The sequence below is a fragment of the Cololabis saira genome, chromosome 20, assembly GCF_033807715.1.
Source record: "Cololabis saira isolate AMF1-May2022 chromosome 20, fColSai1.1, whole genome shotgun sequence".
NCBI lineage: Eukaryota > Metazoa > Chordata > Actinopteri > Beloniformes > Belonidae > Cololabis > Cololabis saira.
In genome coordinates this window covers 26,271,005-26,415,183 of record NC_084606.1, presented here as the reverse complement: position 1 = coordinate 26,415,183, position 144,179 = coordinate 26,271,005, and the positions used below count along the sequence as shown (strand labels likewise).

The 144,179-nt window shown below is 42.4% G+C and overlaps 3 protein-coding genes across 8 annotated transcripts in view; all 3 read right to left on the bottom strand.

Moving 5' to 3' along the window:
- Nucleotides 1–5,844, bottom strand: part of LOC133420494 (carbohydrate sulfotransferase 12-like) — a 7,410-nt gene extending 1,566 nt beyond the window's left edge. The window contains exons 1-3 of the mRNA XM_061710187.1: nt 5,730–5,844; nt 1,941–2,110; nt 1–42 (exon numbers count right to left, since the gene is read on the bottom strand). The exon at nt 1–42 is cut by the window's left edge and continues 159 nt beyond it. Coding sequence (XP_061566171.1) covers nt 1–42; nt 1,941–2,110; nt 5,730–5,844 — 327 coding nt within the window. The remainder of the gene's footprint in view (nt 43–1,940; nt 2,111–5,729) is intronic.
- Nucleotides 5,845–8,994: 3,150 nt separating this feature from the next.
- On the bottom strand, nt 8,995–15,603 carry LOC133420661 (carbohydrate sulfotransferase 12-like). Of its 5 annotated transcripts, none has more exons than XM_061710421.1 (6): nt 15,328–15,439; nt 15,149–15,174; nt 13,450–13,625; nt 11,137–11,280; nt 10,755–11,062; nt 8,995–10,635 (listed from the first exon to the last, which is right to left on the bottom strand). In XM_061710421.1, the coding sequence occupies exons 3-6, from the start codon at nt 13,540–13,542 to the stop codon at nt 10,395–10,397; spliced, it is 786 nt and encodes a 261-aa protein (XP_061566405.1). In that variant the 5' UTR covers nt 13,543–13,625; nt 15,149–15,174; nt 15,328–15,439; the 3' UTR covers nt 8,995–10,394. The 5 variants fall into 5 exon arrangements, with proteins under 5 accessions (XP_061566405.1, XP_061566406.1, XP_061566404.1 ...); XM_061710422.1 differs by having other exon boundaries at nt 15,251–15,365; XM_061710420.1 differs by lacking the exon at nt 13,450–13,625 and having other exon boundaries at nt 15,328–15,603.
- A 37,747-nt stretch (nt 15,604–53,350) lies between these two features.
- LOC133420290 (carbohydrate sulfotransferase 12-like) lies at nt 53,351–111,987 on the bottom strand. Of its 2 annotated transcripts, XM_061709948.1 has the most exons (7): nt 111,929–111,987; nt 111,301–111,359; nt 59,164–59,310; nt 56,814–56,989; nt 54,533–54,676; nt 54,151–54,458; nt 53,351–54,031 (listed from the first exon to the last, which is right to left on the bottom strand). In XM_061709948.1, the coding sequence occupies exons 3-7, from the start codon at nt 59,258–59,260 to the stop codon at nt 53,791–53,793; spliced, it is 966 nt and encodes a 321-aa protein (XP_061565932.1). In that variant the 5' UTR covers nt 59,261–59,310; nt 111,301–111,359; nt 111,929–111,987; the 3' UTR covers nt 53,351–53,790. The 2 variants fall into 2 exon arrangements, with proteins under 2 accessions (XP_061565932.1, XP_061565934.1); XM_061709950.1 differs by lacking the exons at nt 111,301–111,359; nt 111,929–111,987 and adding an exon at nt 59,340–59,418 and having other exon boundaries at nt 59,164–59,189.
- Between the last annotated feature and the right edge of the window lie 32,192 nt (nt 111,988–144,179).

Sequence of the window (144,179 nt, the reverse complement as noted above, 5' to 3'; positions counted from 1 at the left end):
CAGATGGACGCTCTCGGCTGTTGTGATGATAGGAATGAAATACTTTTTTGGAAAACAAAAATCGGTCAAAAATGAGTAAGAATAAAATTATGAGTTTTGAATTATGTTGTAAAGTTGCATTTCTCAAGAGGGAAAGCACACATTAGGTTAAAAGTGACACAGCAACCCCCTACTTAGCAAACGTTAAAAAGTGTGACATTAAATGTAATCTAAGATTGCTCAAAAGCGATATCAGGGGTGATTGGAGAACCTTTACATTTCAGTTTACATTTCATATAGGCTATCTATATATATATATATATATATATATATATATAACTATTTATATTTAAAAGTAAACACACAGACACACAAATATACCTCTCTTTTCTTGAGACATACTGCTTCTGTATGGTGACAGGAAAATAAAAAGCATAAAACCAACAAACAGGATGAACATCAGGAATCTTCTGAATACTGCCATGGCATCTGAAGGTTTGTGGCTGTGTCGCCCAGAGCTATTGAACTGAAAACAGGCAAAGAAAATACTAAAAACGGTACAAATACGTGTATGAATAGACTTCAAGTCTTTTATTCCCCTCAAGCCCTGCATGTTACTCCAAATTCATTACAGCTGACGAAGAAATAACTTCTTTTTTTTTTACCAAATCAGTATGAGATATACCAAAAGTTTAAGCCAGCATGATTATTTTGATCCTGATGTACATTGGTTTGTCATGAAACCTAAAGATTACTCTATCATCCCACTACTCACCCTTTAGCGAAGGTGTCCAGTAGCGTGTCTGATTCTCTTGATACTGCTCTACGCTTCACCGTCTGTGGTGGAGTGACTTGCAATATGATCCCTGAAGACAATACAAATATGAACATTATGGTAAAGATTGTTCATTGGGTCTTGTTATTCAGCCACACCTTAATAGAGTTAATAGAGGCTTCCCTGCACAACATGCATTTTATATTGAGTTCACAAGTTATCAAGTATCTATTTTGTTATATATAGAAAACGCTAATTTTAACTTCATAAATCTTGTTCTCGCTAGTTATTGTTTTTGTTGTTTGGCTTTCTTGAGATGATATTCTGTTGAGAAAAACTGTTTTCTTTCTTCTTGATCACTTTATGATTGTGTCGTTCTCTCGTTTAGTTGGTTTCTGGGTTGGCTGTGGTTTTCACTGGTTCAGATTGCCACCATTGCTGGGGTGTTGACAAATACACCCCTGATTGAATATTGTCCGGTATGCCTATTGGCTATTTAACCTCCCTATTTTCTAATTGCTATTAAAAGAGACCAGGTTGCATCATTTATCTCATTATTATTATCGTTTCTTCTGTTAGGGATAATGACCGAATGCATAACCATTGCCTTTGACAACACAAAGTAAAAAACTGAGGTAGATGCCATTGATACAGGTTTGTAGCTATTGCTAATTTGCAACCTTTGACCCTTTCCCATTTAAAATCAATTTAAAGCAAGGTTTACAGACATGTACAGGCTTATACTACATTACAGCTATTGAGAGTGTAGGTAATCCAACATATGGTAAGACATGTACAGTAAAATCAAACAAGATTAAAATAAAATATAACACTATGACTCACATTGTAACAAAGCCCATTTTCTAACTTGTATATTTGGAAATGTCTTAACTGTATTTATCTGCACAACAACATAGGTGATAGTAATAATCGCACATTGTACTTGAGTCACAATTCTAAATTCAAGATTCTTTATTGTCATTGTTCATATTTCATAACAACGAAATTACATGTGCCTCATCGCAGGTGCTACTCCTTATATAAAGTGCAAGTAAAAAAAGAAAAAGTATTTAATGCCCAGAAGATTTCTGTGTGATGGTGGTCAGATGTGTGTTGAGGAAGGTGATGGCTTTGGGGAAGAAACAGTTTTTTGAGTCTGTTTGTCCTGGTTCTGGTGCGCCCGTACCGTCTGCCAGAGGGGAGCAGGTCGGACAGGTGGTGGGCAGGAAGGGGGTTGTCTCTGGTGATGGACCGCGCTCAGCAGCTTCTGGCTGATGCCGTTCTTCCTGAGCACTCTCCAGAAGTGCAGACGCTGTTGTGCCTTCTTTGCCACAGCGTTGGTGTTTGCGGACAGGTCTGCGGAGATGGTGGTCCCCAGGAAGGTGAATGTGTAGGCTCTCTACCGACACTCCATTGAATTGAAATTTTTGAATTGAAATTTTATTTCAAACATGAAACAGTAGTGAATACAAAACAAAACAATAATAATAAATAATTAAAGCTGCAAGCGGCGATGAACGGGCCCTCGCACCCTTGTGCACGTTCAGGCGTGCTGCAGTGGAAGCGCTTGTATGACTTGCATGTAGATGTCTTCAGGCCTGGACATTTAGTGGATGACACCACCCACGACTCTCTATATCAAACCATTCAAAAGTTATGGCAGAAAGTAGGATCTATCAAATATCGACCAATCAGAAAAAGGGGCAGGGCTAATTCATGCCAATGAAGGGCAAATACTCAAAACCGAGTTCGATGACACCACCCACGACGTCTTTATGTCAAACCATTCAAAAGTTATGGCAGAAAGTAGAAACTATCAAATATGGACCAACCAGATGAAGTGGGGGCGCGCTTTTTGGCATCTATCGTCGCCATGGTAACGCTTTTGACTGAGAAAAGTAATGCACATCGTCGCAGGATCGAGACGCAAATTTTGATGTATAACACACCTGGGTGCACGTTACTGTTCGGGCGAAGAAGCGGTCGAAGAAATGGCATAAATTGCGCCAAAATTACACGATTCATTCAAAATGGCCGACTTCCTGTTCAGTTTCGGCCATGGCGCCAAGAGACTTTTCTTTAAGTTGTGACATGATACAGGTGTGTACCGATTTTCGTGCATGTACATCAAACCGTATTGTGGGGCTTGAAGAACAAAGTTTTCTAGGGGGCGCTGTTGAGCCATTAGGCTCAACATTGAATGAAAGGAATTGCATGTTTTTGGATTGATTTAAGTGTCCATGTCAAAGTTGTCTTCAACTTACCTGATGACGCGTTCAATCTTCTTTTAGTCTATCTCTCCTATGTGAAACTCTAATTGCGTATTGGACACTAGCAGACAATTCCTGGTGATTGGAGAAAGAATGTATTAAACTAATTTGCAATTTAAGTCTTTTCTTTGCTTACTCCTCCATTAATGTTCAATGTCACCAAAGTATTTTGTAAATATGAGATTAGATTAGTTAAAATATTTATGTTTTCCCGTTCTACTTCAGTAATCAATTTCTTATAGTGGTAGGTTTCTGCGGCGTGCAATGCCCTGACTATTTTATCTCTTAGTTCTTTAAAAGGAGGTATGTCAGTATGTGTTTTAGTTAGTAATTATTTACTTAGTCTGTTTATTTATTTAGATTATTTACAGTAAGTGCAAGGTCCTTCTTTCTCATCGTGGTAGAAAAAAAATCAGAGCCTGTTTGGATGAGGCCAACCGAATGTTTATTTTTCAAACGTATGTAGCGCCCTGCTGTTAATGATGTTGATGTTGTTTATTATGTTTTCAGTTTACAAATATTCAGTATATTTTGAAATACTGCCGGTTAAATTAGTCCCATGGTGAACTAAGTTTAAATTAATAGAGAGGAAAAAAATAAGTACCTTTCATTTGGGTAAGGTAGTAAAATGTCTGTGTGAATGTCTCATGATGTTTCTGGTTTTTTATTTGATTAGCCAGGTATCAGTCTGTTGTTTAGCCAATCGGTGCCTGTCAGAGATGGGTGTAAGCTACCTACCGGATTCGGAGGGGGGTGGGGCTAAGAAAAGACGAGAAAGAAGACGTTAAGGCCCTGACACACCAAGCCGACTGTCGGCCGTCGGGCCGTCGATGAGCGTCGGTGCGCTTCTGTCGGGCTAGTTTCCCCGGTGTGTCCCGCACGACGCCACAGGTCGGCCTCCCGTCAGGAGCTTTTCAGCCGATTCGACATGTTGAATCGGCGTCGTCGGCGTCGGCGGGTCCGTCAAACAGCTCACTCTGATTGGGTGTTCAGGTAGCGAATCAGTGCACGAGAAGAGAAACGGAAGTGACGAAAGTAAACAAACGGTGAAGGATAAGAGGACACGTAGGCTGTTTCCGAATTCGGACACTACCGCACTATATGCTACATACTGCAAAGTATGCACTGTATACTGCCTACTAAATGAACGATTCAGTACGCTGCTCCAGCAGACCGTTCACACAGCAGTGTGCTACAGTGTATCCCAGAATGCATTTCGCACCAAAACGTCAGCGAAAGATGAGATTTAATAGCAGACTAGAAGCTGTTTTAATTTCAGCTGTAGCGCTGTTAATATGCCACTTTATTACGTTTTAACATCTTTTCAGGCGTAAAAGTAACCGTTAAGATCCCCAAGCAAATATGCTTCCAAGTACTTTCAAAGATTTTTTTAAGACCAATTCACAAATTCATAACTATAATACCAGACAATTTGAGGATCTCCATTCTTCATTCAGTCATACCAATAACAGTCAGTTCTCCATCAAAGACAGAGGTGCCTCACTCTGGAATTCTCATATACGTATTGCAAAATCTTCACTGTCTATTAGTAGTTTTAAACAGAGATTGAAGACCAGCCTTATTGATCAAGCGTCTAGGGGTCCGTTTCACAAAGCAGGTTTAGTGAAAACTCTGAGTCTGTTAACCCTGAAATGAGGGAAACTCTGAGTTTTCCGTTTCACAAAGGGAGGTAACTCAAACCAGAGAAAGAGAGGTAACTCTAGCCTGTTTCACAAAGAGGGGTAACTTAAGCTCTCGGTCAGTTACCGTAGTAACAGACGCTCTGAACCTAACCTGGTCAAGAGTACCTGGCTGCAGGCAAGATGGCCGACAAGGGCGCCGCCATACTTCCATCTATACCGGAAGTCCATACCGGAAGTTGGTCACTTCGTTAATATATTATTTTTTTTTATTTATTTATTTTTTTTTAATTAACATTTGCAAACAGTACAATGATAACAAAACTTCACATTATGCAATTTAACGTTGAATTATAACATATAAAGAGTATTACTCAAATAAAAAACAAAACCAATGCATACCGGAGGTCCAGACCGGAAGTTCATACCGGAAGTTGGTCTTTTTTTTATTTTTATTTATTTATTTTTTAAATTAACATTTGCAAACAGTACAATGATAACAAAACTTCACATTATGCAATTTCACGTTGAATTTATTTTTTTTTATTTGCGGTGTGTCTAGTGCTTCCTTTGAGCCCGACCCAGCCCGACACAGGCGACGCAAGGCGACACAGCAGTCGGCCGACAGCGGGCAACGTCAGGTTGGTGTGTCCTCGGCTTTAGACTGGAGGCTGGTAACGGAGATGAGACGAGGAAAAAAAAGACGACAATGAAAAGTATTTGGAAGTTTTATGAGACCGTTTAAAGTTACTATGTTATTGATATCTTAAACCGGAGGGTCTGTTTTGAGTATTACTGGTACCCATTGAGTAAGTGAGCAAGTTCAGAGCTGTTATAGCCGGGAGAGTGAACTGAGTGTCCGAGACGCCATTATCGTGCGTGTAGAGCTAACGTTAGCCGCGTCTCGGCTAACTGGAAGGAGTGTGTGACGGAGAAATATTGTGCACCGAGTTTCCTGAGTGAGTATGAACATTTTTGATCGGGTAACAATATGGAAATTTATGAGAACGAACAGTGAGTTTATTAGTGTTTTAAAACTTTATGCTTAGTGTGTCTAAGACCTACATGCCTGCCTGCTGCTGATCTGCTGCTGCTGTAGAGGGCGCTCAGGATCCACGCTGTCGCCAGGGAGACTGCTGCTGCTGCATGGGGATGGGGCAGTAGGGCTCGTGGTTTTCATCACGTTTTTCCACCTTACTCCTCTGAGCGAGGGTTTGAGGGGACTACGGTTATTCGTGAGTACTGAGAAACACTTTCACAAGGATATGAGCTCTAACTCAACAAGCGCGCCAACAATATGGTACCATAATTGACTTGCAAAACCCCGGGTATTTATTTTCATTTTAGTTTGAGCTCAAGGGTCACCAGGTTAAAGTGAAGCCATATGTTTTTTTTGTGTAAATAAACACTTATTCCTGTTGAACGTGTTTGCAGTCATAAATGTTTATTTGAATGTGGTGTTATCAGGGCTGTAGTGTGTTAAAGCTATCTGCATGGGAGTGTTTATTATTATTATGTAGCGATAAGATCAGCTAACCAGGCCTCTCTGCATCCTAGTAAGAGTCATACGCTTTAGGGTTAAGTGGACCCAGTTAAACGTTCTTATTTTCGTGGACTCCCTCCAATTCAGCTCCCATGCTTGAGGTGTCATCAGGTATACAGGATTTTTCCGTGACTAAGCTGAAATAAAATAGAATTGGTTGGGAGGGCTACACTTACATTATTACAAGTATAATGAATGACTGTATTATGATTTAACTTTCAAAAACTAATTATATCGTGAATTTCACTCAAAAATTTGAAGCGAATCCTGTTTCAGCAGGCAGGCTGCTTTTGAATTATGCAAATGTCCCATGTGTTAAAGTGATCCTGTTTTTAAAGTACTTGTTCTGAAGGTATCAGAATTTTGTGAAAATAACAGACCACATAACTCAGTACCATTGCAAGGTGTTATGCCCCTTGTCTAGGGGAAACTAGACATAATATGAAGTGCACCTCTCCACGCTTCCAGTCCCAAGGAAAGACGTCTTGTTCAAGGGGAATCAAAGCAACAGAAAACAGTTTTCTTCCAAACTGAACATTACTTCAACCTAAAGAAACAAACATAACAGGTAAAAAACAACTCTTACTAGGAGTATACAATTTGGTCAATAATTCTGTCTAATAACAAAACAGACTGGTACAGTGTCATGAGTGGGAGGACTCAGTAGGGATCCATTGTGTTTCGAAGTAAGAGCCTGGTTCCTGCATCTGGGTCCTACTCATCTCTACCCTGACAAACATATTATCTTGAGCCAGATAAATATGTAAAAGCCACCAAGACAATTCCCCAATGCGTCAGCTAGCCTACTGTTAAAAGTGAACAGTGAAAAGGATCGCTCTCTTTTAATGTCTATTTTTGCATATTTTATTGAACATTTTAATTTTTTTGCATTCAGTAACAAAATAGAAGAAAAGGGCAGATAAGAGGCTGTAGCAAACCAAAAAGAAGGCAAGCTAAGGCAAGGCAAGAAAGATTAAGGGTAATACCATATCATGGGGTCTGTCACTCTTCGTTACCTACATTTAACTTACCTGCATGACTTACTCATAAAGTAATCTTATGGCGCTTTTACATAAGTACCTACTCAGCGCGACTCGCCACGCCACCGTTTTGCACTTTTACACTAGGGGTGGAGGCGGGTGGAGGTGAAACGAGTAGACACTTTTTCTGTATCTATTCTGCCGAGGTTCTAAGGGCTGAGTCGGCTGTATCTGACGTCACCACAATACACGCCACCGATTGGTCGGGGGGTTGGGAGTCAGACGTCTGAGTCAGGAAGCGGGAATCAGCGCAAGAGCGGCTCGCAGCGATTTTATTCTACAGGCAATGGCAGCGCAAACGTCTGTTTCATGATCCAACTCTGAGGTGCAGATGTTCATAAACCTGGTGGCTGAGGAGAGAATTAAAAAGGGATCTAGACGGGCGATAAGGAACGACCAGATCTACCAGGAGCTCTGTCACTTCATAGCTGCTCGCGGCTCCAGCTGACTTTTCATCAGCGCCGAGACAAACAAACAAAAAAAAAGCGTCGCCGCTTGAAGCTTCTTTCACTCTCATTTTTTAACTTGATATCGAACACAAGTCACAGACCAAGTAGCACATATATCATCTCCTCCAGGTTCTACATCTTTAGTGTTGTTGTCTTCTCCATTTAGATCACACAATCAAATACGTCACAGCAGCTTCGCTCCAACCTCCTACTTCTCATCTGGGTGTCTAAAAACAAACGAGGACAAGGCGAGTGGAGGCGAGACGAGTCGCGCTGAGTAGATACTAGTATAAAAGCGCCATTATTCACATCTTTCTGCACCCGCATTATGTATCAGATGGATGAATTATGGTTTTATCAGAAAAGTCACTCCACTGCCACCGGGAGAGATCACTGTTGCAGTTTTCCTCTCCTCTGGGATGGCTGGAGTGCTACCTGCACATACCTGCTACACACACATTCAGCAGCTGTGTTGATAAGATAAGCTTTATTTGTCACAATGATGGTTATATATATATATATATATAGTACAATTTACAGTGAAATGCATTTTGTAACTGCAGCCAATAGTAAAACAAAGCACACAAATTAACACTCATCTGAAAGACATTCTCAATATAAGTGCTTCATCACCGACAATGTCATTTAAAAATGGGCACACCATTGTGAAGGACGACACGTGTTTGGAGCTACTTATATGACTTGATTTGATGACAACCCTTTTTTCTTCTTTATCAGTCATTTCTCCAATCCCTTCAACACATGGATAGTCTCTTAAAGATCTTTCTGACAACAGCATCTTCAGAACAGTAACAATGCCCACATGGATAATTGTAAAATTGATTATGATAACCGTCGCAATATTAAAATAATAATAGTACTTGACTGAATGTCAAAATTAATCAGTGGCTGATTTAAAAAGAAATCCAAAACAGACAAAATAAAATGGGAATCATGAAATCATGAAATTCATGGAATCATATCCTAGTTTTATGAAACAGTCCTCTGAAATATACGTGCTTTTAACAACATGTACTGTACGTGTACAAATCATCGAGACTTTCTCCTTTATGAGAGCGATCACTCAGTATTCGTCTTCAGCCAACATAAACACTGGTCTGATGGTAGAGGTGAGAACAGCAGGTGTTTGCCGTGTGAGCTGGATTATATAGTGTTTATGATAGAATGGAGAAACATTATGCGAAGCCTTAATCCGGGTCTAATCTAATATAGTCCTAGCTTGTGCTGAAAATAATGAGGAAAACCTCCACATAAAAAAAAGAATGCATATTCATCGGTTAATTTCGTAACTACATCTTTATTACACAATTATATAAAAGAGAACGTTTTAATGAAGTAAGAAGCTTTGTATGATCACATATGATAAACTTATAATGATTAACTTTTTACAGGTTGGACAGTAGTTATAATTGCCCTGTATGATTTACAGGATATCTGAAATGTCTTTATGAACCACCTCACAGCAAGTACATCTACATTTTATATTTCTGGAAAACAGAAATATGTGAAATATGCATATGTTGTATTCATGTACTCTGCTTTCCAAAACTGTTCAGTCACGATGCTGTAATGAGCCGGTTTTATGGTTCTGTTTGTTCTGTTTTTAGCCTTTAGCTTTCAATCCTGGGACCTGTTTATGTATGAGGTTAGTGATAAAAAAAATAAGGCACAGCTTGACATTCATAACCAACCAAATCAGGAAAAACAAGATTATAGTTATTGTCAGTCTAAGTAGGAGATTGTCAGACTAACGATGGCTTAGCAGCTGATGTTTACAGTAAGGAATGGACACTGTGCATGCATTTAAAAACTTTAGGTTTTTCCTGGGAAACCAACCTTCCTCTCTGATGTTTGGAAGCCGAGGCGGTTTGTTCATTAGGGTGAGGTGATCGGACACCGCGCCACGTAAAACAAGAGTCAAGAGGGGAGGAGGCACACAGACCGCACCATCGCCATGGTCTTCACTCTTATCCACACCTTCATCTTTAGATATGGCATCTCAAGAGCATCACATCAGTTGCCAAGTAGTCTCAATTTATCAAAATTAAGATGTTCCTTCGAGGCTCAAAAACACTTTTTTTTTAAACTATGAAAGTAGTCGAATTGTGCTCAAACCAAAGCGACATTTGGAGAAAAACTGTTTTTAAGAGCTTTTTTGGGGATGCAGGAGTTTGCTGAAGGTCCGCATACATTCTTGGGCCTTTTGTCTCGTTGCATTAACACAGCAGAAAAGTACACTGAGGTAGAAAGCAGGTAATTCTTCTTAAACTAAAATGTTTTAAAACATATATAGGTCAAAGTTTCTTCAAGCTAAATAGATCCATTTAATATAATGTAATAGGTCAGTCATTTTCGGTGTTGTAATGAAATGGACATCTACTTAGGTGATCATCCTGGTTCTCTTCAAACTTATCCACCCCTGTGACCCAATGGTTTAGTGACATTTATGAAATTATGTGTAAAGCCATCACCTAAAGCCAGCATCTTTATTTCCTTTCTTTTTCAACTCTTCAGAATACATTTCTTTTGTTATTTTCATGTGATTACTATTTGGGTAAAATGGCCAGCACTATTTAGAACTTCCAGAACTCACATCTTCTCATCTAATCACAACTCCACTCTTCACGATTCATAATCTACAACGTCTTCCAGGTGCAAACTGTTTAAAGCTTTCATCTCAACCATCGAGCAGTTCATATGGCCTTCGGTAGCCAAAAAGTTTAAAGTCCCTCTCATAAAGTTTGTACAGCCTCCTCCTGTCCTCCAGAGGAACCGTTCTGAACCAGTTCATGACAGAGTCGGGAGACGTCATGTTTACATACGAGGGAGGGAATTTAATGTCCTTGTGCAGCTTCAAGATCTCTAGAAGCTGCTGAGCATCTTCCTGAAGAGTCTCCTGGTGGCCAACAAAATCATACCTGGAAAGATAAACAAACCAAGCTTTTTTATCTAAATTATAGTTTTCCTTAAATAAGTTGTAGAACTGTTTCTTGTTTAATGACGGTGGAACCAGACAAACCAGAAAACATGTTCCTACTGTATGAGGCAGGGGTGACACAGGCGATGCATCTGCCTCCAGTGGGGCTCAAAGGGCACCTTCTTCTCGGTCTTTGGGTCCAGTAGGTACTGAATGAAGTTGTGAAATGAGGGGCGCAGACCTGATGCTAACGCCTCCTGGGCTGTCTTTGGTGGATTAGTTTCGTTACCATAGAGACGCAGAATGTCCCTGCCAAAAAGCTCATAGAAATATTGATTTTTTATTCCGAACTTGTCCCGGTAGGCAGAGATGAGACGGACAAATGGGTCACGGACAAACAGGAACTTGGTGTAATGCTTAAGCTTCACCTGCAGGAAAGATGACGACACATCAGATCGTCTATTGATTACAGGTGTGTACAGATGTGGCTGTATGAACTGACCTTAATCTCGGTTTTTGAAAAGCTGCTGAGGAGGGGGAACATGTTCGGAGTGTGGACTGAGACATTTTGGAGGGATGTGAGGTCAGGATATGGCTCACTCTGGTTAAGAACATACATCACACTCTTCCAGTGGGTACACGCCACCTGTAGAGGAGACACCAAACAGAGTCTACCGCCGTGCTGGTGCTTTGTGATGACGTAAAGTAGCTGACTGGCAAATTACGGGCCATTTCTTACAAATCTGTCGTGGTAAACTTTAACACAGACCATGGAGGAACCAGGCTCTCTTACACTAAAACAGAGTTAAATCCTAATGAATATTACTGCAAACATCTTTGTGGAGCAGATGTTAAGGAGATGAATCTGTGCTTCCGAGGGATGTCACAATAAAAAACCTGAGTTTTGCTTGTGAAGTCATTTTTTTAACAATTCATTCATGAAATGTAAGGACAGGAAGTTTGGGCCTGAACTCTGTATAGAACCAAATTGACACATGCTCTGGCATTCCTGGAAATGTTTGTAGTTTTGAAGTTGTTTTTTGTTTTGTTTTGTTTTCAGAAACTACTTAATGCTCCATCCCTGCGTATACGTTGTGTAAAAATGAGCACATCAAAGTTGTGTTTAATCATTGCCAGACTTTTGTTATGACCCCTGGATGTGTTTTTTTCCCAGCTCCTCGCCTTCTCTCCTCCTCTCCTGTATGCGCATGCGTGTAAGAGGGAATGGAAAATTACAATCAAAATTCACCTGTGGTGTTCAAAAGCTCTGGGGCCTCATCTATAAAGCTTGCTTGCGCACAAAAAGGGCTTGAAAGATGCGGAATCCACCTTCTACGCAAAGGCTGGGATCTAAAAAGAAAAAACTAACCGAAAAATCTGCTTATCTTTACGGCAACCCTGACCCTCCCGTAAGAATTTACTTAAGACACGGGGAACTGGCGACGCAGGCTGTGAGGTGGTGAAATGAAGCCAGATTCATGTCATAATCTTAATAATGTCATCACATATCACAAAATATATCAGACTTATAATAAGATAGCGCTGATCGTGTTCCTCTGTGTTTGAAACACAGCGTCAGTCAGGACCCTGCTGCTGCTGCAGCCGCGGTGACACGCCGGGAACCTCCTTCACCCACCGCTTTAGCACAGAACAAATGAGGGGCTTCGTAGAGCGTTTAGGGGCTCCACGGAGCCCCTCATTTCTTCCCTAAAGGGATACAGATTTTTTAATTTATATAATGAGTTTTACGCGCGCGTGAAACCTTTAGGTGCGGCCGGGTGTAAGCCTAAATTAGAATCCCGCGTTAAAACGACGCAGAGCCTACGCCGTAGGGTACGCGGTGACGCGCACCTACGCCGTAGGCTCTGCGTTGGTGACGCGGAACCATAAATCAGCCCTGAGCAGCTCTGAGGGGAGGCCGGAGAGGAGGAAGGGGAGCGGGGGGGTGAAGCGGGGCTGCGGGGCTGTTCTCGCATCGTCTTCAGGGTGTGTCGATGAGTTGCAATTAATGGCTGATCCTACCGTTAGTTTTTAAACTGGAAAAAGTGGGGGGGACAAAAACATGATTTTGAAAAGACGAGGGACATGTCCCCACTGTTGCGCCGGGGCACTCACGGTGTTCCGCGCAGCAACAGCGTGCTGCCACTCACTCGCTTTATTTTATAGCCTACTATTTATTTTTCTACTTTTACTGTGACCACAAAATACTGTAGTTTTACTGTCCTCAACCTCATCCTCAACATCTCGATCTCAGATCTCAGTGAAATTCAGTACGGTGGCTGGATACTTCTCATTCATCCTGAAGCCAAACAGGCTGCAGGAAGCCACTGCGCATGCTCAGCAGGCTCATTCATATGCAAAAACATACAATTTTTGGTATGAAGTGGGCGTGTAGAGGGCGGGATATGAGGCGGATTCAGCTGCGCAACCTTCCAGCTGGACTGAAATTTATGAAGCGAACATTGCACGCAAGATTGCGTGCACATGGTTTTATTGATCCAGATTTTTTTTTGCGCCCGGCATTTTCGGCTTTTGGGTGTACGTGCACTTTTAGTATGAATCCTACGCAGTCCATTTTAAATGAGGCCCCAGGTATTTTATTTTACGCCATATGTGCCAGCTCTATAATAGTACAAACAAAGATTCCTTTCCAATGATGTTTAAGAAAACCAGGTTTTTAAACCTTACAGAAACCAGAAAAACAAATATAAATGATCAGTCTTTGACAAAACAACACAACTAGAGGTGACATATCAGTACGCTGTATGTACATTTCACTTAGCAATCATAGAGAGAAGGATAGCGGATGCATTACCTTGGGAATGTAACAGTAGATGATGCCATGTTTGTCATCCACAATGAAATGCTTCAGTTCTCTGTGATCCATGTTTTCTAAATTTCGATTCATTGGAGTAAAAGCCTGTTTGTCACCATGACAGAGTTCTTTTAGCAGCTGCTTTCTTAGTTCCTGTCGCTGATGGATCTTCTCTGCTGTAATGATCGTAAAAAGGCATTAAAAAAAGGGTCTAAAATTACTAATATGTATATATATATATTAAGGCTGAGACTTTAGCGCGTTAATTTCGATTAATTAATTACAGAAAAAATAGCCCGCTAAAAAAAATAGCGCATTTTAATCGCATTCGTTTTTTCCCCTCGGAACGTTTCTCACGGGGCGACTTTCACACGGATGGCGCACCGACCAACCAGACCCCTTGAGAGAGAGGCTGCGTCCGAAATTGCATACTTCCACTATAATGATATTTACTGATATTTACTCAAAAGTGTGCCGAACTTAAGTATACTTTTTTAGTATATACTTTAGTATGGCATTTCGGACGCACCGAGAGAGTTATGACACTTACGTCGACTCCCATTGTAAGCTCCGCGGCGAGATCAAAGCGTTTTACAATTCTCTCTCAAGAGTTGTGCAACCAACGTGCATTGAGTATTACAGCGAAGTGCGGCCGTCGTCATAACACAAGCTAAGTTGTTACCACACACGTTAAAGATGAATGAAGTTGCAGACGAAAAGGGTCTCGTTGGTCCCGTGGATGGGAAATTTTGTTTAAAAAAACTGATGGATGGAAGCGTGCACTGTTTTCTAATGTGTTTCCATGTTTTGGAATGTACTTGAAACAGTTGAAAGTATTTTGTTATATTTAAGTGTTGTTTACAGAAGGTCCTTGACTATAGGCTACCTGTCTCATTCCATGTGCATACTGCATATATTTAATTTACTGCACTTTATAGCCAATTGCACTGATTTGTTCTTGGTGAAGCACCACCTTGATAAAAATAAACTGTTTCATAAATTGAACATACAGGACTGTCTCAGAAAATTTGAATATTGTGATTTTCTGTAATGCAATTACGAAAACAAAAATGTCATACATTCTGGATTCATTACAAATCAACTGAAATATTGCAAGCCTTTTATTATTTTAATATTGCTGATCATGGCTTACAGCTTAAGAATAATATATCAAATATCCTCTCAAAAAATTTGAATATTCTGGGAATCTTAATCTTAAACTGTAAACCATAATCAGCAATATTAAAATAATAAATGGCTTGCAATATTTTAGTTGATTTGTAATGAATCCAGAATGTATTAAATTTTTGTTTTTTTAATTGCATTACAGAAAATAAAGACCTTTATCACAATATTCTAATTTTCTGAGACAGTCCTGTATGTTTTCACTAGTCAATCATTCACTCGTATACAAAAATCCATTTGAAACAAACAAAAAAGGAAATCTCATTTGTCTCAGGTCTAAAATTGATATGTGATCAAATTGCGATTAATTAATTACAAAGCCTGTAATAAGTTGGTTTTCTGAACAGGAAATTAAATATTTGGGAAAAAGTGAATGTAATCTAATTAATTCCACAAGCAGAGGAGGGAATATTTCAAACACGAGGTAAACTGAGGATATCTGTTCTCAACAAAGAGCAGAATACTCTGAAAGTACAAAATAACAGCGGAGATTAAAACAAGAAAACAAACATACCTCTTTTTTCTTGAGACGTGTAGTTTCTGTAAGAAAACATTACATAAATCATAGATCCCAAAAATGCAATAAACTTGAATTTCCCGAATGCTCCCATGGCACCTGCAGTTTTGTGTCTGAGTCCCCCGGAGCTAATGAACCAGAGACATGCCTAGAAATACAAATAAGGGTATAATTACTTGTAAGGGTGAAGGGTGAAGTCTTTTGTCCTCTCCAGATCCCACAGACGTCACTCCAAAATCCACCATTTAACACAGACGTCACTCCAAAGTCCACCATTTAACACAGAGAGAGTTTTTTTTTTTTTTTTTTAATAAATGATTATAATATTAGGCACTCCAAATTGTTTCGATCCTCCTGTACAACATTTTTTCATAAAACCCAAACATTACACATATTCTATCACCCAACTACTAACTGTGCTGTGAAGGCACCATAAAATTGTACTAATCCCCACAGTCGAAAGTGTCATTACCTGTGATGAAATGACGGAAGTTAAAGTAGATGACATAAAAAATTATAACATGCTGTTAAATATTAACTTTCCAAAATGGTAGTTGAGGTTTTTTAATTCAGCCACAACCCCTTGAAAGACAGGTGAGATGCTTTTCATCTCAAGATCACGATTTCTTTATCTGTTTTACTCCCTCAATGGGGAAACTCAAGTGTTAGCAGCAGTACACTTAACATACACACACACACACACACACGCATGCGGGGAAAGGGGTAAAAAGGTAAAAAAAAGTAAAGATATAGCAAGCTAAGTTAGGATAAGTTCATTTTAACCTGATAACATTATATACATCAACTTATTTGTACAGTTTTTTTAAATTTTATTTCTTTCTTGAGATTAGTATGCTGTTGTAATATGATTGTATCAATCGATAGAGTGGTTGATTGCAGGATTTACTCTTATTTTCATTATTCAAAATCCCTCCCACATTCAGGTAAGGAGGATCTGAACTAAGACAAAGCATGCACTTTTAGTTCTGTCTGCTGTACGGAGTTCCAGTGGAACAGTGGTCTGCTTTGTAGTGCAGACGGTGGCTTCTGTCGGAATTGATGTGAATTATGTCACCAAATTTTTGTATTATAGCATCCAGATATATTTTTCCACTGATTTAAAGCGGCACTATGTAACTTTTCCACCTTAATATCATATTTCCAGAGTCATTGTGATGGTACATCAACTTACAACAGGTTTAATGAAACCTCTGTCATGGTCTGGGGGGGTCTGTATCGCCTTCACTGGCACTATGTAACTTTGAGGAGCATGGTAGGAACCCTGCCACACCCAAAAATTACAAATTTTTACGGCTTTGACTGCTTTACGGCATACGTCACTTCCCCCTCCTTCCCGATTCGTAGTCGAGATGAAAATGGGCGGGACGTGGAGCGCAGCTCCGCAGAAGCTGGTAACCCGTTGCTGTGTTGTAGCTGCAGCAGCTCCACACAACAGACGTGGGGAAAAGATCGCTAATGGTTTAACTTTTCACCGCTTTCCTGCTTGGAGGCAGAACCACGGATGCCAAGTATCTGATATAACAGAGTAAAAGAGTGAAAGAGTCGTCGGCTCGGTTGGATCGCGGCTGTAATGACCAAACATAAACTTCCACACAGTAAACCACAAACACTCACACAGACCGGGTCGGATCAAAAGGGTTTTATTCCCCACTTCTCCAGCTAAACGCAGTTGCTGGCCAGCTCTCTGTGGTACAATTAACCCCAATCTTCAGATAAAACTAGTTTGTTGAGGAAAAAATATTAACTCTTATTTGTAGCTGCAGAGGAAAAAAATAATCTCATGAGGAAAACAAAAATATTGCTCACGCCTCGGAGCCTCTTCAGCATAATATAGCAGTCAAAAAAAAAGAAAAGAGAAGTAAGAGTAATACAAAACATGTACTGTATGTTGTACTATTATACAAGTTTATTGAAACACATGGCGAGTCAAACATTTACCAAAGCAGCTGCCAAACACTCCTAAACAAGGTAGTAAGACGTGGGTTGTGCAGAACTGCGGCAGTAAATCCCTTCTAAAGAGTGGAGTTCTGACGAGGAGCTCCATTCTTTAGTAGGGATTTCATATGGATCCAAACTGTTAATTGTCAGGGTTTGACACTTACCCCCAGTTTTTGAGTTTCAGTTCTGTCCCTCCTGTTTCCCATTTGCCCTGATTGTGTCTGCACCTGTGTCTCGTTGTGTCTCGTTATCCCCTGTGTATATCTGGTCTTGTCATTTCTTTGTTCCCTGTCGGTCCGTACTGTTTCCTCCCTCTGTGTTTCCCATGTGGTTTGTAGTTTTTGATTCTTGTTCTTGGAGCTTTTGCCATCCTGCAAAGCAGCGCTTTTTGTTCTTGTTTTTGAAAATAAACCCTTTTTGTTGTGAACTCCTGGCTCCTGCTCTCCTGCATTTGGGTCCTTAACTAAATCGTACCACAACATTAAGAATCATTATTTTCTCCATATACTGCTCCCTGGCTTCCTTGTTTAAGGTATCCCGGTAAATTCCAGTTCCTTTCCAGCAGTTTAACATCTTTTTTTTGCGTTCCGTCTGTTCACTTGGTGAAACAGAAAAGCATCCCGTCTTCATTCACTATCAAAACAAATGCACGCGACGGGACAAGATCTTTCCGGCAGTACGCGCTGGTGCTCATGGGAAACGTAGTGTTCTTTCTGGTAAAGCACTACCGCTTTTGTCCAAAAGATGCCGCCAAACAAAAGCTGAAAGTTCCGTTGTGCTGCTTTTAGTTAAAAAAGGTAAAAACTTTGAAAATGTCTGCTAAGCAGACATGAATATGTTCCCTTTTAATTGATGGCTGAGTTTTTATAAAAGTGTAAAAACATGCCATTCAGCTGGAAATCAATCACCAGAGGGGTATTCCAGAAAGCAGGTTCAACAAACTCTGAGTCTAAACCTGAACTCTGAGTTGACTTACCCTGAGATAGGAAACTCTGAGTTTTCGGTTCCAGAACAGCGGATATGAGTTAGTTCAATCAACTCTGAGTTTGTTAATCTTGAGTTAAGCGCGTGCATGAGGAAAATAAAAAGCCATCATCAATGGAGCCCTGATACAACGATTCACCATGGCAACCGGCGACAACAAAAGATCCACATACTTTTCCTTTTTTTTTTTTTTTACTTTATTTAACATTTCAATTTACAAAATCCCTTTGAGGAAACATTAGTTTGCATCTGAAGATCCACATACTTCACGCCACTGGAGTTAGAAGTGTTAATACGTGCGTATGGCGAGTATGAGAGCATATTTTGGAAATAAAAAACACAGCTGCAGCAGCAAAGGAGAGACAATTGGCGTGGGAGAAAGTTGCTGCCCGAGTCATTGTGTAAGTTTGAATGCAGTATTCATTTAGCATTTAAGCACACTGTCTTATAATATTACAGATGAAAACAGTGGTGGAATGGTATTGAATGAAATTGTATTGTCATTTAGATCAGGGGAAAATGTAATTTTTTTTTTTTTTTTTTATACATTTATGGAATTATGGGGGGGAGAGCTGGTAGAGAGTTCAGCTTCCTAACGGCCTGGTGGACAAAGCTGTCCCTCAGCCTGCTGGTCCTAGCCTGAAGGCTCCTTAGTCTCCTTCCTGATGGCAGGATAGTGAAGCAGCTGTGGATGGGGTGGGTGATGTCCCTCGCGATCCTGAGGGCTATGTGGGTCAGACGTGTGCTGTAGATGTCATGGAGGGATGGAAGGGGGGCACCGATGATTTTTTCAGCTGCTCTCACTGTGCGCTGCAAAGTCTTACGGCAGAGTTCAGTGCAGCTGCCAAACCACACAGTGAGGCAACTGGTCAGGATGCTCTCAATTGTGCCGCGATAAAAAGAGAGCATGATGGGGGCTGGGGTTTTGACGCTCCTCAGTTTGCGGAGGAAGTAGAGGCGTTGTTGGGCTTTTTGTAAAGTGAAGTGGTGTTTCTGTTTCTCCTTTTAATTTTGAATCCATACATACCTCATATGTTAAAATTGGATAATCTAATCAAAAGTTGTAGCAGTTTACATATTTTACGGCGCCCCCTAGAGGCCATTTTTTATCTATGCGTTTGACACTCGGACTCAAATTGTTCTATAGACCCTAAACTTCAACTTGGAAGTGAAAACCAAACTTTAACACCAATTTGAAATGACTGAGCCTTAAACGACCCCACTACAAGGGAACGAGCAGCGCAGAAAGACCGGAATTAATTTAAAGTGGAATGATTGTATACATGATAGCGGAATTATTCTATTCGGATTTAAAATCGGAATGAACCAGCCACTTACTTCGGAATTAAGTTTAATTCGGAATGGCCATTTTCATTCGGAATTAGGTGTTTACATGGTAATTTTTACTCATTTTAAATCAGATTTAATTTTAAGTCTGAATTAAAGAGGAATTAAACGTCCCATGAAAACGCACTGACTCTATTGAAAGAAACCGTGCACATGTGAAAGTTGTCATTGATATTTTGTTGTTTTGTGCAAAACAAGGCATTGCACTGCGTGGTCACAAGGAGGACGCAGAAAGCCTGAACAGAGGAAATTTTCTGAGTTGTTCAAATTGATTTGTGACTATGACCATGATATAAAAAAACCCTTTGATGAGCTTCCAAATAACACAAAAATGATGAGCCCTGACATTCAGAACCACCTCTTGAATCTGCAGCATCCCTACTAATCAAAACGGAGCTGCATGCACAGACTGACACGTACTATGCCATTTTAGCTGATGAATATAAGGACCTCTCAAAGAAAGAGCTTGTTGCTGTCTGCTTAAGGTATGTGTATAACGGTAACCTGAGAGAGAGAGCTGTCGGATTTGTCGGGACAGATGACATGACATCCTCTGGCACCACTAAAAAGATTTTGGAAGTACTGGAACCACTGCAGCTGGATCCTGAATTGTGTGTGGGTTTCAGTTTTGATGGAGCAGCAGTAATGTCAGGTGAGAAAGCCGGGGTGCAGGTGCAGCTCAAAAAAACGTTTCCTCATGCGTAATGTGGATACGTTATGGCTCTGAGTGCATGAGTACACACACGAGTGTTATATATCACTATGTTCGCTTCATTGGGCACGCAATGTGTGTGTGTGGTTATGTTTTTGTAATGTCTTTTTTAGGATAAAGTGTGGTTATTTTATTACTTATTATTTATATATTATTATACTTATTATATATTATTGATTTTATTTGAGAGCACGTCATATGTACTCTCAAACATGGATATGTTATGATATGTTTTTTATTACTGTTCTGTTTAATGTCCAGTTTGTTTTACTCTTGTGAAGCGCAGCATTGTTCTTAGACGTTAGTCTGATGCTGCCATCTACTGGCATTTCGGACACAGCCAGAGTTTGACACTTCCCAGAGCCTCAAGGTTGCCTTTTGAAAGTGTAACGCCTCTCTACTCCCGTCCCTTCAAGATACAGTAATTAGACGAATTAAGAGATGAGGCCGTTTCTGTTCAAAGTTCGATGAGGAGACTGCAAGTTACCTGCCTAATTCTGTTAAATCAGACAACATCCACCCCAAATACCACACTTGCCACAGATGAGTTTAGAAATATATATATATATATATATATATATATATATATATATAGAAAAATATATTAAACCTAAAAGATTATTTACAGTGTAGTATCTCAAAAAAGTATGTGAATAAATGAACACATATAAAAAAAATATTAAATGTAACAGAAAGTGAGTACTGGATCAAAATTTTAGATCACAAAAGTTAGATCACAGTATACAGCTATATTTCCTTTACAGGTCACAAAAGATCTTTCTTTTCTTTTACCAAAATAGATTTAAATATATACAACAACTTATCTGAGATCTCAGGTATGTAGATATAAAAAGAAATTGTCCCAAAAATTCAACTAATAAAAAAAACTAATTGCCAATGAAAATAACAAACAAAAAAAGATATGACTGCACTCAGGTGTCCTACCACTTTCCTTCGCTGTGGATGTCCAAGGTGAGAGTTCCGATGAGCTGCTATAGGCTTATGCTGCAGGGGGGCACCGACATGATTTTTTGAATTTTCAAAAACCTTTTATTACATTCTTGCCACATAATACATGATCACTTTGTGCAGCGTACAATCACATTAACAATACAATAAAAAATAAATAGATAAAATCAAGGCTCAAGTCATGCTTTATCCTCCAAGAAATGTGTAAACTGGAATTCATCATTAGAAACCATACACAACACACTATTATAACACCGAATTTCTTCAAAAGATTAAATATTCATCATGGCATTATAAAAATGAAAATCAATTAACATTTATTTTTTTTTTTTTAATTTTTTTTTTAAATATATGCACAGGAAAATGTTACATCACTGTAGGACTAAATGTAGATACACAAATATAGAATATTTCACATTTCAAATTTACACATCCATGAAAAACAAAGTAAAAGAACAAAAAATAAAAATAAAGAAAATAAAGAAGCTCGCGATACAAGATTTATATTAAATTGTATTCTTCACACAGTCTTCTAGTTTTGCTGGCTTTAGGATTCATACTTTCTTTCAAAGATTTTAAATAGGATGAAAAAAGTGCTTAAAATACTATAAAATTTGCGCGTTGGTGTGCAAATTTGGTACAATGAATATGAAATTTGGCAAATAGTATTAGAAGGTTGATAACATATAATTTATCTGAACTTATTTCCTCATTTTGTGACAGACCAAATAAAACATGTTGGATGTTCAGTTTACAAGAATAGTCAATTTTGTTATTTATGAAATTATTTAGATCAATCCAAAAGACATGAGAGTAGGTACAATCCCAAAATAAATGACTAAAAAATCAATTAACATGCGAGACCTCACAAGTATTGAAAAGACCATTACTATGTCGTCACTAGAAGTTTGCTCAATTTTGTTTCTATGACTAACATATATTGCCATTTTTGCTTGACCTAGGAGAAAGTTTATCAGCTAACATTTGAAACGATGTTTCCGCACATATTTAAAACCCAAAATAAAAGTCTCCATTGAAAATGTTTCATTAAAATGATCAAAGAGTGACTGTAGAACCACAAATAATGGTCGTAACCTTACACACTGCATGAAGGCATGAAACAGTCTCTCTTACAAAACAAAATGGGCACTCTTGATCCACAACAGGATTCAACACTGAAACAGAGGCATTAACTGCAATTGCTCCGCGCAGAATCCATTGTAAATCCCCACATTTTTTGGCTAAGGGTGACTTGTATAGTGCTCTCCACCAGTGACGTGCGGTGAGGTTCATGGTTGGTGAGGCACTGACTCCTGTCAGATTTACAAATATATAAACCAAAAAGGGTAGCTTATTCAATTGGCTACTGGTTATTTCATATCTCATCAGCATTCTTCACAAAAAAACACACGAACACACACACTCACGGGCGCACACACACACGGTACAGATACGTAAAGGTAAGAAAAACGTGCATTTGCTCTACACCCTCCATGTATAGGCCGTCGCAATTCTATAATTCATACAACATAAATGAAATTATAGACTGGTGTACAAAACCACAGATTTAAATTTTGGCCTTTAGTGAAATATTCAGTTGTTTTTAAAACGTTTAATTCTGATACTTTAATCAATTTAATACAGATTGCTCAACAAAAAGCATGAAAAGAAAAACAAAGAATATTTTATTTAAGGCCAAAATTTAGTTAGTGCCACGGCTGCGCCACGTGGCACGCCTCCTCCATTGAGCTGCGCAAGCTCAATGGAGGAGGAGTGCCTCGTGCGCAGCACGAGGCACTCATACTATTGCTCAGGCTTATTTATTATATATTCTTCCGTAAAAACTTTGTCCGGCTACTCCTCCTACAGCTTTGAGAAAACGCGAAAAGTAAAAACGTAGAAACGTGCGCCTTAATCGGGAATCGATGGGTATGACTTTTATTAGCGATTGGCGTGCACGTTTTTGCGCAACGTGCACAAACGTGCGCTTTTTGCCCCATCCGGAACGCATTGCGTGAACTTTGGGGCCTCACCACTCGCACACCGTTACTCGAAAAATTATGAACCGATTTAGAAAGTTGTAGGCCCTGAATTTAACTACAGTCCTGTGGATTTTCAGAACGATGGCACGAATAGTTTTTGCACGAAGTGCAAAAACATTTCCAAATTTCCAAACTAATGGGGAGCTCATTTTCCCTATGTATTCCTATGGCGCCATTCAAAGCGGATGGGAAAATGTCGAGAAAAAAGACAAAATTCACCTTTTTTCTGAGTCACGTATCTTTCTCATACTTGCACGTAGAAACGTCATTCAAACTTCAAAACGGAGGAAAACTTCTCTTCTCTCTCCAAACCCGAAACAGTTTTTTCCTAAAATGTACACTTTTCAAGATATGAGCCCTCAAGCGAGGACTGGAAATCACTTTTTTTCAAATCTAGAGCACGGGAGTCAGTTTGCTAGAGTGTAGTTACACTGAAAAAAAAACATGATTTCTTATTTGTAACTCGAGGTCACGGCCAAACCGTAAAAGGTAGACAGATAATTTTTGGTCAGAATATAGACATAGGTGTTGTGATTTATAAAATGTGACTTTGACAGGCGTGGTGTGCACAAAATTTTAACGGGGGAGCCAACAGACACGCCAGTTCCTGTCTCTCTCTTCATTGACTCCCATGTTAAATGAAGTTTTCTTAAAAAAATCTCATTTTTGTTTTCGAATTGCCGTTACTAACACATTTTAAGGAATATCTGTATGAAAATAACATTTAGATAATCTGGTAGGTTCTCTGTTTCTCAAAATGTTTTCGTTTTTCTGCTAAGAGCTACGGTTTGAGCGCAAAGTGGAGTGATTTCAGGTTTGTCACAACCAAAAATCCAGCTGAGTCATTCCCGCTCCCTCTGTATCAGGTTCTTGTTGCCCCTAGCAACCAGAGCTCAGCTGTTGACTGATTAGACTGACCCAGAACTGGTCACATGACTCACTCAGTACAGACTTCATAGTATAACCTGGAAAATGGAGAAATCTGAACCCTGAACTTTTAACCTTAGATGAACACACACACACACACACACACACACACACACACACACACGATAGGTGTTATTATGGGATGTCAGGTGTTTTTATAGGATGTTAGTGTTATTATGGGATGTCAGGTGTTTTTATAGGATGTTAGTGTTATTATGGGATGACAGGTGTTTTTATAGGATGTTAGTGTTATTATGGGATGTCAGGTGTTTTTATAGGATGTTAGTGTTATTATGGGATGGCAGGTGTTTTTATAGGATGTTAGTGTTATTATGGGATGGCAGGTGTTTTTATAGGATGTTAGTGTTATTATGGGATGTTAGTGTTATTATGGGATGGTAGGTGTTTATTATGGGATGGTAGTGTTATTGGTGTTAGCGGTCCCGTTAGCGGTTCTGTTAGCGGTCCTGTTAGCGATCCCGTTAGCGGTCCCGTTAGCGGTCCAGTTAGCGATCCCGTTAGCGGTCCAGTTAGCGACCCCGTTAGCGGTCCCGTTAGCAATCCCGTTAGCGGTCCCGTTAGCGGTTGTTAGCGATCCCGTTAGCGATCCCGTTAGCGGCTTGGTTAGCGATCCCGTTAGCGGCTCGGTTAGCGGTCCCGTTAGCGGTTCAGTTAGCGATTCCGTTAGCGATCCCGTTAGCGGTCCCGTTAGCGGTCCCGTTAGCGGTCCAGTTAGCGATCCCGTTAGCGGTCCAGTTAGCGACCCCGTTAGCGGTCCCGTTAGCGGTTCCGCTAGCGGTTGTTAGCGATCCCGTTAGCGGTCCCGTTAGCGGTTCAGTTAGCGATTCCGTTAGCGATCCCGTTAGCGGTCCCGTTAGCGGTCCAGTTAGCGATCCCGTTAGCGGTCCAGTTAGCGACCCCGTTAGCGGTTCCGCTAGCGGTTCCGCTAGCGGTTGTTAGCGATCCCGTTAGCGGTCCCGTTAGCGGTTCTGTTAGCGGTTCTGTTAGCGGTCCTGTTAGCGGTTCCGTTAGCGGTTGTTAGCGGTCCCGTTAGCGATCCCATTAGCGGCTCGGTTAGCAATCCCGTTAGCGGCTCGGTTAGCGGCCCCGTTAGCGGTTCAGTTAGCGATTCCGTTAGCGATCCCGTTAGCGGTACCGTTAGCAGTCCAGTTAGCGATCCCGTTAGCGGTCCAGTTAGCGACCCCGTTAGCGGTCCCGTTAGCAATCCCATTAGCGGTCCCGTTAGCGGTTCCGCTAGCGGTTGTTAGCGATCCCGTTAGTGGTTCTGTTAGCGGTTCTGTTAGCGGTCCCGTTAGCGGTTCTGTTAGCGGTTGTTAGCGGTCCCGTTAGCGATCCCATTAGCGGCTCGGTTAGCGGTCCCGTTAGCGATCCCGTTAGCGATCCCGTTAGCGATCCCGTTAGCGGTCCCGTTAGCGATCCCGTTAGCGGTCCCGTTAGCGGTTCCGTTAGCGGTCCCGTTAGCGGTCCCGTTAGCGGTTCCGTTAGCGGTTGTTAGCGGCTCGGTTAGCGATCCCGTTAGCGGCTCGGTTAGCGGTCCCGTTAGCGGTCCCGTTAGCGATCCCGTTAGCGATCCCGTTAGCGGTTCAGTTAGCGGTTCTATATTTTCTGTAATAACTTTTGAATGGTTTGACATAGAGAGTCATGGGTGGTGTCATTGGAATCTGTATCGAGTCCTTGACCTTCATGGGTGCAAATAAGGCCCGCGATCATCCGGCAGTAGTCCGTGGCACTTCAAAATTTCCCGGGAATTTTGTCTAGTTATTCTTATTATTCCGCACTTTTTTTCGTCCGTTAATACGGCCCGAACCGCAACGTGCACCCATGCATGGCATACATCGTTGGATGCGTGTCCATCGTGATTCGATGGGTATTACTTTTCTCAGTAATAGGGGTTACCGTGGCAACGCTAGTTGCCAAAAAGCAAAAAAAAAGGCGAAAATTCCCGCGCTTATTGCTCGGCCGAACTTTATCGTAGAGACATCGTTCAAACTTTGAAACACTCGGCCCGATAGTCTTTAAAGGACCATACAACTACATCATTCTAGTTATTACGGTTTTTGCGATATTTAACTTTCAATTTAAAAAAAAAATCTCTTTTATTTTGGACGTTTGTTGCTAGGCAACGGTTTATCGTACAGACATCATTACAACATTGACAAACCCGGGACGCTTTGTACTGCAACATATTTTAGTCTCGTCAAGCTAGCTATTACAGTTTTTGAGATATTCCACGTTGCTCATTTTTACGCTAACGGAATTTTGGACGCTTGTTGCGCGGCAACGCGATATCGTAGAGACTTTGATTCAACGTTAAAATACTCAGCTTGATGTGGACTACAACATACTGAGGTCTCATTACGCTGTCGTTTACAGCTTTTGAGATATTGAAGCCAAATTGTCCCATTCTATCCTATGGGGCTTGTTACTATGGCAAAAAAACCAATGCATTTGTATGGGGGACCATGTGAATAAACAATCTGTTAATGCTGTCCGAACCGGAACGTGCACCCATGCATGGCATACATCGTTGGATGCGTCTCCATCGTGCCTCGATGAGCATTACTTTTCTCAGTCAAAAGTGTTACCGTGGCAACGCTAGACGCCAAAAAGCAAAAAAAAAGGCGAAAATTCGGACGCTTATTGCTCGGTCGAACTTTATCGTAGAGACATCGTTCAAACTTTCAAACACTCGGCCCGATTGGCACTAACGGGCCGTACAAGCTCATTATGCCAATTATTAAAATTTTTGCGATATTGACCTTTCATTTTTTTTTTTTATTTCCATTTGACTTTGGACGCTTGTTGCTAGGCGACAGATTATCGTAGAGACATCGTACAAATGTTCCCCGACTCGGCACGCTGTGGACTTCAACATATTCAAATTTCATGAAGCTGGTATTTAAGGAAATTTTATGTCAAAATCCAGGCCAAATGGCCCCATTCATTCGGATGGGGTTTTGTACCATGGTGAAAAAAAAAACCTATCCGTTAACGTAGCCTGAACCAGAACGTGCACTCATGCATGGCATACATCGTTACATGCGTCTCCATCTTGCCTCGATGGGCATTACTATTCTCAGTCAAAAGCGTTACCATGGCAATGCTAGATGCCAAAAAGCGCGCCCCATTAATAACTATTGGGAGCACAGGAATGAATGAAATACAAGCGTAAAAACACCTCAAGCTGACATAGAACCACCCCGAACACAACCACTACAGCCCCAAACCAAAGCAGCGAGAGGGGGCGAATGGGCGGTAGGGCATGCCCATATCAAAATTTCCAGAAATTTTCTAGTTATTATTATGGGCATGCCAAGTAATGGCATGACCATATTGCAATCGTCCAGAATGGCCCAAAGGGCAATGTTGCTAGCATTTTGCTAACAAGCTAAAGTCGCAAAAGTCCCACGTCACACCAGCGGGTGTACAGCATGACCCCGCACTGATGTGGAAAAAAAAAATCCCCAAAAACTAAAACACGTCCGAAAAAATGAGGAAAAACATGAAAATGAAGGCGATATATTGGTATACAGAAAAGTTTCCCTTTTCTTATTATTCTTATTATTCCGCACTTTTTTTCGTCCGTTAATACGGCCCGAACCGCAACGTGCACCCATGCATGGCATACATCGTTGGATGCGTGTCCATCGTGATTCGATGGGTATTACTTTTCTCAGTAATAGGGGTTACCGTGGCAACGCTAGTTGCCAAAAAGCAAAAAAAAAGGCGAAAATTCCCGCGCTTATTGCTCGGCCGAACTTTATCGTAGAGACATCGTTCAAACTTTGAAACACTCGGCCCGATAGTCTTTAAAGGACCATACAACTACATCATTCTAGTTATTACGGTTTTTGCGATATTTAACTTTCAATTTAAAAAAAAAATCTCTTTTATTTTGGACGTTTGTTGCTAGGCAACGGTTTATCGTACAGACATCATTACAACATTGACAAACCCGGGACGCTTTGTACTGCAACATATTTTAGTCTCGTCAAGCTAGCTATTACAGTTTTTGAGATATTCCACGTTGCTCATTTTGACGCTAACGGAATTTTGGACGCTTGTTGCGCGGCAACGCGATAATGTAGAGACTTTGATTCAACGTTAAAATACTCAGCTTGATGTGGACTACAACATACTGAGGTCTCATTACGCTGTCGTTTACAGCTTTTGAGATATTGAAGCCAAATTGTCCCATTCTATCCTATGGGGCTTGTTACTATGGCAAAAAAAACCAATGCATTTGTATGGGGGACCATGTGAATAAACAATCTGTTAATGCTGTCCGAACCGGAACGTGCACCCATGCATGGCATACATCGTTGGATGCGTCTCCATCGTGCCTCGATGAGCATTACTTTTCTCAGTCAAAAGTGTTACCGTGGCAACGCTAGACGCCAAAAAGAAAAAAAAAAAAGGCGAAAATTCAGACGCTTATTGCTCGGTCGAACTTTATCGTAGAGACATCGTTCAAACTTTCAAACACTCGGCCCGATTGGCACTAACGGACCCTACAAGCTCATTGTGCCAATTATTAAAATTTTTTCGATATTGACCTTTAATTTTTCTTTTTTATTTCCATTTGACTTTGGACGCTTGTTGCTAGGCAACAGATTATCGTAGAGACATCGTACAAATGTCCCCTGACTCGGCACGCTGTGGACTTCAACATACTCAAATCTCATGAAGCTGGTATTTAAGGAAATTTTATGTCAAAATCCAGGCCAAATGGCCCCATTCATTCGGATGGGGTTTTGTACCATGGTGAAAAAAAAAACCTATCCGTTAACGTAGCCTGAACCAGAACGTGCACTCATGCATGGCATACATCGTTACATGCGTCTCCATCTTGCCTCGATGGGCATTACTATTCTCAGTCAAAAGCGTTACCATGGCAATGCTAGATGCCAAAAAGCGCGCCCCATTAATAACTATTGGGAGCACAGGAATGAATGAAATACAAGCGTAAAAACACCTCAAGCTGACATAGAACCACCCCGAACACAACCACTACAGCCCCAAACCAAAGCAGCGAGAGGGGGCGAATGGGCGGTAGGGCATGCCCATATCAAAATTTCCAGAAATTTTCTAGTTATTAGTGCCACGGCTGCGCCACGTGGCACGCCTCCTCCATTGAGATGCGCAAGCTCAATGGAGGAGGAGTGCCTCGTGCGCAGCACGAGGCACTAATACTATTGCTCAGGCTTATTAGTGCCACGGCTGCGCCACGTGGCACGCCTCCTCCATTGAGATGCGCAAGCTCAATGGAGGAGGAGTGCCTCGTGCGCAGCACGAGGCACTAATACTATTGCTCAGGCTTATTTATTATTATTCCATATTCTTCCGTATAAACTTCGGCGCGTAACTAGTTGCGCAGCTTTGAGAAAACTCAAAAAGTAAAAACCTAGAAACGTGCGCCTTAATCGGGAATCAATTGGTATGACTTTTATAAGCGATTGGCGTGCACGTTTTTGCGCAACGTGCACAAACGTGCGCTTTTTGCCCCATCCGGAACGCATTGCGTGAACTTTGGGGCCTCACCACTCGCATACCGTTACTCGAAAAATTCTGAACCGATTTAGAAAGTTGTAGGCCCTGAATTTAACTACATTCCTGTGGATTTTCAGAACGATGGCACGAATAGTTTTTGCACGAAGTGCAAAAACATTTCCAAATTTCCAAACTAATGGGGACCATGTATTTGTATGGGGCAGCATTTCACACTGTGTGTGGGATGAGGTTAAAAAAAGAAAAAATCACCTTTTTTCTGAGTCACCTATCTTTCTCATACTTGCACGTAGAAAGGTCATTCAAACTTCAAAACGGAGGAAAACTTCTTTTCTCTCTCTAAACCCCGGACTGTTTTTTCCTAAAATGTACACTTTTCAAGATATGAGCGCTCAAGCGAGGACTGGAAATCACTTTTTTGTCAAATCTTCAGTGCGGTTCTAATTGATCAGAGTGCGAGAGACTTTAAAAAAATGATCATAATTTTTATTTGTAACTCGACCTCACGGCCAAACCGTAAAAGGTAGACAGATCATTTTTGGTCAGAATATAGACATAGGTTTTGTGATTCATAAAATGTGACTTTGACAGGCGTGGTGTGCACAAAATTTGAACGGGGAGACTAACAGCCATGCCAAATCCTGTCTTTCTCTCCATTGACTCCCATAATAAATAACGTTTTCTTCAAAAAAATCTCATTTTTGTTTTCGAATTGCCGTTACTAACACATTTTAAGGAATATCTGAATAAAATTAAGATTGTCAGAATCTTCCGGGTTCTGTCTCTCTCACGATGTCTTTGTTTTTCTGCTAGGAGCTACAGTTTGATTACAAGGTGAAGTTATTTGAGGCTTGTCAAATCCGAAGAACTAGCTGAGTCATTCCAATACAATATACACTACCATACTTCCGGGTCATGTGACCCAGAACTGGTCACATGACCCACTCAATGCAGACTTCATAATACTTTACCTTGGATAATGGAGGAATCTGAACCCTGACCTTTTGACCTTACATGATCCCCAGTCCTGCTGGGGACAGGTTCATGGGATATATATGTATATTATTATTATTATACATATAAATATTTACATTTGTATATTATATATACATATTAGCCCCGCCCCTTCTTCTGATTGGCCGATACGTTATAGTCCAATATCTTTTGAATGGTTTGACATAGAGACTCACGGGTGGTATCAAATGACTAAGTATCGAGCCCCTGACCCTCATTGGTGCAAATTAGCCACGCCCCTTCTTCTGATTGGCCGATACGTTATAGTCCAATATCTTTTGAATGGTTTGACATACAGAGACATGGGTGGTGTCAAATGACTAAGTATCGAGTCCCTGACCCTCATTGGTGCAAATTAGCCACGCCCCTTCTTCTGATTGGCCGATACGTTATAGTCCAATATCTTTTGAATGGTTTGACATACAGAGACATGGGTGGTGTCAAATGACTAAGTATCGAGTCCCCGACCCTCATTGGTGCAAATTAGCCACGCCCCTTCTTCTGATTGGCCGATACGTTAAAGTCCAATATCTTTTGAATGGTTTGACATACAGAGACATGGGTGGTGTCAAATGACTAAGTATGGAGTCCCTGACCCTCATTGGTGCAAATTAGCCACGCCCCTTCTTCTGATTGGCCGATACGTTATAGTCCAATATCTTTTGAATGGTTTGACATACAGAGACATGGGTGGTGTCAAATAACCAAGTATCGAGTCCCTGACCCTCATTGGTGCAAATTAGCCACGCCCCTTCTTCTGATTGGCCGATACGTTAAAGTCCAATATCTTTTGAATGGTTTGACATACAGAGACATGGGTGGTGTCAAATGACTAAGTATCAAGTCCTTGACCTTCATGGGTGCATCCCGCGATCATCCGGCAGTAGTCCGTGGCACTTCAAAATTTCCCGGGAATTTTGGTCTAGTTTTTAAATATTATATTGTATTTTTCTTAGTCTAATCTCTTTTGTATAAGATTGAAAGTGTCTTTGGTCTTACTTTTATTTGTAAATGATGTTCATGCGCCTATCCTTCGCCACAAAAACCTCTGTTACTTTATTGTAAAAGTCCTCCTTATTTTAGTACGTGAGCGAACGGCGTTGAATCACGTTCGGCCCCTTCAGGTGAGGCAGAGTATTGTCTGCCTCACCCTGTGCCTTTTTCACTGCGGTTTTATTTCCCATCAGCGAAACTAAATATCTCACTAATAAACATTAAACTTTAATGGTTAAAGACATTAGCCAGACTGTGTAAAATCAGGTCAAATAAACGTATCTGCAAACTTCATATTGGCGACATACAGAGATACGGCAACCAGCACGCGCACACGCAACGTATCAACCCAGTTTGTGATGGATTGCGCAATCAGAAGTGAGGCTCGGATCGCTGCTGCCTCACCTCACGTTTCAGCCCCATATTTGAACAGGAAATAGGCAAATTCAGCGATTTTGACAATAATAAATGTTCGAAATTAGTCATACATAAATATCAGTGGACAAATATTAGTATAAATTTGATGTTATAATTATTTATTTTTTTACTTGACATGATGACAGGTGAGGCTCTGCCTCACCTGCCTCCCCTGACCGCACGTCCCTGCTCTCCACTGGGGTCGAACATTTTCCCCCATTTGTAAAACAGTACACCAGGGTGTTTTCCACCCTCTTGTCCAGAGACTTTTTGTTAAAAGACTTCACACACAGTTTATATAAACACTTGCCATAAGCTGGCTTCTCACCCAAAAGAGACAATTGTTCAAAATGCAAGTATGAACCAGTACAACCTGTCAAATTTGGAGACAATGAAAGATTGGGAAAAGGACAATTACAGTCTGAACTGCACAGCCCTCTAAAATAGTCTGCCAACATCTGTAATTGTTCTCTTGTAAGGGAGGCCCGCCATTTCTTAAGTAACTGAGCTACTATTCGAACAGCTCTCATCCCCAGTTGACTGGCAACTTGTTCAGCGTTAACTGGTCCTACTAACTTGAGTAAACTCTCTATAGTAATGACTCCAGACCTAAGAAGGCTATGTGTGACTGCGGGAAGAGACTTTTCAAGAGACATATCTAAAACAGAACCAAAGATTAGGGGCTCCTTTAAAAGCCAATGCAAAGACACTGTGCTTCCTCTGCGTTGCACTGTTAGAAGGGACCAAACTTTAAACAAATTGCGATAAAACACAGGGAGTTTGTTGACGTTCAATCTTCTTGGATCCATCCAAAACAAAGTTCTGTCCAGCCCCAGTCCATCAAAAGTCTGTAAAATGGCACATGCCACATATTTCCAGCCGGAATCCAGGGGTCCCATAAGAAGACGCTGGACAAACTGCAACCGAAAGGCAGCTGTCCTACTTTGTAGGTGCACAAGTCCATGTCCACCTTCCTCTTTAGGTAGATATAGGATGCTCTGTGGAACCCAGTGAAGCTTATCCCAGAAGAAATCCACTAGGATTGACTGGATCTTTGACAGCAACTTTGCTGGAGGGTCCACAAAAGACAACTGATGCCAAAGGGCAGATTCCACCAAATTATTGATGATAAGAACACGCCCCTTGTAGGATATCTTCTTTAAAAGGAATTTTCATTTATCACCACCCCATCAAAGTTCTTTTGAATAAAAGTTTAATTCCCTAAAAAAACACCAAGATATTTAAAACCACTCCTAGCCCAACGTAAGCCAGTCGGAAGGCTTGGCTCCCCATTTAACCAAGTCCCGACCAGCATAGCTAAACTTTTTGACCAGTTTACTCTTGCTGAGGAAACCACATTAAAATCATCAACAATCTTTAACATAATATTTATGTCTCTTTGATCATTTACAAGTACTGCAACGTCATCTGCATATGCTGACAATTTAAAAACACTTTCACTCGCTGGAATTCTCACCCCCACCAGTTCTTTCCTCAGCTTCACCAAGAGGGGTTCAATTGCCAGAGTGTATAACATACCAGATAAGGCACAACCTTGTCTGACCCCTCTGTGAACTTTAAAAGGAGCACACAAGTCACCATTAACCTTTAAAATACTCTCAATGTCACAGTACATAACTCCAATCATATCAATAAACTCAGGGCAAAAACCAAAGGCTGCCAGAGCACTCCACAAATAATTGTGCTCAACACGATCGAATGCTTTTTCTTGGTCAATGGATACTAAGCCAAATTCCAAATTAAACAGCTTACCTACATCAAAAATGTCCCTGATCAATGAAATGTTGTTTTGAATCAACCTACCTGGCACACAGTAGGACTGGTCAGGATGAACAACCTGCTCCACAACTTTACTCAATCTATTAGCTAACGCCTTAGAGAGCAATTTATATTCAGTACAGAGGATTGACACATACAGGTCTCCATGATTTTATGTCATTCAAGTCCTCTTTTTTGGGGAGCAAAGTGAGTACTGCCCTTCGGCAGCTCAGTGGCAAACGCCCCCTGGCAAGACTGTCACTGAGAACAGTCAACACATCGTTGCCCACTTCTGACCAAAAGGACTTATAAAAATCCACGGGTAGACCATCCAACCCTGGTGGCTTTCCACCCTCCATACTCTGGAGGGCTCGCTGCAGCTCCTTCAGGGTCAAAGCCCTTCCAAGGAATGCATTCTCGTCTTTGGCCACCTGGGGTAGATCTTCAAAGAATGACTGGCCATCCTTCAGGTTAATATCTGAGTTCTCACTCTTATATAGCACTTCGTAAAACCTGACTGCTATCTGACGTATTTCAGCCAGATTGGTCAACAGTGCGCCATCCTCAGAGAGCAGAGAGTGAATGAACCTCTTCTGCCCATTCCTCTGTTCCAAATTAAAAAAGAATTTAGAAGGGGCGTCCATCAACTCCACGCCCTAGAAGCGGGACCTGACCAGAGCTCCCTGTGCCTTTATACCTAGCAAGTCAGCCAATGATTTCTGGTTCACTTTAACACTTGCTGTATAAGTCTGATTACCAGTTTGTTCAGCTAAACGCTGGAGTTCAATTATTTCTTTTTCAAGTTCTACCATTGAGCGAGTTATGTCCCTTGTGACACTGAAAGTATACTCCTGACACAGTTGTCTTATTTGTGACTTGCCAAAGTCCCACCACTGTTGCAAAGAGCTAAATGATGGTTTTGTGTTCTTAAAATCCTGCCAAAATAGTCTAAAAACCTTTCTGAAATGGCCATCGGATAACAAATGATTGTGGTCTGAAAAACCAACTGGGATGATCGCAAATTTCCTAAACAAACTAAGTTGATGCTTAAAACTATAAAATCTGTCCAGTCTAGCCAAAGTCAAACGGTTATTGTAGGAGTGAACCCAGGTGTATTGCTTCTGTGAACTGTGAAAGTTCCTCCAGACATCAACAAACTTCTTTTGCAATCATCAGTTCTATGAGTCTTCTGCGTGAGGGCATGATTTCTATCCATTGCATTTTCAGTGCAATTAAAATCACCTCCCAAGACTAACAAATCCTCAGACTCACAATTGCCTAGAGCATCATTTAATATATTCAAAAAAAGCATTCTATCCACTGGCGTGGTGGGTGCATAAGCACAAAAAAACACAAATAAATTGTTTTCAAATTGGGCTCTGATTTTTAGGAGTCTACCCTTGACTAATTCCTCATTCTGGTAAGAAATAGGAGTAAAGGTCCTAGAGAACAGAATAGCAACACCACCACTATTGGATGTGTTGTGACTTAAAATAGACAGGCCATCAAACTCACTTGCCCAGTCAGCAGCAATTGAGTCGTCAGTGTGAGTTTCTTGAGCAAGAAGCACATCAAAACTATTCTTCTTAATTCCCTAGTTCATGCGGGCTGCTGACAAAATATTGCCATGCCCTACAACTGCTGCCAAACTGCAAACCTCTACACGCATTCGATGCTATTTTAACAGCATGACGCCGCGTGAGTTTTTCAAAACTCTTCATACCTGAGCGGCTGCGACCACGCCCGGGAAGCAGATGTCCAGGTAAAGCAAGACACAAACACAAACAACAAAACCCCACGCCAGTGTTGCTAACCCAAACAGAACCAAACCTTAACACACTTTTTTCAAAGAAATGAAAAAAGATAAAAATAAAGAGATAGAAAAGATAACAAAAAGATAGAAAACAACTGTCCCTGGCACAGCTGCCAGCAGTCACACTCACTCAAACGCACAGCCCCGCCCACTCACTCCGACATGGAGAGAGAGAGAGAGAGAGAGAGAGAGAGAGAGAGATTTGATTTTTGATTTTTAAACAATCATTTATTCAGCTAAAAGAAAATATTTCACATTTACAATAATTTACAAACAACACATACTACAACACAAGAAAGAAAAACAAACTGTCATTTACAGCAACACATCCACAAATATAATTTCTGACTCTCTTAAAGAAAAAAGTACATTCTCATAATCGGAAACATTTTTAAAAGTATCCAGGTCTTCCATTTTAACATAGTATTTGTATTCCATCAGAATTCGAGCTCTCACTAAACTCTTGAAAAGCAAAAGAGCATCACATCTCCGTCCGTCATTCATCTTTTCCCTCCTACTTAGGTAAATTGCCAACTTTGCCTGCCCAAAAAAGAAATTCAGCAACCTCCCTATCTTCTTCTTTTTTTTTCCTGTAGGGGAAACCAAAAATAAACATCTGTTCTGTAAAGTGCTCTCTGAAAAGACTCACTAAAGTGCTAAGTGCTCCCAATAAAAACATTAATCTAGAACAATGTATAAAACAGTGAAATATAGTTTCTCTCACTGAGCAAAAAGGACAACCATCAGTAACTGTAGGATTTATCACTGACACAAAGGCATTCACTGCTATAATTCCATGTAATACACGCCAATGCAAATCTCCAACATTCTTGGTCAATGGTGGTTTATAAAGTACACTCCATGCCGGTTTTGTCTCAGATTTAACCTTAAAAAAAACCCTCCATGGTGTGTCTGCTCTAACTTTAAGTTTTTCTTTGTTTAAAGCCTTTACACACCCCCGATAAAACACTTTCCCATTCATAGAATCCAGTGACATCCATACATGACTGTTCTCTCCTAGCAGAGGGCCCGTATTTCTACAGTCTGCAATGTGTGGCCTAAAGAGTAACCTGGGGAAAGAGTCAGAAACATCAGGTGTTAGTTTTCCATTAAACCACTCCTGCAGCAGCACTCTGTCCTCTTGTGGTAACGCCTTCCTGAATTTCTCCAACATCATTCCAACAACTCGAACAGATCGAACCTCCAGTGTTCTTGCCAGGATGACAGCATTATCCATGTGAGCTCCAGCCAGTTCTAACAAATGTTGGATTGTTGTTATTCCCTTTTTGTTGAAAGTCCCAGACATCATTGGAACCTCTACCCAGGCAATTCCTAGACGAGCACCCTTAAGGATTGGTTCACGCAGCAGCCAATACAAGGAAGTAGTAGGTTTCAGTCTGTCCATCTCCATCAACCTCCACAATTTTAAAACATTGACATAAAATGATGGCAAACAATTCAAACTAAAGCTTGAGCAATCAAATGTAAACAGAGTCTTTCCAAACCCTAAATTACCAAACTGACCAAAAATACAATCTGCCACTGGTCTCCATGGTAAATTCTGAGGCCCATAAAGATAACCTTGTAAAAACTGTAACATAAATGCTGCTTTCCTACTTAACAGATGAATCAACCCCTGTCCCCCTTCTTCTTTTGGCAAAAATAAAACACTCTGAGGTATCCAGTGTAATCTATCCCAAAAGAAGTCAACAATGATACTCTGTAATTTCATTAACAAGTTTATTGGGGGTTCCAACACTGCCAAACGATGCCAAAGAGTGGAGGCCACCAGATTGTTAATAATAAGTGTACGCCCCCTGTAGGACATCCGGGGTAAAAGCCAATGCCATTTCTTAAGTCTTCCTTCCATCTTTTCCACTACTCCCTCCCAATTTTTCATGACTTCTATCTGATTGCCGAGGTAAACACCTAGATACTTGATCCCACTCTTCCCCCAGTTAAACCCAACAGGTAACCTAGGCTCATTTCCTTGCCATTTACCTACTAATAAAGCCGTACTCTTGTTCCAATTTATTTTTGAGGAGGATATTTTCCCAAAACACTCTGGAATATTTAACAATTTCTGAACATCACCATCATCAGTTACAGCCACCATAACGTCATCCGCGTATGCAGAAAGGCGCAATGGCAAAAAATCATCCCTCAGTTTTACCCCTCCCAACTCTGTTCTGATTTTACATAACATAGGTTCTATAGCTAAAGAGTACAGCATTCCAGACATTGCACATCCTTGCCGAATACCCCTCTCAACAGTGAAAGGAACACATAAACCACCATTGACCTTCAATATACTCTCAATGTCAAAATATAGAGTTTTAATCATGGCGACAAAACCGGGGGAGAAACCAAACGTCTCAAAAGTATCCTATAGGTACTGGTGCTCCACCCTGTCAAATGCCTTTTCTTGGTCAAGGGAAATCAGACCAAATTTTAAACTCAATGAACCAGAGACTTCCAAATAATCTCGAATCAGGGATATATTATCCCTAATTGATCTGCCTGGGATGCAATATGACTGATCAATATGTACAACTTGTTCAATCGCTTTTCTCAACCTATTTGCCAGCACTTTTGAGAGGATTTTATAATCAGCACATAACAGACTCACTGGCCTCCAGTTCTTGACTTCACATAGGTCTCCCTTCTTTGGTAGAAGAGTGAGGACTGCTCTCCGACAGCTGAGAGGTAGTTTCCCTCCAGACAAACTGTCACTTACAACTTCTAGCAGATCCTCCCCTAAGGTGGACCAAAAAGCCTTATAGAAGTCCACAGGAAGACCATCTATTCCTGGAGCTTTGCCATTTTCCATCCCCATTAGCGCCACCTGCAGTTCTTGCAGTGTCAGTGGACGCTCTAGGTCTGCATTGTCCTGTGCTGATACCTGTGGTAAGTTGTCAAGAAACTGTTCCGACAGCAGCAAATCCTCTCTATATTCACTGACATATAGCTTTGAAAAAAACTCCACAGCTCTTTTTCTTATGTCAGCTGATTCTGTGAGATCACTCCCATCAGCTGATCTGAGACAGTGAATAAATCGATTTTGACCATTCTTCTTCTCCAAACTAAAGAAAAATTTTGATGGAGCATCCATTTCAGCCATACTTTGGAATCGCGATCGAACTAACGCCCCCTGCGCTCTAATCCCAAGCAGATCTGCCAAAGCGGCTTTTTTAACTTTGAGTGCCTGTAAGTGGCCTCGATCTCCTGTGGAACCACTCAAATTCTCCAGCTCCACTATCTCAGTCTCTAGATCTCTCATTGATTGTGTTGTCTCTCTAGTGACATTGAAATTATACTGATTACAAAACTGTTGGATTTGTATCTTCCCAATATCCCACCATTGCTGTAAAGAGGCAAACTGAGATTTTCTAGTCCTCCATTGCTTCCAAAAAAAATCAAAACACCTTCTAAAATGACCATCGTTTATTAACACGGTATTGAAATGCCAATATGCACTCTTAGGTTTCACCCCATTTATAAAAACATTTCCTACCAACAGACAGTGATCCGAAAAACCGACTGGACACAAGAAACAAGATTTAAAAATTTGTACATGGTGTTGAAAACAATAAAATCTATCCAACCTCGCTAGTGAAATATAATTATCTTTCGAGTGGGCCCATGAATACTGTCTATTATTTCCATGTTTGGAACGCCACACATCAGTCAACTCATAAGTCTCAATAATACATTTCAAAGTTCTCCTTGACTGAGCATTAGGTTCCAAGTGATTCCTATCCAAATCATCCAAAGTACAATTAAAATCTCCTCCAATAATTAAATAATCTGTTGAAGCACAACCTGAAAGTGTGTGTGCTAGTTTATCTAAAAAAATACATCGTTCACTGGGATTCACTGGAGCATAAATATTTAACAAAGTTAAAGTAGATTTTTCATATCTAGCAATCACTTTAAGTAACCTCCCCGGTACAACCTCTTCAGTATCATAGGACACCGGCAAAAAACTAGTTGAAAAAAGAATTGCCACTCCTGCACTCACTGTACTCTTATGACTCAAAATAATATCTCCACCCCACTCTCTCTTCCACTCTACTTCATTATCAATATTGCTATGCGTTTCTTGAGCAAAAGCAATATCAATGCACTTTGTTTTCAAAAGTTCATAATACATACTTCTTTTTTTATCATCTCTTGCCCCATTAAGATTTAGAGATGAAATTCTGAAACTACTCATAGCTAAACATAGTGTGACTAGAAAAAAATATGTATGACATATTTTTATCTGTTTAATTTTTCTTTGAAGCATTATATATTTGTACCCTCACCTTCTGCACCAGTTTCCTGAGGCGATAAACCTCTGGGAGCTCTAGACCATCAGTACCTCTATTTCTCATCATCAACCACTTAGCCGATTCAACAAACAGTGATCGATTTGGGAAAAAATGATCCACATCTACTTCCCTTTTCCCTTTAGTTGACTCCAAAAACCTGCGAATTTGCTCAAGACTATAGCCATTGTTCTTCTGACCATCAGGAATGGATGAGTCAGATGACTCCAGTTCACTGTCAGAACCAGATAAGTCATCTGAGTCACTTTTTTGCCCCTTTGCTTTTTCCTTTCCCACCATTTTCTTTGGTTTTGTCCCTTTTCCTTCTTTATTTGTTTTTCTCTTTGTTCGTGGCACTTTAAAGACAGTTTCATCATCCCTTACTGTTTTTTCCCCTTCAGCTAGTAAATCATCAATATTCATTTCTTCCTGCTCCCCTTCTCCTTCTACACTGGCCTGACTAGGCTCTGTAACTACTTCAGCAGAATTGGTGGCACCCTGACTGTCCTGCTGCACATCTGCACCAGGCTCCTGGGATGCTGCCTCCCTCTGCTCCCCCTCACTATCTGCCTGACTCCCACCTTCTGCACCCTCCTCACTCTGGGCCTCTGCCTCCCGAGCCTTTTCTGGACAGCTGCGCACTAAGTGCCCTTCTCCCCCACAACCAAAACACTTCATCGTTTCTGTCGTTGCAAAAATTGTGTAATCAAAACCATCAACTTTAAATTTCATTACCACATTTAGCTCATCATTAACATCCCTCAGAATCATATACACCTGCCTCCTAAAAGACACCACATGCTTCAATTTGGGTGATTTACAACCCGACGAAATCATTTTCATTACTGACACAGTCTGACCATGGCGTGACAGTTCCTTCAAAAGCACCTCATCACTAATAAAAGGTGGCACATTAGACACGATGATTTTTTTTGCGGGATTAAGAAGGGGGAAAACCCTTACATGAATATTTCTCAGAGCTATTCCTCTCTCAACAACAGTATTAACTTTATCAATTGAGTCCAAAAAAATGACAACTGCGCTGTTCATTCTAGACGCTGCCCTCACACTTTCACATCCAACAACCTCCCCCACCGCTAAACTACACTCCTCCACTGAGAAGTCCACACCGACCGGTATTTTAATACCATGCCGCCGGGAAAGACTCACGAAAGCGCCAGTCCCATTATTAACGCTGGCCATGGCACCCAGCCAAAAACTGGCTGCTGCCGTATAACGCAGCGATCAGCCCCCTCCCCCGTGAACCCCGACAGTACTTAGAAACAGTTATGTGAACAGTAGGAAACTGTGAAAATCACCTGTGAGAGATATACAGAAAAACAAACTTTCAGGTAGAACGCACATCCACTCACCGCCACACTCCCCACACTCAGCAAACGCTCACGCATGCGCACGAGAGAGAGAGAGAGAGAGAGAGAGAGAGAGAGAGAGAGAGAGAGAGAGAGAGAGAGAGAGAGAGAGAGAGAGAGAGAGAAATGCCATACTGAACAGTATATACTAAAAAGTATACTTAAGTGGAAGGAAGGAAGTGACGTGTCACAGCAGCGGTAGCAGCTCCGCTATTTCCCCTTTATCCTATCCGAAACAAGATGACATTATATAATATTATTATTAGGGCTGTCAGCGTTAACGCGTTAATCGCGATTAGATTAATGCAATCCATAATGCGTTAATTTTTTTTAATCGCAAACCTTTTTGTCCCTTCTACTCACCCATAGTCGACTCCTCTGTAATGATCCAGAAGAGGGCGGTAATGCACCGGAAAAAACAGGATGCCAACCGCCAATAAACCTCAAGAAGAAGAAGACTCCTCTGTAGCGCCATGTTTGCTGTTTCCTAAAGTAAACTTACCGTGATGGAAAGAAAGAGTGCTACTGGAGTTTTGAACGGCTTGTTTAACTATAAAAAACGTCTAGATGGTTCAGTTGACAGGTGAAAAGTAAAATGCAACCTTTGTCAAAAGGAATTTAACTACCACCGCAGTACATCGATTTTGAGTTACCACCTTCATGCTAAACACCCAGGTGCAGCAGACACACCCCAGCCAAGCGAACCCCAGCTCCGCCAAAATACCATTTTGGAGTGCGGGAGTCGCCGGAGACCTGTGGATGAAAGTACGTCGAAGAAGTTAACTAAAGCGATCGCTAAATGGGTGGCAACTGACTGCAGACCAGTCAACATCGTAGAAGACTCAGGTCTTAGGGATGTTATCAGGCTGGCATGTTCTGACCAGGCGTACACCTTACCTTCGCGGGGAACAATTGTTACACGCATACAGGAGCTATATGAAACTGAGAAAGAAGCTAAAATGAACCTCCTGCAAAATGCAAATGGTGTGGCATTAACTGGGGATCACTGGACGTCGGTAAGCAACCACAATTATCTTGGAGTTACTGCTCACCACATAGACATTGACTGGAAATTGCACTCGTTTGCTTTAACGGTTCGACATACAGAAGAACGGCACTTCGCAGAAACATGTGCCCAACATTTTTCCAAGTTGCAGAGCAGTGGAATGTCGCAGGGAAGGTGACAACAATTGGCACCGATAGTGCCCGTAATATGACAGCAGCAGCAAGACTCCTGCCATACGAACACATGCCGTGCATTGCGCACAGTTTACAGAGATCCATCACCATGGCAATCCGTGACAGTGGTCTTGAGAATGTCTTGGCAAAATGTCGCAAACTTGTCGGACATTTTAAGCACAGTCCAGCAAATTCAGCAGAACTGCGACGACAACAAGAAGAGTCTGGACAGCAACAGGAGCCCCTCATCCAGGATGTTTCCACCAGGTGGAACTCCACTGTCAGCATGATCACCCGGCTTCTCAGAAACAAGGATGCAGTCAGAGCTACACTTGAGCTTCATCAACAAAGAAGCACACCAGCCATGCTGACAAATGCTGAACTGGAGAAGATCGAACAGCTTGAAATACTCCTTGAACCGTGCAGGTAAGCTACTTAAAAATCACAACAACAAATATTTTGAATTTATTTTGTTGTAAATGATATGAAAATGATAAAATAGTTGATTTATTACTTTCTCTTTGATCACTGGTAATTTATTGCAAAAAGTAAATCATGCTGCTGTTCTAGTTTCAACAGTTGTAGTGGTTATATGAATATAAACACTGCAAGATGAAAAGGAGGAAGGCCTACACACTGTTAGGCTCTAAAAATGAATTTCTAAATTGTATTACTTAACAGTGTGCAGGATTTCCTCATTTTTCTCTCTTTTATAACTGGCAATTAATTGCACTTTATTTTTCATGGCAGGTATGTGACGGAGCTTTTGGGAGGAGAACAGTACATATCCTGCTCTGTGGTCCTGCCTGCACTGTGCCATATGTTCCGAGTGATGGAGGGTTCTGACGATGATCCAGGCTATGTTCTCCGTTTTAAAGCGGCATTCACGTCTGACCTGTCAAAGCGGAAAGAAAGCACCAATGTCCAGTGGTTGAAAGTGGCAACGGCGCTGGACCCCAGATTTAAAGATCTGAAATGCCTTCCCAGATCTGAAAGGGAAGGAGTCTGGAAGTCAATTAAAGAAGAGAGTTCCCAGCAGTCTGAGCCTCACAGAGAAACAGAGCCAGATCCACCTAAAAAGAAGATGAGCCTCCTGTTAGCTGCGTCAGATTCAGATGAAGAAGGGGACCCTGCATCTGACATGTCTGTGGATCGGTACAGAGGTGAGCTCAGCATCTCCATAGAGGATTGTCCATTGAAATGGTGGTCTGGACACGCAGGGGCCTACCCAAGCTTGGCACCTCTGGCACAAAAATATCTGGCTACACCTGCAACGACGGTACCATGTGAAAGACTGTTCTCACTCTCTGGTCACATTCTGCAAAAGAAGAGAGCAGCACTGTCCACTGATAATGTCACCAGGCTGGTCTGTGTTAGCAATTGACTCAAAGAAAAGAAATAGGAGAGAAAACTTAGAACTCAGACAGTTCAGGATTTCATGTCTAATGAATGCAGTTGTTTTTTGTTTTGTTTTTCATTTCACTTTACTGTCATTGGGACATTGTTTCCCCCCCCCCCCCCGTGCTGTACAGGTGAATTATGAGGATTACATTCTTCATTTGAAGCTTGGAAATGTTACAAATATCCTACTGTGGCTTTCTATGTTTTGGACTGTTCTGTTTGTCATAAGCGAATTACAAATTTCACACCAGTGTTACATATCACTTGATTGCTGTTATTTCAAGTTAGGATTAGTATGGTTGTTTTGCTAATGGTGCTATTATTTATTTTTGAAGTAGCATAAGAGAGTGACCTGATATATTGAGCTCTTAAAGTAAGCACTATGTTACTTTATTCCTCTTAATACTTGTTGTTGAAGTTGTTTCCTACCTCTAAGCCATGGTTTCATGAGCACACTGCTATAGCATTTTGTTTAAGCTGTATGTTTGTATTTTTTATTTTGAAATAGACAAGTGGGTCTATATGGCACTTTGTTTAATTTGAAAAACTGTATTTGAAGTAGACAGTGTTTTAAGTTGGTCTACATGGCACGTTTTTGAAAGAAAATACAAAAGGTCAAAAAGGAAATTCTTTCTTTGTGTTCATTTGATTCCCAATTAAGACACAATGGTAAGAAATTATTTACATTATGGGCTTAAAACTGCCTTGAAATGCGAAATAACAGAATTTTAAACCTGCAATTCAAAATGCGATTAATCGCGATTAACTATGGAAATTCTGCGATTAATCGCGATTAAAAAAAATTATCGTTTGACAGCCCTAATTATTATATACGAATATTATTATATTAATATTATACAATAATATTATTATACTTAATATTATACTTATGACATATACGTATCACTTAGCAACCAAACACCGCTGCATTGCACTGTGGGAAGTTCTGCTCGGCTAGTGTCCATCAATCCATACTAATACATTTCTCCGGAATGAGTATGGATAGAGCATACTATTGAGTACGTTCTAATGTTTCGGACGCACTAAAAAATCTCACATACTCATTTTGCATACTCATTAGGGTGGAAGTATGCAATTTCGGACGCAGCCAGAGAGAGAGAGGCCGGCGATGCAGACAACAAACCAGAGTTGGTAACAGGGATTCTGGGGCTTGGTGGAGCTGGTCTAGGCGAGGCTGGTCTAGGCGAGGCTGGTCTAGGTTAGGCTGGTCTAGATGAGGCTGGTCTAGGTGAGGCTGGTCTAGGTGAGGCTGGTCTAGGTTAGGCTGGTCTAGGCGAGGCTGGTCTAGGCGAGGCTGGTCTAGGCGAGGCTGGTCTAGGTGAGGCTGGTCTAGGTGGGGCTGGTCTAGGTGATGCTGGTCTAGGTGAGGCTGGTCTAGGTGATGCTGGTCTAGGTGAGGCTGGTCTAGGTGATGCTGGTCTAGGAGAGGCTGGTCTAGGTGATGCTGGTCTAGGTGAGGCTGGTCTAGGTGAGGCTGGTCTAGGTGGGTGAGGCTGGTCTAGGTGAGGCTGGTCTAGGTGGGTGAGGCTGGTCTAGGTGAGACTGGTCTAGGTGAGGCTGGTCTAGATGAGGCTGGTCTAGGTGAGGCTGGTCTAGGTGAGGCTGGTCTAGGTGATGCTGGTCTAGGAGAGGCTGGTCTAGGTGATGCTGGTCTAGGTGGGGCTGGTCTAGGTGAGGCTGGTCTAGGTGGGTGAGACTGGTCTAGGTGAGGCTGGTCTAGGTGAGGCTGGTCTAGGTGAGGCTGGTCTAGGTGAGGCTGGTCTAGGTGAGGCTGGTCTAGGTGAGGCTGGTCTAGGTGAGGCTGGTCTAGGTGAGGCTGGTCTAGGTGAGGCTGGTCTAGGTGGGGCTGGTCTAGGTGATGCTGGTCTAGGTGAGGCTGGTCTAGGTGAGGCTGGTCTAGGTGGGTGAGGCTGGTCTAGGTGAGACTGGTCTAGGTGAGGCTGGTCTAGGTGAGGCTGGTCTAGGTGAGGCTGGTCTAGGTGAGGCTGGTCTAGATGAGGCTGGTCTAGGTGAGGCTGGTCTAGGTGAGGCTGGTCTAGGTGATGCTGGTCTAGGTGAGGCTGGTCTAGGTGAGGCTGGTCTAGGTGATGCTGGTCTAGGTGGGGCTGGTCTAGGTGAGGCTGGTCTAGGTGAGGCTGGTCTAGGTGAGGCTGGTCTAGGTGAGGCTGGTCTAGGTGGGTGAGGCTGGTCTAGGTGAGGCTGGTCTAGGTGAGACTGGTCTAGGTGAGGCTGGTCTAGGTGAGACTGATCTAGGTGGGGCTGGTCTAGGTGAGGCAGGTCTAGGTGAGACTGGTCTAGGTGAGGCTGGTCTAGGTGGGGCTGGTCTAGATGAGGCTGGTCTAGGTGAGGCTGGTCTAGGTGAGGCTGGTCTAGGTGGGGCTGGTCTAGGTGAGGCTGGTCTAGGTGAGGCTGGTCTAGGTGAGACTGGTCTAGGTGAGGCTGGTCTAGGTGAGGCTGGTCTAGGTGAGGCTGGTCTAGGTGGGGCTGGTCTAGGTGGGGCTGGTCTAGGTGAGGCTGGTCTAGGTGAGGCTGGTCTAGGTGATGCTGGTCTAGGTGAGGCTGGTCTAGGTGAGGCTGGTCTAGGTGGGGCTGGTCTAGGCGAGGCTGGTCTAGGTGAGGCTGGTCTAGGCGAGGCTGGTCTAGGTGAGGCTGGTCTAGGTGAGGCTGGTCTAGGTGAGGCTGGTCTAGGTGAGGCTGGTCTAGGTGAGGCTGGTCTAGGTGATGCTGGTCTAGGTGGGGCTGGTCTAGGTGAGTGAGACTGGTCTAGATGAGGCTGGTCTAGGTGGGTGAGACTGGTCTAGATGAGGCTGGTCTAGGTGAGGCTGGTCTAGGTGGGTGAGGCTGGTCTAGGTGGGGCTGGTCTAGGTGAGGCTGGTCTAGGCGAGGCTGGTCTAGGTGAGGCTGGTCTAGGTGGGGCTGGTCTAGGTGAGGCTGGTCTAGGTGGGTGAGGCTGGTCTAGGCGAGGCTGGTCTAGGTGAGGCTGGTCTAGGCGAGGCTGGTCTAGCGATGCTGGTCTAGGCGAGGCTGGTCTAGGTGAGGCTGGTCTAGGTGGGGCTGGTCTAGGCGAGGCTGGTCTAGGCGAGGCTGGTCTAGGTGAGGCTGGTCTAGGTGAGGCTGGTCTAGGTGAGGCTGGTCTAGGTGAGACATTATTACAAGTATAATGAATGACTGTATTATGATTTAACTTTCAAAAACTAATTATATCGTGAATTTCACTCAAAAATTTGAAGCGAATCCTGTTTCAGCGGCAGGCTGCTTTTGAATTATGCAAATGTCCCATGTGTTAAAGTGATCCTGTTTTTAAAGTACTTGTTCTGAAGGTATCAGAATTTCGTGAAAATAACAGACGACATAACTCAGTACCATTGCAAGGTGTTATGACCCTTGTCTAGGGGAAACTAGACATAATATGAAGTGCACCTCTCCACGCTTCCAGTCCCAAGGAAAGACGTCTTGTTCAAGGGGAATCAAAGCAACAGAAAACAGTTTTCTTCCAAACTGAACATTACTTCAACCTAAAGAAACAAACATAACAGGTAAAAAACAACTCTTACTAGGAGTATACAATTTGGTCAATAATTATGTCTAATAACAAAACAGACTGGTACAGTGTCATGAGTGGGAGGACTCAGTAGGGATCCATTGTGTTTCGAAGTAAGAGCCTGGTTCCTGCATCTGGGTCCTACTCATCCCTACCCTGACAAACATATTATCTTGAGCCAGATAAATATTTTTTTATTTTTTATTTTTTTTATTTATCCTTTATTTATACAGATAAAACACTTGAGTCCGAAGACTCATTTTCAAGTGTGACCTGTTCACATCCACACAGTTGCATAAAACATAAAAATGAGACATGACAAGATATGACAGGACATAACACTTGAAACTGATGCAGAGTGGAAATGACAATACACTATAACCGTTAAATAGCTGGAAAATAGAGATATCAGGCTAGTACACTAGCCCCAGACAAAAATAAAACTTATAGAACACAGACTAGCTTATGTGCTTTAAATGCTTAGCTGCGGCAGAGGTCATCTAGTGCAAGTACAAGATAAAGATGCACTCTCCATGTCTCTAAGCAAAAGCTTAAAACTAGCAAGGGGAATCAGGTTCGTCAACTTCAGACTCTGTTGCAAGGAGTTCCAAGCGGACGGGGCTGCAAAAGAGAACGCCCTTTTGCCTTTCTCTGTGCGGACCAAGGGGATGGAGTAAGTAATGATATCCTGCGTACGGAGAGCGTATCTGGATTGCTTGCGTGAAAAGTAGACAGAGAGGTAGGGTGGGAGCAGACCAAGAATGGATTTGTAAATGAGAGTCTACCAGTGGAGGGTTCGGCGGATGGAAAGAGATGGCCAGTTAACCAGACAGTAAAGCACACAATGGTGTGTAAGTGGTTTACAACCGGTTATGAAGCGCAGCGCTCCATGGTACGCAGCATCCAGAAGTTGGAGACAGCTTGCAGATGCATTCATGTACAGGACATCACCATAGTCCAAAAGAGGCAAGAAGGTGGCAGTAACCAGCCGTTTCCTAGCAAGAGCTGTTTCTGAAGAAAAAGCTCAGTTTCAACTTCAGTTTCTTCAAGAGCATATTGATGTGAAGTTGGAAGGTGAGAGTGTCGTCAAGAACAACGCCAAGATATTTGTAGTTTGACACAATCTCAATAGGTGTACCCTGACGAGACACAATGCCAGAAAGTGCCGCTGACGCCTGCTTGCTGTTGGAGAAGAGCATGACCTTGGTCTTCCCTGCATTCACCACCAGTCTAAGCTGAGACAACTGGGACTGAAGGGTGTCAAAAGCAGTCTGTAGAGACTCCAAGGCACGGGAGATGGAAGAAGCAAAGCAGTACATAATTGTGTCATCCGCGTAAAGATGAACAGCAGCATAAATATGTAAAAGCCACCAAGATAATTCCCCAATGCGTCAGCTGGACTACTGTTAAAAGTGAACAGTGAAAAGGATAGCTCTCGTTTAATGTCTATTTTTGCATATTTTATTGAACATTTGAATTTTTTTGCATTCAGTAACAAAATAGAAGAAAAGGGCAGATAAGAGGCTGTGGCAAACCAAAAATAAGGCAAGCTAAGGCAAGGCAAGAAATATTAAGGGTAATACCATATCATGGGGTCTGTCACTCTTCGTTACCTACATTTAACTTACCTGCATCCCCCCCTCCCCCACTATAGATACACTTCAGGTGGAGCTTTGTTTGGTTTATTACACACACACACACACACACACACACACACACACACACACACACACACACACACACACACACACACACACACACACACACACACACACACATATAGTCACTTAGTCACATGCATTTACACACACACACACACACACACACACACACACACACACACACACACACACACACACGCATGATCATATACATACACATACACACACATAGATATACACACTGGCTTGTTCACCTGCATGCTGGCTCTCTAGTTTTTGGGTTTAGGTAGCGGTAGCGATAGCTTAGCTGCGATCAGATCTCAAGATTTAGGTCGATTGCTGTTATTGTTTTCGTTGGCTCCGTGCCGGTTTCGTGCTTTGTTTGTGGTTTTTTGTTGCAGATTTCCAGTGCTTGACGTGTGTCTCCGTGTGTTCCTGCTTCCTGGATTGGCAGTGGAGGTCGTCACCCCCCCCCAAAAAAAAAAAAAAAAAAAAAACACTGGGTTTGTATGTGTATATTTATGTATGTGTACGCATATGTGTGCGTATATATATGTATATATATTAAATATAGTAATAATGCACACATATACACTTTTGGTTTCTACCGTCATGGTATCAATCAATAATATGTGTGCAGACAAGGTAAAAAAAAAAAAAAAAAAAAAAAAAATAACTTACCTGCATGACTTACTCATAAAGTAATCTTATGGCGCTTTTACATTAGTACCTACTCAGCACGACTCGCCACGCCACCGTTTTGCACTTTTACACTAGGGGTCGAGGCGGGTGGAGGCGTGCCGAGTAGATACTTTTCTGTATCTATTCTGCCGAGGTTCTAAGGGCTGAGTCGGCTGTATCTGACGTCACCACAATACACGCCACCCAGGGGCGGAGCAGGGGTCCCAGCCTAGGGGGGGCGAAGCATTCTAGATGGGCCCTTGTGGTCTAAACATCTCTGTTAAAACATAATCGCTAAAAGAATGCCACAGATCAGCGTCTCTGACACACAACCACAGCACGCAGGCGACACGGTCAGAACCATTCACATTAGGTTTCAGCACCAGGGATTTACCAGTCATTATGTCAAACCTAATTATAAGCCTAATCCAGACGTAGATATAACTATCAAACTGGAGATAAAAATCAAATGACATCCAGTGACGTCTATGGAAGCTCATTTCCGCCAGTAAAAGAAAAAAATTAGATGAAATCTTAGTCTTAAAAATAAAAATATCCCCACGGTAAGTCATAATTATGACATAAAAAGTCATCATTTCGACCTTCTATCTCATAATTTCGATTTTATCGTGGGGATATATTTATTTTTAAGGCTAAGTTTTCATCTTAGCCATAGATGTCGGATTCGCCAAGTACAATTCAGCACTTCAAGCAGCACGTATATCATCTCCTCCAGGTTCTACATCTTTAGTGTTGTTCTCCGTTTAGATCACACAATCAAATACGTCACAGCAGCTTCGCTCCAACCTCCTACTTCTCATCTGGGTGTCTAAAAACAAACAAGGACAAGGCGAGTGGAGGCGAGACGAGGCTTGACGAGTCGAGACGAGTCGAGTCGCGCTGAGTAGGTACTAGTATAAAAGCGCCATTATTCACATCTTTCTGCACCCGCATTATTTATCAGATGGATGAATTATGGTTTTACCAGAAAAGTCACTCCACTGCCACCGGGAGAGATCACTGTTGCAGTTTTCCTCTCCTCTGGGATGGCTGGAGTGCTACCTGCACATACCTGCTACACACACATTCAGCAGCTGTGTTGATAAGATAAGCTTTATTTGTCACAATGATGGTTATATATATAGTACAATTTACAGTGAAATGCATTTTGTAACTGCAGCCAATAGTAAAACAAAGCACACAAATTAACACTCCTTCTCATCTGAAAAACATTCTCAATATAAGTGCTTCATCACCGACAATGTCATTTAAAAATGGGCACACCATTGTGAAGGGCGACACGTGTTTGGAGCTACTTATATGACTTGACTTGATGACAACCCTTTTTTCTTCTTTATCAGTCGTTTCTCCAATCCCTTCAACACATGGATAGTCTCTTAAAGACCTTTCTGACAACAGCATCTTCAGAACAGTAACAATGCCCACATGGATAATTGTAAAATTGATTATGATAACCGTCGCAATATTAAAATAATAATAGTACTTGACTGAATGTCAAAATTAATCAGTGGCTGATCCAAAACAGACAAAATAAAACGGGAATCATGAAATCATGGAATTCATGGAATCATATCCTAGTTTTTTTTGTTCCTTAGGGTGAGGTGATCGGACACCGCGCCACGTAAAACAAGAGTCAAGAGGGGAGGAGGCCCGTGTTGTGCATGAACGCGTTCAAATGAACGCGTTCATTGAACACGTTCATTTCTGTGAGAACGTTGAACTGAACGCAACATATTTACACATAAAGAACTTGAACGTGAACTTGTTAATTCTGCAGATCATGAACTGGAATTTGAACTGTTCAGATTATGTGAGTTGCAGCTTCACTGTTTAGGTCCAATTATTACGGAATAATCCTTATTTCACCTAGCGGGCGGCGCGCACATTTAAAATACTCGACGAGCCCGTTGCAGTCTTTAAGAATGTAGGCTGATTTATGGTTCCGCGTTACACCAACGCGGAACCTACGGCGTAGGCACGCGGCGTGCGGACCGTATGGTTCGCGTAGCCGCATACCTTACGCCGTAGTCTTCGACGTCAAAACGCGGAACCATAAATCAGCCTTGACGCTAGAAGAGAGACGTTGCAGTCGCAGCGTCAGCAACCGTCAGATGATGGTCCGTTTATCATTATCTGCAGGAATTTTACACATCGTCTCCCAAAGAGTCGGAAACTAACCTTTCTGTGCAAATTATGTCCACCTGCGCTGAGAAAACAAGTCTGAACGTCTGCCTCGTCAACTTCACATTTGAAACGTCATGTGGAGTTAAAGCATCCGCCCAGTGGGAGAAAATATCTTAGTCCTTAACAATCAAAAAAGTTCCCAGAAAGACCAAGAGGTCTGATCTCCCAGTAACAGGTAGACAAATTGATAATGTACTACAATGTTGGAGATTTACAGCCTCTGAATAAAGTTGAAACGTCACTAGGACAATACATGATTGTATTCAGCAAGGGTCTCCAACCCTGTCCTGCATGTTTTACATGTTTCCTTGCATCATCACACGTGATTCTAATTAATGGTCGTCATCAGCTTGTCATCCAGGTCTGCACAAGTCTGTTAATGACAGTCATTTATATCAGGGTTCTGAGGGGAAATATCTAAAACATGCAGGACAGGGTCCTGAGGACCAGGGTTGAAGACCACTGGTATACAGTGAACACTTTTAGGATGGGGGGGGGGGGTGCGTTTCATTCGTACTTCTCACCTAAAAATATTGAAATGAACTGAATTTGAACTAGTTCAAAATGAAAATGGTGAACTATGAAGTGAACTGTTCATTTTTAAACTATGTGAACTGAACTTTGAACTAGTTCATGAGAAGTATGAACTTGCACAACACTGGAGGAGGCACACAGACCGCACCATCGCCATGGTCTTCACTCTTATCCACACCTTCATCTTTAGATATGGCATCTCAAGAGCATCACATCAGTTGCCAAGTAGTCTCAATTTATCAAAATTAAGATGTTCCTTCAAGGCTCAAAAACACCTTTTTAAAACTATGAAAGTAGTCGAATTGTGCTCAAACCAAAGCGACATTTGGAGAAAAACTGTTTTTAAGAGCTTTTTTGGGGATGCAGGAGTTTGCTGAAGGTCCGCATACATTATTGGGCCTTTTGTCTCGTTGCATTCACAAAGCAGAAAAGTACACTGAAGTAGAAAGCAGGTAATTCTTCTTAAACTAAAATGTCTTAAAACATATATAGGTCAAAGTTTCTTCAAGCTAAATAGATCAATTTAATATAATGTAATAGGTTAGTCATTTTCGGTGTTGTAATGAAATGGAAATCTACTTAGGTGATCATCCTGGTTCTCTTCAAACTTATCCACCACTGTGACCCAATGGTTTAGTGACATTTATGAAATTATGTGTAAAGCCATCACCTAAAGCCAGCATTATTTTTATTTTATTTTATTTATTTATTTGCACAATGACAACAGTACATTTTTTTATCATACAAGGACAAATAATTTGTGCAGGAGAGGAAAAGAAGCCCGAAGGGCTTATAAAAAATCCTCCCCCTCAATACAAAATCACCAAAACAAATCAATCAAAAGAAAAAGAATAGAAAGGAAAAGAATAGGTAAAAGAAACAAAGAAAAATACAATAAACACCCAAACAAAAATATCCATGAAATGGCAATTTCATTTTGGTACGAATAGCCTGTTAATTTTGTCTATATAAAAGATACCCCATTAAGTTGGTCCTAAACATTTTTAAGGATGACACTAACTTAAGAGATCTATCTAAACAGTTCCAGAGTTGAGCATCTTTATTTCATTTCTTTTTCAGCTCTTCAGAATACATTTCTTTTGTTATTTTCATGTGATTACTATTTGGGTAAAATGGCCAGCACTATTTAGAACTTCCAGAACTCACATCTTCTCATCTAATCACAACTCCACTCTTCACGATTCATAATCTACAACGTCTTCCAGGTGCAAACTGTTTAAAGCTTTCATCTCAACCATCGAGCAGTTCATGTGGCCTTCGGTAGCCAAAAAGTTTAAAGTCCCTCTCATAAAGTTTGTACAGCCTCCTCCTGTCCTCCAGAGGAACCGTTCTGAACCAGTTCATGACAGAGTTGGGAGACGTCATGTTTACATAGGCGGGAGGGAACTTAATGTCCTTGTGCAGCTTCAAGATCTCTAGAAGCTGCTGAGCATCTTCCTGAAGAGTCTCCTGGTGGCCAACAAAATCATACCTGGAAAGATAAACAAACCAAGCTTTTTTATCTACATTATAGTTTTCCTTAAATCAGTTGTAGAACTGTTTCTTGTTTAATGACGGTGGAACCAGGCAAACCAGAAAACATGTTCCTACTGTATGAGGCAGGGGTGACACAGGCGATGCATCTGCCTCCAGTGGGGCTCAAAGGGCACCTTCTTCTCGGTCTTTGGGTCCAGTAGGTACTGAATGAAGTTGTGAAATGAGGGGCGCAGACCTGATGCTAACGCCTCCTGGGCTGTCTTTGGTGGATTAGTTTCGTTACCATAGAGACGCAGAATGTCCCTGCCAAAAAGCTCATAGAAATATTGATCTTTTTTTTCGAACTTGTCCCGGTAGGCAGAGATGAGACGGACAAATGGGTCACGGACAAACAGGAACTTGGTGTAATGCTTAAGCTTCACCTGCAGGAAAGATGACGACACATCAGATCGTCTATTGATTACAGGTGTGTACAGATGTGGCTGTATGAACTGACCTTAATCTCTGTTTTTGAAAAGCTGCTGAGAAGGGGGAACATGTTCGGAGTGTGGACTGAGACATTTTGGAGGGATGTGAGGTCAGGATATGGCTCACTCTGGTTAAGAACATACATCACACTCTTCCAGTGGGTACACGCCACCTGTAGAGGAGACACCAAACAGAGTCTACCGCCGTGCTGGTGCTTTGTGATGACGTAAAGTAGCTGACTGGAAAATTACGGGCCATTTCTTACAAATCTGTAGTGGTAAACTTTAACACAGACCATGGAGGAACCAGGCTCTCTTACACTAAAACAGAGTTAAATCCTAATGAATATTACTGCAAACTTTTATCTGTGTATTTAATCCGTGCTTCTGAGGGATGTCACAATAAAAAACCTGAGTTTTGCTTGTGAAGTCATTTTTTTAACAATTCATTCATGAAATGTAAGGACAGGAAGTTTGGGCCTTAACTCTGTATAGAACCAAATGGACACATGCTCTGGCATTCCTGGAAATGTTTGTAGTTTTGAAGTTGTTTTTTTGAAACTACTTAATGCTCCATCCCTGCGTATATGTTGTGTAAATGAGCACATCAAAGTTGTGTTTAATCATTGCCAGACTTTTGTTATGACCCCTGGATGTGTTTTTTTCCCAGCTCCTCGCCTTCTCTCCTCCTCTCCTGTATGCGCATGCGTGTGAGAGGGAATGGAAAATTACAATCAAAATTCACCTGTGGTGTTCAAAAGCTCTGGGGCCTCATCTATAAAGCTTGCTTGCGCACAAAAAGGGCTTGAAAGATGCGGAATCCACCTTCTACGCAAAGGCTGGGATCTAAAAAGAAAAAACTAACCGAAAAATCTGCTTATCTTTACGGCAACCCTGACCCTCCCGTAAGAATTTACTTAAGACACGGGGAACTGGCGACGCAGGCTGTGAGGTGGTGAAATGAAGCCAGATTCATGTCATACTCTTAATAATGTCATCACATATCACAAAATATATCAGACTTATAATAAGATAGCGCTGATCGTGTTCCTCTGTGTTTGAAACACAGCGTCAGTCAGGACTCTGCTGCTGCTGCAGCCGCGGTGACATGCCGGGAACCTCCTTCACCCACCGCTTTAGGACAGAACAAATGAGGGGCTTCGTAGAGCGTTTAGGGGCTCCACGGAGCCCCTTATTTCTTCCCTAAAGGGACACAGATTTTTTTATATATATAATGAGTTTTACGCGCGCGTGAAACCTTTAGGTGCGGCCGGGTGTAAGCCTAAATTAGAATCCCGCGTTAAAACGACGCAGAGCCTACGCCGTAGGGTACGCGGTGACGCGCACCTACGCCATAGGCTCTGCGTTGGTGACGCGGAACCATAAATCAGCCCTGAGCAGCTCTGAGGGGAGGCCGGAGAGGAGGAGGGGGAGCGGGGGGTGAAGCGGGGCTGCGGGGCTGTTCTCGCATCGTCTTCAGGGTGTGTCGATGAGTTGCAATTAATGGCTGATCCTACCGTTAGTTTTTAAATTGTAAAAAGTGGGGGGGACAAAAACATGATTTTGAAAAGACGAGGGACATGTCCCCACTGTTGCGCCGGGGCACTCACCGCGTTCCGCGCAGCAACGGCGTGCTGCCACTCACTCGCTTTATTTTATAGCCTACTATTTATTTTTCTACTTTTACTGTGACCACAAAATACTGTAGTTTTACTGTCCTCAACCTCATCCTCAACATCTCGATCTCAGATCTCAGTGAAATTCAGTACGGTGGCTGGATACTTCTCATTTATCCTGAAGCCAAACAGGCTGCAGGAAGCCGCTGCGCATGCTCAGCAGGCTAATTCATATGCAAAAACATACCATTTTTGGTATGAAGTGGGCGTGTAGAGGGCGGGATATGAGGCGGATTCAGCTGCGCAACCTTTCAGCTGGACTGAAATTTATGAAGCGAACATTGCGCGCAAGATTGCGTGCACATGGTTTTATTGATCCGGATTTTTTTTTGCGCCCGGCATTTTCGGCTTTTGGATGTACGTGCACTTTTAGTATGAATCCTACGCAGTCCATTTTAAATGAGGCCCCAAGTATTTTATTTTACGCCATATGTGCCAGCTCTATAATAGTACAAACAAAGATTCCTTTCCAACGATGTTTAAGAAAACCAGGTTTTTAAACCTTACAGAAACCAGAAAAACAAATATAAATGATCAGTCTTTGACAAAACAACACAACTAGAGGTGACATATCAGTACGCTGTATGTACATTTCACTTAGCAATCATAGAGAGAAGGATAGCGGATGCATTACCTTGGGAATGTAACAGTAGATGATGCCATGTTTGTCATCCACAATGAAATGCTTCAGTTCTCTGTGATTCATGTTTTCTAAATTTCGATTCATTGGAGTAAAAGCCTGTTTGTCACCATGACAGAGGTCTTTTAGCAGCTGCTTTCTTAGTTCCTGTCGCTGATGGATCTTCTCTGCTGTAATGATCGTAAAAAGGCATTAAAAAAAGGGTCTAAAATTACTAATATGTATATATATATTAAGGCTGGGACTTTAGCGCGTTAATTTTGATTAATTAATTACAGAAAAAATAGCCCGCTAAAAAAATAGCGCATTTTAATCACATTTGTTTTTTCCCCTCGGAACGTTTCTCACGGGGCGACTTTCACACGGATGGCTCACCAACCAACCAGACCCCTTGAGAGAGAGGCTGCGTCCGAAATTGCATACTTCCACTATAATGATATTTACTTATATTTACTCAAAAGTGTGCCGATCTTAAGTATACTTTTTTAGTATATACTTTAGTATGGCATTTCGGACGCACCGAGAGAGTTATGACACTTACGCCGACTCCCATTGTAAGCTCCGCGGCGAGATCAAAGCGTTTTACACAGGGGCGTCAATTGGGTATGGCAAGGTATGGCAGCCGCCACACCTTTGCTTCAAGGGTTAAATGTAAATGTTTTTTTTTTTAAATACATTTATGGAATAACTACAAATGCAAATAAGAACAACATGATCGATTTCACTAGTTATTATACACTGCAAAAACTCAAAATCTTAACAAGAATATTTGTCTTATTTCTAGTTAAAATGTCTAATTTTTAGTCTCTCTTTTTTTTTTTTTTTTAAATCTCATTACATTTAAGACAAGACTCAGAAACAACCATTTTCACCTGTTTCAAGTAGATTTTCACTTAAAATAAGTAGAAAAATCTGCCAATGGAACAAGATTTTTTTGCTTGTAATGAGAAGATAAATCTTGTCCCACTGGCAGATTTTTCTACTTATTTCAGGTGAAAATTTACTTGAAACAGGTGAAAATGGTCAAATAAATTATTTTTCTGGTAATGACTCTTGTTTTAAGTGTAATGAGATTTTTTGACTAAAAATTAGACATTTTAACTAGAAATAAGTGAAATATTCCTGGTAAGATTTTGAGTTTTTGCAGTGAGCGAGACTGCATTTGAAAAAGTTCAAATTTTCTTGACCACACAGATAAGCTCCATAGCAGACTTCTGTGATAAGTATTTGCTGGACGTGTTGATTGATACTCTAGTTAAGTTCTGTGACTCGTAACCTTGCCATACCTTAGCTTAGACTGAATTGACGCCACTGGTTTTACAACTCTCTCTCAAGAGTTCCGCAACCAACGTGCATTGAGTGTTACAGCGAAGTGCGGCCGTCGTCATAACACAAGCTAAGTTGTTACCACACACGTTAAAGATGAATGAAGTCGCAGACGAAAAAGGTCTCGTTGGTCCCATGGATGGGAAATTTTGTTTAAAAAAACTGATGGATGGAAGCGTGCTCTGTTTTCTAATGTGTTTCCATGTTTTGGAATGTACTTGAAACAGTTGAAAGTATTTTGTTATATTTAAGTGTTGTTTACAGAAGGTCCTTGACTATAGGCTACCTGTCTCATTCCATGTGCATACTGCATATATTTAATTTACTGCACTTTATAGCAAATTGCACTGATTTGTTCTTGGTGAAGCACCACCTTGATAAAAATAAACTGTTTCATAAATTGAACATACAGGACTGTCTCAGAAAATTTGAATATTGTGATTTTCTGTAATGCAATTACGAAAACAAAAATGTCATACATTCTGGATTCATTACAAATCAACTGAAATATTGCAAGCCTTTTATTATTTTAATATTGCTGATCATGGCTTACAGTTTAAGAAAACTCAAATATCCTATCAAAAAATTAGAATATTCTGGGAATCTTAATCTTAAACTATTAAAATAATAAATGGCTTGCAATATTTTAGTTGATTTGTAATGAATCCAGAATGTATGACATTTTAGTTTTTTTAATTGCATTACAGAAAATAAAGACCTTTATCACAATATTCTAATTTTCTGAGACAGTCCTGTATGTTTTCACTAGGTCTAAAGGTCTAAAATTGATATGCGATCAAATTGCGATTAATTAATTACAAAGCCTGTAATAAGTTGGTTTTTCTGAACAGGAAATTAAATATTTGGGAAAAAGTGAATGTAATCTAATTAATTCCACAAGCAGAGGAGGGGATATTTCAAACACGACGTAAACTGAGGATATCTGTTCTCAACAAAGAGCAGAATACTCTGAAAGTACAAAATAACAGCGGAGATTAAAACAAGAAAACAAACATACCTCTTTTTTCTTGAGACGTGTAGTTTCTGTAATATAACATTACAAAAATCATAGATCCCAAAAATGCAATAAACTGGAATTTCTTGAATGCTCCCATGGCACCTGCAGTTTTGTGTCTGAGTTCCCCGGAGCTAATGAACCAGAGACCTAGAAAATACAAATAAGGGTATAATTACTTGTAAGGGTGAAGGGTGAAGTCTTTTGTCCTCTTCAGATCCCACAGACGTCACTCCAAAATCCACCATTTAACACAGAGAGAGTTTTTTTTTTTTTTTAAATAAATGATTATAATATTAGGCACTCCAAATTGTTTCGATCCTCCTGTACAACATTTTTTCATAAAACCTAAACATTACACATATTCTATCATCCCACCTTCTTACTGTGCTGTGAAGGCACCATAAAATTGTACTAATCCCCACAGTCGAAAGTGTCATTACCTGTGATGAAATGACGGAAGTTAAAGTAGATGACATAAAAAATTATAACATGCTGTTAAAATTATTAACTTTGCAAAATGGTAGATGAGGTTTTTTAATTCAGCCACAACCCCTTGAAAGACAGGTGAGATGCTTTTCATCTCAAGATCACGATTTCTTTATCTGTTTTACAGAGATAACTTATAAGATAAGATAAGATATTCCTTTATTACTCCCTCAATGGGGAAACTCAAGTGTTAGCAGCAGTACACTTAACATACATACACACACACACACACACACACACACACACACACACACACACACACACACACACACACACACACACACACACACACACACACACACACACACACACACACACACACACACACACACACACACGCATGCGGGGAAGGGGGTAAAAAGGTAAAAAAAAAAGTAAAGATATGGCAAGCTAAATTAGGATAAGTTCATTTTAACCTGATAACATTATATACATCAACTTATTTGTACAGTTTTTTTTAATTTTCTTTCTTTCTTGAGATTAGTATGCTGTTGTAATATGATTGTATCAATCGATAGAGTGGTTGATTGCAGGATTTACTCTTATTTTCATTATTCAAAATCCCTCCCACATTCAGGTAAGGAGGATCTACACTAATACAAAGCATGCACTTTTAGTTCCGTCTGCTGTACGGAGTTCCAGTGGAACAGTGGTCTGCTTTGTAGTGCAGACGGTGGCTTCTGTGATGTGAATTATGTCACCAAATTTTTCTATTATAGCATCCAGATATATTTTTCCACTGATTTAAAGCGGCACTACGTAACTTTTCCACCATAATATCATATTTCCAGAGTCATTGTGATGGTACATCAACTTCCAACAGGTTTAATGACACCTCTTTCATGGTCTGAGGGGGTCTGTATCACCTTCACTGGCACTATGTAACTTTGAGCAGGATGGTAGGAACCCTGCCACACTAAAAAACTACAAATTTTTACGGCTTTGACTGCTTTACGGCATACGTCACTTCCCCCTCCTTCCCGATTCGCAGTCGAGACGAAAATGGGGGGGGCGTGGAGCGCAGAGCTCAGCAGAAGCTGGTAACCCGTTGCTGTGTTGTGGCTGCAGCAGCTCCACACAACAGACGTGGGGAAAAGATCGCTAATGGTTTAACTTTTCACCGCTTTCCTGCTTGGAGGCCGAACCACGGAGGCCAAGTATCTGATATAACAGAGTAAAATAGTGAAAGAGTCGTCGGCTCGCTTGGATCGCGGCTGTAACGACCAAACATAAACTTCCACACAGTAAACCACAAACACTCACACAGACCGGGTCGGATGAAAAGGGTTTTATTCCCCACTTCTCCAGCTAAACGCAGTTGCTGGCCAGCTCTCTGCGGTGCAATTAACCCCAATCTTCAGATAAAACTAGTTTGTTGAGGAAAAAATATTAACTCTTATTTGTAGCTGCAGAGGAAAAAAATAATCTCATGAGGAAAACAAAAATATTGCTCACGCCTTGGAGCCTCTTCAGCATAATATAGCAGTAAAAAAAAAAGAAAAGAGAAGTAAGAGTGATACAAAACATGTACTGTATGTTGTACTATTATACAAATTTATTATAACACATGGCGAGTCAAACATTTACCAAAGCAGCTGCCAAACACTCCTAAACAAGGTAGCCGGAGACGTGGGTTCTGCAGAACTGCGGCAGTAAATCCTTCTAAAGAGTGGAGCTCCGATGAGGAGCTCCATTCTTTAGTAGGGATTTCATATGGATCCAAACCGTTAATAATCCTTATTTTTTCTCCATATACTGCTCCCTGGCTTCTTTGTTTAAGGTATCCCGGTAAATTCCAGTTCCTTTCCAGCAGTTTAACATCTTTTTTTTGCGTTCCGTCTGTTCACTTGCTGAAACAGGAAAGTCTGTCCCGTCTTCATTCACTATCAAAACAAATGCACGCGACGGGACAAGATCTTTCCGGCAGTACGCGCTGGTGCTCATGGGAAACGTAGTGTTCTTTCTGGTAAAGCACTACCGCTTTTGTCCAAAAGATGCCGCCAAACTCAACAAAAGCTGAAAGTTCCGTTGTGCTGCTTTAAAGGAGCATGAAGCTCCTTTTAAGAAATGAGACTCTCTAGCGCCACCCTTCGCCACGACGGCCGTCGGGGGTACTGCAGCCAACAGCGAAGCCGGCATGGGAGAACGGGGAGAACGCGCATGCAGCACATCACATCCGCAGCCCAGCGCGGGAAATTCGGGCCACGAATTGCAGCACATTTTGCAGCACACAGCCAGTTCAAGGCAATGGAGAGATACACTAGAGGGCTCATTCGTTTTGGTTTGGAACGCTTCATCTGACATTATTACTAGAAAACTTGAAAGGTATATGAATTTTTTTCATAAATCCTGCCTCAATCCTGCCTCATGCTCCTTTAAGCAAAAAAAGGGAAAAACTTTGAAAATGTCTGCTAAGCAGACATGAATATGTTCCCTTTTAATTGATGGCTGAGTTTTTATAAAAGTGTAAAAACACACCATTCAGCTGGAAATCAATCACCAGAGGGGTATTCCAGAAAGCAGGTTCAACAAACTCTGAGTCTAAACCTGAACTCTGGGTTGACTTACCCTGAGATAGGAAACTCAGAGTTTTCGGTTCCAGAACAGCGGATATGAGTTACTTCAATCAACTCTGAGTTTGTTAACCTTGAGTTAAGCGCGTGCATGAAGAAAATAAAAAGCCATCATCAATGGAGCCCTGATACAACGATTCACCATGGCAACTGGCGACAACAAGGATCCACATACTTTTTCTTTTTTTTTTTTTTACATTATTTAACATTTCAGTCAGGGTTCAGAATGCATCATAGCACAGAGACAGCAGTGGTTCGAGTCACGAATAACCTTCTTATGGCCTCAGATAAGGGATTAGTGTCTGTTGAGGAATTTATCAAACCAGTTCAGAAGTCCGCTTTGTGGTTTTATGAGGTTTTATTAAGCCGGCGGTGAGCACGTCTACACAACCCAGGGGTCTGGTTGAAATGCTGACCTCGAGTGATGTTGTAACCAGATTTTTATACAAGAAGTTTAACAACAAAATGCAGTAATACACGAATCAGGCAAGAGACAAAAAGTAATTTACAGTCGGATGTGAATCGGGCCAAATGTCATTATCAGACATTTGGCATGACTGTCACAGACCTCCAAATCACCCCATAGGGCGCTCTCGTGATTCAAATCTGTTTGAACCAACTTCCGAGGTGTCGGGATCTGCACGGGGGGTAGGAAGCTGAAGCTACCCCAAAAGGTGTTGAGTCCAGTTCAAAGCCCTGCAGGGGGCCACGTGCTACAATGCTTCATCATGTCCATACTGGTTCTACTGGACCTCAGTGCTGCTTTTGACACTATAGACCATTGCATTTTACTGCACAGGTTAGAGCATGTTGTTGGGATTAAAGGGACAGCTCTACGTTGGTTTAAATCATATCTATGTGACAGGTACCAGTTTGTTCATGTACATGAAGTTTCTTCAGAACAGTCAAGGGTCTGTTATGGTGTTCCGCAGGGTTCAGTGCTAGGGCCAATCTTGTTCAGTTTATACATGCAGCCTTGGGAAGTATAATCCAGAATCACGGCATACACTTTCATTGCTATGCTGATGATACGCAGCTCTATTTGTCTATGAAACCGGATGAGACAGAACCGTTGGTTAAACTTCAGGCATGTCTTAGGGACATCAAGGACTGGATGTCCAAAAATGTCTTGCTTCTAAATTCAGATAAAACAGAGGTTATCATTCTTGGTCCAGAGCATCTTAGGAAGGGACTAGATGGTGTTGCGATGGCTTCCAGTGCAACTGTGAGAAGCCTTGGTGTTGTTTTCGATCAGGATTTGTCGTTTAAACCATATGTTAATCAGGTTTGTAAAATAGCGTTTTTCAATCTCCGTAATATTGCAAAAATTAGGAAAATCCTCTCGCAGAGTGATGCAGAAGAACTAGTTCATGCGTTTGTATTTTCTAGACTGGATTACTGTAATGTGTTGTTAGCAGGATGTCCAAGTAATTTGCTGAATAGGCTCCAGCTGATCCAGAATGCAGCAGCACGAGTGCTGACAGGAATCAGCAGGAGAGACCATGTCTCTCCAGTGTTAGCGTCGCTCCATTGGCTACCTGTAAAATTCAGAATTCAATTTAAAATTTTATTACTTACATATAAAGCCCAAAACGGCTTAGCTCCGCAGTATTTACAAGATTTGATAGTGCCTTATGTTCCTGGCAGAGCTCTCCGCTCCCAGGGTGCAGGTTTACTCGTAGTTCCTAGAGTATCTAAATGTAGATTTGGAGGGCGGGCGTTCTGCTATCAGGCACCATTACTTTGGAACCAACTTCCAATCTGGGTTAAGGAGGCTGACACCACCTCCACCTTTAAAACTAAACTTAAAAGTGTTTAGTAAACCTCTAGCTGGTGTTGGTAAATCTCTAGGTAGTGTAAACTCTAGTGTGTTAGAGTCAGTAGTCATAGTTGCAGCTATAGAACAAAACTATAATAGTTAGTCTCAAATATAGCTTTGCGGTAGATATGCTGCTATAGGCTTATGCTGCAGGGGGGCACCGACATGATCCGCTGGGCGGTGCCTCTCACCCTTCTTCTCCTCTCCTTTTCCCTGCCTCTCTCCTCCATTACCATTTTTATTTATTATAAATATCTCATAGCTATCATTTTTGTTCATCGTTCCTGTAGTAGAATGTTTGCAGGCTGGAGCCTCGGGAGCTGCGTTCTGGCCTGTGCCCCCCACCCCATCCACGGTCATCCCGTTGCTACTTCCACGTGCCTACGTGGATGTCTGCTGTTGCTGCTTCTGCCTGCCTCCCCCCCCCCCCCCCCCTCTGGTCATCCCGCTGCTGCTTCCACATGACTGTTGTGCAGTGTTGTGCATGAACGCGTTCAAATGAACGCGTTCATTGAACACGTTAATTTCTGTGAGAACGTTGAACTGAACGCAACATATTTACACATAAAGAACTTCAACGTGAACTTGTTCATTCTGCAGATCATGAACTGGAATTTGAACTGTTCAGATTATGTGAGTTGCAGCTTCACTGTTTAGGTCCAATTATTACGGAATAATCTTTCTTATTTCACCAGCGGGCGGCGCACACATATAAAATGCTCGACGTAGGCTGATTTATGGTTCCGCGTTACACCAACGCGGACCTACGGCGTAGGTTACGCGGCGTGCGGACCGTATGTGTCGCGTCGGCGCGTACCTTACGCTGTAGTCTCGCCGTCGATTTAACGCGGAACCATAAATCAGCCTTGACGGGTGAAGAGAGACGTTGCAATCGCAGCGTCAGCGAGCCGCCAGAAGATGATCCGCTTATCATTATCTGCGGGAATTTTACACATCGTCTCACAAAGAGTCTGACGGTAGGAATCTAACCTTTCTGTGAAGATTATGTCCACCTGCGCTGAGAAAACAAGTCTGAACGTCTGCCTCGTCAACTTCAAATTTGAAACGTCATGTGGAGTTAAAGCATCCTCCCAGTGTGAGAAAATATCTGCAAGTCCTTAACAATCAAAAAAGTTCCCAGAAAGACCAAGAGGTCTGATCTCCCAGTAACAGGTAGACAAATTGATAATGCACTACAAAGTTGGAGATTTACAGCCACTGAATAAAGTTGAAACGTCACTAGGACAATACATGATTGTATTCAGCAGGGTCTCCAACCCTGTCCTGCATGTTTTACATGTTTCCTTGCATCATCACACGTGATTCTAATTATTCATTCATTCATTCATTATCTTACCCGCTTTATCCCTTGCGGGGTCACGGGGGTCTGCTGGAGCCTATCCCAGCTTATTTTAGGTGAGAGGCAGGGGATACACCCTGGACAGGTCACCAGTCCATCGCAGGGCCACATATAGACACACAAACCATGCTCACAATCACACTCACACCTACGGGCAATTTAGAATCATCAATTAACCTAATATGCATGTTTTTGGACTGTGGGAGGAAGCCGGAGTACCCGGAGAAAACCCACGCAAGCACGGGGAGAACATGCAAACTCCACACAGAAAGGCCCCTGCCGGGCCTGGGAGTCGAACCGGGGACCTTCTTGCTGTGAGGCAACAGTGCTAACCACTAAGCCACCGTGCTGCCTGATTCTAATTAATGGTCCTAATTAGCTTGTCATCCAGGTCTGCACAAGTCTGTTAATGACAGTCATTTATATCAGGGCCGCACCGATGGATGTAGCGGGAGAGGAGCGGTCTCCCGCCCGCAGTGGAGGGGAGGAGGAGGGGGGGGCCCCGGGTCCCGGGTCCGGGGTCACAAGAACCCCAGAGAGAGGACCAGTCTGCAGACCAGGCACGGCCCGAGTCAGATGACCCTTATAACAGCGACCCGGGCCACTGGGGAAACAGCGTTAACATGAATGTGCGCGCCTACTGGGTGAAAATGGGACCGGAGTCCCGTCAAAATAAAGATGCTGACATATCGGCATCGGAACGCCAATATAAGCAGCAGAGAAGATTTTTCCCATTTCAAACGCAACTGTTATATGTTAATATATATGTTGTTATATAGACGTTATATGTTTCTATACAGTCTATGGTTAAACCTGAACATGGAACTTTATTTGCATCACAGACCTTACAACATAGTGAATAAAGTGAACCGAATGAGTTAAATAGCGTTTGTCAGATATGCTTTTTCTGCTCTCTAACTCTGCCGCTTGCTGTCCGTGGTGCAGAATACGGATGCGTATTGCGTAAAGGCCCATTGGCTGAATTGACGCCACTGAGGGAGGAGAGAGAGAGAAACTCAGGGTTTATTGAAGAAAACCTGAGGGGTATTCCAGGAAGCAGGTTCAACAAATTCCGAGTTTAAACTTGAACTCCGAGTTGACTTATCCTGATATAGGAAACTCTGAGTTTTCGGTTCCAGAACAGCTGATATGAATTAGTTCAATCAACTCTGAGTTTGTTCAGCTCGAGCTAAGCGTGGGCGTGAGGGATATAAAAAGCCATCATCAGTAAAGCCCTGATAAAAGGATTCACCTGGAGTTAAGTGCGTGCGCCACAACTATCAAAAGCCAGCATTAATGGAGGCCTGATACAACGATTCACCATGGCAACCGGCGACAACAAAAGATCCACATACTTTTTCTTTTTTTTTTTTACTTTATTTAAATTTCAATTTACAAAATCCCTTTGAGGAAACATTAGTTTGCATTTGAAGATCCACATAATTCACGCCACTGGAGTTATAAGTGTTAATACGTGCGTATGGCGAGTATGAGAGCATATTTCGGGAAAAGAAACTGCTGCAGCAGCGAAGGAAATAATTGGCGTGGGAGAAAGTTGCTGCAGTCAATGTGTAAGTTTGAATGCAGTATTCATTTAACATTTAAGCACACTGTCTTATAATATTACCGATGAAAACAGTGGTGGAATGGTATTGAATGAAATTTTATTGTCATTTAGATCAGGGGCAGCCGCACACCTCGGCTTCAGGGGAAAATGTAAATGTTGTTTTTTATTTTTTTTTAATACATTTATGGAATTACTCTGTGTCTATTTGTATTGATTTATTCTATTACTTAATACAATACAAAATAACTACAAATGCATATCAAAACAACATGATGGATTTCACTAGTTATCTTTCCCAACACTTGTACCCCCCTCATATCTTGAAATTTGATGTCCCAGCGTCCCTGATGACAGTTGTCGCTATCAATCTCGTTTTTAGCGCTCTGCAGTGTTACTAACTTACAAAAATGAAAAGGAAGCAGACAACCACGCAATTTAAAAAAAATTAAAGAAGGCAAGATATTAACGAGGCTGTTAGCCACTGGTGGATTAATTATGCAAGTTCATTTTAAGGTAAGATATCAAATCACCCTACCCTCTTATAAATCTGTTTAAGGGAAATATTTGACTTTTTTTTACTCTCTCTCTTTCTGTCTTCTGTGTTCAGTGTCAAACTCGCAGATAAAAAATGGCCTCTACGGGGCGCCGCAAATTATGTAAACTGCTACAACTTTTGATTAGATTAACCAAATTTAACATATGAGGTATGTACGGATTCAGAGTTAAGAGGAGAAACTGGTATACTAAGCAATTGGCAACCAGATTAAAAATAAATACACTTTTAGCCCAAAATATTAAATGAACACAAGCGAACTGATGCTTTTTTAAAGATAAAGTCTGAAAATATCCCTACAGTTGCTAAGGAATTTTACTTTTTAATGTTATTTCATTAAGTCAATACTGTGTGGCGATTAAACTGAAATTGAAATGCTCCTCACTCTTCTATTCTATGCCCAAAATGTAGTAACAGCCATAATCTTTGTATGTATGGATTTAGGATCAGGAGTCCCAACTTTTATCAATCAATCAATCAATAAATCAATAAATCAATCAATCAATCAATCAATCAATCAATCAATCAATCAATCAATCAATCAATCAATCAATCAAGCCATCACGCCATCATTTTATACACAAGAAATTTCCACTAATTTCTTCTTTTATAAATTGTAGCAATTCATTTTCTGCTGTGATTTCAAGGTTTTCACTCACTGTGGTTTGTTTACAAATCATATTGTAACGGCGGTTAAACATTGTGTAGCATTTCAGATGATACTTTGCTTCAATAGCAACCAGATCTCCTTCTGCAAGGAGTGCCAGAATACGATCTTCTCTTAGTTTAACTGCCTTGTCATGTATCTCTTGGGTAAGTGATAATTTCTGGTATGAATGGTCTACTGCATCTGTTTCTTTGGCACAGAAGAGACATAGATTGCGGTTAACAGGTTCCCCAGTCCGACAAGATCTTCTATTTGCACCAGGCAATCCTTCACGGGCAGTGCGCTTTTTTGCGTATTCAAATGCTGAGGATCTGTAAAGTTGACGACATGATTTATGCCAGGATGCACGATTCTGCTGCATCACTTCTTCATCTGGAAGATCTACATCTGGGTGGGGAGCCGCACCAATAGCTGTAAACTGACTCACAGGGTTGAAGATTTCTTTGTAGGCTCCCACTCTACGACTGGCAACTGGATTCGCAAGAGGACAAACAAGTTGTTCCTCAGTTTCTTTTTGACACAGAATGCACAACTCCTATTTTCTTGCCTCAGCCATCTCATAAAAACAGAATTCAAGCAGCCCATACCCTGCTTGTTGAATTTCTGTATTTTGTCAACAGGAAAGATAAAATATAATAGTTTTTTATCAAACTTAAAGGTATAGTCTGTAATCGTATTCAAAAACATTTATTGTTATACTGGGTGAAATGGTCCTTCCATCCTGAGAGTAACCAGTGAATAATGTGTTCAGAAAAAGGAAAGAAAAAAATCCGACCTCTCTGACAGCTTTAATCCTGTAAAAACTCTGACCAATCTGTTTTTTGCGCACCGAATGGCACGGATTGGTCAGAGGACCAGAGGATTGGCAGGGGGGAAAGAACCAATCAGATGACTTCATTTTAAGTCCCACCCAGGCTGCCCTCTGTCCCATGCGCGCACTCTGCTTCCAGCCTGTCTCCAGCCCCCCGTGTCCACTTCCCACAGGTCCTCCTCGGAGTGTCCCAGTGTAACCCACCCTGCTCCTCGGAGGGCCCCCGCCGCTGCCGGCTTCACCGCCGGCTCGCGGTGGGGCGGTCACGTTGAATGTAACGGCTCGCCCTGCTAAAAAGACTAAAAAAAGAAAGCCAAAGTGCGATTCTGCGGCGCAGGTTCTCCGCTACTGGGGGTCCGTGGGGATGGATCCCGGCGAGGGCGGAGAGCGTCGGTGTGGGTGGGCGGTGCGCTGCGATGCTGTACAGGCTCTGGAGCCACGGCTACGCTGTAGGGTACGGCATAGCCTACGGCGTAGGGTACGCAGCGACGCGCACCATTCTGTGTTGGTGTAACGCGGAACCATAAATCAGCCTTACGGCGTACCCTACGCCGTAGGCTCTGCGTTGGTGTAACGCAGAACCATAAATCAGCCTCGGGTCCCTCCGCCGAGACACAACTTTTGCGTATGCGTTCATTGTTGTGTCTAAAAATGATGCCCAGTGCCCACCCAATCAGAAACGGTACAGATATTCTGTGATATTTTTTTATATTTATAAAAAAATGAAATTTAAAAAAAATAAAGGATCCCCATAACTTTGATTGGGTGGGCAGGACGCACGTTTGGGTGGGCACAGCCCACCCCTGCCCCCCCCCCCTAAAACCGGCCTCGCTTACAGGTGAATGAGACATGGGGTAGTTTTGTTGAAAATGTGCTGTCCAAAATGTACTGGAAAACTCAACTCCTGCAAATGCGCGTTCCCCAAAGTTTGTGGGGCTTTGGACGGAGCGCTGACGGGAGGGGGAGGAGGGAGTGGGGCTTAGAGGAGGTGCCACTTTCAAATCTTGCTAGTTCTTGTTGTGCAACAGGTTGCTTAGCTGTCCAGTTATCGGAAGGTTATTAATAATTTAATAAGCAGCGCAGAAAGACGGAATGATTGTATACATGATCGCAGAATTATTCTATTCGGATTTAAAATCGGAATGAACCAACCACTTACTTCGTAATTAAGTTTAATTCGGAATGGCCATTTTCATTCGGAATTAGGTGTTTACATGGTAATTTTTACTCATTTTAAATCGGATTTAATTTTAAGTCTGAATTAAAGAGGAATTAAACTTCCCATGAAAACGCACTGACTCTGTTGAAAGAAACTGGGAACATGTGAAAGTTGTCATTGATATTTTGTTGTTTTGTGCAAAACAAGGCATTGCACTGCGTGGTCACAAGGAGGACGCAGAAAGCCTGAACAGAGGAAATTTTCTAGAGTTGTTTAAATTGATTTGTGACTATGACCCTGATATAAAAAAACACTTTGATGAGCTTCCAAATAACACAAAAATGATGAGCCCTGACATTCAGAACCACCTCTTGAATCTGCAGCATCCCTACTAATCAAAACGGAGCTGCATGCACAGACTGACACGTACTATGCCATTTTAGCTGATGAATATAAGGACCTATCAAAGAAAGAGCTTGTTGCTGTCTGCTTAAGGTATGTGTATAACAGTAACCTGAGAGAGAGAGCTGTCGGATTTGTCGGGACAGATGACATGACATCACTAAAAAGATTTTGGAAGTACTGGAACCACTGCAGCTGGATCCTGAATTGTGTGTGGGTTTCAGTTTTGATGGAGCAGCAGTAATGTCAGGTGAGAAAGCCGGGGTGCAGGTGCAGCTCAAAAAAACTTTTCCTCATGCGTAATGTGGATACGTTATGGCTCTGAGTGCATGAGTACACGCACAAGTGTTATATTTCACTATGTTCGCTTCATTGGGCACGCAATGTGTGTGTGTGGTTATGTTTTTGTGATGTTTTTTTTAGGATAAAGTGTGGTTACTTATTATATTTTATATATTATTATACTTATTATATATGATTGATTTTATTTGATAGCACGTCATATGTACTCTCAAACATGGATATGTTATATGTTTTTTATTACTGTTCTGTTTTATGTCCAGTTTGTTTTACTCTTGTGAAGCGCAGCATTATTCTTAGATGTTATTTTCATTGGTTGTTAGTCTGATGCTGCCATCTACTGGCATTTCGGACACAGCCAGAGTTTGACACTTCCCAGAGCCTCAAGGTTGCCTTTTGAAAGTGTAAAGCCTCTCTACTCCCGTCCCTTCAAGATACAGTAATTAGAAAAGAAGAGATGAGGCCGTTTCTGTTCAAAGTTCGATGAGGAGACTGCAAGTTACCTGCCTAATTCTGTTAAATCAGACAACATCCACCCCAAATACCACACTTGCAACAGATGAGTTTAGAAAATATTGAAAAATATATTAAACCTAAAAGATTATTAACAGTGTAGTATCTCAAAAAAGTACATGAATAAATGAACACAAAAAATATTAAATGTAACAGAAAGTGAGTACTGGATCAAAATTTTAGGCTGGTCTAGGTGAGACTGCTCTAGGTGGGGCTGGTCTAGGTGAGGCTGGTCTAGGTGAGGCTGGTCTAGGTGAGACTGGTCTAGGTGGGTGAGGCTGGTCTAGGTGAGACTGGTCTAGGTGAGGCTGGTCTAGGTGAGACTGGTCTAGGTGGGTGAGGCTGGTCTAGGTGAGACTGGTCTAGGTGAGGCTGGTCTAGGTGAGGCTGGTCTAGGTGAGGCTGGTCTAGGTGAGGCTGGTCTAGGTGAGGCTGGTCTAGGTGATGCTGGTCTAGCTGAGGCTGGTCTAGGTGGGGCTGGTCTAGGTGAGGCTGGTCTAGGTGAGGCTGGTCTAGGTGAGGCTGGTCTAGGTGAGGCTGGTCTAGGTGGGGCTGGTCTAGGTGATGCTGGTCTAGCTGAGGCTGGTCTAGGTGAGGCTGGTCTAGGTGAGGCTGGTCTAGGTGAGGCTGGTCTAGGTGAGGCTGGTCTAGGTGAGGCTGGTCTAGGTGATGCTGGTCTAGCTGAGGCTGGTCTAGGTGAGGCTGGTCTAGGTGAGGCTGGTCTAGGTGATGCTGGTCTAGGTGAGACTGGTCTAGGTGAGGCTGGTCTAGGTGAGGCTGGTCTAGGTGAGGCTGGTCTAGGTGAGGCTGGTCTAGGTGATGCTGGTCTAGGTGAGGCTGGTCTAGGTGATGCTGGTCTAGCTGAGGCTGGTCTAGCTGAGGCTGGTCTAGCTGAGGCTGGTCTAGGTGAGGCTGGTCTAGGTGAGACTGGTCTAGGTGAGGCTGGTCTAGGTGGGGCTGGTCTAGGTGAGGCTGGTCTAGTTGAGGCTGGTCTAGGTGAGGCTGGTCTAGGTGGGGCTGGTCTAGGTGGGTGAGGCTGGTCTAGGTGAGGCTGGTCTAGGTGGGGCTGGTCTAGGTGAGGCTGGTCTAGGTGGGGCTGGTCTAGGTGGGGCTGGTCTAGGTGAGGCTGGTCTAGGTGGGGCTGGTCTAGGTGGGGCTGGTCTAGGTGGGGCTGGTCTAGGTGGGGCTGGTCTAGGTGAGGCTGGTCTAGGTGGGGCTGGTCTAGGTGGGTGAGGCTGGTTTAGGTGGGGCTGGTCTAGGTGAGGCTGGTCTAGGTGAGGCTGGTCTAGGTGAGGCCGGTCTAGGTGGGTGAGGCTGGTTTAGGTGGGGCTGGTCTAGGTGAGGCTGGTCTAGGTGAGGCTGGTCTAGGTGGGGCTGGTCTAGGTGGGGCTGGTCTAGGTGAGGCTGGTCTAGGTGAGGCTGGTCTAGGTGAGGCTGGTCTAGGTGAGGCTGGTCTAGGTGAGGCTGGTCTACGTGGGGCTGGTCTAGGTGAGGCTGGTCTAGGTGGGGCTGGTCTAGGTGAGGCTGGTCTAGGTGAGGCTGGTCTAGGTGAGGCTGGTCTAGGTGAGGCTGGTCTAGATGATGCTGGTCTAGGTGAGGCTGGTCTACGTGGGGCTGGTCTAGGTGAGGCTGGTCTAGGTGGGTGAGGCTGGTTTAGGTGAGGCTGGTCTAGGTGGGGCTCGTCTAGGTGAGGCTGGTCTAGGTGGGTGAGGCTGGTTTAGGTGAGGCTGGTCTAGGTGGGGCTGGTCTATCTGAGGCTGGTCTAGGTGAGGCTGGTCTACGTGGGGCTGGTCTAGGTGGGTGATGCTGGTCTAGGTGAGGCTGGTCTAGGTGGGTGAGGCTGGTTTAGGTGAGGCTGGTCTAGGTGGGGCTGGTCTATCTGAGGCTGGTCTAGGTGAGGCTGGTCTACGTGGGGCTGGTCTAGGTGGGTGAGGCTGGTTTAGGTGAGGCTGGTCTAGGTGGGGCTGGTCTATCTGAGGCTGGTCTAGGTGAGGCTGGTCTACGTGGGGCTGGTCTAGGTGGGTGATGCTGGTCTAGGTGAGGCTGGTCTAGGTGAGGTGGGTGCCATTTCACCATGATGATTGGCCGCTTCTCTCAGTACATCAAACATATCAAAAGTTTCAGTTTCTTGTGTTAGGACATCAAAATAAAGAGTCGTGACAAAAAACATGTACAAAGTCTTTTTTTTTAGTATGTATAATGCATCATTTTATACAAATTAGACATTCAATGCAACCAACTGACAAAAAATGAAGCAGCGTTATATAACACAAAATGTTTATAAGTTATACAGATAATGAAATTCAAAAGATATCCTCACACCAGGGGTCCGTTTCACAAAGCAGGTTTAGTGAAAACTCTGAGTCTGTTAACCCTGAAATGAGGGAAACTCTGTGTTTTCCATTTCACAAAGGGAGGTAACTCAAACCAGAGAAAGAGGAGTAACTCTAGCCTGTTTCACAAAGAGAGGTAACTTAAGCTCTCGGTCAGTTACCGTAGTAACAGACGCTCTGAACCTAACCTGGTCGGGACCAGGTTTATATCGTGAAACCTGGAGTTTCTCTGTGTCTCCGCCTCTTTCAGAGCCGCACGCACATTTGATTTCCTCATTCATTCAGTCAGCAGGCGAGTTTTGGTGAAGTTCTGCCGTCTGTCATTAAAAACAGAGTCAGTATTAGAAGTCCTTGTCTCGAACATGGCATGTCCTTTTGATGAAGACACAATTGATGAAGATGCAGAATTAATGCGCAATAATTAAATATTTGTCGGGAGATGGTTGTCAGACCGCGTAATACATGTACATTATACATAGTCTCATTACAGGCGAAGCAATATATGTTAATCCTTTATTTGTTATAATTTTGATGATTGAATTGTTTAATGATTTCATAATATATACTAATTTTTTGAGATTTTTTATTTGGGGTTTTCATAAACTGTGAGCCATAATCACCAAAATTATAACAAATAAAGGCTTGAAATATCTCACTTTGCATGTAGTGGGAAATAATATTTGTTTCACCTTAAGTTGAATTTACTACGAATGAAGTTTTGCAATATATTCAAATTTTCCGACCTCCACCTGTATATTATTACATTAATAATTAAGAGCATAATACAGGGGTCTCCAACTCCGGTCCTGGATCCACCTATCCAGCATGTTTTAGGTGTCTCCCTGCATGAACACACCTGATTCTAATCAATGGTCGTCATTAACTTGTCATCAAAGTCCGGACAGTTCTGTTGCGGACACAGCTCCTTGTATCATGGTGTGCTGAAGCAGGGAAAGATCTAAAACATGCTGGATAGGTGCTCTCCCGCAGGACCGGAGTTGGAAAACCCTGGCATAATATGTGTCTGTATTGGTTCAATACGGAACGCAACTTTTAATTCTCAATTACGGAATAATTCCGTATTTCAAGGGACGGGTGGCAAGCCTATTATCATAAACCTGTCCAAGCCATCAAAGGGTTCAACAGGATTGCAGGTTTTGTGGAAATCTGTTAAATTTATTTTATATTATATTCTGTGCTGTGGTGTTACTCTTTTTTCGAAAACTTGTTCAAATTCGCCGTATGCGCGCATTAAAATCTCTAATTCCATTCGGGTGAAAAAGGACACGGCGTGAAGTATGTGGATCTTCAGATGCAAACTAATGTTTCCTCAAAGGGATTTTGTAAATGTAATGAAATAATAAATAAACTTTAAAATAAAAAAAAGAAAATGTATGTCGCTCTTTTGTTGTCGCCGGTTGCCATGGTGAATCCTTGTATCACCGCTCTACTGATGATGGCTTTTTATTTCCCTCACGCACGCGCTTAACTCCAGGTGAAACTACTTAGAGTTGAGTAACTTACCTCAAATCCGCTGTTCTGGAACTGAAAACCTAGAGTTTACGATCTCAGAGTAGATCAAGTAAGAGTTCAGGATTAGACTCAGAGTTTGTTGAACCTGCTTTGTGAAACGGACCCCAGATGCCCAATGGATAAAATATTATTGTTATTATTGTTATTGTTAAGTAGTTACATACATATGAAGTGCAACTTGTTTTACTGACATCAACCAGAATCAATCTCGAGAGAAAAAAGTAAAAAACCAGCTAAATTTTCCAAAATATTTCTAATAAAGTAAAAATAATCATTTGTAAGAATGGGTTTCTCTATCATCAGACATAGTCTTCACACCACACACCTGTCATTTCTTGATTTAATTACCTTAATTGTGACCCGTATAAACCTCTGACCTGAATTGAGTAAAGCATTGTAGTCGTTGAAGAATTCAGAGAAACATCTGAACTGCTACAGTTCATCCTCCTCATCATCATTTTCTCTCAGTTTTATGAAGTCCCAGATGTCTCTCAGTTCTCTCTCTCTGGCTTCTATCTCTGCAGTAAATTCGTTTATCTTTTTTTCCAAGAAAGCATTGATGACTGTTGTCAGCCCTTGCAGTCGTGGGAACTTCTCTACTTCTGCTTTCAGTTGCTGCAAAGGGGGATGAAGCCTCTGCAGTTTCGCCTCAAACATGGTTGTAGCGCCAACGCATACATAGTCGTACAGCGCCTTTGGGAGGAAAATGAACAATTATATTCTTCTTATAATGAGTCTGCTCTGTTACAGTAAGCTGAATCCTGCAGTTTCATATTGACGTCCAGTTGTCTCAGCCCGCCGTGTATCCCGTCACTAAATACGCTTAGTGGTGCAATGGAAGCTTTGAATTAGAGCTACATTTGATGATTTTTTTAAATTAATTTAAAGTAAATTAATAAATAAATGTGGTGTTTAATGAAAATTAATTGAGGATTTACAGTTCAAAAATGAGATTGCATGGAAAACTGGATTATAGTGTTTACACAATTACATGTAACAAAACGCCAACACAGAACTAACAATATGGGATGAAAACACATGTAGGTTTCAAAAGAAAGCCAAAACAGACAGCACGGTGCAGCAGAAAAATGCAGAAAGCTGACTGATAACTGAAAGACTGTTTCGGCCTGAGTGCAGGCAGCTCTAGTCCGTACCAAACACAAGAAGACCCACCTTCTTTTTGGCAGCTTCATCTATTCCTTTCTCAAAGTATTCCTCAAGTATTTCCTGAAATGTCCCACAAAGAGCAGATGAATGATGTAGATCATTAAAAAAACATCCAGCAATATTATGATGAGTTGCACAAACTACGAGTTTACAATACTGTGAAAAAAAATAAATTACCAGATGATCCTGGTCAACCAGGGAAGTAGCGACATGAACCAGACTCAGCAGGGATAAGATGAGCAACAGGGAGCTCACCCCAGCCACACGACTTCCAGGTGTGACAGTTGCAGTCATGATCGTTATGACTGAGAGCTCAAGAACAAATAAAATTAAAGCTGCAAGCAGCGATGAACGGGCCCTCGCACTCACGGCCACCGCCCCCCATAAGCATATCAGAAATGACACCACTCACGACTTCCTATGTCAAACCATTCAAAAGTTATAGCAGAAAAAAGGGACAACCAACCAGAAGAAGGGGCGGGGCTCATTTTCGCCAATTATGGTCAAGGACTCCATACAGAATCTGATGACACCACCCACGACTCTCTATGTCAAACCATTCAAAAGTTATAGCAGAAAATCGGGACAACCAATCAGAAGAAGGGGCGGGGCTCATTTTCGCCAATTATGGTCAAGGACTCAATACCTAGTCCCATGACACCACCCACGACTCTTTATGTCAAACCTTTCAAAAGTTATGGCAGAGAAAAGTATTCTAGTGGGCGCTGTTGAGCCGTTAGGCCACGCCCATTAATGCAAACCATGAAATATCAAATGTATCGACAGGCCTGGCTTTTCTTTAAGTTGCGACATGATACAGGTGTGTACCGATTTTTGTTCATGTACGTCAAACCGTATTATGGGGCTTGAGGCGCAAAGTTTTTTCTGTCTGAACCAATCAGATGAAGGGTGGGCGCGCTTTTTGCCGTCTAGCGTCGCCACAGTAACACTTTTGAAAGAGAAAAGTAATGCGTGGTGTCGGAGGATGGAGACGCACGTTTTGATGTATAACACACCTGGGTGCACGTTACAGTTCGGGCCGCATTAATGACCGAAGAAATGGCATAAATTGCGCCAAAATTACACGATTAATTCAAAATGGCCGACTTCCTGTTGGGTTTCGGCCATGGCGCCAAGAGACTTTTCTTTAAGTTGTGACATGATACAGGTGTGTACCGATTTTGGTGCATGTACGTCAACCCGTATTGTGGGGCTTGAGGCACAAAGTTTTCTAGGGGGCGCTGTTGAGCCATTAGGTCCCGCCCATTAATGCAAACCATTAAATATCACATTTTTCACCAGACCTGGCTCAGTGTTTCGAGAGGAGGTAGTAAAACGTTTTTTCTTTTAAGTTTAACAGCACACTGGTTGGATGAAAGCTTCGTGCCACACAGTACAATTCTAAACACAACTTTTATCTTATTTCTAAAGATAAAGGAAGCTCTGAAAACCTTAAAAGGAACCCTGGCTATTAAGACATGTAGGTCTTAAAAGATAAATGTTGGTATCAATTATAACAATGTGATATAAAAAACCTTTTAGATGTCTTCGTTTTTATAAAATTTGAAAATATAATTTAACATGTAGGTCGCCATTGTTGTTTACATTCTGGGTAGTGACGTCAGACGGTGGCACCTGCTAGCTCCCGTCCACTGTTTTGACACCCAGAAACAGATGAAAAGACAGCTAAACAGGTGACGGCGCACCAGAAACACAGATCAAAACACAGCCAAACATTAAGGTGACGAAGCACCTACAAAAAAGTTAAAAAAAAAAAAGTACAGCACCATAAAGCATGAACTATAAAAACACCATAAAACTCAGATAGACTAACAGACCACACGTTTCAACTAGCAGATATAGCCGATGCTACAATAAAAACCCCAGCCAGATCTGGCATCATTAAATTAAATAAAGATGTTCTTGCCTATTTGACGCGAAGTCTGCACCTCCCGTTTCATCAAAGTCCCGGGCCAGTCCCCTCAGCCTCTGGTCTGTCATCACCCAGCACCGAGGCCGGTTTTAGGGGGGGGCAGGGGTGGGCTATGCCCACCCAAACGTGCATCATGCCCACCGGCGTCTCCATCCCGGCCAGAGCGGAGAGCGCAGAGCGGAGAGCGCAGAGCGGAGAGCGGGTGGCGGAGCGCTGCAGGCTCTAAAGCCCTGGCTACGCCGTCTACGGCGTAGGCTACGTAGCCTAATGCACTGGTAAGATGAGCACGACTTTGATCATTTTTGCAGATCTCCCGTGCATCACAGAACTTTGATCCAGTTTGCCTGAACCGAGACGTCTTATGGGCTCCCTCGTCCTGGAGGTGGTTTCCATCTGGTTTGCAAAAATCGGATATCATGCGGTTTGGGACTGTTCAGACTTCAAAAGAGTCATCCAGTTTCAATCTGGATGGGCTAAAAATCGGATATTTGCCTGCAGTCTGAACGGGGGCTTAGAGACTACAAGTCTTAATAACCAGGGTTCCTTTTAACAAACCATGGTTTACTATAGAACTTAGGAAATCTGCTTTAAACAAAAACAAGCTTTATAAAAGGCATTTTCAAAGTCCTAGTCCTTTAAATTGTGCTACATACAAAAATTATAGGAATAAATACAACCATCTTATTAGAAATAAATAAATGATCTATGGAAAATATTGAAAGAATTACTCAACAAGATAAAAAAAATCATCTATTCCAGCCCAGTCTACATTTCAGGATGGCGCATAAGATAACAGAGCATACACAAATTGCTAATAAATTCAATGATTTCTTTATAAATGTGGGTCCACGTCTTGCAAAACATCTTAAAAATGTTCATGGTTCTTCTAACTATAAATGAAGGTTATCCCTCTTTAAAGGGGACCTATTATGAAAAACATAGGAACATACAACGACATAGTTATGCTGATTCTTTAATAAAATGTCTTTATATTTGTCTCAAATCTTAACCCTCTTTATGAGGGTGACACTTCCATTATAGATAAAATGTATTTAAAAATGGTTTTCGAAAATGAAAGGACACATGAGTCTATCTTTCTTGAACAGTTAATTTAATTACTGATACTTATTAAAATATAAATTTTGTTAAGGAAATCTATTAATTTTGAGATAAATAAGGGTCGCCCCCAATTACTTTTTTAAGGTCGTTGCCCTATTAATGTAGGTTTAAAAACACTAAAATACCTTTGTTTTAAGTTTTCACATATATGCACACTACATTCCAAATGTTTGGAAAATGGCCAAATATATCTTTATTTTAAGTATTTTAAGAAATAGGCCTTATACATCATTGACCCAGAACTGTAATTCAGGCTTAAAGGAGACATATTATGGCATTTAATGTATATTTTAAATAGGCCTTGAATGTCTTAGAAACAATCTAATCTAATCTGTGGCTCATTTTCAGGGCGGTGGGGGCTATGATAATGAGGCTCTGCTCTGATTGGCTGCTTGAATGACGTGTAGGAGGGGAGGAGACGAAGCGTCGCTCCGTAGCAAAGCGTGTCCACGGTTCTGCGTTAAATCGACGCGTACCCTACGCCGTAGGCTCCGGGGGAGAGCTGGCTCTCCCGGCTCTCCCCCGGAGCCTACGGGTTCGGATCCCCTCGACGGGCTGGTCCGTGAGCAGCTCCGGCAGCTCCGTACGCGGCGCCGGGGCTCCGGAGCTAAGCTAAATACTTAGCCCATGCAAAGATCATAGGCTACTCATAGACAAATATAAATTACATTAAAAAAAAACGGAACTTACCGCTGACTTGTGTCAGTTGTCGGGTCCGTGCTGTGGGATCTGATCCTTTTATGAGGGTAAATGTCCATGCAAAACCTCATCTTAACTCTCCCTCGTTGTTCAAACAGCCAGCGCTGCTGAACAATGGCGGAGCTCGAGCGGCCGGCTGAGCTGGTGGTGGGCGTGGTTTCAGCAGCGGAGGAGACCGAGGGGTGGTGTGCATTTTGGTGACGTAAAGAAAATGCACAAATCACAACGGCCCGTGGAAACCACATGACACTGTCACGGGGGGACTCTGTAAGGGTGGGGGCGAGCAGACCTTGCAGATTTTCATGGGATATCATCTTCTCTGTGTTGGCAGGCTGACGGGAGACCACTTTATATATGTTAAAACAAGAAAAAACGTGTTTTTCATAATAGGTCCCCCTTTAAAGATCCCAGGGAGTCGTTTGCACCATGTCATAACTGCATGCGAGAGTCCGATTATCACGTTGAGCTGCGTGACATCGGATGCTCTCTGTCCACACTGAAACTGTTAAACTCGCAGCCAGTTAGGACAGTCCAATACAAAAAAAATAAAGCAATGGAATTGATTTTGTCGCTGAAGCTTGTTCGCATTGCATGGAACACGCTTTAATAGTGTACGCAGCTGGCTCTTCTGCCTGGAGGGGCTAATTTTAGAATTCCTACCGGGCCCTGAATGCATCTCGTCGTTCTCCTGCGCGTGTGAAACAAAACACTGGGGAGGTGTCAGGTTTCTCCCAGCAAGGGCACGTGTGAGTGACGTCATCACGTAGTCCGGGCTCGGAGCTCCGGGAGCGCGCCCCCTCCCCTTTTCTATTCCCCAACTCAGAACTGCAGTTTGCGCGTTCACGTGTCTGAGACAGGCTGAGACAGGGTGGCAATGATTCATTCGACATAAATATTCATAGAAAATCCCATATTGGAAGGACTTTATTGTAATTCACACAATATTTTCACATTACAGTAAACAATATATGTACGAAGTCACATGTCAATAAAATAATTTTATGGCAAAGTCATAGCTTTTTACGTTATTAGTTGGTATTTTCAAAAAAGAGAGTGGCAGAGTTCTTCAAAAATAATATGTTCCAGTGTATGATTTTTTCGTCATGCCAAAAGGTCTCTGAATCTGCCATTTAATTTTCCTTACACAAAATCTTTGATTTTTAATTAATATTTTTCCAGAAATACAGAGTGACATAAAAATGCCAATTCCTTTCAAGCAATGACCACGATACGCGACACGGTCAACAAGGAACCTACTGACAATCATATATGTCGATTTCATTAAGATTGGATGAACGAAACAGCAATTGCAGCACATAATTTGATGAAAAATGTATACCTGACCAAAAGGTGGCGCTATGGAGTTCATCCAAGATTGTCATATCCACTTGTTCAGAATGGAAGCCTGATTACATGAATTGATTTTGGGTTGATTCTGACCAATTATGTTTAAGTTACAACAACTTTTATCTTCATGGCGAGACCCCGAAATTTGACAACCTCTGACAGCGACGCCCTTTGACACAAACTTACAGTTTTCTCTGTCACTCATCGTCAATGCCTTACCTATTATCTCACCAACTTTGAGATCAAGAAACTGATCTCGTTTGGAGCACAGATGCAAACTAGAAGACATGACAATTCCTGGTGCCAACAGGTGGCGCTACAACCGATCCTGAATATTCCACCATAGATGGGTTCAGGCTCAAACTACAATCATGCACACACGTTTTCGGCCACATAAAATAATGTATTGCTGAATTACAGCCAATTGATGTTTGATGGCGAAGCTTAAAAATGACCTCAAACTTCGCCGGATCACTACGGTCACGCCCTCTGGCAGAAACTTAAAAGCTTCGCAATTTAGCGTCGGCCATGTGTCTAGATTGTACAAACCAAGTTGTGAGCCAATTCGATAAAATCTCTAGGAGGAGTTCGTTAAAGTACGAGGCCTAGAAATGATCAGAATTCATGAAAAATGACATTTTCTGTTCAAAATGCCGGACTTCCTGTGTAACTTAGACCATGGGTCCAAAAGACTTTTTTGTAGCTCTTTGTCTAATATAATACACACATAAAGGTCATTGCTGTAAGTCAAACCATATTGTGGGGCTCGTCAAAAAACATAAAATAGGTGGCGCTATAGAGCCCATTCTTGTGGACCCATGCCTGTCGCCCATAAAATACGTAATTTTACGCGACTCTGGAAGCGTGTGCAAAATTTGGTGAGTTTTCGAGCATTTTAAGGCCTCCAAAAAGGCAATTTATTTACGGCGAGAATAATAATAATAATAATTAAAGCTGCAAGCAGCGATGAACGGGCCCTCGCACTCACGGCCACCGCCCCCATAAGCATATCAGAAATGACACCACCCACGACTATGTCAAACCATTCAAAAGTTATAGCAGAAAAAAGGGACAACCAATCAGAAGAAGGGGCGGGGCTAATTCAGGCCAATGAAGGTCAAGGACTCCATACAGAATCTGATGACACCACCCCCGACTCTCCATGTCAAACCATTCAAAAGTTATAGCAGAAAATCGGGACAACCAATCAGAAGAAGGGGCGGGGCTAATTTTCGCCAATTATGGTCAAGGACTCAATACCGAGTCCGATGACACCACCCACGACTCTTTATGTCAAACCTTTCAAAAGTTATGGCAGAGAAAAGTATTCTAGTGGGCGCTGTTGAGCCGTTAGGCCACGCCCATTAATGCAAACCATGAAATATCAAATGTATCGACAGGCCTGGATTTTCTTTAAGTTGCGACATGATACAGGTGTGTACCGATTTTTGTTCATGTACGTCAAACCGTATTATGGGGCTTGAGGCGCAAAGTTTTTTCTGTCTGAACCAATCAGATGAAGGGTGGGCGCGCTTTTTGCCGTCTAGCATCGCCACGGTAACGCTTTTGAAAGAGAAAAGTAATGCGTGGTGTCGGAGGATGGAGACGCACGTTTTGATGTATAACACACCTGGGTGCACGTTACGTTCGGGCCGTATTAATGACCGAAGAAATGGCATAAATTGCGCCAAAATTACACGATTAATTCAAAATGTTCAAAATGGCCGACTTCCTGTTCGGTTTCGGCCATGGCGCCAAGAGACTTTTTTCTTTAAGTTGTGACATGATACAGGTGTGTACCGATTTTGGTGCATGTACGTCACACCGTATTGTGGGGCTTGAGGCACAAAGTTTTCTAGGGGGCGCTGTTGAGCCATTAGGTCCCGCCCATTAATGCAAACCATTAAATATCAAATTTTTCACCAGGCCTGGCTCAGTGTTTCGAGAGGAGGTAGTAAAACGTTAATACCTGAAGCAACAGCAGGACTGGTGTCATCACCATCACCACCTTTGAACAGCCAATATGCTTACAGTGTTTTTTCATAGACGTATAGTTCATACAGGAAGATAGTGTAGCCTTTTTCTCACTTGATTTGGCCTTGTATTCATATACATACTAATTGAATGATTATAGGCTATCCCATTTGTTGCCCAAATAAATCATTTCAAATTCAGTAAATAATTAAAATCAGTACTCGAGTTGTAAAAAAAAAAAATCAGGGGGGATGGTGGATTTGATCATATGGGGACAGATAATTGTGCTGATTACAAATAATATAATATATCACAAATAATAGCAGTGACCAAAACACCTGCAGAAATACTGCAGGAATGACATAGCAGCAGTTAAATGCAGCCTTCTGTAAGCTTTAAATATCCACTGGGCTTACATCAAATACATCAAAACACAACAATAAAAAACACTTTTCTGAACTTATCAATATGACTCTGTCCTTCACAGGATAAGTAACATGGATCACTGCAAAAACTCTAAATCTTAACAAGAATATTTGTCTTATTTCTAGTTAAAATGTCTCATTTTAGTAAAAAAATCTCATTACACTTAAAACAAGACTCATCACTGGAAAAAACAACAATTTTCCCCTGTTTCAAGTAGATTTTCACTTGTAATAAGTAGAAAAATCTGCATGTGGAACAAGATTGTTTTGCTTGTAATGAGAAGATAAATCTTGTCCCATTGGCAGATTTTTCTACTTATTTCAAGTGAACATTTACTTGAAACAGGTGAAAATTGTCAAATAAGTTATTTTTCTGGTGTTATTTTTCTGGTGATGACTCTAAATGTTGAAATAGCAGTAAAACCACATTCATTGATGAAATGACATAAGGGATGGAAAGGGGGGATGGCAGTTTTACAGGGGGGATGATTTGGACCGTTTTTATTTCAGGGGGGAAATCCCCCTCATCCCCCCTCAACTCGAGTACTGATTATAATAAAGTGTCTTATAAATCAATAATTTTAAAATCTCAATCCTTATTTTTATTTAACGGCCAGGGTTTATAGGCTGCATATTTACACTGTGTAGCCTGAAAGTGAACTGCAACTTACGTGCGGACGCATCTTTGCTGTGGAGGGGGCTGAATAAATCAACCAATTTTTGACATTTGGCCGTGTCTTCCTCCAGCGCCTTTTTTTTCTCTCTCCCTCTCGGCACCGCCTTGTCGAGGCAAAACCTCATTTTAACTCTCCCTCGCTGTGGAAACAGCCCCTGCTTGTAATAATGGCTGCAGCTCGAGCGGCAGAGCTGGTGGTGGGCGTGGTTTCAGCAGCGGAGGAGACCGAGGGGTGGTGTGCATTTTGGTGACGTAAAGAAAATGCACCAATCTGAACGGCTCACAGAAACCACGTGACACTGGGGGACTCTGTAAGGGTGGAGGCGAGCAGATCCAGAGCGATGGATAAAACATGATGTTTTATCCATCGCTCTGAGCAGATCTTGCAGATTTTCATAGGGATTTCATCTTTTCTGTGTTGGCAGGCTGAGGGGAGACCACTTTAAATATGTTAAAACAAGAAAACACGTGTTTTTCATAATAGGTCCCCCTTTAAAGATTTTCTAACAGTTTAGTTTGTTATGAACGTCAGAGATGTAGTTATAACACTGCATACTTGTGAATAATTATAAACATTGAAAAACGTACTTTTATATGAAAATAACCAGAAACAGATAGCTATAACATGGTATTTATATACTGCTTTAATGAACATTATTTTTATAGCCTATAAGCTATAAATATTATTTTTCTATTTTAATAAAATTAAATGTTTTTCTCTCATTTCAATTAAAACAAATAGGAATATTATCGGTTTTAATGACAATTATTGTACATCACAGCTAATTGTAAAATACATTGATTCAATTCGATTATATACAGGAATTACAGGCTATGATAATAATAGAAAAGAAAGAAAAATGACTCAAACAAAAAAAAAACAGTGAGTGAGACAGGCAAGACAGCGACAACCAATGCAAGTGGGATGTCAACAGTGTATACATATTTCAAAACACAGACAACAACTTCTGAGCAAGTGGTTTGTTGAGCAGATATTGGAATTAATCTCAGATATTTGCATGAGGTCACTCTCACTCTCAACTAAATAAATAAATAAATATATATATATATATATATATATATATATATAAATACAACAACACACCCCTCTCCTCTTAAAATAAATTCAAATAAACAATCAAACTTATTTCCTTATACGTTTTTATTCAGACAGGCTTTTGGTTAACCGTTTATTGTGTCTCTGCGTTGCTGCTATGTTTTTAATTGTGCGTTGCGACTATGTTTTTAACATGCCAGCCCAGTGCTGTTTTCTGTACCTTGTTAATTTTATCTAGGTTTTTATATATATGTATACTATTGGTATCTTTTCTTTTTAATATCTTTTAATTTGTGTGCCTTTTTTTAAATGTAAAGCACTTTGTGATTTTATATCTGTGAAAGGTGCTATATAAATAAACTTTACTTACTTACTTACTTATACAATTTATACAAAAACCATATGTCTTTGTAAAAGAGCATAATACAAAGTCTTTCGGAATAAATGTACGTATTTTTAACGTGTGACAGCATCCTGTATCATAACTACATCTCTGCCGTTTGTACAAACCAAACTGTGTGGAAATCGGATAAAGAGTCTGGGAGTTATGAATGATTGTAGTCCGGGAGAAACCTTGCTCAGTAGAAATGATGCACTAAGACGCAAATAATGCCCTGTCCAAGATGGCGGCCGCATCGATCGGCGCCCGGTCCAAGATGGCGGCAGCTCAACCCCTCCCCTCCCCTCCCAGTGCTGCTGCAGCAGTCTTCTCAGCGGCAGCAGTCCTGCTGGATCTGACTGAGACACAGTCTGATCACACATAAATATTCATTTAAAATCACGTCTAATGATTAGGTTTATCAAAATCACAGGACATTTTCAAAATACAGTAAACAATATACTTATGAAGTCCCATATGTCTATGACATTTATTGACAAAGACATAGCTTTTTACGTTATTAGTTAATTTTTTTAATTTTTAGAGTGACCAAGTTTTTCAAACACAATATGTTACAGTGTATGATTTTTTACTCCTGTTGTAAGCTATCTGAAACTGTCATTTGATTTTCCTTACACAAAATCTTTGATTTTTAATTAATATTTTTCCAGAAATACAGAGTGACATAAAAATGCCAATTCCTTTCAAGAAATAACCACGATACGCGACACAGTCAACAAGGAACCTACTGCCAATCAAATGTGTCAATCGCATTAAGATTGGATAAACCAAACAGCAACTAAAGCACATAATTTGATGAAAAATGTATACCTGACCAAAAGGTGGCGCTATGGAGTTCATCCAAGATTGTCATATCCACTTGTTCAGAATGCAAGCCCGATTAAATGTATTGAATTTGGGTTCATTCTGACCAATTATGTTTAAGTTACAACAACTTTTATGTTCATGGCGAGACCCCGAAATTTGACAACCTCTGACAGCGACGCCCTTTGACACAAACTTACAGTTTTCTCTGTCACTCATCGTCAATGCCTTACCTATTATCTCACCAACTTTGAGATCAAGAAACTGATCTCGTTTGGAGCACAGATGCAAACTAGAAGACATGACAATTCCTGGTGCCAACAGGTGGCGCTACAACCGATCCTGAATATTCCACCATAGATGGGTTCAGGCCCAACCTACAATCATGCACATACGTTTTCAACAACATCAAATCATGTATTGCTGAATTACAGCCAATTGATGTTTGATGGCGAAGCTTAAAAATGACCTCAAACTTCGCCGGATCACTACGGTCAAGCCCACTGGCAGAAACTTAAAAGCTTCGCAATTTAGCGTCGGCCATGTGTCTAGATTGTACAAACCAAGTTGTGAGCCAATTCGATAAAATCTCTAGGAGGAGTTCGTTAAAGTACGAGGCCTAGAAATGATCAGAATTCATGAAAAATGACATTTTCTGTTCAAAATGCCGGACTTCCTGTGTAACTTAGACCATGGGTCCAAAAGACTTTTTTGTAGCTCTTTGTCTAATATAATACACACATAAAGGTCATTGCTGTAAGTCAAACCATATTGTGGGGCTCGTCAAAAAACATAAAATAGGTGGCGCTATAGAGCCCATTCTTGTGGACCCATGCCTGTCGCCCATAAAATACGTAATTTTACGCGACTCTGGAAGCGTGTGCAAAATTTGGTGAGTTTTCGAGCATTTTAAGGCCTCCAAAAAGGCAATTTATTTACGGCGAGAATAATAATAATAATTAAAGCTGCAAGCAGCAATGAACGGGCCCTCGCACTCACGGCCACCGCCCCCCATAAGTATCAGAAATGACACCACCCACGACTTCCTATGTCAAACCATTGAAAAGTTATAGCAGAAAAAAGGGACAACCAATCAGAAGAAGGGGCGGGGCTAATTCAGGCCAATGAAGGTCAAGGACTCCATACAGAATCTGATGACACCACCCACGACTCTCTATGTCAAACCATTCCAAAGTTATAGCAGAAAATCGGGACAACCAATCAGAAGAAGGGGCGGGGCTAATTAAGGCCAACGAAGCTTAAGGACTCATTACAGAGTCCCATGACACCACCCACGACTTCATATGTCAAACCATTCAAAAGTTATAGCAGAAAAAAGGGACAACCAATCAGAAGAAGGGGCGGGGCTAATTTAAGCCAATGAAGGTCAAGGGCTCCATAAAGAATCTGATGACACCACCCACGACTCTCTATGTCAAACCATTCCAAAGTTATAGCAGAAAATCGGGACAACCAATCAGAAGAAGGGGCGGGGCTAATTAAGGCTAACGAAGCTTAAGGACTCATTACAGAGTCCCATGACACCACCCACGACTTCCTATGTCAAACCATTCAAAAGTTATAGCAGAAAAAAGGGACAACCAATGACAAGAAGGGGCGGGGCTAATTCAGGCCAATGAAGGTCAAGGACTCCATACAGAATGTTATGACACCACCCAGGACTCTCTATGTCAAACCATTCCAAAGTTATAGCAGAAAATCGGGACAACCAATCAGAAGAAGGGGCGGGGCTAATTAAGGCCAACGAAGCTTAAGAACTCATTACAGAGTCCCATGATACCACCCATGACTTCCTATGTCAAACCATTCAAAAGTTATAGCAGAAAAAAGGGACAACCAATCAGAAGAAGGGGCGGGGCTAATTAAGGCCAACGAAGCTTAAGGACTCATTACAGAGTCCCATGACACCACCCACAACTCTCTATGTCAAACCATTCAAAAGTTATGGCAGAGAAAAGTATTCTAGGGGGCGCCGTTGAGCCGTTAGGCCACGCCCATTAATGCAAACCATGAAATATCAAATGTATCGCCAAGTCTGGCTTGCATGCAAAATTTGGTGACTTTTGGAGAACTATCAAATATGGACCAATCACATGAAGGGGGGGCGCGCCTTTTGGCGTCTAGCGTCGCAACGGTAACACTTTTGAAAGAGAAAAGTAATGCGTGGTGTCGCAGGATGTAGACGCACATTTTGATGTATAACACACCTGGGGGCACGTTACAGTTCGGGCTGAATTAACTGCCGAAGGAATGGCATAAATTTCGCCAAAATGACACAATGTATTCAAAATGGCCGACATCCTGTTCGGTTTCGGCCATGGCTCCAAGAGACTTTTCTTTAAGTTGTGTCATGATACAGGTGTGTAGCGATTTTCGTGCATGTACGTCAAACCGTATTGTGGGGCTTGAGGCACAAAGTTTTCCGGGGGGCGCTGTTGAGCCATTTTGCCACGGCCATTAATGCAAACCATGAAATATCAAATTTATCGCCAGGCCTGGCTTGCATGCCAAATTTGGTGCCTTTTGGGGAACTATCAAATATGGACCAATCAGATGAAGGGGGGGTGCGCTTGTTGGCGTCTAGCGTCGCCACGGTAACACTTTTGAAAGAGAAAAGTAATGCGTGTAGTCGCAGGATGGAGACGCACATTTTGATGTATAACACATCTGGGTTCACGATACGGTTCGGGCTGAATTAACTCTCGAAGGAATGGCATATATTGCTCCAAAATTACGCAATTAATTCAGAATGTTCAAAATGGCCGACTTCCTGTTCGGTTTCGGCCATGGCGCCAAGAGACTTTTCTTTTAGTTGCGACATGATACAGGTGTGTACCGATTTTCGTTCATGTACGTCAAACCGTATTATGGGGCTTGAGGCACAAAGTTTTTTCTGTCGAACCAATCAGATGAAGGGTGGGCGCGCTTTTTGGCGTCTAGCGTCGCCACGGTAACGCTTTTGAAAGAGAAAAGTAATGCGTGTTGTCGCAGGATGGAGACGCACATTTTGATGTATAACACACTTGGGGGCACGTTACGGTTCGGGCTGAATTAACTTTTGAAGGAATGGCATAAATTTCGCCAAAATGACACGACTAATTCAAAATGGCCGACATCCTGTTCGGTTTCGGGCATGACCCCAAGAGACTTTTGTTTAAGTTGCGACATGATACAGGTGTGTACCGATTTTCGTGCATGTACGTCAAACCGTATCGTGGGGCTTGAGGCACAAAGTTTTCAAGGGGGCGCTGTTGAGCCATTTTGCCACGCCCATTAATGCAAACCTTTAAATATCAAATTTTTCGCCAGGCCTGACTAGGGTGCAAAATTTGGTGACTTTTTGGGCATGTTAAGGGGGGCAAAAAGGCCTTCACTTTGTCAGGAAAATAATAATAATAATAATTAAAGCTGCAAGCAGCGATGAACGGGCCCTCGCACTCACGGCCGCCGCCCCCCATAAGCATATCAGAAATGACACCACCCACGACTTCCTATGTCAAACCATTCAAAAGTTATAGCAGAAAAAAGGGACAACCAATCACAAGAAGGGGCGGGGCTAATTCAGGCCAATGAAGGTCAAGGACTCCATACAGAGTCGTATGACACCACCCACGACTCTCCATGTCAAACCATTCAAAAGTTATAGCAGGAAATAGGGACAACCAATCAAAAGAAGGGGCGGGGCTAATTTTCACCAATTATGGTCAAGGACTCAATACCGAGTCCCATGACACCACCCATGACTCTTTATGTCAAACCATTCAAAAGTTATGGCAGAGAAAAGTTTTCCGGGGGGTGCTGTTGAGCCATTTTGCCACGCCCATTAATGCAAACCATGAAATATCAAATTTATCACCAGGCCTGGCTTGCATGCAAAATTTGGTGACTTTTGGAGAACTATCAAATATGGACCAATCAGATTAAGGGGGCACGCTTTTTGGCGTCTAGCATCGCCACGGTAACACTTTTGAAAGAGAAAAGTAATGCGCGTAGTCGCAAGATGGAGACGCACATTTTGAGGTATAAGTCACCTGGATGCACGTTACGGTTCGGGCCGTATTAATTGCCGAAGGAATGGCATTAATTGCGCCAAAATTACACAATTAATTCAAAATGGCCGACTTCCTGTTCAATTTCGGCCATGGCGCCAAGAGACTTTTCTTTAAGTTGCGACATGATACAGGTGTGTACCGATTTTCGTTCATGTACGTCAAACCGTATTATGGGGCTTGAGGCTCAAAGTTTTTTCCCTCTGAACCAATCAGATGAAGGGTGGGCGCACTTTTTGGTGTCTAGCGTTGCCGCGGTAACGCTTTTAAATGAGAAAAGTAATGTGCGTCGTTGCAGGACAGGGACGCACATATTGATGTAGAAAAAAAAAAATTGCTGACAAAAAAGTCTGGATACTGCGGGAATCAAACTCTGATCTCTGACTCCAAAGACGGGAACGCTCTGGCTGAGCTAAGACTCAGCTTCTCATCTCTATTTGACCTACTGACTTAGGAGAGACCAACATATCGATATTTAGTAATGTAAGTCTGGAGCTGTTTTTTCTAATTTTTTTAAATATTTGTAAGTTATAAATATTAGTAAAACTCTACTATTTTAATTATTACTTTTTCTGTAACCATTCTGCCAAGGTTGTAACCGGGCTGAGCTGGGAATATTTCTGACGTCACCACATTACAGGGAGCTGATTGGTCGGGGGGCGGGGCCGTCATCACCCTACTCGCCACTGATTGGTCGGGGGGCGGGGCCGTCATCACCCTACTCGCCACCGATTGGTCGGGGGGCGGGGCCGTCATCACCCTCCGCGCCACTGATTGGTCGGGAGGCGGGGCCGTCATCACCCTACTCGCCACCGATTGGTCGGGGGGCGGGGCCGGCAGACGTTTGAATCAGGAAGCGGGAGTCAGCGCGAGAGCGACTGGCGGCTCGTGGCGATTTTATTATAAAAAAGGGACAACCAATCAGAAGAAGGGGCGGGGCTAATTCAGGCCAAAGAAGCTCAAGGACTCATTGCAGAGTCCCTTGACACCACCTACGACTTCCTATGTCAAACCATTCAAAGTTTATAGCAGAAAAAAGAGACAACCAATCAGAAGAAGGGGCGGGGCTAATTCAGGCCAATGAAGGTCAAGGACTCCATACAGAATCTGATGACACCACCCACGACTCTCTATGTCAAACCATTCAAAAGTTATGGCAGAGAGAAGTATTCAAGGTGGCGCTGTTGAGCCGTTAGGCGACGCCCATTAATGCAAACCATGAAATATAAAATTTATCACCAGGCCGGGCTTGCATGCAAAATTTGGTGACTTTTGGAGAACTATCAAATATGGACCAATCACATGAAGGGGGGGCGCGCCTTTTGGCGTCTAGCGTCGCCACGGTAACACTTTTGAAAGAGAAAAGTAATGCGTGGTGTCGCAGGATGTAGACGCACATTTTGATGTATAACACACCTGGGTGCACGATACGGTTCGGGCTGAATTAACTCTCGAAGGAATGGCATAAATTTCGCCAAAATGACACAATTTATTCAAAATGGCCGACATCCTGTTCGGTTTTGGCCATGGCTCCAAGAGACTTTTCTTTAAGTTGTGCCATGATACAGGTGTGTAGCGATTTTCGTGCATGTACGTCAAACCGTATTGTGGGGCTTGAGGCACAAAGTTTTCCGGGGGGCGCTGTTGAGCCATTTTGCCACGCCCATTAATGCAAACCATGAAATATCAAATTTATCACCAGGCCTGGCTTGCATGCCAAATTCGGTGCCTTTTGGGGAACTATCAAATATGGAACAATCAGATGAAGGGGGGGTGCGCTTGTTGGCGTCTAGCGTCGCCACGGTAACACTTTCGAAAGAGAAAAGTAATGCGTGTAGTCGCAGGATGGAGACGCACATTTTGATGTATAACACATCTGGGTTCACGATACGGTTCGGGCTGAATTAACTCTCGAAGAATGGCATATATTGCTCCAAAATTACGCAATTAATTCAGAATGTTCAAAATGGCCGACTTCCTGTTCGGTTTCGGCCATGGCGCCAAGAGACTTTTCTTTTAGTTGCGACATGATACAGGAGTGTACCAATTTTCGGTCATGTACGTCAAACCGTATTATGGGGCTTGAGGCGCAAAGTTTTTTCTGTCTGAACCAACCAGATGAAGGGTGGGCGCGCTTTTTGGCGTCTAGCGTCGCCACGGTAACGCTTTTGAAAGAGAAAAGTAATGCGTGTGGTCGCAGGAGGGAGACGCACATTTTGATGTATAATACACCTGGGTGCACGTTACGGTTCGGGCTGAATTAACTGCCGAAGGAATGGCATAAATTGCGCCAAAGTGACACGATTAATTCAAAATGGCCGACTTCCTGTTCGGTTTCGGGCATGACGGCAAGAGACTTTTCTTTAAGTTGTCCCATGATACAGGTGTGTACCGATTTTCGTGCATGTACGTCAAACCGTATCGTGGGGCTTGAGGCACAAAGTTTTCAAGGGGGCGCTGTTGAGCCATTTTGCCACGCCCATTAATGCAAACCATTAAATATCAAATTTTTCGCCAGGCCTGACTTGGGTGCAAAATTTGGTGACTTTTTGGGCATGTTAAGGGGGGCAAAAAGGCCATCACTTTGTCAGAAGAAAAATAATAATAATAATTAAAGCTGCAAGCAGCGATGAACGGGCCCTCGCACTCACGGCCACCGCCCCCCATAAGCATATCAGAAATGACACCACCCACGACTTCCTATGTCAAACCATTAAAAAGTTATAGCAGAAAAAAGGGACAACCAATCAGAAGAAGGGGCGGGGCTAATTCAGGCCAATGAAGGTCAAGGACTCCATACAGAATCTGATGACACCACCCATGACTCTCTATGTCAAACCATTCCAATGTTATAGCAGAAAATCGGGACAACCAATCAGAAGAAGGGGCGGGGCTAATTAAGGCCAACGAAGCTTAAGAACTCAGCACAAAGTCCCATGACACCACCCACGACTTCCTATGTCAAACCATTCAAAAGTTATGGCAGATAAAAGTATTCTAGGGGGCGCTGTTGAGCCGTTAGGCCACGCCCATTAATGCAAACCATTAAATATCAAATTTATCACCAGGCCTGGCTTGCATGCCAAATTTGGTGCCTTTTGGGGAACTATCAAATATGGACCAATCAGATGAAGAGGGGGTGCGCTTGTTGGCGTCTAGCGTCGCCACGGTAACACTTTTGAAAGAGAAAAGTAATGCGTGTAGTCGCAGGATGGAGACGCACATTTTGATGTATAACATATCTGGGTTCACGATACGGTTCGGGCTGAATTAACTCTCGAAGGAATTGCATGTATTGCTCCAAAATTACGCCATTAATTCAGAATGTTCAAAATGGTCGACTTCCTGTTCGGTTTCGGCCATGGCGCCAAGAGACTTTTCTTTTAGTTGCGACATGATACAGGAGTGTACCAATTTTCGTTCATGTACGTCAAACCGTATTATGGGGCTTGAGGCGCAAAGTTTTTTCTGTCTGAACCAACCAGATGAAGGGTGGGCGCGCTTTTTGGCGTCTAGCGTCGCCACGGTAACGCTTTTGAAAGAGAAAAGTAATGCGTGTGGTCGCAGGAGGGAGACGCACATTGTGATGTATAACACACCTGGGTGCACGTTACGGTTCGGGCTGAATTAACTGCCGAATGAATGGCATAAATTGCGCCAAAGTGACACGATTAATTCAAAATGGCCGACTTCCTGTTCGGTTTCGGCCATGTCGCCAAGAGACTTTTCTTTAAGTTGTTTACTGATACAGGTGTGTACCGATTTTCGTGCATGTACGTCAAACCGTATCGTGGGGCTTGAGGCACAAAGTTTTCAAGGGGGCGCTGTTGAGCCATTTTGCCACGCCCATTAATGCAAACCATTAAATATCAAATTTTTCGCCAGGCCTGACTTGGGTGCAAAATTTGGTGACTTTTTGGCCATGTTAAGGGGGGCAAAAAGGCCATCACTTTGTCAGAAGAAAAATAATAATAATAATTAAAGCTGCAAGCAGCGATGAACGGGCCCTCGCACTCACGGCCACCACCCCCCATAAGCATATGAGAAACGATACCACCCACGACTTCCTATGTCAAACCATTCAAAAGTTATAGCAGAAAAAAGGAACAACCAATTAGAAGAAGGGGCGGGGCTAATTCAGGCCAATGAAGGTCAAGGACTCCATACAGAATCTGATGACACCACCCACGACTCTCTATGTCAAACCATTCCAAAGTTATAGCAGAAAATCGGAACAACCAATCAGAAGAAGGGGCGGGGCTAATTAAGGCCAACAAAGCTTAAGAACTCATTACAGATTCCCATGATCCCACCCACGACTCCCTATGTCAAACCATTCCAAAGTTATAGCAGAAAATCGGGACAACCAATCAGAAGAAGGGGCGGGGCTAATTAAGGCCAACGAAGCTTAAGAACTCATTACAGATTCCCATGACACCACCCACGACTCCCTATGTCAAACCATTCCAAAGTTATAGCAGAAAAAAGGGACAACCAATCAGAAGAAGGGGCGGGGCTAATTCTGGCCAATGAAGGTCAATGACTCATTACAGAGTCCCATGACACCACCCAGGACTCTCTATGTCAAACCATTCCAATGTTATAGCAGAAAATCGGGACAACCAATCAGAAGAAGGGGCGGGGCTAATTAAGGCCAACGAAGCTTAAGGACTCATTACAGAGTCCCATGACACCACCCACAACTTCCTATGTCAAACCATTCAAAAGTTATGGCAGATAAAAGTATTCTAGGGGGCGCTGTTGAGCCGTTAGGCCACGCCCATTAATGCAAACCATGAAATATCAAATTTATCGCCAAGTCTGGCTTGCATGCAAAATTTTGTGACTTTTGGAGAACTATCAAATATGGACCAATCACATGAAGGGGGGGGCGCACCTTTTGGCGTCTAGCGTCGCCACGGTAACACTTTTGAAAGAGAAAAGTAATGCGTGTAGTCGCAGGATGTAGACGCACATTTTGATGTATAACACACCTGGGTGCACGTTACGGTTCGGGCTGAATTAACTGCCGAAGGAATGGCATAAATTTTGCCAAAATGACACAATTTATTCAAAATAGCCGACATCCTGTTCGGTTTCGGCCATGGCTCCAAGAGACTTTTCTTTAAGTTGTGCCATGATACAGGTGTGTAGCGATTTTCGTGCATGTACGTCAAACCGTATTGTGGGGCTTGAGGCACAAAGTTTTCCGGGGGGCGCTGTTGAGCCATTTTGCCACGCCCATTAATGCAAACCATGAAATATCAAATTTATCGCCAGGCCTGGCTTGCATGCCAAATTTGGTGCCTTTTTGGGAACTATCAAATATGGACCAATCAGATGAAGGGGGGGTGCGCTTTTTGGCTTCTAGCGTCGCCACGGTAACACTTTTGAAAGAGAAAAGTAATGCGTGTAGTCGCAGGATGGAGACGCACATTTTGATGTATAACACACCTGGGTTCACGATACGGTTCGGGCTGAATTAACTCTCGAAGGAATGGCATAAATTGCGCCAAAGTGACACGATTAATTCAAAATGGCCGACTTCCTGTTCGGTTTCGGGCATGACTCCAAGAGACTTTTCTTTAAGTTGTGCAATGATACAGGTGTGTACTGATTTTCGTGCATGTAGGTCAAACCGTATCGTGGGGCTTGAGGCACAAAGTTTTCCGGGGGGCGCTGTTGAGCCATTTTGCCCCGCACATTAATGCAAACCATAAAATATCAAATTTTTCGCCAGGCCTGGTTTGCGTGCAAAATTTGGTGACTTTTTGGGCACGTTTAGGGGGGCAAAAAGGCCCTCCTTTCGTCAGAAAAATAATAATAATAATAATAATAATAACGCGAAGAATTCCTACAGATACAATAGGGCCTTCGCACTGAAGGTGCTCGGGCCCTAAAAATTCCTGCAAATACAATAGGGCCTTCGCACTGCAAGTGCTCGGGCCCTAATAATAATAATAATAATAAAAATTCCTGCAAATACAATAGGGCCTTCGCACTGCAAGTGCTCGGGCCCTAATTAAAGCTGCAAGCAGCGATGAACGGGCCCTCGCACTCACGGCCACCGCCCCCCATAAGCATATCAGAAATGACATCACTCACGACTCTCTATGTCAAACCATTCAAAAGTTATAGCAGAAAAAAGGGACAACCAATCAGAAGAAGGGGTGGAGCTAATTCAAGCCAATGAAGGTCAAGGACTCCATACATAGTCTGATGACACCACCCACTACTCTCTATGTCAAAACATTCAAAAGTTATAGCAGGAAATAGGTACAACCAATCAGAAGAAAGGACGGGGCTAATTTTCACCAATTATGGTCAAGGACTCAATACCGAATCCCATGACACCACCCACGACTCTTTATGTCAAACCTTTCAAAAGTTATGGCAGAGAAAAGTATTCTAGGGGGCGCTGTTGAGCCGTTAAGCCACGCCCATTAATGCAAACCATGAAATATCAAATTTATCGCCAGGCCTGGCTTGCATGCCAAATTTGGTGACTTTTGGAGAACTATCAAATATGGACCAATCACATGAAGGGGGGGCGCGCCTTTTGGCGTCTAGCGTCGCCACGGTAACACTTTTGAAAGAGAAAAGTAATGCGTGGTGTCGCAGGATGGAGACACACATTTTGATGTATAACACACCTGGGTGCACGTTACGGTTCGGGCTGAATTAACTGCCGAAAGAATGGCATAAATTTCGCCAAAATGACACAATTTATTCAAAATGGCCGACTTCCTGTTCAATTTCGGCCATGGCGCCAAGAGACTTTTCTTTAAGTTGCGACATGATACAGGTGTGTACCGATTTTCGTTCATGTACGTCAAACCGTATTATGGGGCTTGAGGCTCAAAGTTTTTTCCCTCTCAACCAATCAGATGAAGGGTGGGCGCACTTTTTGGTGTCTAGCGTTGCCGCGGTAACGCTTTTAAATGAGAAAAGTAATGTGCGTCGTTGCAGGACAGGGACGCACATATTGATGTAGAAAAAAAAAAATTGCTGACAAAAAAGTCTGTATACTGCGGGAATCGAACTCTCATCTCTGACTCCAAAGACGGGAACGCTCTGGCTGAGCTAAGACTCAGCTACTCATTTATATTTGACCTACTGACTTAGGAGAGACCAACATATCGATATTTAGTAATGTAAGTCTGGAGCTGTTTTTTCTAATTTTTTTAAATATTTGTAAGTTATAAATATTAGTAAAACCCTACTATAATAATTATTACTTTTTCTGTAACCATTCTGCCAAGGTTGTAACCGGGCTGAGCTGGGAATATTTCTGACGTCACCACATTACAGGGAGCTGATTGGTCGGGGGGCGGGGCCGTCATCACCCTACTCGCCACTGATTGGTCGGGGGGCGGGGCCGTCATCACCCTACTCGCCACCGATTGGTCGGGGGGCGGGGCCGTCATCACCCTCCGCGCCACTGATTGGTCGGGAGGCGGGGCCGTCATCACCCTACTCGCCACCGATTGGTCGGGGGGCGGGGCCGGCAGACGTTTGAATCAGGAAGCGGGAGTCAGCGCGAGAGCGACTGGCGGCTCGTGGCGATTTTATTATAAAAAAGGGACAACCAATCAGAAGAAGGGGCGGGGCTAATTCAGGCCAAAGAAGCTCAAGGACTCATTGCAGAGTCCCTTGACACCACCTACGACTTCCTATGTCAAACCATTCAAAGTTTATAGCAGAAAAAAGGGACAACCAATCAGAAGAAGGGGCGGGGCTAATTCAGGCCAATGAAGGTCAAGGACTCCATACAGAATGTTATGACACCACCCAGGACTCTCTATGTCAAACCATTCCAAAGTTATAGCAGAAAATCGGGACAACCAATCAGAAGAAGGGGCGGGGCTAATTAAGGCCAACGAAGCTTAAGAACTCATTACAGAGTCCCATGATACCACCCATGACTTCCTATGTCAAACCATTCAAAAGTTATAGCAGAAAAAAGGGACAACCAATCAGAAGAAGGGGCGGGGCTAATTAAGGCCAACGAAGCTTAAGGACTCATTACAGAGTCCCATGACACCACCCACAACTCTCTATGTCAAACCATTCAAAAGTTATGGCAGAGAAAAGTATTCTAGGGGGCGCCGTTGAGCCGTTAGGCCACGCCCATTAATGCAAACCATGAAATATCAAATGTATCGCCAAGTCTGGCTGGCATGCAAAATTTGGTGACTTTTGGAGAACTATCAAATATGGACCAATCACATGAAGGGGGGGCGCGCCTTTTGGCGTCTAGCGTCGCAACGGTAACACTTTTGAAAGAGAAAAGTAATGCGTGGTGTCGCAGGATGTAGACGCACATTTTGATGTAAAACACACCTGGGGGCACGTTACAGTTCGGGCTGAATTAACTGCCGAAGGAATGGCATAAATTTCGCCAAAATGACACAATGTATTCAAAATGGCCGACATCCTGTTCGGTTTCGGCCATGGCTCCAAGAGACTTTTCTTTAAGTTGTGTCATGATACAGGTGTGTAGCGATTTTCGTGCATGTACGTCAAACCGTATTGTGGGGCTTGAGGCACAAAGTTTTCCGGGGGGCGCTGTTGAGCCATTTTGCCACGGCCATTAATGCAAACCATGAAATATCAAATTTATCGCCAGGCCTGGCTTGCATGCCAAATTTGGTGCCTTTTGGGGAACTATCAAATATGGACCAATCAGATGAAGGGGGGGTGCGCTTGTTGGCGTCTAGCGTCGCCACGGTAACACTTTTGAAAGAGAAAAGTAATGCGTGTAGTCGCAGGATGGAGACGCACATTTTGATGTATAACACATCTGGGTTCACGATACGGTTCGGGCTGAATTAACTCTCGAAGGAATGGCATATATTGCTCCAAAATTACGCAATTAATTCAGAATGTTCAAAATGGCCGACTTCCTGTTCGGTTTCGGCCATGGCGCCAAGAGACTTTTCTTTTAGTTGCGACATGATACAGGTGTGTACCGATTTTCGTTCATGTACGTCAAACCGTATTATGGGGCTTGAGGCACAAAGTTTTTTCTGTCGAACCAATCAGATGAAGGGTGGGCGCGCTTTTTGGCGTCTAGCGTCGCCACGGTAACGCTTTTGAAAGAGAAAAGTAATGCGTGTTGTCGCAGGATGGAGACGCACATTTTGATGTATAACACACTTGGGGGCACGTTACGGTTCGGGCTGAATTAACTTTTGAAGGAATGGCATAAATTTCGCCAAAATGACACGACTAATTCAAAATGGCCGACATCCTGTTCGGTTTCGGGCATGACCCCAAGAGACTTTTGTTTAAGTTGCGACATGATACAGGTGTGTACCGATTTTCGTGCATGTACGTCAAACCGTATCGTGGGGCTTGAGGCACAAAGTTTTCAAGGGGGCGCTGTTGAGCCATTTTGCCACGCCCATTAATGCAAACCTTTAAATATCAAATTTTTCGCCAGGCCTGACTAGGGTGCAAAATTTGGTGACTTTTTGGGCATGTTAAGGGGGGCAAAAAGGCCTTCACTTTGTCAGGAAAATAATAATAATAATAATTAAAGCTGCAAGCAGCGATGAACGGGCCCTCGCACTCACGGCCACCGCCCCCCATAAGCATATCAGAAATGACATCACTCACGACTCTCTATGTCAAACCATTCAAAAGTTATAGCAGAAAAAAGGGACAACCAATCAGAAGAAGGGGTGGAGCTAATTCAAGCCAATGAAGGTCAAGGACTCCATACATAGTCTGATGACACCACCCACTACTCTCTATGTCAAAACATTCAAAAGTTATAGCAGGAAATAGGTACAACCAATCAGAAGAAAGGACGGGGCTAATTTTCACCAATTATGGTCAAGGACTCAATACCGAATCCCATGACACCACCCACGACTCTTTATGTCAAACCTTTCAAAAGTTATGGCAGAGAAAAGTATTCTAGGGGGCGCTGTTGAGCCGTTAAGCCACGCCCATTAATGCAAACCATGAAATATCAAATTTATCGCCAGGCCTGGCTTGCATGCCAAATTTGGTGACTTTTGGAGAACTATCAAATATGGACCAATCACATGAAGGTGGGGCGCGCCTTTTGGCGTCTAGCGTCGCCACGGTAACACTTTTGAAAGAGAAAAGTAATGCGTGGTGTCGCAGGATGGAGACACACATTTTGATGTATAACACACCTGGGTGCACGTTACGGTTCGGGCTGAATTAACTGCCGAAAGAATGGCATAAATTTCGCCAAAATGACACAATTTATTCAAAATGGCCGACTTCCTGTTCAATTTCGGCCATGGCGCCAAGAGACTTTTCTTTAAGTTGCGACATGATACAGGTGTGTACCGATTTTCGTTCATGTACGTCAAACCGTATTATGGGGCTTGAGGCTCAAAGTTTTTTCCCTCTCAACCAATCAGATGAAGGGTGGGCGCACTTTTTGGTGTCTAGCGTTGCCGCGGTAACGCTTTTAAATGAGAAAAGTAATGTGCGTCGTTGCAGGACAGGGACGCACATATTGATGTAGAAAAAAAAAAATTGCTGACAAAAAAGTCTGTATACTGCGGGAATCGAACTCTCATCTCTGACTCCAAAGACGGGAACGCTCTGGCTGAGCTAAGACTCAGCTACTCATTTATATTTGACCTACTGACTTAGGAGAGACCAACATATCGATATTTAGTAATGTAAGTCTGGAGCTGTTTTTTCTAATTTTTTTAAATATTTGTAAGTTATAAATATTAGTAAAACCCTACTATAATAATTATTACTTTTTCTGTAACCATTCTGCCAAGGTTGTAACCGGGCTGAGCTGGGAATATTTCTGACGTCACCACATTACAGGGAGCTGATTGGTCGGGGGGCGGGGCCGTCATCACCCTACTCGCCACTGATTGGTCGGGGGGCGGGGCCGTCATCACCCTACTCGCCACCGATTGGTCGGGGGGCGGGGCCGTCATCACCCTCCGCGCCACTGATTGGTCGGGAGGCGGGGCCGTCATCACCCTACTCGCCACCGATTGGTCGGGGGGCGGGGCCGGCAGACGTTTGAATCAGGAAGCGGGAGTCAGCGCGAGAGCGACTGGCGGCTCGTGGCGATTTTATTATAAAAAAGGGACAACCAATCAGAAGAAGGGGCGGGGCTAATTCAGGCCAAAGAAGCTCAAGGACTCATTGCAGAGTCCCTTGACACCACCTACGACTTCCTATGTCAAACCATTCAAAGTTTATAGCAGAAAAAAGGGACAACCAATCAGAAGAAGGGGCGGGGCTAATTCAGGCCAATGAAGGTCAAGGACTCCATACAGAATCTGATGACACCACCCACGACTCTCTATGTCAAACCATTCAAAAGTTATGGCAGGTAAAAGTATTCTAGGGGGCGCTGTTGAGCCGTTAGGCCACGCCCATTAATGCAAACCATGAAATATAAAATTTATCACCAGGCCTGGCTTGCATGCAAAATTTGGTGACTTTTGGAGAACTATCAAATATGGACCAATCACATGAAGGGGGGGCGCGCCTTTTGGCGTCTAGCGTCGCCACGGTAACACTTTTGAAAGAGAAAAGTAATGCGTGGTGTCGCAGGATGTAGACGCACATTTTGATGTATAACACACCTGGGTGCACGATACGGTTCGGGCTGAATTAACTCTCGAAGGAATGGCATAAATTTCGCCAAAATGACACAATTTATTCAAAATGGCCGACATCCTGTTCGGTTTTGGCCATGGCTCCAAGAGACTTTTCTTTAAGTTGTGCCATGATACAGGTGTGTAGCGATTTTCGTGCATGTACGTCAAACCGTATTGTGGGGCTTGAGGCACAAAGTTTTCCGGGGGGCGCTGTTGAGCCATTTTGCCACGCCCATTAATGCAAACCATGAAATATCAAATTTATCGCCAGGCCTGGCTTGCATGCCAAATTTGGTGCCTTTTGGGGAACTATCAAATATGGACCAATCAGATGAAGGGGGGGTGCGCTTGTTGGCGTCTAGCGTCGCCACGGTAACACTTTTGAAAGAGAAAAGTAATGCGTGTAGTCGCAGGATGGAGACGCACATTTTGATGTATAACACATCTGGGTTCACGATACGGTTCGGGCTGAATTAACTCTCGAAGAATGGCATATATTGCTCCAAAATTACGCAATTAATTCAGAATGTTCAAAATGGCCGACTTCCTGTTCGGTTTCGGCCATGGCGCCAAGAGACTTTTCTTTTAGTTGCGACATGATACAGGAGTGTACCAATTTTCGTTCATGTACGTCAAACCGTATTATGGGGCTTGAGGCGCAAAGATTTTTCTGTCTGAACCAACCAGATGAAGGGTGGGCGCGCTTTTTGGCGTCTAGCGTCGCCACGGTAACGCTTTTGAAAGAGAAAAGTAATGCGTGTGGTCGCAGGAGGGAGACGCACATTTTGATGTATAATACACCTGGGTGCACGTTACGGTTCGGGCTGAATTAACTGCCGAAGGAATGGCATAAATTGCGCCAAAGTGACACGATTAATTCAAAATGGCCGACTTCCTGTTCGGTTTCGGGCATGACGGCAAGAGACTTTTCTTTAAGTTGTCCCATAATACAGGTGTGTACTGATTTTCGTGCATGTACGTCAAACCGTATCGTGGGGCTTGAGGCACAAAGTTTTCAAGGGGGCGCTGTTGAGCCATTTTGCCACGCCCATTAATGCAAACCATTAAATATCAAATTTTTCGCCAGGCCTGACTTGGGTGCAAAATTTGGTGACTTTTTGGGCATGTTAAGGGGGGCAAAAAGGCCATCACTTTGTCAGAAGAAAAATAATAATAATAATTAAAGCTGCAAGCAGCGATGAACGGGCCCTCGCACTCACGGCCACCGCCCCCCATAAGCATATCAGAAAAGACACCACCCACGACTACCTATGTCAAACCATTCAAAAGATATAGCAGAAAAAAGGGACAACCAATCAGAAGAAGGGGCGGGGCTAATTCAGGCCAATGAAGGTCAAGGACTCCATACAGAATCTGATGACACCACCCACGACTCTCTATGTCAAACCATTCCAAAGTTATAGCAGAAAATCGGGACAACCAATCAGAAGAAGGGGCGGGGCTAATTAAGGCCAACGAAGCTTAAGAACTCATTACAGAGTCCCATGACACCACCCACAACTTCCTATGTCAAACCATTCAAAAGTTATAGCAGAAAAAAGGGACAACCAATCAGAAGAAGGGGCGGGGCTAATTAAGGCCAACAAAGCTTAAGAACTCAGTACAAAGTCCCATGACACCACCCACGGCTTCCTATGTCAAACGATTAAAAAGTTATAGCAGAAAAAAGGGACAACCAATCAGAAGAAGAGGCGGGGCTAATTCTGGCCAATGAAGGTCAAGGACTCCATAAAGAATCTGATGACACCACCCAGGACTCTCTATGTCAAACCATTCCAATGTTATAGCAGAAAATCGGGACAACCAATCAGAAGAAGGGGCGGGGCTAATTAAGGCCAACGAAGCTTAAGGACTCATTACAGAGTCCCATGACACCACCCACAACTTCCTATGTCAAACCATTCAAAAGTTATGGCAGAGAAAAGTATTCTAGGGGGCGCTGTTGAGCCGTTAGGCCACGCCCATTAATGCAAACCATGAAATATCAAATTTATCGCCAAGTCTGGCTTGCATGCAAAATTTGGTGACTTTTGGAGAACTATCAAATATGGACCAATCACATGAAGGGGGGGCGCGCCTTTTGGCGTCTAGCGTCGCCACGGTAATACTTTTGAAAGAGAAAAGTAATGCGTGGTGTCGCAGGATGTAGACGCACATTTTGATGTATAACATACCTGGGTGCACGTTACGGTTCGGGCTGAATTAACTGCCGAAGGAATGGCATAAATTTTGCCAAAATGACACAATTTATTCAAAATGGCCGACATCCTGTTCGGTTTCGGCCATGGCTCCAAGAGACTTTTCTTTAAGTTGTGCCATGATACAGGTGTGTAGCGATTTTCGTGCGTGTACGTCAAACCGTATTGTGGGGCTTGAGGCACAAAGTTTTCCGGGGGGCGCTGTTGAGCCATTTTGCCACGCCCATTAATGCAAACCATGAAATATCAAATTTATCGCCAGGCCTGGCTTGCATGCCAAATTTGGTGCCTTTTGGGGAACTATCAAATATGGACCAATCAGATGAAGGGGGGGTGCGCTTGTTGGCGTCTAGCGTCGCCACGGTAACACTTTTGAAAGAGAAAAGTAATGCGTGTAGTCGCAGGATGGAGACGCACATTTTGATGTATAATACATCTGGGTTCACGATACGGTTCGGGCTGAATTAACTCTCGAAGGAATGGCATATATTGCTCCAAAATTACGCGATTAATTCAGAATGTTCAAAATGGCCGACTTCCTGTTCGGTTTCGGCCATGGCGCCAAGAGACTTTTCTTTTAGTTGCGACATGATACAGGAGTGTACCGATTTTCGTTCATGTACGTCAAACCGTATTATGGGGCTTGAGGCGCAAAGTTTTTTCGGTCTGAACCAATCAGATGAAGGGTGGGCGCGCTTTTTGGCGTCTAGCATCGCCACGGTAACGCTTTTGAAAGAGAAAAGTAATGCGTGGTGTCGCAGGATGGAGACGCACATTTTTATGTATAACACACCTGGGTGCACGTTACGGTTCGGGCTGAATTAACTGCCGAAGGAATGGCATAAATTTCGCCAAAATGACACGATTAATTAAAAATGGCCGACATCCTGTTCGGTTTCGGGCATGACGCCAAGAGACTTTTCTTTAAGTTGTGACATGATACAGGTGTGTACCGATTTTCGTGCATGTACGTCAAACCGTATCGTGGGGCTTGAGGCACAAAGTTTTCAAGGGGGCGCTGTTGAGCCATTTTGCCACGCCCATTAATGCAAACCATTAAATATCAAATTTTTCGCCAGGCCTGGCTTGGGTGCAAAATTTGGTGACTTTTTGGGCACGTTTAGGGGGGCAAAAAGGCCTTCCTTTTGTCAGGAAAATAATAATAAAAATTCCTGCAAATACAATAGGGCCTTCGCACTGCAAGTGCTCGGGCCCTAATAATAATAATAATTAAAGCTGCAAGCAGCAATGAACGGGCCCTCGCACTCACGGCCACCGCCCCCCATAAGCATATCAGAAATGACACCACCCACGACTTCCTATGTCAAACCATTCAAAAGTTATAGCAGAAAAAAGGGACAACCAATCAGAAGAAGAGGCGGGGCTAATTCAGGCCAATGAAGGCCAAGGGCTCCATAAATAATCTGATGACACCACCCACGACTCTCTATGTCAAACCATTCCAAAGTTATAGCAGAAAATCGGGACAACCAATCAGAAGAAGGGGCGGGGCTAATTAAGGCCAACGAAGCTTAAGGACTCATTACAGAGTCCCATGACACCACCCACAACTTCCTATGTCAAACCATTCAAAAGTTATGGCAGATAAAAGTATTCTAGGGGGCGCTGTTGAGCCGTTAGGCAACGCCCATTAATGCAAACCATGAAATATCAAATTTATCGCCAAGTCTGTCTTGCATGCAAAATTTGGTGACTTTTGGAGAACTATCAAATATGGACCAATCAGATTTCAAAATGGCCGACTTCCTGTTCGGTTTCGGCCATGGCTCCAAGAGACTTTTCTTTAAGTTGTGACATGATACAGATGTGTAGCGATTTTCGTGCATGTACGTCGAACTGTATTGTTGGGCTTGAGGCACAAAGTTTTCCGGGGGGCGCTGTTGAGCCGTTTTGCCACGCCCATTAATGCAAACCATGAAATATCAAATTTATCGCCAGGCCTGGCTTGCGTGCCAAATTTGGTGACTTTTGGGGAACTATCAAATATGGACCAATCAGATGAAGGGGGGCGCGCCTTATGGCGTCTAGCGTCGCCACGGTAACACTTTTGAAAGAGAAAAGTAATGCGTGTAGTCGCAGGATGAAGACACACATTTTGATGTATAACACATCTGGGTGCACGTTACGGTTCGGGCCGTATTAATTCTCGAAGGAATGGCATATATTGCTCCAAAATTACGCAATTAATTCAGATTGTTCAAAATGGCCGACTTCCTGTTCGGTTTCGGCCATGGCGCCAAGAGACTTTTCTTTTAGTTGCGACATGATACAGGTGTGTACCGATTTTCGTTCATGTACGTCAAACCGTATTATGGGGCTTGAGGCGCAAAGTTTTTTCTGTCAGAACCAATCAGATGAAGGGTGGGCGCGCTTTTTGGTGTCTAGCGTCGTCACGGTAACGCTTTTGAAAGAGAAAAGTAATGCGTGGTGTCGGAGGATGGAGACGCACATTTTGATGTATAACACACTTGGGGGCACGTTACGGTTCGGGCCGTATTAACTGCCGAAGGAATGGCATAAATTTCGCCAAAATGACACGATTAATTCAAAATGGCAGACTTCCTGTTCGGTTTCGGCCACGGCACCAAGAGACTTTTCTTTAAGTTGCGCCATGATACAGGTGTGTACCGAATTTTGTGCATGTACGTCAAACCGTATCGTGGGGCTTGAGGCACAAAGTCTTCAAGGGGGCGCTGTTGAGCCATTTTGCCACGCCCATTAATGCGAACCATAAAATATCAAATTTTTCGCCAGGCCTGACTTGCGTGCAAAATTTGGTGACTTTTTGGGCATGTTTAGGGGGGCAAAAAGGCCTTCCTTTCGTCAGAAAAATAATAATAATAATAACGCGAAGAATTCCTACAGATACAATAGGGCCTTCGCACTGAAGGTGCTCGGGCCCTAATAATAAAAATTCCTGCAAATACAATAGGGCCTTCGCACTGCAAGTGCTCGGGCCCTAATAAATAATAATAATAATAAAAATTCCTGCAAATACAATAGGGCCTTCGCTCTGAAGGTGCTCGGGCCCTAATAATAATAATAAACATCACAGATACAATAGGGTCCTCACACTTTCAGTGCTCGGGCCCTAATTAAAGCTGCAAGCAGCGATGAACGGGCCCTCGCACTCACGTCCACCGCCCCCCATAAGCAAATCAGAAATGACAGCACCCACGACTCTCTATGTCAAACCCTTAAAAAGTTATAGCAGAAAATAGGGACAACCAATCAGAAGAAGGGGTGGGGCTAATTCAGGCCAATGAAGGTCAAGGACTCCATACAGAATCTGATGACACCACCCACTACTCTCTATGTCAAAACATTCAAAAGTTATAGCAGGAAATAGGGACAACCAATCAGAAGAAGGGGCGGGGCTAATTAAAGCCAACGAAGCTTAAGGACTCATTACAGAGTCCTATGACACCACCCACAACTCTCTATATCAAACCATTCAAAAATTATGGAAGAGAAAAGTATTCTAGGGGGCGCTGTTGAACCGTTAGGCCACGCCCATTAATGCAAACCATGAAATGGTGACTTTTGGAGAACTATCAAATATGGACCAATCACATGAAGGGGGGGGCGCGCCTTTTGGCGTCTAGCGTCGCCACGGTAACACTTTTGAAAGAGAAAAGTAATGCGTGGTGTCGCAGGATGTAGATGCACATTTTGATGTATAACACACCTGGGTGCACATTACGGTTCGGGCTGAATTAACTGCCGAAGGAATGGCATAAATTTCGCCAAAATGACACAATTTATTCAAAATGGCCGACATCCTGTTCGGTTTCGGCCATGGCTCCAAGAGACTTTTCTTTAAGTTGTGCCATGATACAGGTGTGTAGCGATTTTCGTGCATGTACGTCAAACCATATTGTGGGGCTTGAGGCACAAATTTTTCAAGGGGGCGCTGTTGAGCCATTTTGCCACGCCCATTAATGCAAACCATGAAATATCAAATTTATCGCCAGGCCTGGCTTGCGTGCCAAATTTGGTGCCTTTTGGGGAACTATCAAATATGGACCAATCAGATGAAGGGGGGGTGCGCTTGTTGGCGTCTAGCGTCGCCACGGTAACACTTTTGAAAGAGAAAAGTAATGCGTGTAGTCGCAGGATGGAGACGCACATTTTGATGTATAACACATCTGGGTTCACGATACGGTTCGGGCTGAATTAACTCTCGAAGGAATGGCATATATTGCTCCAAAATTACGCAATTAATTCAGAATGTTCAAAATGGCCGACTTCCTGTTCGGTTTCGGCCATGGCGCCAAGAGACTTTTCTTTTAGTTGCGACTTGATACAGGTGTGTACCGATTTTCGTTCATGTACGTCAAACCGTATTATGGGGCTTGAGGCACAAAGTTTTTTCAGTTGAACCAATCAGATGAAGGGTGGGTGCGCTTTTTGGCGTCTAGCGCCGCCACGGTAACGCTTTTGAAAGAGAAAAGTAATGCGTGTTGTCACAGGATGGAGACGCACATTTTGATGTATAACACACTTGGGGGCACGTTACGGTTCGGGCTGAATTAACTTTCGAAGGAATGGCATAAATTTCGCCAAAATGACACGACTAATTCAAAATGGCCGACTTCCTGTTCGGTTTCGGGCATGACGCCAAGAGACTTTTCTTTCAGTTGCGCCATGATAGAGGTGTGTACCGATTTTCGTGCATGTACGTCAAACCGTATTGTGGGGCTTGAGGCACAAAGTTTTCCGGGGGGCGCTGTTGAGCCATTTTGCCACGCCCATTAATGTAAACCATTAAATATCAAATTTTTCGCCAGGCCTGACTTGCATGCAAAATTTGGTGACTTTTTGGGGACGTTTAGGGGGGCAAAAAGGCCCTCCTTTCGTCAGAAGAAGAAAGAAAAACAATTCCTACAGATACAATAGGGCCTTCGCACTGAAGGTGCTCGGGCCCTAATTAAAGCTGCAAGCTTTAATTTCGAACAGGCCCTCGAACAGACCCTTGCACCCTTGTGCACGTTCAGGCATGCTGCAGTGGAAGCGCTTGTAAGACTTGCATGTAGATGTGTTCAGGCCTGGACATTTAGTGGATGACACCAGCCACGACTCTCTATACCAAACCATTCAAAAGTTATGTCAGAAATATCAGATAGCAACCAATCAGATGAAGCGGGGCTAATTTGCAGCAATTATATTCAAGGACTCAAAAGTTATGGCAGAAAATAGGATCTATCAAATATCGACCAATCAGAAAAAGGGGCGGGGCTAATTCATGCCAATGAAGGCCAAATACCGAGTTCGATGACACCACCCACGACTCTCTATGTCAAACCATTCAAAAGTTATAGTAGAAAGTAGGGACTATCAAATATTGACAAATCAGAAGAAGGGGCGGGGCTAATTAAGGCCAATGAAGGTCAAGTACTCAATACCGAGTCCGATGACACCACCCAATAGCCTTTATGTCAAACCATTCAAAAGTTATGGCAGAGAATAGGGACTATCAAATATTGAACAATCAGAAGAAGCGGCGGGGCTAAGTTGCAGCAATTATGTTCAAGAACTCAAAACCGAGTCCGATGACACCACCCACAACTCTCTATGTCAAACCATTCAAAAGTTATAGTCGAAAATAGGGACTATCAAATATTGACCAATCAGAAGAAGGGGCGGGGCTAATTAAGGCCAATGAAGGTCAAGTACTCAATACCGAGTCAGAGGACACCACCCATGACTTTATATCACACCATTCAAAAGTTATGGCAGAAAGTAGGAACTATCAAGCGCTGTTGAGCCATTAGGCCACGCCCATTAATAGAAACCATGAAATATCAAATGTATCACCAGCAGCCCCCCGGTCTCGCACTCAAAAGGCACGCAGATTTTTCCCAGTGGCCAACCGCGGTACTGCGGTACTGCGGTACTGCGGTACAACAAAAAATCCCATGGGGCCCAAAAAGCTTTTTTCCCATAGACCGCAATAGTAAAAGAGAAGCCTCTAAAACTGTTCACAGGACACCTCCAGCTGTAATCACCGTGAATTACTAATCTTTGTATTCTATATTTTTAAGTCATGGACTTTATATCCGTCAAATGTTTTCTAACGGCCAAAAAAGGCAAAGAAAAGTCTCTTTCTGGGCGTGACGTCACGGCTGACGTCACAGCTTTGTCCGTGCACTCCATGGATGTATTATATTATTATATATTATATAATTATATTATATTAATACATTAATAATATGTGTAATACTATACATGTAATAATATACATTAATTAATATATTATATTAATACATATTATATTAATACTTGCGTTATTGCCCTGGGGCATGATGGGAGGCCCCAGAGCATCATGGGAGGTGACTCAACTGCGCATGCTCTATGGCCCCCTATGGGCCGAAGTAAACCCGGAAGTCCGGAACTTTTTTCGGCTTATGCGTTAGGTGAACAATTTACATTGAAATGAACGTTACTAATGAGAAAGAAAATGTTTTCATTTCAGTATGTCCTAAAAGCATTTGAAATACAGACACTTTACCTGTACAAACAGAAGCATTACCTGTATATCATTCCTGGATCTCTGGCTTCTGTACGTAGACTCGCTTTTATTTCCTGCTTCTGTAAACAAATGGACGGAGCAAAAAAGGACACATATTTGTATGTTAATAGCTTGCTCACCAACCTCCTCATTTCCTTTTCCCCAGTCTACACTGTCAATTATGTTTATGACTGGAGTTTTTATTTGAGTTTTTTCACACAGCGTCAGCAGCCTGCCATACCATTTATATCAGAAAATCTGAAACTCTTCAGAGTCTGAAACTCTTGTTTTAGACCTATTTTATATTTTCTATCGTGTGATCCACATTTTTTGTTACTATATGTCATCTTTTTGTCACTTAATACAAAGTTTCTTTGTTTAATCATTAGTGAACACCTGATCTGATTAATGTGGAGATACCCTAAATGTATTTGATAAATATTTTAAAGATTTGATTTACCTTTAGTTTCCAAAAAGTATTTTTGTATTATTTCAAACTACTTGTCTAACTGTGATAATTACAGATGTCAAAACAGTCTTTTTTGGATCTTGCAATCAGAAACATGTGGAAATTGTTACCCATTTTGATTATGACATTCTTCAAACGTCCTGAGACTACATGTTCTTTGCCAACAAAGATTCTTCTTACCTTTTTCATAAGATGCGGTCTTCTCCGAGGTCTCACCGACATGCTACATACTGCATTCAACAGTTGTGACTGACAAACCAAGCGTCTAACATGAAATATATTCTGCATGCCACGCCCAAAGTGGGCAGGTTTGATGCTCGAGACACATGCCAGCACAGATGGTATGTCTTGACATACATCAAAGTATCATGAAGCCATATTTGTCTTTTTGACAAAACAGAAATAGGCTACCCCGGATTTTAAAAAAAACAAAAACATTTGCTGAATAAAACAAGTTTACTGCAAAAAGGTCATACGAGGAAAGTTGATGGAAAGTTATATATATTCAGGCTCTACATTTTGTTATGTTTCAGTCTAACTTGAATATACATCTATTGTTCCCACCAATAATCGGCCAGAAAACAAACAAAGAACCGAACCACTGAATGAAGATGCAAACCTATTTCCAGATAGTTAACTGTGTTATGCAATAAATGCAAGCACTGTTTTCTTGTGTTACAGCAGAAGAGCTGTTTTACTGATTGAGTTTCATGGCTGAGCACTTTTATTTTGAAATACAGTTAACAAGAAGCCATTTGAAGTTATTTTTAAAAAAAAAAGACAAAAATAATCAATTTCATTATTGTTAGTCAGCTGTTTAAAGAATATATAACTAAATCAGGTAGGTCCAAGTAAAACAAACCATTATTTAATGATCTATGATGAGTTTCAAATGATGAAGTTTTGTTCTCATCAAACAAAGAATCATTACACTGCTCATCATGAAACCTGTGTGTTGGGTAAACTGCCGTTGAACCTGACAGACAGGTTCAACCTGTCACGATTAGTTAAACTGGCGGACCCAAAAGCAGAACACAACAAAGTCAAAGTCCAAGGGTGTTTATTAAAAAAGGCAGGAAAAAAGCAATCCGGAGGGCAGCGGGATTCTAGTGTGCCGATGAGCAGGCTGAGGCTGAGTGGCAGGTAGGCAGGCAGGCAGGCAAGGCAAACGGCTAGCGGAGATTCTCTGAGGATGAGAAGGACAGGAATCAAAAATCACGAGAAGCATAAAATCTGCACTCACTAACTAAAGTTTCCAAAAATGCAAAACTAGGGAATATACTGGACAGGTAGACTAGAAGCGTTACCACACACTAGGGTTGTGAAACGATCTGGCATCGGCGCCGCAGGATCTCCAAACATTTGTAGACTGGGGATGATTAGCTGACGCCATGCAGGTGAGGAGACGAGGGAACTGGAACCAGGTGTGCCAAGCTGAGAGCTGGAGCCAAGCCTATATGCCCACAGAACACACACAAACAAATAGACAAGACACAGACACTGACAGACTGTGACAGGGCCCCCCCCTCAAGGGACGCCTCCAGGCGGCCCACCAGGCTTGCCCGGGTGACTGCAGTGGAACGCAGAGACGAGGGGAGGGTCCAGGATGAAGCGCACCCAGCACCGCTCTTCAGGGCCGTACCCCTCCCAGTCCACCAAGTACTGCAAGCCCCTGCCACGACGCCGCACATCCAGCAGCCGCCGGACCGTATAGGCAGGGTGGTCATCAATGACACGGGGGGGCGGGGGGGGAACATCAGGCGGAGCCAGGGGACTGGATGACACAGGCTTCAACTGGGAGACATGGAAGGTGGGATGGACCCTCCAGCGAGGAGGCAACCTCAGCTTGACCACTGAAGGATTGATGATGGAAATGATTTCATATGGACCAACATACCGGGGCGAAAGCTTCTTGGAGTCCACCTTCAGGGGGAGGTCTTTGGAGGAAAGCCACACCCGCTGGCCTGGTTGGTACACAGGGGCTCTGGACCGGCGCCGGTCAGCGTATCGCCGATTTCGCTCCACAGAGCCGAGGATTGCCGAACGAGCATCTTTCCACACCTTGCGGCAGCGCCGCATATGAGCCTGGACAGAGGGAACGGAGATGTTGTCCTCCTCCGCTGGGAACAAAGGCGGTTGGTAACCCAGGGACCCCTCGAATGGCGACATTCCCGTGGCCGCACAGGACAGGGAGTTGTGGGCATACTCAACCCAGGCCAAGTGGGTGCTCCAGGAGGAAGGGTTCTTGGAGGCAACACAACGGAGCGCAGCTTCCAGGTCCTGGTTGGCTCGTTCCGTTTGTCCATTAGACTGGGGATGATAACCAGATGTTAAACTGACAGAAGCTCCAAGGGCTTGACAGAAAGCTTTCCAGACCTGTGACACGAACTGCGGTCCTCTGTCCGAAACCAAGTCAGCCGGGATGCCGTGGAGACGGAACACGTGTTGCACCAGGAGGTCAGCTGTTTCCAATGCCGTAGGTAACTTGGGAAGAGCCACGAAATGTGCAGACTTAGAGAACCTGTCCACTATGGTAAGGATAACAGATTTTCCCTGGGACGGAGGGAGCCCGGTTACAAAGTCCAGAGCAATATGGGACCAAGGTCGACTGGGCACAGGCAGTGGACGAAGTAAGCCAGCAGGAGGTTGGTTGGAGGACTTTCCTCGGGCACACACCGAACAGGCAGACACAAAGGCACGAGTGTCGGCCTCCATAGCAGGCCACCAAAAATGGCGCTTTAGTAGGGACAGGGTACGGCCAACCCCTGGGTGGCAGGCAAACCGGGATGTGTGTGCCCAGGACAGGACTTGGGAGCGGACAGGGTCAGGCACAAAAAGGCAATCATCAGGGCCATTACCCGGGTCAGGGTGGTCTCGCTGGGCTCCTCGAACCAATGACTCAATGTCCCAAGTCACTGCAGCCACAATACAGGATGGGGGTATAATGGGCTCCGAACTGGGGCGGTCCTCAGAGGTGAATTGACGGGACAAGGCATCCGGCTTGACGTTGCGGGAGCCTGGGCGGTAGGTCAGCGTGAAGCGAAACCGGCCAAAGAACAGAGCCCACCGGGCCTGACGAGAGTTAAGGCGTTTCGCAGACTGGATATAGGTCAGGTTCTTATGGTCTGTCCAAATGATGAAAGGGTGTTCAGCTCCCTCAAGCCAGTGCCTCCATTCTTCTAGCGCAAGTTTAACAGCAAGTAGCTCCCGATTTCCCACGTCGTAATTGCGTTCGGCGGGCTCGAGACGACAGGAAAAGAACGCACATGGGTGGAGCTTCTGGTCTTTGGCAGATCTTTGAGAAAGGACGGCCCCCACCCCTGACTCAGAGGCATCAACCTCGACGATAAACTGGCGTGAGGGGTCAGGGTGGATGAGGACAGGAGCTGTGGTAAACCGTGTTTTTAGGTCTTTGAAGGCTGCCTCAGCCTCGGTGGTCCAGGTGAAAGGGTTGGCCGGGGAGGTGAGCCTGGTGAGGGGTTCGGCTACACGACTATAGTCCCTGATGAAACGTCTATAGAAATTTGCGAACCCAAGGAAACTCTGGAGACGCTTGACCGAGGTTGGTTGAGGCCAGTCAACGACTGCACGCACCTTTTCAGGGTCTGCCTTCACCTGGCCACTCTCCACGATGAATCCCAGGAATCTAGTAGATGGAACATGGAATTCACATTTCTCCGCCTTTATGTAGAGCTTGTTCTCTAGAAGACGCTGGAGCACCTCTCGGACATGACCCACGTGTTCCTTTAGGTTCCGGGAGAAAATCAGGATGTCGTCCAAGTACACAACGACTGTTCGGTTAAGCAGGTCACGGAGAACGTCGTTGACCAAGGCTTGAAACATAGCTGGGGCATTAGTTAAGCCAAAAGGCATGACAAGGTACTCGAAGTGGCCGAGTGGTGTTTTAAATGCCGTCTTCCATTCGTCTCCAGCTCGGACTCTAATTAAGTGGTAAGCATTTCGGAGATCCAATTTGGAGAAAATGGTGGCGCCTTGTAGGGGCTCGAAGGCAGAGGCAAGTAGAGGTAAAGGGTATTTGTTTTGGACGGTGATGTTATTGAGACCTCTGTAGTCAATACAGGGACGTAAAGAGCCATCTTTCTTGCTCACAAAGAAGAAGCCTGCGCCCACTGGGGAGGATGAGGGTCGAATGATGCCGGCAGCCAATGAGTCATGGATATACTTCTCCATAGCCTCCCTCTCTGGACGAGACAGGTTGTATAACCGGCTGGATGGCAGGGGAGCTCCAGAAAGAAGGTTGATAGCACAGTCATAGGGGCGGTGCGGAGGGAGAGACAAGGCACGTTGCTTACTGAAGGCTTCACTTAAGTCATGGTATGCTGGAGGTACATTGGAAAGGTCTGGTGGCTCGGAGATAATAGGGGAAATGGTACCCTCATTAGGAGAGCGAGCGGACCGCAGACAGGTGGAATGGCAGTGGGGACTCCAGCTCACGACTTTACCCGCGGCCCAGTCAATAAGAGGATTGTGCAAAACCAGCCAGGGCTGACCAAGGACTATGGGAGCGTGTGGGGACGAGATTATGTGGAACTGGATCTGTTCGTGATGATTGCCTGACACCAGGAGGTGCACAGGTTCGGATCGGTGAGTAACTTGAGCGAGGAGGCGACCAGTCAGAGCATTGGCCCTCAGAGGTGAAGGAAGCGGCTCGATGGTTAAGCCCATTTGAGAGGCAACACCCGCATCCAGGAAGTTTTCATCTGCACCAGAATCCACCAGAGCAAACAGGGACAAGGATTGAGATTGCCAACGAAGAGTAGCTGAGAACTGCATTCTGCACAAGGGTTTGGGGGAAGAGACAGCCTGGCTCACCAGAACCCCCACTGTAACTGGGGAGCCTAATCTTTTGGCCGCACGGGACAGGTAGCAAGGAAATGGCCAGGATTGCCACAGTAAAGGCACACCACTGCGCGCCTCCGGCGAGTGTGCTCTTCTGGTGTAAGGCGGGCTCGGCCCACCTGCATGGGCTCCGCATCAGGAGGACTAGGGGTCAAGGCTTGGGACACGGGAGGTCTGACCTCAGCTGGTGGGTCTCTGCTACTGGGAAAAAACCTAGGAAGAATAGGCTCGGCTTGCCACTGGGACATTTGGTCAGAGATGTTGATGGCCGTTGTAATGGCATCATCTAGAGAGAGCTGCCCATGTCTAAGCGCAATTTCCCTCCCAATGGCACGGCTGAGCCCATTTTGAAAAGCTGTGAGTAGGGCTTGGTCGTTCCACCCCGACTCCACAGCAAGGGACCGGAATTCAGATGCTAACTCTCTTACTGAGCGCCTGCCCTGGCGAAGTCTCAGAAGCTGTTGAGCTGCCTGCTGTCCTCGTATGGGGTGGTCATAGACTCGCTTGAGTTCAGTGACAAGGGCAGAAAAGGATTGGACTGCAGGAGAACGCTGCTCATGGAGGGCATTGAAATAACTGAGAGGAGGACCCTCCAGCAGATTAGCAGTATAGGCTATCTTAGCTTCCTCACGACCATAGCGAGACGGTTGAGCTTCAAAGCTCAGCTGAACTTGGGTTAAAAAGTCCCGACAAGTGTTAGGATTGCCAGAGTACTTAGCTGGTGGGGGGATGTGTGGCTCTGCATGAGGAACAGCAGCAGCAGCTGGAGCAGCAGGTCCAGGTGGAGGTGCCTCAGGAGGTGGAGCTTGAGCCTGCGAAGCAATGGTGAGAGCAGTAAGCTGGTTGGAGATCACAGTCATCTGATCAACAAGTCTTTGAAGCAGTGAATCATGGTTGCCTAAAAGCTGTCCCTGATTAGCAACGGCCTCCTTCACCCTACCAAGTTCCGCTGGGTCCATATTAGGCCAGATCGTTCTGTCACGATTAGTTAAACTGGCGGACCCAAAAGCAGAACACAACAAAGTCAAAGTCCAAGGGTGTTTATTAAAAAAGGCAGGAAAAAAGCAATCCGGAGGGCAGCGGGATTCTAGTGTGCCGATGAGCAGGCTGAGGCTGAGTGGCAGGTAAGCAGGCAGGCAGGCAAGGCAAACGGCTGGCGGAGATTCTCTGAGGATGAGAAGGACAGGAATCAAAAATCACGAGAAGCATAAAATCTGCACTCACTAACTAAAGTTTCCAAAAATGCAAAACTAGGGAATATACTGGACAGGTAGACTAGAAGCGTCACCACACACTAGGGTTGTGAAACGATCTGGCATCGGCGCCGCAGGATCTCCAAACATTTGTAGACTGGGGATGATTAGCTGACGCCATGCAGGTGAGGAGACGAGGGAACTGGAACCAGGTGTGCCAAGCTGAGAGCTGGAGCCAAGCCTATATGCCCACAGAACACACACAAACAAATAGACAAGACACAGACACTGACAGACTGTGACACAACCGCGGTTTAACCGTAAATCTGTCATGTGGTTTTCCATGAAAAATCTGGACATTTTAACTGGACGGAGTACATTTACCTTGAATTAAAATCACTGAATTAATAAATTATTTTCATGATGCATCTTTGAAACCCTTCTACATAACAAAACTGTACTTTCAATCTGTAATGACTAATTTAGACAGTTTATGTTAGTAATTTGATTATTTTAGTTTTCCACTTTTTGTAGTTACAAATATTTCCTCAGATGTTGAAAGCAAATAACGTGTTAGAAAAGGTTTAAGATGTAGTGAAACAGTAATTTAACTGATTGTAGTGCAGCAGTTACTCATTTGTAGATGTAAAATCAATTTGTGGTTATTTTAGAGACAGTGTTTTATACCATTTGGATGCTGATAAAAAGGACCGAATGTTTGTGGACTAATCCTTTGTAAGGTTTCATCATAGGAAAAATCTAAACGACTCACAATTTAAATGAATTTTAGATTGTAATCTCTTAGCGGTTTAATGATCTTGATATGACTTTTTTAGGTTATTTATTGAAGCTTCAAGGGGTGAAATCGCATACATGACCACAATGACATATTTGAGCACATGACGTTAGTCTCTTTGTGAAGAGTCACCCATGTTGAATGATAGTCATATACATTTATACATGCTTCTTATTCAGTTATGACCTACAAATGTTAGTTTTAGCCTTCACATTGCAACAAGTGTATGTGCAATATATCCAGGTTACCTTAAGCTCGTAAAACACCACACTGTAGTTTTAACCCAGCGACAGTTAAAGTTGTTACACAGGTGTGACAAGTATACTATCATTCTGTTTTGAGTGTAGCGTAATGCTTTTTTGTTAGGTTTCCTCATAAAGATTTAATTCAAATTCATTGACGTAAAATATATATTTCATCTATCTATATTCAGGGTTGTGCGCGCTAACTCGAATCCGTCCCACCTCCCTTTAGATACCAACCACACACACATTTCTATAGACAATTTAGAATTAATTGATTGTTGGAGGAGACCAGAGGACCTGGAGAAACCTCACACAAACTTGAGGACATGCTAATGTCGCATAGAAAGACCCCAACTGTTATTGAACCAAAGAACCTCCCTGCTGCGAGGGAAACGGTGTTAACCACCAAGTCACCGGGCTGCCCTGTGGTTTGTTTCACTTTTATTTTTCACTTGTTTGTCCACAGTTAACTTATGTTATTAATAACGTTGATGTTAAAACGTAAAATTATTTAACAATGGCCTCTTTTTAACTGTATTTATAATAAATCATACCAGTCCCTAAAATGGATCAGTAAATAGTATTGGTCCTCATTCATCAATTCTTTATACATTTGTGAGAAGATTTGCACAAAACTCACCACCTACTACTAAAAAGCAGCTCCTGATTTATGAATGCCACATAAAACTCAGATTTGTAGAACATATGTATGTGTACCCACATAAATACCAACGGATCACAGGTTGGGGGTGCACTCCGCCACGCAAGGAGGTGGAAAAGTGCGTCCTCAACCTACATGTCTACCTGAGGACACAGCACATGTTTAAAGAGTGTCTGGCTGCACATCAAGTCGTTTTAATCAAGTCACGGATATGTGAGGAAACACAATTTGGGGGGAACATGTGACACACCCATGGAGTTTGTTGAGGAATTTATCAAAATCAGTTCATAAGTCCGCTCGTGGTATAGTGAGTTTTTATTCAGCCGGCGGTGAGCACGTCTACACAGACCAGGGTCTGGTTGAAATGCTGACCCAGATTGATTTGGCCACAGGGTTTTAATACAAAAGTTCAATCAACAAAGACAGGAATAAACAAGCCAAGTGAGAGACAGTCAGGTGTGATCTTTCAGTTTTGGGACTACCCCTGAGGGATCAGGAAGTCCATATAGTATGGTCCTCGTCTCTGCAGGGGCTGGAAGTCAAAGCCACTCCCACGGTGCCTTTCTCAGCAGGGATGCAAGACGCTGGAACTTGGGTGACAATGTGTCTAGATCATTGAATGAGACTGGAGCCGCTTGCAAATCCTCGTCACGGATATGTGAGGAAACACAATTTGGGGGAACATGTGACACACCCATGGAGTTGCATGCACATTGACAGAGCTCCTGACACATACTGTAGCTCACTTTTTTCAAAGATTAAACTTGTTTTGATAGAATGTGCTGTTTCATTGTGGTCAGTTTACTGTTGTAAATGTCTTCAGCACATAAGCTAAAGAGCAGTTCTTATAATATAGCTAATGTTAGCATGGTGGACTCCCTTGAAACACTTGAGCGCATTGTGAAGTCTGAATTGGTCACAGCTGAATAAGAGTTACAGTGTAGTTGAACTACGCGACTGTAGCCAACAAGAGTCTCTGCCTGTTTGGTCTCCCCAAAGGTACGTAGAAGGACAATGTGGTGGGCTTTCAAAAAACACATTTCAAAACCTCTGCTGGCTGTCTTCTGTATTACGTACATTATTTGATGAGGGTACTCACACAGCCTTATCGGTCATCGTTAAAACGGAACGGAGCGCGCTCTCGCTCGGTACGGTTACAGCTTGGATTTACTCCTCTGTCCGTAAGGGGCATTGGCAGCAGTTGAAGACTTGGTCCTGCACCTTTTCATGAGTTCAGGGATCATCAATATGTTTAACAAGCATTTTCTTTGTATATGATCTCCAATTGTCTTTTGATTTATTGTGCACTTTAAGATCTTACATACGAATAATCAGTTAATCACATCACATGATTTCAGACTACTAACATTATAGGTTTCCTTCCAAAAGCATGTCTTCAAAAGAACAATTATAATTAAAGCTGCAAGCAGCGATGAACGGGCCCTCGCACTCACGGCCACCGCCCCCCATAAGCATATCAGAAATGACACCACCCACGACTTCCTATGTCAAACCATTCAAAAGTTATAGCAGAAAAAAGGGACAACCAATCAGAAGAAGGGGCGGGGCTAATTCAGGCCAATGAAGGTCAAGGACTCCATACAGAATCTGATGACACCACCCACGACTCTCTATGTCGAACCATTCAAAAGTTATAGCAGAAAATCGGGACAACCAATAAGAAGAAGGGGCGGGGCTAATTAAGGCCAAAGAAGCTCAAGGACTCATTACAGAGTCCCATGACACCACCCACGACTCTCTATGTCAAAACATTCAAATGTTATAGCAGGAAATAGGGACAACCAATCAGAAGAAGGGGCGGGGCTATATTTCGCCAATTATGGTCAAGGACTCAATACCGAGTCCCATGACACCACCCACGACTCTTTATGTCAAACCTTTCAAAAGTTATGGCAGAGAAAAGTATTCTAGTGGGCGCTGTTGAGCCGTTAGGCCACGCCCATTAATGCAAACTATGAAATATCAAATGTGTCGACAGGCCTGGCTTTTCTTTAAGTTGCGACATGATACAGGTGTGTACCGATTTTTGTTCATGTACGTCAAACCGTATTATGGGGCTTGAGGCGCAAAGTTTTTTCTGTCTGAACCAATCAGATGAAGGGTGGGCGCGTTTTTTGCCGTCTAGCGTCGCCACGGTAACGCTTTTGAAAGAGAAAAGTAATGCGTGGTGTCGGAGGATGGAGACGCACGTTTTGATGTATAACACACCTGGGTGCACGTTACGGTTCGGGCCGTATTAATGACCGAAGAAATGGCATAAATTGCGCCAAAATTACACGATTAATTCAAAATGTTCAAAATGGCTGACTTCCTGTTCGGTTTCGGCCATGCCGCCAAGAGACTTTCCTTTAAGTTGCGACATGATACAGGTGTGTACCGATAAAGGAAGATAAAGGAAGCTCTGAAAACCTTAACAAACCATGGTTTACTATAGAACTTAGGAAATCCGCTTTAAAGAAAAACAAACTTTATAAAAGGCATTTACAAAGTCCTAGTCCTTTAAATTGTGCTACATACAAAAATTATAGGAATAGTACAACCACCTTATTAGAAACAAATAAATGATCTATGGATAATATTGAAAGAATCACTCAACAAGAAAAAAAATCATCTATTCCAGCCCAGTCTACATTTCAGGATGGTGCATAAGATAACAGAGCATACACAAATTGCTAATAAATTCCATGATTTCTTTATAAATGTGGTTCCACGTCTTGCAAAACATATTGAAAATGTTCATGGTTCTTCTTCTAACTATAAATGAAGGTTATCCCTCTTTAAAGGGGACCTATTATGAAAAACATAGGAACATACAATGACATAGTTATGCTGATTCTTTAATATTTGTCTTTAAATTTGTCTCAAATCTTAAAGCGACACTACGTAACTTTTCCACCTTAATATCATATTTCCAGAGTCATTGTGATGGTACATCAACTTCCAACAGGTTTAATTACACCTCTGTCATGGTCTGAGGGGTCTGTATCGCCTTCACTGGCACTATGTAACTTTGAGGAGCATGGTAGGAACCCTGCCACACTAAAAGACTACAAATCGTTACGACTTTGACTGCTTTACGGCATACGTCACTTCCCCCTCCTTCCCGATTCGCAGTCGAGACAAAAATGGGCAGGGCTTGGAGCGCAGAGCAGAGCTCCGCAGAAGCTCTTATGCTCTTATGCTGTGTTGTGGCTGCAGCAACTCCACACAACAGACGTGGGGAAAAGATCAATAATGGTTTAACTTTTCAACGGTTTCCTGCTCGGAGGCAGAACCACGCAGGCCAAGTATCTGATATAACAAAGTAATAGAGTGAAAGAGTCGTCGGCTCGCTTTGGATCGCGGCTGTAACGTCCAAACACCTTCCACACAGCCTGATGTAAAGCCTGAATTATGGTTCTGCGTTAAATCGACACAGACCTACGGCGTAGGGTACGTGGCGACGCGCAACGAACGGTGCGTGTCGCCACGTACCCTACGCCGTAGGCTCTGCGTCGATTTAACGCAGAACCATAAATCAGCCTTAAACCACAAACAAACACTCACAGACCGGGGTCAGATCAAAACACGGGTTTTATTCCCCACTTCGCCAGCTAAACGCAGTTGCTGGCCAGCTCTCTGCGGTGCAATTAACCCCAATCTTCAGATAAAACTAGTTTGTTGAGGAAAAAATATTAACTCTATTTGTTGCTGCAGAGGAAAAAAATAATCTCACGAGGAAAACAAAAATATTGCTCACGCCTCGGAGCCTCTTCAGCATAATATAGCAGTCAAAAAAAAAAGAAAAGAGAAGTAAGAGGGATACAAAACATGTACTGTATGTTGTACTATTATACAAATTTATTGAAACACATGGCTCTTCAGAAGGGATTTCATATGGATCCAGACCGTTAATAATCATTATTTTCTCCATATACTGCTCCCTGGCTTCCTTGTTTAAGGTATCCCGGTAAATTCCAGTTCCTTTCCAGCAGTTTAACATCTTTTTTTTTGCGTTCAGTCTGTTCACTTGGTGAAGCAGAAAAGCATCCCGTCTTCTATCAAAACAAATGCAGCGACGGGACAGGAGTTTTCCGGCAGTACGCGCTGGTGCTCGTGGGAAACGTAGTGTTCTTTCTGGTAAAACACTACCGCTTTTGTCCAAAAGATGCCGCCAAACTCAGAAAAGCTGAAAGTTACGTTGTGCTGCTTTAACTGTCTGCTGTTTCTCATCATTTGGGCCGACCACCCGTCATGTGGGGTAACCAACGAATGGCAATTATGTAACAAATTCAAAATTTAATGTCTATCAGTTTTGGTTCAAATATAAATCATTGGTATAGTATGCATAAATGGCTTTATGAGGGTGACACTTCCATTATAGATAAAATGTATTTCAAAATGGTTTTCAAAAAGTAAAGGACATATGAGTCTATCTTTCTTGAAAAGTTAATTTAATTACTGATACTTATTAAAATATAAATTTTGTTAAGGAAATCTATTAATTTTGAGATAAATAACTCAAAGGCCTTATACATCATTGAGCCACAACTGTGATTCAGGCTTAAAGCTCCCCTCCTACACGTCATTCAGGCAGCCAATCAGCACAGAGCCTCATTAACATAGCCCCCCCTCCCCTCAGAATCCCTCATAGAGAAGGTTAGAAACGGTAAAAATAAAGACATGGCCCAGAGGCTGAATTTCTCATTTATGTAGAAAAAACATTCAAAAGCTTGTTTTTAAGACATTCAATGCCTGTTTAAAATATACATTAAATGCCATAATAGGTCACCTTTAAATAATGTTTAAGCAAATGAAGCAATTCTCGCCAAATACAGTAAATTCCAGTTGTCCCTGAACGCACCAGGAGGATAATCGGTCAAATTTAGAATTCCGACCGGTCCCTGAATGCACCTCCTCCGCGGCGCTGCGCGGTCCCGACCAGATCTCGGCTGAAAGCCGATAATAATATAATACAATTGCAAAGCTGCTGTGAAATAAGGTGTAATACATGCACTGTAATTATTTTCTGTATAAAAATTGAATTTAAAAAGACGGGTTTGACTCAAAATCAGTGTGGTTTTATTTAAGTGGTCTCTGTGTCGGTAGAGATATGAAAAAAGCGAGCTGCATGTCGGCAGTTTTACTGGGGGGATGATTTGGACCGTTTTTATTTCAGGGGGGGATGCCATCCTCCCCTCATCCGCCCCTCATCCCCCCTCAACTCCAGTACTGATTAATAAAGTGTCTTATAAATCAATAATTTTAAAATCTCAATCCTTATTTTCATTTAAAGGCCAGGGCTTATAGGCTACATATTTACACTGTGTAGCCTGAAAGTGAACTGCAACTTACGTGCGGACGCATCTTTGCTGACATTTGGCCGTGTCTTCCTCCAGCGCCTTTTTTTTCTCTCTCCCTCTCGGTGCCGCCTTTTCTCTTTTTCTTTTTTATCCGGCTGGGTGTGCATTATTTGCCTCTGGACTCGTCTCCCGGTCCACTCGCGCACACGCACACGCGGCGACGGCGCGCTGTCTGTTCGGTGATACTGTTGGGGCGGGTGTTAATTTGAAACAAACCAACTATCTTGCCCAACTCACAAGCTACTGGCCTGAGTGGCCTCTGATTGGCCTGGCCTGACTCTCTAACTTAGAAAAAAAGTCAAATAGCCGGCGCTGCGGCGCACCAGCTGCCTGTGTAAAAAAAAAAAAAAAAAAGAGAGACGCAGGCGGCATCCTAGACCGGCGCATCGGGAATACTCCCGGTTCTCCCTATGGCCAGTCCGGGCCTGGTTAGAGTATTAGTTGCCGCAAAACTAACGGCGTCTCAACACTGATGCACAGGGAGGTGCGCGCGCATAAGCGCCCCGCCCCCCCGTCCCCCTGCGCGAGCCGCGCGGGAGCGCGCCCCCTCCCCTTTCTCTTCCCCAACTCAGAGCTGCAAGTTTGCGCGTTCACGTGTGTGACAGTCTGAGACAGGGTGGCAATGATTCATTCGACATAAATATTCATTTAAAATCACGTATTTGAAGGACTTTATTGAAATTCACACAATATTTTCACATTACAGTAAACAACATATCTATGAAGTCGGATGTCAATTTTGACATTTTGTGACAAAGACATAGCTTTTTATGTTATTAGTTAATTTTTTTAATTTTTACAGTGACAGAGTTCTTCAAAAACAATATGTTCCAGTGTATGATTTTTTAGTCCTGTTGTAAGCTATCTGAAACTGCCATTTAATTTTCCTTACACAAAATCTCTGATTTTTAATTAATATTTTACCAGAAATACAGAGTGACATAAAAATGCCAATTCCTTTCAAATTACGACCACGATACACGACACGGTCAACAAGGGCCCTACTGACAATCATATGTGTCGATTGTATTAAGATTGGATGAACGAAACAGCCATTACAGCACATAATTTGATGAAAAATGTATACCTGACCAAAAGGTGGCGCTATGGAGTTCATCCAAGATTGTCATATCCACTTGTTCAGAATGGAAGCCTGATTACATGTATTGATTTTGGGTTAATTCTGACCAATTATGTTTAAGTTACAACAACTTTTATGTTCATGGCGAGACACCGAAATTTTACTACCTCTAACGGCCACGCCCTTCGATAAGAACGTACAGTTTTCTCTGTCAGTCATCGTCAATGTCTTACCTATTATCTGACCAACTTTGAGATCATTAATCTCATCTCGCTTGGAGCACAGATGCATACTAGAAGACATGACAATTCCTGGTGCCAACAGGTGGCGCTACAACCGATCCTGAATATTCCACCACATATGTCTTCAGGCTCAGCCTACAATCATGCACATACGTTTTCGGCCACATAAAATAATGTATTGCTGAATTACAGCCAATTGATGTTTCATGGCGAGGCTTAAAAATGACCTCAAACTTCGCCGAATGACTACGGTCAAGCCCTCTGGTGAAAACTTAAAAGCTTCGCAATTTAGCGTCGGCCATGTGTCTAGATTGTACAAACCAAGTTGTGAGCCAATTCGATAAAATCTCTAGGAGGAGTTCGTTAAAGTACGAGGCCTAGAAATGATCAGAATTCATGAAAAATGACATTTTCTGTTCAAAATGCCGGACTTCCTGTGTAACTTAGACCATGGGTCCATAAGACTTTTTTGTAGCTCTTTGTCTAATATAATACACACATAAAGGTCATTGCTGTAAGTCAAACCATATTGTGGGGACCCATGCCTGTCGCCCATAAAATACGTAATTTTACGCGACCCTGGAAGCGTGTGCAAAATTTGGTGAGTTTTGGAGCATTTTAAGGCCTCCAAAAAGGCAATTCATTTACGGCGAGAATAATAATAATAATAATTAAAGCTGCAAGCAGCGATGAACGGGCCCTCGCACTCACGGCCACCGCCCCCATAAGCATATCAGAAATGACACCACCCACGACTTCCTATGTCAAACCATTCAAAAGTTATAGCAGAAAAAAGGGACAACCAATCAGAAGAAGGGGCGGGGCTAATTCAGGCCAATGAAGGTCAAGGACTCCATACAGAATCTGATGACACCACCCACGACTCTCTATGTCAAACCATTCAAAAGTTATAGCAGAAAATCGGGACAACCAATCAGAAGAAGGGGCGGGGCTAATTTTCACCAATTATGGTCAAGGACTCAATACCGAGTCCGATGACACCACCCACGACTCTTTATGTCAAACCTTTCAAAAGTTATGGCAGAGAAAAGTATTCTAGTGGGCGCTGTTGAGCCGTTAGGCCACGCCCATTAATGCAAACCATGAAATATCAAATGTATCGACAGGCCTGGCTTTTCTTTAAGTCGCGACATGATACAGGTGTGTACCGATTTTTGTTCATGTACGTCAAACCGTATTATGGGGCTTGAGGCGCAAAGTTTTTTCTGTCTGAACCAATCAGATGAAGGGTGGGCGCGCTTTTTGCCGTCTAGCATCGCCACGGTAACGCTTTTGAAAGAGAAAAGTAATGCGTGGTGTCGGAGGATGGAGACGCACGTTTTGATGTATAACACACCTGGGTGCACGTTACGTTCGGGCCGTATTAATGACCGAAGAAATGGCATAAATTGCGCCAAAATTACACGATTAATTCAAAATGTTCAAAATGGCTGACTTCCTGTTCGGTTTCGGCCATGGCGCCAAGAGACTTTTCTTTAAGTTGTGACATGATACAGGTGTGTACCGATTTTCGTGCATGTACGTCAAACCGTATTGTGTGGCTTGAGGCACAAAGTTTTCTAGGGGGCGCTGTTGAGCCATTAGGTCCCGCCCATTAATGCAAACCATTAAATATCAAATTTTTCACCAGGCCTGGCTCAGTGTTTCGAGAGGAGGTAGTAAAACGTTAATACCTGAAGCAACAGCAGGACTGGTGTCATCACTATCACCACCTTTGAACAGCCAATATGCTTACAGTGTTTTTTCATACACGTATAGTTCATACAGGAAGATAGTGTAGCCTTTGTCTCACTTGATTTGGCCTTGTATTCATATACATACTAATTGAATGATTATAGGCTATCCCATTTGTTGCCCAAATAAATCATTTCAAAATCAGTAAATAATTAAAATCAGTACTCGAGTTGTAAAAAAAAAAAATCAGGGGGGGATGGTGGATTTGATCATATGGGGACAGATAATTGTGCTGATTACAAATAATATAATATATTACAAATAATAGCAGTGACCAAAACAGCTGCAGAAATACTGCAGGAATGACATAGCAGCAGTTAAATGCAGCCTTCTGTAAGCTTTAAATATCCACTGGGCTTACATCAAATACATCAAAACACAACAATAAAAAACACTTTTCTGAACTTATCAATATGACTCTGTCCTTCACAGGATAAGTAAAATGGATCACTGCAAAAACTCTAAATCTTAACAAGAATATTTGTCTTATTTCTAGTTAAAATGTCTCATTTTAGTAAAAAAATCTCATTACACTTAAAACAAGACTCATCACTGGAAAAAACAACAATTTTCACCTGTTTCAAGTAGATTTTCACTTGTAATAAGTAGAAAAATCTGCATGTGGAACAAGATTGTTTTGCTTGTAATGAGAAGATAAATCTTGTCCCATTGGCAGATTTTTCTACTTATTTCAAGTGAACATTTACTTGAAACAGGTGAAAATTGTCAAATAAGTTATTTTTCTGGTGTTATTTTTCTGGTGATGACTCTAAATGTTGAAATAGCAGTAAAACCACATTCATTGATGAAATGACATAAGGGATGGAAAGGGGGGATGGCAGTTTTACAGGGGGATGATTTGGACCGTTTTTATTTCAGGGGGGAAATCCCCCTCATCCCCCCTCAACTCGAGTACTGATTATAATAAAGTGTCTTATAAATCAATAATTTTAAAATCTCAATCCTTATTTTTATTTAACGGCCAGGGTTTATAGGCTGCATATTTACACTGTGTAGCCTGAAAGTGAACTGCAACTTACGTGCAGACGCATCTTTGCTGTGGAGGGGGCTGAATAAATCAACCAATTTTTGACATTTGGCCGTGTCTTCGTCCAGCGCCTTTTTTTTCTCTCTCCCTCTCGGCACCGCCTTGTCGAGGCAAAACCTCATTTTAACTCTCCCTAGCTGTGGAAACAGCCCCTGCTTGTAATAATGGCTGCAGCTCGAGCGGCAGAGCTGGTGGTGGGCGTGGTTTCAGCAGCAGAGGAGACCGAGGGGTGGTGTGCATTTTGGTGACGTAAAGAAAATGCACCAATCTTAACGGCTCACAGAAACCACGTGACACTGGGGGACTCTGTAAGGGTGGGGGCGAGCAGATCTTGCAGATTTTCATGGGATTTCATCTTTTCTGTGTTGGCAGGCTGAGGGGAGACCACTTTAAATATGTTAAAACAAGAAAACACGTGTTTTTCATAATAGGTCCCCCTAACAGTTTAGTTTGTTATGAACGTCAGAGATGTAGTTATAACACTGCATACTTGTGAATAATTATAAACATTGAAAAACGTACTTTTATATGAAAATAACCAGAAACAGATAGCTATAACATGGTATTTATATACTGCTTTAATGAACATTATTTTTATAGCCTATAAGCTATAAATATTATTTTTCTATTTTAATAAAATTAAATGTTTTTCTCTCATTTCAATTAAAACAAATAGGAATATTATCGGTTTTAATGACAATTATTGTACATCACAGCTAATTGTAAAATACATTGATTCAATTCGATTATATACAGGAATTACGGGCTATGACAATAATAGAAAAGAAAGAAAAACGACTCAAACAAAAAAAAAAACAGTGAGTGAGACAGGCAAGACAGCGACAACCAATGCAAGTGGGATGTCAACAGTGTATACATATTTCAAAACACAGACAACAACTTCTGAGCAAGTGGTTTGTTGAGCAGATATTGGAATTAATCTCAGATATTTGCATGAGGTCACTCTCACTCTCAACTAAATAAATAAATAAATATATATATATATATATATATATAAATACAACAACACACCCCTCTCCTCTTAAAATAAATTCAAATAAACAATCAAACTTATTTCCTTATACAATTTATACAAAAACCATATGTCTTTGTAAAAGAGCATAATACAAAGTCTTTCAGAATAAATGTACGTATTTTTAACGTGTGACAGCATCCTGTATCATAACTACATCTCTGCCGTTTGTACAAACCAAACTGTGTGGAAATCGGGTAAAGAGTCTGGGAGTTATGAATGATTGTAGTCCGGGAGAAACCTTGCTCAGTAGAAATGATGCACTAAGACGCAAATAATGCCCTGTCCAAGATGGCGGCCGCATCGATCGGCGCCTGGTCCAAGATGGCGGCCGCGCCCCACCCCCCCTCCCCCAAAGAGCTGCGTGCGCATTCCAAACGGCACTCCCCATAGACATAAATGCTCATCCCCCCACCTTCCCCCCGCGGGAGCTCAACCCCTCCCCTCCCCTCCCAGTGCTGCTGCAGCAGTCTTCTCAGCGGCAGCAGTCCTGCTGGATCTGACTGAGACACAGTCTGATCACACATAAATATTCATTTAAAATCACGTCTAATGATTAGGTTTATCAAAATCACAGGACATTTTCAAAATACAGTAAACAATATACTGATGAAGTCCCATATGTCTATGACATTTATTGACAAAGACATAGCTTTTTACGTTATTAGTTCATTTTTTTAATTTTTAGAGTGACCAAGTTTTTCAAACACAATATGTTACAGTGTATGATTTTTTACTCCTGTTGTAAGCTATCTGAAACTGTCATTTGATTTTCCTTACACAAAATCTTTGATTTTTAATTAATATTTTTCCAGAAATACAGAGTGACATAAAAATGCCAATTCCTTTCAAGAAATAACCACGATACGCGACACAGTCAACAAGGAACCTACTGCCAATCAAATGTGTCAATCGCATTAAGATTGGATAAACCAAACAGCAACTAAAGCACATAATTTGATGAAAAATGTATACCTGACCAAAAGGTGGCGCTATGGAGTTCATCCAAGATTGTCATATCCACTTGTTCAGAATGCAAGCCCGATTAAATGTATTGAATTTGGGTTCATTCTGACCAATTATGTTTAAGTTACAACAACTTTTATGTTCATGGCGAGACCCCGAAATTTGACAACCTCTGACAGCGACGCCCTTTGACACAAACTTACAGTTTTCTCTGTCACTTATCGTCAATGTCTTACCTATTATCTCACCAACTTTGAGATCAAGAAACTGATCTCGTTTGGAGCACAGATGCAAACTAGAAGACATGACAATTCCTGGTGCCAACAGGTGGCGCTACAACCGATCCTGAATATTCCACCATAGATGTCTTCAGGCTCAGCCTACAATCATGCACATACGTTTTCAACAACATCAAATAATGTATTGCTGAATTACAGCCAATTGATGTTTGATGGCGAAGCTTAAAAATGACCTCAAACTTCGCCGGATCACTACGGTCACGCCCTCTGGCAGAAACTTAAAAGCTTCGCAATTTAGCGTCGGCCATGTGTCTAGATTGTACAAACCAAGTTGTGAGCCAATTCGATAAAATCTCTAGGAGGAGTTCGTTAAAGTACGAGGCCTAGAAATGATCAGAATTCATGAAAAATGACATTTTCTGTTCAAAATGCCGGACTTCCTGTGTAACTTAGACCATGGGTCCAAAAGACTTTTTTGTAGCTCTTTGTCTAATATAATACACACATAAAGGTCATTGCTGTAAGTCAAACCATATTGTGGGGCTCGTCAAAAAACATAAAATAGGTGGCGCTATAGAGCCCATTCTTGTGGACCCATGCCTGTCGCCCATAAAATACGTAATTTTACGCGACTCTGGAAGCGTGTGCAAAATTTGGTGAGTTTTGGAGCATTTTAAGGCCTCCAAAAAGGCAATTCATTTACGGCGAGAATAATAATAATAATAATTAAAGCTGCAAGCAGCGATGAACGGGCCCTCGCACTCACGGCCACCGCCCCCCATAAGCATATCAGAAATGACACCACCCACGCCTTCCTATGTCAAACCATTCAAAAGTTATAGCAGAAAAAAGGGACAACCAATCAGAAGAAGGGGCGGGGCTAATTCAGGCCAATGAAGGTCAAGGACTCATTACAGAGTCCCATGACACCACCCACGACTCTCTATGTCAAAACATTCAAATGTTATAGCAGGAAATAGGGACAACCAATCAGAAGAAGGGGCGGGGCTAATTTTCACCAATTATGGTCAAGGACTCAATACAGAGTCCCATGACACCACCCACGACTCTTTATGTCAAACCTTTCAAAAGTTATGGCAGAGAAAAGTATTCTAGTGGGCGCTGTTGAGCCGTTAGGCCACGCCCATTAATGCAAACCATGAAATATCAAATGTATCGACAGGCCTGGCTTTTCTTTAAGTTGCGACATGATACAGGTGTGTACCGATTTTTGTTCATGTACGTCAAACTGTATTATGGGGCTTGAGGCGCAAAGTTTTTTCTGTCTGAACCAATCAGATGAAGGGTGGGCGCGCTTTTTGCCGTCTAGCATCGCCACGGTAACACTTTTGAAAGAGAAAAGTAATGCGTGGTGTCGGAGGATGGAGACGCACGTTTTGATGTATAACACACCTGGGTGCACGTTACGGTTCGGGCCGTATTAATGACCGAAGAAATGGCATAAATTGCGCCAAAATTACACGATTAATTCAAAATGTTCAAAATGGCCGACTTCCTGTTCGGTTTCGGCCATGGCGCCAAGAGACTTTTCTTTAAGTTGTGACATAATACAGGTGTGTACCGATTTTGGTGCATGTACGTCAAACCGTATTGTGGGGCTTGAGGCACAAAGTTTTCTAGGGGGCGCTGTTGAGCCATTAGGTCCCGCCCATTAATGCAAACCATTAAATATCAAATTTTTCACCAGGCCTGGCTCAGTGTTTCGAGAGGAGGTAGTAAAACGTTAATACCTGAAGCAACAGCAGGACTGGTGTCATCACCATCACCACCTTTGAACAGCCAATATGCTTACAGTGTTTTTTCATACACGTATAGTTCATACAGGAAGATAGTGTAGCCTTTGTCTCACTTGATTTGGCCTTGTATTCATATACATACTAATTGAATGATTATAGGCTATCCCATTTGTTGCCCAAATAAATATTTTCAAAATCAGTAAATAATTAAAATCAGTACTCGAGTTGTAAAAAAACAGAAATCAGGGGGGATGGTGGATTTGATCATATGGGGACAGATAATTGTGCTGATTACAAATAATATAATATATTACAAATAATAGCAGTGACCAAAACACCTGCAGAAATACTGCAGGAATGACATAGCAGCAGTTAAATGCCTTCTGTAAGCTTTAAATATCCACTGGGCTTACATCAAATACATCAAAACACAACAATAAAAAACACTTTTCTGAACTTATCAATATGACTCTGTCCTTCACAGGATAAGTAAAATGGATCACTGCAAAAACTCTAAATCTTAACAAGAATATTTGTCTTATTTCTAGTTAAAATGTCTCATTTTAGTAAAAAAAATCTCATTACACTTAAAACAAGACTCATCACTGGAAAAAACAACAATTTTCACCTGTTTCAAGTAGATTTTCACTTGTAATAAGTAGAAAAATCTGCATGTGGAACAAGATTGTTTTGCTTGTAATGAGAAGATAAATCTTGTCCCATTGGCAGATTTTTCTACTTATTTCAAGTGAACATTTACTTGAAACAGGTGAAAATTGTCAAATAAGTTATTTTTCTGGTGTTATTTTTCTGGTGATGACTCTAAATGTTGAAATAGCAGTAAAACCTCATTCATTGATGAAATGACATATGGGATGGAAAGGGGTGATGGCAGTTTTACAGGGGGATGATTTGGACCGTTTTTATTTCAGGGGGGAAATCCCCCTCATCCCCCCTCAACTCGAGTACTGATTATAATAAAGTGTCTTATAAATCAATAATTTTAAAATCTCAATCCTTATTTTTATTTAACGGCCAGGGTTTATAGGCTGCATATTTACACTGTGTAGCCTGAAAGTGAACTGCAACTTACGTGCGGACGCATCTTTGCTGTGGAGGGGGCTGAATAAATCAACCAATTTTTGACATTTGGCCGTGTCTTCCTCCAGCGCCTTTTTTTTCTCTCTCCCTCTCGGCACCGCCTTGTCGAGGCAAAACCTCATTTTAACTCTCCCTCGCTGTGGAAACAGCCCATGCTTGTAATAATGGCTGCAGCTCGAGCGGCAGAGCTGGTGGTGGGCGTGGTTTCAGCAGCGGAGGAGACCGAGGGGTGGTGTGCATTTTGGTGACGTAAAGAACGTGTGCAAAATTTGGTGAGTTTTTGAGCATTTTAAGGCCTCCAAAAAGGCAATTTATTTACGGCGAGAATAATAATAATAATAATAATAATAATAAACATCACAGATACAATAGGGTCCTCGCACTTTCAGTGCTCGGGCCCTAATAAACATCACAGATACAATAGGGTCCTCGCACTTTCAGTGCTCGGGCCCTAATAAACATCACAGATACAATAGGGTCCTCGCACTTTCAGTGCTCGGGCCCTAATAAACATCACAGATACAATAGGGTCCTCGCACTTTCAGTGCTCGGGCCCTAATAATAATAATAATAAACATCACAGATACAATAGGGTCCTCGCACTTTCAGTGCTCGGGCCCTAATAATAAACATCACAGATACAATAGGGTCCTCGCACTTTCAGTGCTCGGGCCCTAATAATAATAATAATTAAAGCTGCAAGCAGCGATGAACGGGCCCTCGCACTCACGGCCACCGCCCCCATAAGCATATCAGAAATGACACCACCCACGACTTCCTATGTCAAACCATTCAAAAGTTATAGCAGAAAAAAGGGACAACCAATCAGAAGAAGGGGCGGGGCTAATTCAGGCCAATGAAGGTCAAGGACTCCATACAGAATCTGATGACACCACCCACGACTCTCTATGTCAAACCATTCAAAAGTTATAGCAGAAAATCGGGACAACCAATCAGAAGAAGGGGCGGGGCTAATTTTCGCCAATTATGGTCAAGGACTCAATACCGAGTCCGATGACACCACCCACGACTCTTTATGTCAAACCTTTCAAAAGTTATGGCAGAGAAAAGTATTCTAGTGGGCGCTGTTGAGCCGTTAGGCCACGCCCATTAATGCAAACCATGAAATATCAAATTTATCGACAGGCCTGGCTTTTCTTTAAGTTGCGACATGATACAGGTGTGTACCGATTTTTGTTCATGTACGTCAAACCGTATTATGGGGCTTGAGGCGCAAAGTTTTTTCTGTCTGAACCAATCAGATGAAGGGTGGGTGCGCTTTTTGCCGTCTAGCATCGCCACGGTAACGCTTTTGAAAGAGAAAAGTAATGCGTGGTGTCGGAGGATGGAGACGCACGTTTTGATGTATAACACACCTGGGTGCACGTTACGTTCGGGCCGTATTAATGACCGAAGAAATGGCATAAATTGCGCCAAAATTACACGATTAATTCAAAATGTTCAAAATGGCCGACTTCCTGTTCGGTTTCGGCCATGGCGCCAAGAGACTTTTCTTTAAGTTGTGACATGATACAGGTGTGTACCGATTTTGGTGCATGTACGTCAAACCGTATTGTGGGGCTTGAGGCACAAAGTTTTCTAGGGGGCGCTGTTGAGCCATTAGGTCCCGCCCATTAATGCAAACCATTAAATATCAAATTTTTCACCAGGCCTGGCTCAGTGTTTCGAGAGGAGGTAGTAAAACGTTAATACCTGAAGCAACAGCAGGACTGGTGTCATCACCATCACCACCTTTGAACAGCCAATATGCTTACAGTGTTTTTTCATACACGTATAGTTCATACAGGAAGATAGTGTAGCCTTTGTCTCACTTGATTTGGCCTTGTATTCATATACATACTAATTGAATGATTATAGGCTATCCCATTTGTTGCCCAAATAAATCATTTCAAAATCAGTAAATAATTAAAATCAGTACTCGAGTTGTAAAAAAAAAAAATCAGGGGGGATGGTGGATTTGATCATATGGGGACAGATAATTGTGCTGATTACAAATAATATAATATATTACAAATAATAGCAGTGACCAAAACACCTGCAGAAATACTGCAGGAATGACATAGCAGCAGTTAAATGCAGCCTTCTGTAAGCTTTAAATATCCACTGGGCTTACATCAAATACATCAAAACACAACAATAAAAAACACTTTTCTGAACTTATCAATATGACTCTGTCCTTCACAGGATAAGTAACACGGATCACTGCAAAAACTCTAAATCTTAACAAGAATATTTGTCTTATTTCTAGTTAAAATGTCTCATTTTAGTAAAAAAATCTCATTACACTTAAAACAAGACTCATCACTGGAAAAAACAACAATTTTCACCTGTTTCAAGTAGATTTTCACTTGTAATAAGTAGAAAAATCTGCATGTGGAACAAGATTGTTTTGCTTGTAATGAGAAGATAAATCTTGTCCCATTGGCAGATTTTTCTACTTATTTCAAGTGAACATTTACTTGAAACGGGTGAAAATTGTCAAATAAGTTATTTTTCTGGTGTTATTTTTCTGGTGATGACTCTAAAGGTTGAAATAGCAGTAAAACCACATTCATTGATGAAATGACATAAGGGATGGAAAGTTTTACAGGGGGGATGATTTGGACCGTTTTTATTTCAGGGGGGGATGATTTGGACCGTTTTTATTTCAGGGGGGAAATCCCCCTCATCCCCCCTCAACTCGAGTACTGATTACAATAAAGTGTCTTATAAATCAATAATTTTAAAATCTCAATCCTCATTTTTATTTAACGGCCAGGGTTTATAGGCTGCATATTTACACTGTGTAGCCTGAAAGTGAACTGCAACTTACGTGCGGACGCATCTTTGCTGTGGAGGGGGCTGAATAAATCAACCAATTTTTGACATTTGGCCGTGTCTTCCTCCAGCGCCTTTTTTTTCTCTCTCCCTCTCGGCACCGCCTTGTCGAGGCAAAACCTCATTTTAACTCTCCCTCGCTGTGGAAACAGCCCCTGCTTGTAATAATGGCTGCAGCTCGAGCGGCAGAGCTGGTGGTGGGCGTGGTTTCAGCAGCGGAGGAGACCGAGGGGTGGTGTGCATTTTGGTGACGTAAAGAAAATGCACCAATCTTAACGGCTCACAGAAACCACGTGACACTGGGGGACTCTGTAAGGGTGGGGGCGAGCAGACCCTGCAGATTTTCATGGGATTTCATCTTTTCTGTGTTGGCAGGCTGAGGGGAGACCACTTTAAATATGTTAAAACAAGAAAACACGTGTTTTTCATAATAGGTCCCCCTTTAAAGATTTTCTAACAGTTTAGTTTGTTATGAACGTCAGAGATGTAGTTATAACACTGCATACTTGTGAATAATTATAAACATTGAAAAACGTACTTTTATATGAAAATAACCAGAAACAGATAGCTATAACATGGTATTTATATACTGCTTTAATGAACATTATTTTTATAGCCTATAAGCTATAAATATTATTTTTCTATTTTAATAAAATTAAATGTTTTTCTCTCATTTCAATTAAAACAAATAGGAATATTATCGGTTTTAATGACAATTATTGTACATCACAGCTAATTGTAAAATACATTGATTCAATTCGATTATATACAGGAATTACAGGCTATGATAATAATAGAAAAGAAAGAAAAATGACTCAAACAAAAAAAAAAACAGTGAGTGAGACAGGCAAGACAGCGACAACCAATGCAAGTGGGATGTCAACAGTGTATACATATTTCAAAACACAGACAACAACTTCTGAGCAAGTGGTTTGTTGAGCAGATATTGGAATTAATCTCAGATATTTGCATGAGGTCACGCTCACTCTCAACTAAATAAATAAATAAATAAATAAATATATATATATATATATATATATATATATATATATATATATATATATATATATAAATACAACAACACACCCCTCTCCTCTTAAAATAAATTCAAATAAACAATCAAACTTATTTCCATATACAATTTATACAAAAACCATATGTCTTTGTAAAAGAGCATAATACAAAGTCTTTCAGAATAAATGTACGTATTTTTAACGTGTGACAGCATCCTGTATCATAACTACATCTCTGCCGTTTGTACAAACCAAACTGTGTGGAAATCGGGTAAAGAGTCTGGGAGTTATGAATGATTGTAGTCCGGGAGAAACCTTGCTCAGTAGAAATGATGCACTAAGACGCAAATAATGCCCTGTCCAAGATGGCGGCCGCATCGATCGGCGCCCGGTCCAAGATGGCGGCCGCGCCTCACCCATGGATGTATTATAGAAACGGCCTCACCCCCCCTCCCCCGAAGAGCTGCGCGCGCATTCCAAACTGCACTCATCCCCCCACCTTCCCCCCGCGGGAGCTCAACCCCTCCCCTCCCCTTCCAGTGCTGCTGCAGAAGTCTTCTCAGCGGCAGCAGTCCTGCTGGATCTGACTGAGACACAGTCTGATCACACATAAATATTCATTTAAAATCACGTCTAATGATTAGGTTTATCAAAATCACAGGACATTTTCAAAATACAGTAAACAATATACCTATGAAGTCCCATATGTCTATGACATTTATTGACAAAGACATAGCTTTTTACGTTATTAGTTCATTTTTTTAATTTTTAGAGTGACCAAGTTTTTCAAACACAATATGTTACAGTGTATGATTTTTTACTCCTGTTGTAAGCTATCTGAAACTGTCATTTGATTTTCCTTACACAAAATCTTTGATTTTTAATTAATATTTTTCCAGAAATACAGAGTGACATAAAAATGCCAATTCCTTTCAAGAAATAACCACGATACGCGACACAGTCAACAAGGAACCTACTGCCAATCAAATGTGTCAATCGCATTAAGATTGGATAAACCAAACAGCAACTAAAGCACATAATTTGATGAAAAATGTATACCTGACCAAAAGGTGGCGCTATGGAGTTCATCCAAGATTGTCATATCCACTTGTTCAGAATGCAAGCCCGATTAAATGTATTGAATTTGGGTTCATTCTGACCAATTATGTTTAAGTTACAACAACTTTTATGTTCATGGCGAGACCCCGAAATTTGACAACCTCTGACAGCGACGCCCTTTGACACAAACTTACAGTTTTCTCTGTCACTTATCGTCAATGTCTTACCTATTATCTCACCAACTTTGAGATCAAGAAACTGATCTCGTTTGGAGCACAGATGCAAACTAGAAGACATGACAATTCCTGGTGCCAACAGGTGGCGCTACAACCGATCCTGAATATTCCACCATAGATGTCTTCAGGCTCAGCCTACAATCATGCACATACGTTTTCAACAACATCAAATAATGTATTGCTGAATTACAGCCAATTGATGTTTGATGGCGAGGCTTAAAAATGACCTCAAACTTCGCCGGATCACTACGGTCACGCCCTCTGGCAGAAACTTAAAAGCTTCGCAATTTAGCGTCGGCCATGTGTCTAGATTGTACAAACCAAGTTGTGAGCCAATTCGATAAAATCTCTAGGAGGAGTTCGTTAAAGTACGAGGCCTAGAAATGATCAGAATTCATGAAAAATGACATTTTCTGTTCAAAATGCCGGACTTCCTGTGTAACTTAGACCATGGGTCCAAAAGACTTTTTTGTAGCTCTTTGTCTAATATAATACACACATAAAGGTCATTGCTGTAAGTCAAACCATATTGTGGGGCTCGTCAAAAAACATAAAATAGGTGGCGCTATAGAGCCCATTCTTGTGGACCCATGCCTGTCGCCCATAAAATACGTAATTTTACGCGACTCTGGAAGCGTGTGCAAAATTTGGTGAGTTTTGGAGCATTTTAAGGCCTCCAAAAAGGCAATTCATTTACGGCGAGAATAATAATAATAATAATTAAAGCTGCAAGCAGCGATGAACGGGCCCTCGCACTCACGGCCACCGCCCCCCATAAGCATATCAGAAATGACACCACCCACGCCTTCCTATGTCAAACCATTCAAAAGTTATAGCAGAAAAAAGGGACAACCAATCAGAAGAAGGGGCGGGGCTAATTCAGGCCAATGAAGGTCAAGGACTCATTACAGAGTCCCATGACACCACCCACGACTCTCTATGTCAAAACATTCAAATGTTATAGCAGGAAATAGGGACAACCAATCAGAAGAAGGGGCGGGGCTAATTTTCACCAATTATGGTCAAGGACTCAATACAGAGTCCCATGACACCACCCACGACTCTTTATGTCAAACCTTTCAAAAGTTATGGCAGAGAAAAGTATTCTAGTGGGCGCTGTTGAGCCGTTAGGCCACGCCCATTAATGCAAACCATGAAATATCAAATGTATCGACAGGCCTGGCTTTTCTTTAAGTTGCGACATGATACAGGTGTGTACCGATTTTTGTTCATGTACGTCAAACTGTATTATGGGGCTTGAGGCGCAAAGTTTTTTCTGTCTGAACCAATCAGATGAAGGGTGGGCGCGCTTTTTGCCGTCTAGCATCGCCACGGTAACACTTTTGAAAGAGAAAAGTAATGCGTGGTGTCGGAGGATGGAGACGCACGTTTTGATGTATAACACACCTGGGTGCACGTTACGGTTCGGGCCGTATTAATGACCGAAGAAATGGCATAAATTGCGCCAAAATTACACGATTAATTCAAAATGTTCAAAATGGCCGACTTCCTGTTCGGTTTCGGCCATGGCGCCAAGAGACTTTTCTTTAAGTTGTGACATAATACAGGTGTGTACCGATTTTGGTGCATGTACGTCAAACCGTATTGTGGGGCTTGAGGCACAAAGTTTTCTAGGGGGCGCTGTTGAGCCATTAGGTCCCGCCCATTAATGCAAACCATTAAATATCAAATTTTTCACCAGGCCTGGCTCAGTGTTTCGAGAGGAGGTAGTAAAACGTTAATACCTGAAGCAACAGCAGGACTGGTGTCATCACCATCACCACCTTTGAACAGCCAATATGCTTACAGTGTTTTTTCATACACGTATAGTTCATACAGGAAGATAGTGTAGCCTTTGTCTCACTTGATTTGGCCTTGTATTCATATACATACTAATTGAATGATTATAGGCTATCCCATTTGTTGCCCAAATAAATATTTTCAAAATCAGTAAATAATTAAAATCAGTACTCGAGTTGTAAAAAAACAGAAATCAGGGGGGATGGTGGATTTGATCATATGGGGACAGATAATTGTGCTGATTACAAATAATATAATATATTACAAATAATAGCAGTGACCAAAACACCTGCAGAAATACTGCAGGAATGACATAGCAGCAGTTAAATGCCTTCTGTAAGCTTTAAATATCCACTGGGCTTACATCAAATACATCAAAACACAACAATAAAAAACACTTTTCTGAACTTATCAATATGACTCTGTCCTTCACAGGATAAGTAAAATGGATCACTGCAAAAACTCTAAATCTTAACAAGAATATTTGTCTTATTTCTAGTTAAAATGTCTCATTTTAGTAAAAAAAATCTCATTACACTTAAAACAAGACTCATCACTGGAAAAAACAACAATTTTCACCTGTTTCAAGTAGATTTTCACTTGTAATAAGTAGAAAAATCTGCATGTGGAACAAGATTGTTTTGCTTGTAATGAGAAGATAAATCTTGTCCCATTGGCAGATTTTTCTACTTATTTCAAGTGAACATTTACTTGAAACAGGTGAAAATTGTCAAATAAGTTATTTTTCTGGTGTTATTTTTCTGGTGATGACTCTAAATGTTGAAATAGCAGTAAAACCTCATTCATTGATGAAATGACATATGGGATGGAAAGGGGTGATGGCAGTTTTACAGGGGGATGATTTGGACCGTTTTTATTTCAGGGGGGAAATCCCCCTCATCCCCCCTCAACTCGAGTACTGATTATAATAAAGTGTCTTATAAATCAATAATTTTAAAATCTCAATCCTTATTTTTATTTAACGGCCAGGGTTTATAGGCTGCATATTTACACTGTGTAGCCTGAAAGTGAACTGCAACTTACGTGCGGACACATCTTTGCTGTGGAGGGGGCTGAATAAATCAACCAATTTTTGACATTTGGCCGTGTCTTCCTCCAGCGCCTTTTTTTTCTCTCTCCCTCTCGGCACCGCCTTGTCGAGGCAAAACCTCATTTTAACTCTCCCTCGCTGTGGAAACAGCCCATGCTTGTAATAATGGCTGCAGCTCGAGCGGCAGAGCTGGTGGTGGGCGTGGTTTCAGCAGCGGAGGAGACCGAGGGGTGGTGTGCATTTTGGTGACGTAAAGAAAATGCACCAATCTTAACGGCTCACAGAAACCACGTGACACTGGGGGACTCTGTAAGGGTGGGGGCGAGCAGATCTTGCAGATTTTCATAGGGATTTCATCTTTTCTGTGTTGGCAGGCTGAGGGGAGACCACTTTAAATATGTTAAAACAAGAAAACACGTGTTTTTCATAATAGGTCCCCCTTTAAAGATTTTCTAACAGTTTAGTTTGTTATGAACGTCAGAGATGTAGTTATAACACTGCATACTTGTGAATAATTATAAACATTGAAAAACGTAATTTTATATGAAAATAACCAGAAACAGATAGCTATAACATGGTATTTATATACTGCTTTAATGAACATTATTTTTATAGCCTATAAGCTATAAATATTATTTTTCTATTTTGATAAAATTAAAAGTTTTTCTCTCATTTCAATTAAAACAAATAGGAATATTATCGGTTTTAATGACAATTATTGTACATCACAGCTAATTGTAAAATACATTGATTCAATTCGATTATATACAGGAATTACAGGCTATGATAATAATAGAAAAGAAAGAAAAATGACTCAAACAAAAAAAAAAAACAGTGAGTGAGACAGGCAAGACAGCGACAACCAATGCAAGTGGGATGTCAACAGTGTATACATATTTCAAAACACAGACAACAACTTCTGAGCAAGTGGTTTGTTGAGCAGATATTGGAATTAATCTCAGATATTTGCATGAGGTCACTCTCACTCTCAACTAAATAAATATATATAAATACAACAACACACCCCTCTCCTCTTAAAATAAATTCAAATAAACAATCAAACTTATTTCCTTATACAATTTATACAAAAACCATATGTCTTTGTAAAAGAACATAATACAAAGTCTTTCAGAATAAATGTACGTATTTTTAACGTGTGACAGCATCCTGTATCATAACTACATCTCTGCCGTTTGTACAAACCAAACTGTGTGGAAATCGGGTAAAGAGTCTGAGAGTTATGAATGATTGTAGTCCGGGAGAAACCTTGCTCAGTAGAAATGATGCATTAAGACGCAAATAATGCCCTGTCCAAGATGGCGGCCGCATCGATCGGCGCCCGGTCCAAGATGGCGACCGCGCCCCACCCCCCCTCCCCCGAAGAGCTGCGCGCGCATTCCAAACTGCACTCATCCCCCCACCTTCCCCCCGCGGGAGCTCAACCCCTCCCCTCCCCTCCCAGTGCTGCTGCAGCAGTCTTCTCAGCTTCTCAGTCCTGCTGGATCTGACTGAGACACAGTCTGATCACACATAAATATTCATTTAAAATCACGTCTAATGATTAGGTTTATCAAAATCACAGGACATTTTCAAAATACAGTAAACAATATACTTATGAAGTCCCATATGTCTATGACATTTATTGACAAAGACATAGCTTTTTACGTTATTAGTTCATTTTTTTAATTTTTAGAGTGACCAAGTTTTTCAAAAACAATATGTTACAGTGTATGATTTTTTACTCCTGTTGTAAGCTATCTGAAACTGTCATTTGATTTTCCTTACACAAAATCTTTGATTTTTAATTAATATTTTTCCAGAAATACAGAGTGACATAAAAATGCCAATTCCTTTCAAGACATAACCACGATACGCGACACAGTCAACAAGGAACCTACTGCCAATCAAATGTGTCAATTTCATTAAGATTGGATAAACCAAACAGCAACTAAAGCACATAATTTGATGAAAAATGTATACCTGACCAAAAGGTGGCGCTATGGAGTTCATCCAAGATTGTCATATCCACTTGTTCAGAATGCAAGCCCGATTAAATGTATTGAATTTGGGTTAATTCTGACCAATTATGTTTAA

Excerpts from the sequence above, each read along its gene's own strand:
- LOC133420661 (XM_061710419.1), bottom strand. The coding sequence starts at position 15,245 with ATGGGAGCATTCGGGAAATTCAAGTTTATTGCATTTTTGGGATCTATG. Across the intron at positions 13,626-15,148 it reads CACGTCTCAAGAAAAAAGAG|CAGAGAAGATCCATCAGCGA; the intron begins GTATGTTTGTTT and ends CGATCATTACAG. Across the intron at positions 11,063-11,136 it reads TTTCAAAAACCGAGATTAAG|GTGAAGCTTAAGCATTACAC; the intron begins GTCAGTTCATAC and ends TCTTTCCTGCAG.
- LOC133420290 (XM_061709948.1), bottom strand. The coding sequence starts at position 59,260 with ATGGGAGCATTCAAGAAATTCCAGTTTATTGCATTTTTGGGATCTATG. Across the intron at positions 56,990-59,163 it reads CACGTCTCAAGAAAAAAGAG|CAGAGAAGATCCATCAGCGA; the intron begins GTATGTTTGTTT and ends CGATCATTACAG. Across the intron at positions 54,032-54,150 it reads TGTCACCCCTGCCTCATACA|GTATGATTTTGTTGGCCACC; the intron begins GTAGGAACATGT and ends TTATCTTTCCAG.